The sequence below is a fragment of the Neolamprologus multifasciatus genome, chromosome 4 (genome assembly GCF_963576455.1).
Source record: "Neolamprologus multifasciatus chromosome 4, fNeoMul1.2, whole genome shotgun sequence".
NCBI classification, from domain to species: domain Eukaryota; kingdom Metazoa; phylum Chordata; class Actinopteri; order Cichliformes; family Cichlidae; genus Neolamprologus; species Neolamprologus multifasciatus.
Window position 1 is genome coordinate 27,341,443 of NC_140442.1, and position 121,896 is coordinate 27,463,338.

The 121,896-nt window shown below is 40.6% G+C and overlaps 2 protein-coding genes and 1 long non-coding RNA gene across 4 annotated transcripts; 2 read left to right on the plus strand and 1 right to left on the minus strand.

Moving 5' to 3' along the window:
• The first annotated feature begins 11,450 nt into the window (after positions 1–11,450).
• On the plus strand, positions 11,451–12,272 carry LOC146520691 (uncharacterized). Its single transcript, XR_014873658.1, has 2 exons — positions 11,451–11,950; positions 12,161–12,272. It is a non-coding gene; the product is annotated as an uncharacterized LOC146520691 (long non-coding RNA).
• Positions 12,273–52,037: 39,765 nt separating this feature from the next.
• Positions 52,038–61,194, plus strand: prr15la (proline rich 15 like a). The gene is made up of 2 exons (XM_085156040.1): positions 52,038–52,658; positions 58,193–61,194. The coding sequence occupies exon 2, from the start codon at positions 58,221–58,223 to the stop codon at positions 58,569–58,571; it is 351 nt and encodes a 116-aa protein (XP_085012166.1). The 5' UTR covers positions 52,038–52,658; positions 58,193–58,220; the 3' UTR covers positions 58,572–61,194.
• Positions 61,195–64,894: 3,700 nt separating this feature from the next.
• igf2bp1 (insulin-like growth factor 2 mRNA binding protein 1) lies at positions 64,895–116,238 on the minus strand. Of its 2 annotated transcripts, XM_085156008.1 has the most exons (15): positions 114,096–116,227; positions 112,904–112,964; positions 81,622–81,670; positions 79,823–79,874; positions 75,180–75,243; positions 74,570–74,863; positions 74,114–74,248; positions 73,880–74,002; positions 72,963–73,098; positions 72,608–72,730; positions 72,383–72,499; positions 72,099–72,173; positions 71,858–71,989; positions 71,630–71,743; positions 64,895–69,961 (listed from the first exon to the last, which is right to left on the minus strand). In XM_085156008.1, the coding sequence occupies exons 1-15, from the start codon at positions 114,268–114,270 to the stop codon at positions 69,806–69,808; spliced, it is 1,806 nt and encodes a 601-aa protein (XP_085012134.1). In that variant the 5' UTR covers positions 114,271–116,227; the 3' UTR covers positions 64,895–69,805. The 2 variants fall into 2 exon arrangements, with proteins under 2 accessions (XP_085012134.1, XP_085012133.1); XM_085156007.1 differs by having other exon boundaries at positions 72,383–72,730; positions 114,096–116,238.
• Between the last annotated feature and the right edge of the window lie 5,658 nt (positions 116,239–121,896).

Genomic DNA, 121,896 nt, shown 5'->3' on the forward strand with positions numbered 1-121,896 from the left:
TCTCTCTTTCTAGTCCCTGTCAGTACTCTTGCTGCAGCATTTTGGATTAGCTGAAGGCTTTTCAGTGAGTGTTTTGGACATCCTGATAATAATGAATTACAGTCGTCCAGCCTGGAAGTAATAAATGCATGAACTAGTTTTTCAGCGTCACTCTGAGACAGGATATTTCTAATTTTAGAGATGTTGCGCAAATGGAAGAATGCAGTCTTACATATTTGTTTAATATGTGCGTTGAAGGACATATCCTGGTCAAAAATGACTCCAAGGTTCCTCACAGTGTTACTGGAGGCCAAGGTAATGCCATCCAGAGTAAGAATCTGGTTAGATACCATATTTCTAAGCTTTTCAGCGCCGAGTACAATGACCTCAGTTTTATCTGAGTTAAGAAGCAGAAAGTTAGTGGCCATCCAAGTCTTTATGTCTTTAAGACATTCCTGCAGTTTAACTAATTGGTGTGTGTTATCTGGCTTCATGGACAGATAGAGCTGGGTGTCATCTGCATAGCAGTGAAAATGTATGCTATGTCTTCTAATGATGCTGCCTAGGGGAAGCATGTATAATGTAAACAGAATTGGTCCTAGCACTGAACCCTGTGGAACTCCATAATTAACCTCAGTGTGTGAAGAGGACTCTCCATTTACATGCACAAATTTGAGTCTATTAGATAGATATGATACAAACCACTGCAGTGCAATACCTGTAATACCTACAGCATGTTCTAATCGCTCTAATAGGATATTATGGTCAACAGTATCGAATGCTGCACTAAGGTCAAGAAGGACAAGCACAGAGATGAGTCCACTGTCAGAGGCCATAAGAAGATCATTTGTAACCTTCACTAAAGCTGTTTCTGTGCTGTGACGAACTCTGAAACCTGACTGAAACTCTTCAAATAAACCATTCCTCTGCAGATGATCTGTTAGCTGTTTGACAACTACTCTTTCAAGGATTTTTGATATGAAAGGAAGGTTGGAGAATGGCCTATAATTAGCTAAGACTGCTGGGTCTAGAGATGGCTTTTTGAGTAAAGGTTTAACTGCAGCCACCTTGAAGGCCTGTGGTACATAGCCGATTATTAGAGATAGATTGATCATATATAAGATCGAAGAATTAATCAATGGCAGGACTTCTTTGAGCAGTTTTGTAGGAATGGGGTCTAAAAGACACGTTGATGGTTTGGAGGAAGTAATTATTGAAGTTAACTCAGAAAGATCGATTGGAGAAAAAGAGTCTAACTTAACATCAATGGTACTAAGAGTAGCTGTAGATAATATTACATCTGTGGGATGATTATTGGTAATTTTTTTCTCTAATGATAAAAATTTTATTTGTGAAGAAGTTCATGAAGTCATCACTAGTTAACGTTAAAGGGATGGTTGGCTCAAAAGAGCTCTGACTTTTTGTCAGCCTGGCTACAGTGCTGAAGAGAGACCTGGGGTTGTTCTTATTTTCTTCAATCAGTGATGAGTAGTAAGCTGTTCTGGCTTTGCGGAGGTTCTTTCTTATAAAGCAACAAACTATTTCTCCAGGCTAAATGATGATCCTCTAAATTTGTGACACGCCATTTCCTCTCCAGATTACTGCGTACTTTAGGGTACGTGTTTGAGAATTATACCACGGGGTCAGGTACTTCTGATTAGAGACCTTAGTTTTCACTGGAGCTACAGTATCCAGAGTCGTACGTAGTGAGCTTAGTTCTTAAAAGCAGCTTTTAAGAACTAAGCAATGCTTCTATTTTTAAAGAGAAGAGGGTGGTAACCCTTACAAACAAGCCATACTTGTTCATTCTTTTTGTAATTGTACTCTCATGATCTTTGTCATGCTAATTGAGGTGTGTAGAGTCTGTTGCAATTTTCTAAGTCTGTTGCACTACTACAGTCTGTCCGTGTGGTGAATTTGCTGGGGCATCCTGGGAAGATTGTGGCATTTGCTTCGGACCAGCAAACTGCTAAAGCTTCTGCTTTCAAAGAAGTCATTTAATAATCAGCTATTCAAGTGCATTAGATTAGCAGTATCTAGCTGCTACTTACCCTCTTAAGTTCTATTGAAGAATTAACTTTTTCACAGGACTGCATCAGCAAACTTTAGTTTTCACTATGCCGATGCGCCCATGAGTGTGCTCCAATATGTTATACTGTATTTTTCGGCCTATAAGGCGCACTTAAAATCACCACGGCTATCAAAAATCTCAAAAAACTTTGCTAAGCTACAAAGCCGCAACGCTTGATGGATTGTTGGAGCATTGCGCCTACCGTAGTTTGGAGCCTCACAGACTCTGCGAACACTGCGGCGTCACTGAGAGTTAAAAACTGTCTAAATTCTTTCATCTTTAATAAAATGATCAGTGTTGCTGCTTTACCAGGTGTAACAATAAAGTTTAACATCCAGGCATCCATGAAAACAGGATTTATGAAGTTTAACAGAGTTAGAAGTTAGCAGGAAGTTAACTCGCTAGTTTTTAACTAAACATGATATAGCATGTTCTGACTGAGAGATTTCTGAAAAACTAAAATGTACAGCTCTGCTATCACAGAAAACTAAGCAGTAGTGACTTTTGTAGGTTACTGAAGTTGGACTAGCTGGTATACGTGGTGGCTAGTAACACAGCTATGTTAGCATAAGATAAAAACAGTGAAGCTGGAGGATGAATACTAACTTTTTTCCACTTGATAAAAGTTAACGTGAGGCTTTCTGGTGGTTAGGGACAAATGCAATCACATGGCAGGATGCTGTAAACGGACCAAACTTCAATCAGAAGAATAACTGAGATAATCCATCCACAATACGAGGTTAGTCATTTATATACTGCAAAAACATGGGAATAGAGCAGCTGCAAGAGAATTAAACACTAATGAAGCAAGAAGAAGCAAGAAGAATGAGTTGAGTAAAGTTTGACATATCTGACTGTTTTGCTTAATGCGCCTTATAATCCAATGCGCCTTATGTATGAAAACAGACCCATTCATCGACAGTGCGCCTTATGGTCCGAAAAATACGGTAGTAGAGGCCAAAGCCTGTGTTACATGTTTAAGTTAGAGACATTATTTTTGGTATCTTGTACTAATGTAGTGCCATTCCAAGTAAGTAAGTATGTTATGCTGCTGAACATATATGAATTGTGAAAGCATTAATTTCATGACAAAATGCAAGCTCTTACTTAACAATACCCCAAATCAGATTCACAACTCTGACCCTTACATAATCTTAGTGACAACCAGAAAATTCGATCCTTAAAAATCTTAACCCTCACAAGGATCTTTAAAAAAATTAAAATGTCAAATTGGTCCTCGCAACGATAGATGTACAAGAAGACACACACCCTAACCTGGGAGCTTGTGTTGCAAGAGGACCCCTCTGGTTCTGTTAAGTGAGTTATGAGTGAGACTGATGGGGGTCAAGACCTGCCAACACACTCAAACGGACTGACACACATACACACAATGATATACAAACTCACACTGCTGTGTTAATCATTTAAAGCATGTACACACATGTACACACACCACCAGACTTAACCCTGAGGCAGTACAGTTACAGATCCCCCATCAACCAGAGCTGCAGCTGTGCCAACTTTACACATACACATTTTCCCACTAGACATGTCATGCTGTGTGTATCCACGCATAAGCATGTTACTGATTGTGCACATATATGTGCCTATATGGTGTGTTTGTCTACACTGTGCAAAAATAAAAGTGTGTAATGTCTGTGCGTGCCTTTATTTGCATGTGTGTATCTATAAAGTTGCAAGGAGGAACAAAAAGCCTGCAGCGTTCTCCTCCCTCCTGCTTTTCATGTCATGTTTTCATCTCTGTTATTGTCTCTTTTCAAACATTTTAAGCCTTTTTTATCTTCTTCAGCTACAAACAGGACAGAATGAGTGTCTACAGACATGCAGAGAAGAAGAGATGCAAATGTGTTTTTATTCAGCACTTTTCTACGCACTGCACGTAATTCTGTTTGTATTTTACAGTCCAAATATCTATTGTAAAATATATGCATAACCTCAGAAAACCACTCATATTAGTGGCACCCACTCCTATTAACACTTTCCTTACCAAATTATTATTTTTGAACTGATTCATGATTCAGTAATCATCCAGGATTCTTTATATATATATTAGAGATGGACCGATCCGATATTACGTATCGGTATCGGTCCGATACTGACCTAAATTACTGGATCGGATATCGGAGAGAAATAAAAAATGTAATCCGATCCATTAAATATCAAAAAAGCACCTCAAAAAACTTGAGACACGGCGTAACTCGGCTCATAACCGTAGCACGTCGGAGCAGTGTGGTCACGTGATAGAGCGGCTGTGTGTATTTGTAGCCTGCTAGCAAACATTTTATCTCCGAGGAAGTTATCTCAGATAGAAGTAAAGCAAGTGTGTAAGTTCATCTCTGAATGTTTCTAAAGCATTCCCGCGTTAAGCTTAACAACCAATTTAAAGAGCAACTGCCTCTCTCTTCCTCCCTCTGCTACTTCAATCGTGAAACTGCTTAATGATCAGCTGATCGGCTTTTCTGTCGCGAGTCCGTCTCTCTTCTTTGTTTTTGGCCCACTTTGCACCAGAAAGATGAAACCAGCGGCTGAACAACAGCAGCACTATTAAGCTTGATAAGCTGTTGTTAGAATTTATTTAATATTACTTTCTACACCAGGATCTTTTTCTATGCAGCTGACGGCTGGTAACTGTGCAGGGGCGGATCTAGCAAAGTTTAGCCAGGGGGGGCCGATAGGGCATTAACAGGGAAAAGGGGGCACAAAGACATACTTTTCTTTCTTATTCTCATTTAAAATATCTAGCTTTTAATTATTTAATAATTATCTGAATCGTACACCCAAAGTTTTAATCTGATGTAAAATGTATAGAAGTCCATTACTGTATATAATAACTGTTAAGTCTAATATACCCTAGTAAGCTGTAGTACTTTTTCCTTTGGGAAAGTACCATCTGTGAATTCTGCAATTCTGTTGAAGAAAGATGTTGAATCTATTTAATTATTCTTGAAAAATAATTTATTTCTGTGAATTTTTTTCACCCTGCATCAAATTAAAGTTGATTACATTGATTAAGCATCATGAGGAAGAGGGTGGTTCCCTATTTTCTTTTGCTGGGAGTTTGCAACCCTATTAGTTAGGTCGCTTAATATTTCTGCTAAATATTCTTTAAAATACCAGAATAGGAAGGATGGTGCAGGTTTAACTTTATTAGATTGATCAGTATTGCTGAACTATGAAATATTTTGGGTGCAGTGTGTTTTTTTTACATACAGGTATAACAGAATAGCTTTAGTGTTGTTGTTGTTTTTTAACTTGAGTATGAACTTATACAAAAAGCAGCAAGATATTAAAAAAACATTTTTGTTGATTAAAAAACACACTATATTGGATTCATATCGGTATCGGCAGATATCTAAATTTATGATATCGGTATCGGTATCGGACACAAAAAAGTGGTATCGTGCCATCTCTAATATATATATATATATGTATATATATATACAGTGGGGCAAAAAAGTATTTAGTCAGCCACCGATTGTGCAAGTTCCCCCACTTAAAATGATGACAGAGGTCAGTAATTTGCACCAGAGGTACACTTCAACTGTGAGAGACAGAATGTGAAAAAAAAATCCATGAATTCACATGGTAGGATTTGTAAAGAATTTATTCGTAAATCAGGGTGGAAAATAAGTATTTGGTCACCTCAAACAAGGAAAATCCCTGGCTCTCACAGACCTGTAACGTCTTCTGTAAGAAGCTTTTCTGTCCCCCACTCGTTACCTGTATGAATGGCACCTGTTTGACCTCATCATCTGTATAAAAGACACCTGTCCACAGCCTCAACCAGTCAGACTCCAAACTCCGCCATGGCCAAGACCAAAGAGCTTTCGAAGGACACCAGGAAAAGAATTGTAGACCTGCACCAGACTGGGAAGAGTGAATCTACAATAGGCAAGCAGCTTGGTGTGAAAAAATCAACTGTGGGAGCAATCATCAGAAAATGGAAGACATACAAGACCACTGATAATCTCCCTCGATCTGGGGCTCCACGCAAGATCTCATCCCGTGGGGTCAAAATGATCATCAGAACGGTGAGCAAAGATCCCAGAACCACACGGGGGGACCTGGTGAATGACCTGCAGAGAGCTGGGACCAAAGTAACAAAGGTCACCATCAGTAACACACTACAACGGCAGGGAATCAAATCCCGCAGTGCCAGACGTGTTCCGCTGCTGAAGCCAGTGCATGTCCAGGCCCGTCTGAAGTTTGCCAGAGAGCACATGGATGATACAGCAGAGGATTGGGAGAATGTCATGTGGTCAGATGAAACCAAAGTAGAACTTTTTGGTATAAACTCAACTCGTCGTGTTTGGAGGAAGAAGAATACTGAGTTGCATCCCAAGAACACCATACCTACTGTGAAGCATGGGGGTGGAAACATCATGCTATGGGGCTGTTTTTCTGCCAAGGGGACAGGACGACTGATCCGTGTTAAGGACAGAATGAATGGGGCCAAGTATCGTGAGATTTTGAGCCAAAACCTCCTTCCATCAGTGAGAACTTTGAAGATGAAACGAGGCTGGGTCTTCCAACATGACAATGATCCAAAACACACCGCCCGGGCAACAAAGGAATGGCTCCGTAAGAAGCATTTGAAAGTCCTGGAGTGGCCTAGCCAGTCTCCAGACCTCAACCCCATAGAAAATCTGTGGCGGGAGTTGAAAGTCCGTGTTGCTCGGCGACAGCCCCAAAACATCACTGCTCTTGAGAAGATCTGCATGGAGGAATGGGCCAAAATACCAGCTACTGTGTGTGCAAACCTGGTAAAGACCTATAGTAAACGTTTGACCTCTGTTATTGCCAACAAAGGTTATGTTACAAAGTATTGAGTTGTATTTTTGTTATTGACCAAATACTTATTTTCCACCCTGATTTACGAATAAATTCTTTACAAATCCTACCATGTGAATTCATGGATTTTTTTTCACATTCTGTCTCTCACAGTTGAAGTGTACCTCTGGTGCAAATTACTGACCTCTGTCATCATTTTAAGTGGGGGAACTTGCACAATCGGTGGCTGACTAAATACTTTTTTTGCCCCACTGTGTGTGTGTGTGTGTGTGTATGTATGTATGTATGTGTGTATGTGTGTATATATATATATATATATATATATATATATATATATATATATATATATATATATATATATATATATATATATATATATATATATATATAGACAATAAATAGTTAAAAAAAATCCAAAAACAAAGTAACCTAACCAGAACAAGCAGGAGGAACACTAGGAAAATACACTAGGGAGGTGGACAGACACTCTGACAAAGACTAAGAGGAAGACAGTGCTATATATGTATACAAAAGGCAATCATATGGAGACGGCTGGGGGAAACAAGACACAACTGAAAAGAATAAGATGACAAAATAAGGGGACAAATAACAATTAAATCTAAAAAATTAAGAGAAGAGGACAAAATAAAGAACACTGAAGGAAGAATTAAATTCTAATACAAACTGGAACTATAAACTTGAGACTGAATGCAAAGAAAATGCATAAAGAAAATATGAACAAAAGTATAACTAAGAACTAAGAACTCGGGAATAAATAACACTGAGGGATAAAAGAATCCAACAGAAAACATTTAAGTAAATAAAACTAGAAAGTTCAAAAACTCCAAAACAGTTGATCAACAATGCAGGAGGTGACACTCACGAGCACGACTGAGTATAAAAGAAGACCTTAGAGAGGCAGAGTTTCTCAAATCTGCAAAAAATACCATTGTATTTACAAATTGTATTGTTATGGAAATTGTTGGACAATAATATTCATCAATGCAACATTATGAAGACTGAGTATCTTATCTTCTACAGTAGATAATAACATCAAATAATTACCAAAATCTGGAGAAATCTCTGTGAGCAAGGAACAAGGCAGAAAATCAGTAGTGTTCTCAGGGCGCAATGCATTAAAAACAAGCATGTGGTGGTTTGCGGTGTCCAGGGCTGGGTGCTCAGGTGTGTACTGGCTCACTCCCAGTGGTTGCTGGCCCCCCGAACTCTGTCAGGCCCAATCCGGGGTGTGGAGAGCCCTCGGGTCTTGGTCTGCTCTAGCATAGCCAGCTGCCGACAGAGACTCCAGGCTCATCACTGCAACCCACCGTGGCTACTGCACCGTGGCTGCTGGGTGACCCACATCTGGGGCTCACCTCAGCTCTTTTCCAGGTGGGTGGCCTGATTGCGCGTGCAGTGGTCCTCTTTGGGCTCTCGTGCTCTGGGGGGCCTCCAGATGTCTGGAGCCTGGATCGCCTCCATGCCTACTTCATGTCCTTGGTGTCATGGTCCAGGTGAGTGGCTGTTTCTCTAACAGCGCTAGGTTTCCTCCCCTGGGTGGAGCCTCATATGCCTGCCTATTCTCCACACCTGTTGAAATTCAGCTGGCAGTATTTAAAACTGATGCTCTCAACGAGTCGTCACCAGAACATCTGCTAACCTTAGTTTAAGTTGTGTTCCTTTTGTAGTTTAGTCTCGTCGTGCTAATTCTCTTCTCTTATGTCATAGTACCTCCCGGACCATTACTCATCTGTGCAGTGTGTCACCTACCTGTTCTCCACCAGTCACTCACCATTCTGGTTACCTGCTCCACCTGCCTGCCCTCCTGCCATCCCCTCTGGACTTGGAACTCCTTGGAACCCTGGATCATAGCCATAAGGTCCCTCACCCAGAACCCGCCGGCGGTTTTCCCCCCACATTTCCTCCAACCTGCTCACAAGTAAGACAGAGACTCAATACCACCAGTTCACTTGTCCTCACTCCTGAAACCACCTGACACTTGTCTCCTCTGTTTCAGAACCTCAGAGCCCACCACATCGTATCCAGATCAGCTGCCTGTGCAGTACCATAGTTACTGTCACTGAACTCATTTATAGCTAAGTTTCGTAGTTGCCTGTTTTTGTGTGAGTGTAGATAAATATATTCTTTTGGGAAAGCCACTCAGCCTCTGCCTGTGTCTGCACTTTGAGTCCAGCCTGTCATACCGGCTATCCAGCTCTGACACTGGGGGCTGGACTACTATTAGACACTTGCATAAAGAAATCTTATGAATACAAGTGCGCTCACACGCACAGGTGTATACACAGGTACTCACAGACACACACTATCTCGGTTGGCTGCTGCCTCTAAACACATCATGCATTATTAGTACTGGATGCTGCTCAGTAACATTCTATATTTATTATTTACTGTTACTTACGCATATCTTGGTTGTTGCTGTGGTTTCCCTGCTGTATTGTTTTCTTTTTGCTTGTTTTTTCCCCTCTCTTTTTGTTAATTCCCTTCCCAACTTCTCTTTCCTTCTACTTTCTTTTTCCTATTCTCTGGTCCTTCTGTTCTCATTGAACTTAAAATAAAAAAAAAATAAAACATCCTAATAAAAATCTAATAAACTATGACAATCGGGTGGAGCAGTATAGCAAAAAGTCCATTTGGGAAAATAAATCTGTTGGGCCTTTTTTCGTTGCCTTCAGACAATAATTCTGATAGTAGTCTATAGTAGGACAGGCAAAAAAAAACAAAAAAACAAGCACTATTCTTTTATAGGAATCACTGCACAGACCCAGGAACACTTCCAGAATTCACTGTCTGTGAAATGCACTAATCATGGCATCAACAAATGCTGGTTAAAGCTTTATCATGCAAAGAAGAAGCCATATATGAAAATGATTCAAAAATGCTGCTTTGGAAATCTTCTCTGGGCCAACGCTCATTTAAAATGAACTGAGCTAAAGTAGAACATTGTTCTGTGGTCAGATTAACTAAAATCTGAAAAAAATAAAGATGTCTTAACAGCACTTAATTTAAAAGCTTGTATCTCTGGTGCTATGGGCAAGTGTCAGTGCCTGTGGAATGGGCAGCTTCCAAAGGCACCATCAATGCTGCAACACATGGTCCCATCTAGATGAGAGTCAATAGACAGTGTATGTTATAACTATATACTACATCCATTAACTGTACGGGTGCAAAGCACGCACACATACACAGTGTCGGTGTTATGGATGGACCTTGAGGGGTTCAGGTCCTTACAAAAAGGTTACTTTTCCCACTCAGCTGAATTCTGCTGACACACTTCTACAACTATTAACTTAAGTTAGTTTGGTAATGAATAACATAAACACCCACATCACTGATTAGTCATTGCAGCACAAGCTCAAGTTAATAGATAGTTAGATAGTAATTTAGTGCTTCTAGGACCACTGTGAGGTATACCGACTTTGGATAGGATGAGCCTATGCAAGTCTTCTATAACTGTTGTTAAATTTGTCTGTGTGTATACAAACAAAACACAGTCCCGTGTATGATTGTAATTATAGCTACTGTTCATGAAATAATTTAAAATGGCTTTTTTATTCTTAAATTTGATTTGTACAGTTTAGTTTCTTGTTTGATAGAAAGTATAGAGAAAAAAAGTGTTTGTCTGAATGGGTGTGAATGAGCGAAGTTGTAAAAAGTGCTGTGAGTGTCAGGTAGAGTAGAAAAGCAGTCCATTTACCATAGGATGTGTAAGCGCACAAGCACAATTGCACATAAGTGACAGTATGAATCCACTCTCCATATTTCTGTTTATTTTGCAATTTATTTGCAGAATTTATTTATTTTTTTGTTTCATTAAGCTTAACTGGAAGTGCCACAAGACCTTGACAGATAAGAACAACAGAGATTTGGGGGCTTCTCATCCATATGCAGGACAGATGTTTCTGTAAACTAGCCCATCTACTTATCTTATCTTCAAATATTTGCAATTCATTTCAGTTTTATTTTTACAGCGCTAAATTACACAGTCGCCTCAAGGCAGCATCGTTGTAATGTATTTGTATTTGTGGGTGCTCCATAAATACACTGACTAAGCCTCATCCTCCCTCTCTCTGCTGCTCATAGAGCCTCATAGTAGACCAAATGTATTGAATCTTGTACCTACCATTCATCTGGTTTCTCAGCATCCAGTTTACCTTCTGGAGGCATTTGGCTGTGAGTGAGCTTTGTGCATCTTGGCCTGTGGGATATCCAGGTCCTTCAGTCCATATCACCTTAACTCTCTTTGCAACCATTTGGCCAAACGTATCCAGTCCAAACAACATCCTGATATCCTCACTGAAGATCCTGGTGAAGTGGATCAGTAAGTTGATGTCCACACACTTTCGGCATACAACTTGATGCCATCCATGTACAGGAAGTGGCTAATCGTCACTCCACACTTGAAACCAGGGGCGATTTTAGCCCATTTTTGGGGGTGCTTCAGCACCCCCAAAAATTGAGATGGAACATACTTAATTGAGATGGAACATTTAACAGCAAAAGTTTAGATAACCCCTCCCCCCTCCCAAAATGGTTTGCTCCAGCTCGGCTCTCCCCTGCTCTGCAGCACCGTTGCTGCCAGAGCGATAGTGGCTGTTACGCAGCGGAGCGGAGGGGGAAGTGCCTGGCTTAAAACAGGACATATTAGCTGCATTTAACCTTCAGTTACTCTTTATATAGTTAGGTAGGAGTCAGACCATGTTTCTTTTTAGCTGAAAAACATTACACCCAGGTAACCTGCAGTGTTGAAAATGTCTTTTCCGACGATGTTTGCTACCCTACAATCCGTCCTGCTCTGTAGTAAAATCAGTTATATTTGACCGTCCTGTTGCGCCCATTGAAATTTATATAGCCTATTTAAAATCTAAAACTTAACATTATCTAGCCTGCTGTTGTTACCACTGTCCTGTTTGAAATGTAATGAGAGAAACTGGTTATTTTGTCATATGTGCATGTGCCGATATTGAACCCAAGTTACTAACTAGCTAACTGACTGGATGCAGTACAAAGAGGCAGCCAGGTTCATAATGGATATGAGGAAGTTTTTTCAAAAGAAGGAGCCACATTTAGGTAAAAGTGTAAAATCAAATGATCCATCAATAAAGGATAATATTGGATCAGTGTTTCAATATTTGTATCCTTTATTAGATGTGCATGTGGTTTGGTTATTTGCGTTTTGGTTGAAAGTACACTGAGAGAGGACTTTTTTTTATTAGTGATCTTAATAGTATTTTTTTTTTTAATCTAATTGAATACAATCTATTTGTGTATGATTGTCAGTCCAAAGAGGGAGAGAGGAAAGAGGAGAACATGAGGAGAAAGTACAAGATCAGGAAGAACCAGGTAAGAAAACAGACAGGGAGTACTAACAGGCAAAACAGAAACTGTTAAACTGGCAAATAAAAAAAACAACAACTAATTTTACTCATACAATCTGGAAGTTGTGTTCTCCCTATATTAAAGCTGCTATACAGAATCTGCAAAACAAACTGGGTTGTCAGCCCTGGCACTGCATTACCATATTGAGCTTCATTCAGAGGAAGTCGGGTTGCCAAAAACTTTTTGAAGCTCAAGAGTGAGGCTGGTGCCATTCCAGATATGTTAACATTGTACAATCTTCTGGATAATCAGATCTTCCCCACACTGAAAACTGTTATTCAGGTTGCCCTAACAAACCCAGTTAGCAGCTGTAGCTGTGAAAGGTCTTTTAGTGTCTTGAGTCAGCTCCATACCTGGCTGAGAAGGACCATGGGTCAAAGCAGACTCCAGCACCTGGCTGTGATGTCAGTTGAGAAAGAGATGCTTGAGAGACTTGACCACCAAAATGTGACAGATTTACCAACCTGAAGGTGAGGCGACATAGGTTAAAAGAAAAGAAAAAATCTGCAGAGCCATAGTAGTATCTGCAGTAAAGATATTTTCATACATTGTATACATTGTACCAAAGGCCAAGGTCTCTCAATTTTCTAATTTTTTAATAATATTTTGTACATTTCAAGGACTCTTCTATTTTTGGAGTGTATTTTTTATGTATCTATTTTATATTATACATACACATTAAAAGTGAATCTCTCTGAGTTTACTTTTTACTCACTATGAGCATCATTCATTATTCTCCCGCAGTAATTAAGGTTAGGATATGTTTTTTTTTATTCCAATCCATTCTTCTTTTGCAGCATTTAAATAACCTTTATCAGATTTTATGGTTTTGGTACAGACTTTTCAAAAAAGTGTTTTGCTTTTCTTTCACAAATGTGGGGATTAAATTGTGTTAAAATGTACAAAACAGTGATGTCATGTTTTGTGACGAGGACCCAGGCACAGAGAGACTTGATGAATTTAAGAATCTTATGATTTAATAAAGAAATTTGCAGACTTGCACAGAGAGGGTAAAATTATGATGACTGATAATGGAGATGAAGTCAGCAGACGATGAGGACAGGGAGGAACAGGGGTTTAAATGCACCAAGGAGGCAGTCAGAGAGAACTCGTGACAACTGGAGAAATTTAAGGAGGGACTGACAGAGACAGGGAAGACGTCTCATTATGACGAGTAAAGTTTACCTTGCCTGGATGGGCAGCTCTCTGGGTGCTCAGCACCCCCAAAGCTCTTATCCTAGAATCGCCCCTGCTTGAAACTATATCTGTATCTGTTGTTAGTGATCAGCTGGCTAAGTGGATTGGGGCCTATCCCAACTAGCATCTTGGCCTTGCTCTACACACGATGGTGACTTGTGCTATTGCCTTGGTTTTGGCCTCCAATGTTGTCATTTAGTTCCTGATGATTGTCATCAAAGCTATTGGCTTTGATACAGTGCCAAGCACTCCAGTGTCCATTTGTGGGCCATTTCTTATAGTCAATCCAGGTGGTCCTCAGGTTGGTCTGCCTGGTACAAGAGTCCTGGTGTACAGTGTTGTCAACTAGGAGCTGGTGCTTCGGTCTTCTGGTGTTATTTCCATTGCCCTTCTGTACTGTGCTCATGTATTAACTCATGTGCCTAATCAGCTTGATTGTTTTAGCCTGTTCTCCAAAGGACTTAGCCTGTACTTCTCTGATATATGATATATGTAGCAATACCAAGTGATAGCAACATGAAGGCGACTTGTTGCAGCAGATTTCAGGAACCTGATCCGAGATCTCTGTCCAGAAGAACACAGTCCTAGGAACAGCTTAGATACTCTGGACCCTCAAGCTCCAAGACTCTAGTACCCAATCTTGAAGGACAAGCAAAGACCGCCCACAGGGTGAATGGGGATAACCTCACTTAAATATACACTCACTTAAATCGTTTAATAAGTGCAGGTACAGTAAAGTTAAAGGTAAAGATAAGTAATTTTTTGAAGAGTTTTACTATAAAAAAAGAATGTTGCACATATACATTTTTCAACATTGTATATGTGCAACATCTTTCAACAAGTTGATGCATTCTCATAAATGTAGAGTTAATCCATTAAAAGAATACATTTGAGCAGGCGCTGGTCTGTGGTCTTGTTTTAGTTTTTTAATCATTGAAGTCATTTGCTGTACAATTATTCCACCCTGTAAAAACTGAATGATTTTTTTTGTATTGTTATACAAAAAAAATCATTCAAAGTCTGTTTCAGACAGTAAGCTATATTATTTCATAGATTATTCTAACAACATTTCCAGAAATCACCAAGTCAACAAATCAGATGTCAACATCAGTGAAATTAACCAACTAACAGACAGCTTTCAGCTGCAGCTGATTGCACCAAATGCCACCTGTCAAAAAACATGGCTACACATGTAATTTGTGGCCAAATGAGTTATAAATTGCCCCTCCATAGAGTGATGAAGGAGTAAACTGTCTATAGATGCCAAAACCATCTTTCTATGAGACTATAGACAGGCTTTTTAATGCTGGACAAGCTTGGTTTTTAATACGGGAGTCTGCAGGGATTGATTTGCTTTTGGTGCTCAGGTGACGGTTTAAGGACTGCAGTTCACTGCACTTGGATTTACATTTCAGTCCCAAAGGTTGCAAGTTGTCTTACATTAGCCACCATCTATAGCAGGTTTGAGGGATGTGAAACATGTTTATGAATAATGAAAGCAGCAGAATGTGAAGAAGTCACTTGGATGAGTGACGAAACATTTCTCCCACAAAACGCTACGTCCAGATGAACAGAATCAACTTTTGGAGAAAGCAGCAGAAGTGTATCCATCACTTTGTGTGCAGCATCAAGATTAGCAGTTTTGAATCAAGACATAATGAGCATAAAAGTCAAGTCATCGGGGCTTGTGACTATCTGTTTAATTTATCTGTTTAGCTTTATGTATTTATTATATATACCCTGCTACACAGGAATAAAAATTCCTGCTTAGTGTTGCATAATATTCAACATACGGTAGTTTGAAATATATTCAGTGTAGTGTCCTTTAAATAATGGTCAAATAAGTTGACTCAGGTCAACAAACACACCCTTCAGATTGTAAATATATATTATTCGTCTTCTCCACTGTACATCCAAGTCTTCCCTGACTAATGTCCATTCATCTTCTTTGTTTCTCTGTCCCCATCTCTCTTCAGGAAGCAGAGGGTGTGTTAGGTAGCTAATGGCTGGAAGCTTTTCATTCCTCCCAGCCTCTAATGTGTTACATACACACACACATGCAGATGGACACCTACACACCCGAATCCCACTGTGACATCATGATGAAGTGTCAGGTGCTGCTGGCTAATTTCTGTCTCAATGTGTGCATGGAGGAGAGGTAGCGTGGACTGGTATGAATACTAAACAGCCAGCTAATGATCTCTATTTTCAGTGTGTGTGTGTGTGTGTGTCTGCAGCAGCTAGCTAATGATATCTATTTTCTTAGTGAACAAGCCCACTGTTTATCTCTGCAGAGGCAACTGCTCTTTTCCACTTCTGCTGCCGACTGTTACAGGAATATGTGTATGCAAACCCTGTCACACAGGGTAGGATACATATCACCATAAACATGAGTGATGTTCCTGTAAGTTCATTTAGGAAGCATAATAAAATTGCTGCACTATGAATGAGTGCTGATGAGATTCACTACTTTGAGTAAAAGTTGCAGAATTGTGTGCTTGTTTTTTTTTTTTCTTCCCAAATATTCGAAGAACCACTACTGCAAAAAAGCAAAAAAGAGTCTACATGTTTGCCTAAATAATGGTGAAATATTGTGGGGGAATGTTTTTGAAAAGATGAATAAAAGATGGATGTAGCCACCATCCATCTTTTCTAGCGAGTGGCCAGTAAATATGTTTTTAATGCTGTAAAGTTGGACGGCTTGACATGTAAGTCTGTAGATACTGAGTTCCTTTTGGAGCCAGACCCAAGTGGCACCTAGAAGAATTGTAGTTTTTACCCCTTGGTGAAAATACTGACAATATCACATTGTATTGGCTTTTGCTGCTGGCTGTCTGCTCGACCCCACCTCTCCTCTCTCCCGTTACTGGTTTTTCTTCACCATTTCTGTGACTTTAGGGCAATTTGAAGCATTTTTAATCTGACAAATAATATCAGATAATTCACTATAATTCACTTTTGATGACTGAAATTATTAGTCTGTTAGTGTCTGTGTCTATGTGCTGCACAGGTTTACGAAATTTATGAAAAAAATTTCCCATCCAAGCTTTCTAGCTTAAACTAATAATTTAGCACTCCCAGTTTACTCAGTTATTCAAATATGGTCATTTCAGGCACCAAAAGGCCGTGTTGGCAGCCAAAACACTAACATTAAAGCTTCAGAATGCACAATCCAAACCTAATGGCTAATGCCAAAATGGCTGCGTCCAACTGTTGCATCACCTCTGGGTCATTCTAAGTAGCTGCAGTGAACACTGTGTTACAACTATTTCATAACCTAATCCAAAACCAAAAGTTCTTGCTCAATGGCAAATATATACATCACAGTTTTCCCTCCAGTTGTGTATTACACAGAAATACACCACTTCTACTCCTGGTGTCATGAGTGCTGACCTCGCTACCGATGTCATTTCCGTTGCCTGGTGGCAAGTGATCCCTGAGGAGAGAGGGATACAGGCAAACCTCTGTTGATGAGTGTGTATCTGCCTCACACATGTACACTGTGTTCTGGAGGTCTACATGTGCATGTGTGTGTATTGTCATAGCTCAGTGGGTGGCCTGTTTACACAAAGAACCTTCTTCTGAACCACAGATTTTAATCTTTCCTAATGAAATTATCAGAATTCTATTCCAGACCATGCAGTCTCTCTCCCTCTGTCGCTCTCACTCTCTCTCACACACAAAGACACACACACAATGGTATGCTCCATCCCTACTCATTACTCTTAAATCTATGTAGTGTGAAGCTCATAAACAAATGCATGTTCAGAGGTTCTGGCAGATAAATACTCACAATTTCACAATACACACACATTCACACAGACTTCTCAGGATGCCATTCATCACTGTGGCAACAGCAGCAGGCTGGAATGTTGACCTCTGACCCCTCAGAGGTCAGTTCCCAGGGGTCAGCATAGCTGTTTGAAAAAAAGAAGACATGCGGGCATCTGGTTTGAAACAACGATGGTCTGTCTACACTGGTTGGTGTGTGTGTGTGTGTGTGTGTGTGTCATATATGCATTTTTTGTTTGCTCTTTGTGCTGAAAGTTACACAGACAGAAAACAGAAAATAATCATGCAGTGTTTCATATTCAAATAAATTTAATTACCGTTTCCAACAAAATCCTATTAAGGGGAGCACCACTAAAACAGCAACACACTGAAGTGGGCAAAGAAAAACCCTCTTTAAAGCTTTTAAAATATTTTTAAATGTGAGAAAGGCTCGCCAATTTTTGTTACAGTTAAAAATCACGGATTTGATAAGTGTAAAGTTTAAGATAAATGTGCACATCTGGAATTATCCACTCATTCTTGAGTCTTTTCTGCTGCTAAATGAACAGACTCTTCATATGGAAACACAACAAGCCAAAAGTCTACTTCTCTACTATTGTAGCGCAGATCAATATAAAAGATGAATGCCAAATGAAAAGGGAGGAGCCCTTGTGGAATGTGGAATAGCCTTAAATGCTTTCATTTTTTTTCAGTGGCCAGCAGGAAGTGACTTCGCTGGCTGCAAAAAGAATTTTAGTCGTGAAGATGTTTAGACAAAAAAACCATCACAGATCACAGCTGGTGTACTCTTGCTGTTGAAAATACGAGCACTGGTTATAGAACAAACATGCTTAACAAAAGTGTGTGTGTGTGTGTTAGAGTGGATAATTAGAGGTGCTCTAAAATTGATTGGTTGACGCCTTTTAACAGTTTTAATATGTTTTGTCATCTCTGATAATTTTGTGAGACTATTGTCTTTACTTTTGAAGTAATGAGGGATCACAAATACAAGAACAAATAATGCAAAAGTGCAAAAGACCCACCCTTCAGTAAATTTTCATAGTAGAGCGATAAAATTTTATACGCCTTCATTACATATACTAACATTAGTTGGTCACTACTTCCACACTGATAGCTGGTATCTATGATAGCTTGTGTGATCAATGGCAACTAAAATACATAGATTAAAAGGTAATCACCTACTGCATGTTAAGCCTGAATGCTGACTCGGCAGCAATTAGGGTTGCTGCAGTTTAAATATCTTTATCACCAGTTGTATGTCTAGACTTGAGACCAATGTCCAAAGCAAAGGCAGAATTTATCCGTTTTAGGCAAACTACTGATTAGGATCCATACATTTTGGGAACATCTTATAGGCACACATACTTAGTGACGAGTAACAGACTAATAAAACATAATATTTTTCAACATAATTCCATTAAAATTCTCCAAAAAGCTCTAACAGCACATACACAGTCAAGGGGACCAGTTCAGGGACTGAACAGCTGTTGTTGAAAGCAGTAAGCTTACAGTGGCTTGCAAAAGTATTCGGCCCCCTTGAACTTTTCCACATTTTGTCACATTACAGCCACAAACATGAATCAATTTTATTGGAATTCCACGTGAAAGACCAACACAAAGTGGTGCACACGTGAGAAGTGGAACAAAAATCATACATGATTCCAAACATTTTTTACAAATAAATAACTGCAAAGTGGGGTGTGCGTAATTATTCACCCCCCTTTGGTCTGAGTGCAGTCCCATAGACATTGGCTGATGAGTGCTAATGACTAAATAAGAGTGCACCTGTGTGTGATCTAATGTCAGTACAAATACAGCTGCTCTGTGACGGCCTCAGAGGTTGTCTAAGAGAATATTGGGAGTAACAACACCATGAAGTCCAAAGAACACACCAGACAGGTCAGGGATAAAGTTATTGAGAAATTTAAAGCAGGCTTAGGCTACAGAAAGATTTCCCAAGCCTTGATCATCCCACGGAGCACTGTTCAAGCGATCATTCAGAAATGGAAGGAGTATGGCACAACTGTAAACCTACCAAGACAAGGCCGTCCACCTAAACTCACAGGCCGAACAAGGAGAGCGCTGATCAGAAATGCAGCCAAGAGGCCCATGGTGACTCTGGACGAGCTGCAGAGATCTACAGCTCAGGTGGGGAAATCTGTCCACAGGACAACTATTAGCCGTGCACTGCACAAAGTTGGCCTTTGTGGAAGAGTGGCAAGAAGAAAGCCATTGTTAACAGAAAACCATAAGAAGTCCCGTTTGCAGTTTGCCACAAGCCATGTGGGAGACACAGCAAACATGTGGAAGAAGGTGCTCTGATCAGATGAGACCAACATGGAACTTTTTGGCCAAAATGCAAAACGCTATGTGTGGCGGAAAACTAACACTGCACATCACTCTGGACACACCATCCCCACTGTCAAATATGGTGGTGGCAGCATCATGCTCTGGGGGTGCTTCTCTTCAGCAGGGACAGGGAAGCTGGTCAGAGTTGATGGGAAGATGGATGGAGCCAAATACAGAGCAATCTTGGAAGAAAACCTCTTGGAGTCTGCAAAAGACTTGAGACGGGGGCGGAGGTTCACCTTCCAGCAGGATGACGACCCTAAACCTAAAGCCAGGGCAACAATGGAATGATTTAAAACAAAACATATCCATGTGTTAGAACGGCCCAGTCAAAGTCCAGATCTAAATCCAATCGAGAATCTGTGGCAAGATCTGAAAACTGCTGTTCACAAACGCTGTCCATCTAATCTGACTGAGCTGGAGCTGTTTTGCAAAGAAGAATGGGCAAAGATTTCAGTCTGTAGATGTGCAAAGCTGGTAGAGACATACCCTAAAAGACTGGCAGCTGTAATTGCAGCAAAAGGTGGTTCTACAAAGTATTGACTCAGGGGGCTGAATAATTACGCACACCCCACTTTTCAGTTATTTATTTGTAAAACATTTTTGGAATGATGTATGATTTTCATTCCACTTCTCACGTGTACACCACTTTGTGTTGGTCTTTCACATGGAATTCCAATGAAATTGATTCATGTTTGCGGCTGTAATGTGACAAAATGTGGAAAGGTTCAAGGGGGCCGAATACTTTTGCAAGCCACTGTATGTACACCATCAGACAGTCATAATGCCCTAGTTTTTATGTATAAGTTATTATTAAAACTCTCTTCCCATGCAGTTAGATAGGTGTCACTACACAGTGTTCATTCGTTAAGACCAAATTTAAACTGGCTATTTATGCAGCACTATTACATACATAGCCTAAACTCTGATTTGAAAAACTGAAAAAACAGAGTCATTACTTTATAAGATAAGAATCTCCCATAGACTATGGATTTTCCTGACACAACTCGAAAATGGAGTGCAAGCCAGTCACTTAAAATTATTATTATTATTATTATTATTTTAAAGGCAACTTCTGGTTAAAAAAGAAAAAAAAGAAAAAATAAGTGAAATCATTGGATGGCCTGGCAAGCTCTGAAAATGTGTTCCTGTTACTGTAACTTGGTTGTACTCTTCCTCCTGTCACAGGCTGTCATCACCAAATATTTGCGTTTTTGCAAAAACACTTTAGTGACTTTATTTGCAAGATTACCTTGAAATGAAATGGTGCTTTGCATTTGGCCTGAGCAGAGCTTGTCACTTTCCCGGGGAATTTCTGCAAATGAAAACTCTATCCATAGACAAAATCGATGTTGCACAGTTCTGGAATAGTTACAGTGATAAATCAATTCAGTAAAGAGGTAATGCAACAAAACCCACCACAGCATCCTTGTGTCTGTCAGGTCTGCCTCGCAAAATCAAGTTATACATTTGATTCCATAATACAAATTCCCATGTCACCACAATACAAGCATCAACCACTTCTTATTGTGTATGTGTGTGTGTGTGTGTAATATAAATTGAATTGACAGCACTTTTTCACCCCTTTCCAGCTCAAGCACCCTATGTGTTCTGCCAGCTGTCCATCACATCATTTCCCAGTGATGACCCTTTCCCATAACCTCTTCCCCAACTAGACACACACACACACACACACACAAACACACACAAAGAGAGAAGGAGAGAGAAAGGAGAGAAATGGTGTCAGTGTTAAAAGTATCAATCACAATGACAGAAAGACTGACAGGACACAAATAACTACACACACACACACACACACACACATCGACACAAAAAATACACACAGCTACTCTCACTCCCTCTATGTCATGCACCCATGCAGCCATATAATCACTCCCCAGGCACCACCAATACACAAACACAGCACTGCGCACACACCTTTTTCTCGGGCTCTTATATACACGGGTGTGCGCAGGCAGCCAGTGTGAGTATGAGTGATGGTTTCAGCTTGTGTCTATCCATTACGGCGGTCTGGCTGCAGACAGGTGAGCAGGCTGATACATGAGCAGGGTTTTATCTGCACCCACCGACTCCCCGCGTCGTTTCATTCAGCGGCTCGCAGTGTTAACAGCCCCCCTCCACCGCTACCACACACCCTCCCACACCACCTTCATCACCACAAAGAAGGGAGGAAGGAAAGAAATATCTTCAGCTACCATTAAATATAAATTCATTATTAGAATATTATATTAATAGCTGGCAAGTATGAAACATGAGGTGGTTGTTATCTACGCTTCACCGGTAATATCACTCACTGTTTTATTTAATTGGCATTCACACACTTAACATACAGCAAGTGAAGTGCTTATTTCTCAAAAAATATATTTTATGTTTGCGTTTTGAAAAAAAAAATAATTAGAGAGAGTCATTATGTCAAGCTCATAATTCAAGTTAAAGTATAGAGCACTCTCAAAAACTGTAGTTGCAGGCAGAATGAAAGAGCAGTAATATTTGCTGGGTGTCACCTTTTTTAAATGACCTGTGTGCTGTTCTGAGATAAACCTTTTTTATACTCAAATGTAATCATTTACAAGCTTTCACGTTAAAAGAAAATCCTTTTCACAAAAGAAAGTGCTGTAGCATCCTGTCATCACATACTGATGCTTGATAGGCTTCACAATGTGGCACATTGGGTGGTATGATAGAGTTCAAGCTATAGTTCAAAAAGAAAACATTTGAACCCAAACCCGTTGTGTTATTCCTAAACCTAATCAGGTTTTGTGCCAAACATCAACTAAACATTTATGGAACAAAAACAAAAAAAAGTAATCAGAAAAGTCTGAAAATAAGAAGTTTTATGATTGCTCCAACCAACCTCCAACTTCTAAACATGGACTTTTGTTGGTTGTTAGTTTTCTTCAAGTCAAAAAAATTGTATCCTGATGCTGAAAAATCCAACTAAGGTGAAAACTTTAGTCGGTATGACTAAAGGTTTTCATAAGGCCATGAATTGGGAATAAGAAGGTGTTGGCAGAAAGATCTTTCAAGGCAGGACAGAAAAGTTGGTGTGTATATAAAGACAGATTAAGACAAAAGTTGACCAATTACCACTCAAAACTATTACTTCTCTACGTACTGAGCTGTAGCTCATAAAGTTCTTCTACTTATTGGAAGGTTGGTGGTTCAGTCCCTGAATGCTCCACATCTCCTCTTAACATCCTTACCATACTAAGCACAAATTGCTCTCTGATTCATTGTCTCTGTTGGGGAGATTAATTTTAAAATGTATTACACTACAGATTACAGAATACATGCGCCTAAATGTATTTTGTAACGTATTCCGTTACGTTACTCAATGAGAGTAACGTATTCTGAATACTTTGGATTACTTAACCCTTGTGTTGTCCTCAGGTCAAAAATGATCCCTAGGTGTATGGCAAACAAGTGTATGGGAATCCCGAGGACAACACAAGTTAATATATTATCATGCTTTTTACAACTGCGTGAATGAACTATTGCTGTGTGGTTTTTTGCTATTACTGAAGGTTATTCGCCATACCAATACCAACAAGATTTTGAAATCTTAATATAAAATGAGCAACAGTAGGGTGGACATTAGGTAAGGCTGCACTTTTTGCAGCGATTTCATATAGAAAACTATTGCGCGCGTATATAAAACAGGTCTGCGGCTCCGAACCGTAGTAAAGGGACCTCTGGCTAATACGTCGGGTTCCGTGTCAGACTCGTAGCCGACAACTAGCTTTACTTTGTTGTCTGGGTCAATTTTGCTAGCGAGAGACAGAGAGAGGAGTTGAAAGGCTGCTCCAACAGAACTTATTGTTTCAGAGGAAAACACGAACACGGTGTACAGTCGAGTTGTAATAGCTTACTTACAAGTGCTTGTCAGGCACTTGTTGGAATGCTACTACGCAAGTAACCCCGGCGGAAGGGGTTACATGAATAGGATGAGGGATCTATGGATTCTTCGATACCCAACATCCACAATGACGGTGAAACAACTAGTAGCTCAGTGTTCCAACATTCGAAAGAAGGGACTGCTCTCACAGCTAGAGATTGACGAGGTACAACATAAATGCTACAGCAAGGAGGAGTCAGGACGCCAGGTCAGGGGGGAGATATCATCACCCCCACCCGAGATTGGGTACATAGCCCCAAGTGCGATAGGAGAAGGATCGTTGAGTGCGAGAGGAACTGACCTGAAATATAGGATCATGGCCAAGCTTGAAACCTGGATCCCCCGTAGCCGGTTACCAAGATTACGTGAAGTACCCTCAGAAGGCAATGCAATGTTAATGCAGCACTACGGACAATACCTACAACCACGATTACCGACACTAACAAGCTGATCTACAATACGGCCGCAGTGATCAGTGAGATGCTTGGCTACAAGTTGAACAGCCACAAGGGGCAGTACCCTCAATGGAGAAGGAGGCTAGAGGGCTAGAGGGCTGACTCGGCAGTCAGCCAAGACTGCAAGACCAGACTGACCAACCTGTGCACTGCCTGGATTGATTACAAGAAGGCCTATGTCTCAATGCCCCACACCTGGATACTGGAATGCCTAGAATTGTACAAGATCAACGGGACCCTAAGAGCCTTCATCGGGAACTCAATGGGGATGTGGCGTACAACACTAGAGGCCAAATCCAAGCCCATAGCACAAGTCACCATCAAGTGAAGGATCTACCAAGGAGATGTTCTGTCCCCACTGCTTGATGTCATCCTGTACATGGATGACATCAAGCTGTATGCCAAGAGTGAACGAGACATCGATTCACTGATCCACACTACCAGGCTATACAGCAATGACATTGGAATGTCGTTCAGACTGGAGAAGTGTAGTCGGATGGTAACAAAGAGAGGGAAGGTAGTCAGAACTGAAGGGATTGAACTACCAGAAGGCAACATTGCAGACATAGAGGACAGTTACAAGTACCTGGGGATCCCGCAGGCGAATGGGAACCATGAAGAGGCCACTAGTAAAGCTGCAACCACCAAGTACCTGCAGAGGGTCAGGCAAGTCCTGAGGAGTCAGCTGAACGGTAAGAACAAGATCCGGGCTATCAACACCTACGCTCTGCCCGTGATCAGGTACCCTGCTGGGGTAATAGGCTGGCCAAAGGAGGAGATAGAAGCCACTGACAAGAAAGCTCCTTACCCTGTATGGAGGGTTTCACCCCAAAGTCCAGCACCCTGAGGCTGTACGCTAAGCGGAAGGAAGGGGGCCGGGGACTGGTGAGTGTCAGCACCACAGTCCAGGATGAGACAACGAACATCCAAGAATACATTGGGAAGATGGCCCCAACTGACCGAGTGCTCAGTGAATACCTCAGGCAGCAGAAACCCAAGAAAGAGGAGGGAGATGAGGAACCATCATGGAAGGACAGGCCCCTGCACGGTATGTACCACCGGCAGATAGAGGAGGTGGCTGATATCCAGAAATCCTACCAGTGGCAAGACAAAGCTGGACTGAAAGACAGCACGGAGGCACTAATCATGGCAGCACAAGAACAAGCTCTGAGTACAAGATCCATAGAGGCTATATATATATATATACACACATATATATATATATATATATATATATATATTAGGGGTGCAACGATACTCGTATCGATATTGAACCGTTTGATACAGTGCTTTCGGTTCGGTACGCATATGTATCGAACAATACAACATTTTTAATTTATTTTATCAACTTTTCTTCTGACGATGCTGTCTGTGTTGAGCGCTCAGTGGATCTGCGCTCGACAGTGCAGCCTAGGCGGAGTAGTCGAACGCAGATTCACTAAGCGCAGGGCAAGCTAGCAAGACAGAAGTTAAGCTCTCCTTGCAACATGGCAAATTGAACCTCCCCCACCCTCACTCAGATCTGGCCTTTGGAACTATTTTGGTTTTCATGTGACGTATGACCCTGAAGGTAAGCGCGTCATGGACTAAAGTAAAACAGTATGTTGGATGTGCCAGGCAATGCTCAATTACATGGGTGGGAACTAGTGTGTTAGCGCAGTTAGCTCGTTAACGTGTTGGCCGCCCAGCCCCACGCACGGGGCGATCCGCGGTAGCTCGTTAACGGAGATTTGCCGTGTTGTGGCGTTAACATCATTTCAACGAGATTAACGCTGACAGCACTCGTGGGAACACAACGAATATGACTGCACATTTACGCTGACATCATCCTAGTGTAAAGACAGTGGAAGCAGACAAAAACAACAAGCACGCATGCTACAAACTTTACCCGAGTCATTTAGACAGCCGTTAGCACATGATTCTCCTTATGGGGACCTGATATGTTTAATATGCTGCTGAGAATATAGAAGAAGCGTATAGTATAGCTTTTATTTTGGAAAGAGCCATTTCTCTGTAATAAACTCTATTTTCCAAAGATGAGTGATTCCTCAATCAGATACAGGGCTCGCAAAATCGCTAGCCCGACATCCCGGGGCTAGCGATTTTTCCAGTCGGACTACCAAAATCTATCTCTGCCCTGCCCGTCGGGCTATCGTAGGAAGGAAAAATATATGTCAATGCTTTTGCATTATTTTGGAAATGTAGCTGGGTAATTATGTCATTGGCATCGGTGAGCCACTGTCAATATGTGACATATTGAAATCGCGTTTGAATTTGCGCTTGTTTTATGCTTTCACTTTGCAATCGCGCGAACTGTGTATAGAGAGCGACAGCACTGATTGGTGAGTGATGATAATTTGTGCACCAATTCCTCTGACATCGTCTTCAATCGTTAGCTTACTTTGCAAACATGACAAGTGAAATCTCCCACAGCAAGCTTAAACATGTGAGAGGTTGATCGCGTTGATCGCTGAGCGTTATGTGAGTGTGTGTGTAAAAGCAGCAGGATATATATTTTAGTTCTGCTGAGCCAAATATGACAGGTCATGGTGAAGAAGTGACAGCCAAAGAAAAGCTTACCACAAAACGGAAAAGTTATGACAAATCAGACTATAAGGCAAAAAGAAAGTGCAGCTTTATGGTTTCATGGACAAAAGAATTTCTGTGGCTGCAATATGACGAGCTAAATAACCAGGGGTGCACATAAAAGTGGTTGCAGGAGGTGAGCTGGCTTCAAACAAATGATGAACGCACAGCGATGTGGTGCAGAATGTGCCGTGAAAATCCCACTCTAGCGGACAAAAACAGTGCCTTTTATATGGACGCAAACGCGCGCTGCAACTTCTAATCTGGTGCACGTCTTTTATTTTGACAGCGAATGCGCACATGCGGACCGCTTATGTGCACCCGTGTAAATAACATAATGTTCTGCCGGGTGTGTTGTTGGTTTTCCCTCGATTGCTGAGTCGACAAGCGCCTTTGTTACTGGGACCAGTCATTTTAAGAAAGGCCCCCATTAGAACCCATGAGAAATGCAAGAAATGCATTATTGCTCAGTCTGCAATATCTTTCCCAGAACAGACACCAATTGCAAATAACATACTAAAAATAAACCTGAAAAATCTGTTTAAAACAGCGTACTATGTTGCAAAGAGTGAACTACAACTGGCAAAATTTAGCAGTCTTTGCAAACTTCAAAAAGCAAATGGCCTAGATCTTGGATCCACTTGCCTTTTACCTGTGACTTCAGTGGAAATTTCAAATTCAGGATCTGACACAGGCTGATTCATGTTCTACACAGTTCTTACAAGTTCATAGAAATTTCTGTTCAATTAGAACCAAGTATTTGAGTTGATGATCGTAATTTTTATACAATGTTGTAATTTGTGTTTCAATAATTTTTTGATTAATGTTTTGTTTCCTTTACAATATTATACTTTAATGTATAATATTGTAACGGAAACAAAACAGGAAACAAAACATCAATCAAAAAATTGCTCTCTTTTTTATTCGGGCTACTTAAATTTATTTTGGGCTACCAAAAATTGAAGAGTCCCTGCCCGAAGGGCTACCAGGGATTTTGAAATTTTGCGAGCCCTGAGATATATATATTTTTTATTACTTTTTTGTTTCAGCAACATTAAATTTAAAAACTGTACTTTTGAGTTAAAATATATATTTATAATTTTAATAAATGACAAATTAAAGAGGCATGAACATTTTTTTGTATCGAACCGAACCATGAATTTTGTGTATCGTTGCACCCCTAATATACATATATATATATATATATATATATGTCTTTTGGTTTGGTTGTCTTTTGGTCTTTTGGTTATACACACACACACACACACATATATATATATATATATAGACCTCAAATAGATAAAGGATTATGATCAGCATTTTGTTTGTATGCTTGAATTTTGTACCTGGCAGTAGTCAAACTGAGCTGAGTTTATGACAGACAATGATGTTCAACCTTTATTGTCCATTTTTGCAAAGAATGACATTCGGAGGAAATTCAGCAGATGTTTAGCAGAGCTTTAAGTTATAAGTCTGTGGGTCAATTTATTTAAACTTCCCAAGGCCTTTTCCCTGTTGTGAGAGAACAATCCATCCCCATCCCATAATGTCATATAATGCCATTTAGTCAGGTGCATCTTCCCATTATGTGCATGTTGTCCTGTGGAGTCAGCTTCCTGGTGCACCAGCCATAGCACCGGGATAACAATCCACTTTTTAGAGGTTTGCTAAATCCAGTAGGAGGTTGGAAGGATGGTGATGGAATACAATGTTTTTTCTTCTTCTTTGTGTTTTGCATTTCATTTGGATATAAGGTAACAATGTATCTTTTTTTACTGAGTGAATAAATACTGTAACTGTTTAACATGATGATTTAACAGCTGAGCGTCTCACTCCTATCTCACTCTCTACAAGAAAGGATACGAGAGAGTTTGTAGTTGAGCAGTTGCTAAGAACGTATCAAATTTCAGTAGCATGTAAACACATTCTATATGGAAAGAATGAATTCTTTTTCATATTTTGAAGTTTTAATGTATAATTGGAGTGAGTCCTGGTCTTCTTGATGGATTGTTCCCTTTTTGTCACGTTTCAAAATCATGTACAATATCTGCTACTTTTACATATTGGAGATTGAAAGATAGACAGTGAAGACAATCAATAAACAAAGTAGATGAATCAAAGAAAGAAGGAAAGAAGGAGAGCAAAATAGAAAAAAAAGAGAAAGACCAATGTTTTTTTCTTGATTTGAGAAATTAAAGACTGGGTGAAAAGGTAAAAGTGAGGCAGAGAGCAAGTGAAATGAAAAAAAAATACACATGGCACATGAAAAGACACACACAAGACACACTCATACACATCGACACACTCACAGACTTCACTAGTTTTCACCACTCATGTTAAGGCACACACATACATTCAGTCACTGTTACTGTGGTGAAGTTAAACAGTGCTTAGTATGTGACACCACCATCTATTACACTAAAACAGGAGAGTGTGCGCCAAAACCTGAAACTGCACAGACCGTGTGTGTGTGTGTGTGTGTGTGTGTGTGTGTGTGTGTGTGTGTGTGTGTGTGTGTGTGTGTGTGTGTGCGTGTGTGTGTGTGTGTGTGTATGAGAGAGTGAGTGAGAGATCCATCCATCACACCTGAATAACTGCTGATCTGACAGGAAGTGCCTGTGGCCCTGCTGCTTCCTGATTGGGCTGTCTCTCTGGGGTAGCACAATAAACAGGGGTTAAATGTTACATGATGGTGAATTTGAACAGCACTTTCAAACTCTAATGGTATCGCTTACTTGTTCGGTCCTTGAAAAAAGCCTGCCACTGGAGGGCACCAATGTGAAGATAACTGATGGATTTTAAGTTTCTTTTAAATCTAAAGAAATTTTGGCATTACATGTTCTTGGTATATATGAGATGGGTCAACTGTGGTCATAAAAGGATGACATGGTCAGGTACACTGGGATTAAACAAGGCAGAAATCAGAATTCATCAGATCAGACAACTTTTTCCAACCATCTATTTCCTGTTCTCAGGTCACAGGAGTGACATCCGGTGTGGCCTAATGCTGCTGTAACCCATTCAAGGATCGACACGTGTGTTTAAAGATGATCTTCTGCATACTTTGATTGTAACAAGTAGTTGCATTATTGTTGCCTACCTATCAGCTTAAAGCCAATCATTCTCTTCTATCCTCTGACACCAAAAAGGAATTTCTGCCCAGAGAACGGGCACGCGGGATATTTTCTCCTTTTCAGAACATTCTCTGTAAATCCCAGAAAATGTGCAGAGATGTCAGCCTTAGTGAGAAGTCTCTCTGAATGCTTCATTATCATTTCTATTATAAGATTTTTATTATGATTCCTGAAAGATAACATTATTGGTGGGATGATTTAAAGTAAAAAAAATCATACAAACACTACCGGTCAAATGTTTGGACACACCTTCTCATTTATTTTTATTTTTTTAATTTTTATTATTTTTACTACTTTCTACATTGTAGATACATACTGAAGACATCAAATATATGAAGCAAGATATATGGAATGATGTAACAAAGAAAAAAGATACATAACTCTAAATAGGTCTAATATTTTAAATTCTTCAAAGTAACCACCCCTTTGCTTTGTTGACAGGGCTGCAAACCCTTGGCCTTCTCTCAGTGAGCTTCATGATGTAGTCACCTGAAATGGTTTCACTTCACAGGTGTGCTGTGTCAGGGTTCATTTGTGGAATTTATTTCCTTCTTATTTGGGTTGGGAACATCAGTTGTGTTGTCCAGAAGTCATGTTAGTACAAAGCTGACAACTGTTAGAATTTGTATTCTGACAAGAACCAATCAGCTAAGTAAAGAGAAACAACAGCCCATCATTACTTTAAGAACTGAAGGTCAGTCAGTCCGGAACATTGCTAACTTTGAATGTGTCCCCAAGTGCAGTCGCAAAAACCATCAAGTGCTTCGACGAAACTGGCTCACCTCTGCTACTGAGGATAAATTCATCTGAGTCACCAGCCTCAGAAATCTCAAGTTAACAGCACCTCAGATTAGAGCCCAGATAAATGTCACACAGAGTTCCAGTAGCAGACTCATCTCTACATCAACTGTTCAGAGGAGACTGTGTGAATCAGGCCTTTATGGTCAAATAGCTGCTAAGAAACCACGACTAAGAAAAAGCAACAATCAGAAGAGATTTGTTTTGGGCCGAGAAACATGGACCTTAGACCAGTGGAAATCTGTGCTTTGGTGTGATGAGTCCAAATTAGAGATCTCTGGTTCCACCCAATGTGTCTTTGTGCGACGCAGAAAAGGTGGTCTCTGCATGCATGGTTCCCACTGTGAAGCATGGAGGAGGAGGTGTGATGGTGTGGGGGTGCTTTGCCGTTGGGGATTTGTTCAAAACTGACGGCACACTGAACCAGCATGGCTACCACAGCATCCTGCAGCGGCATGCCATCTCATCAGGATTGGGTTTCATTGGACCATCATTTATTTTTCAGCAGGACAATGACCCCGAACACACCTCCAGGCTGTGCAAGGACTGTTTGACCAAGAAAGAGAGTGATGGAGGCCTGGCCTCCACCGCCTGACCTAAACCCAGTCAAGATGGTTTGGGATGAGATGGACCGCAGCATGAAGGCAAAAGGACCAACAAGTGCTCAGGATCTCTGGGAACTCCTTCACGACTGTTGGAAAACCATTTTAGGTGACGACCTCATGAAGCTCGTCAAGAGAATTTCAAGAGTGTACAAAGCAGTAATCAAAGCAAAGGGTGGATATTTTCAAGAATCTAAAATATAAAACATGTTTTGAGTTATTTCACACTTTTTTGTTTCCTGCATGATTCCATATGTGCTCATTCATAGTTTTGATGCCTTCAGTGAGAATCTACAATGTTAAAAGTCATGGCAATAAAGAAAAAACATTAAATGAGAAGGTGTGTCCAAACTTTTGACTGGTAGTGTATGTCACTGTAAACAAATAAATCTGTTTATCACAATCATCATTATTTTTAGGGGTGGAAATCAAGAACCACTTCTTGTTGATATTGAGTATCAATCCCATTTATCAGTTCCAGTTAAAATTGAATTACAATCGGCTGATTCCAGTTCATGGATTCAGCTTGAATATGGACATTACTTTTATTTTTATGGTAATTATGCAACTGTGTGTTTCAGCTAATTTACAGAGTAACTCTGCATTAACTTGCAGAAAAGTGCTCTGTGTAAATTTGTAATAATTACTCTTTTTGAGTAACAGCCCAAACACACAAAACAACAACGAGGGTTATGCTGCCTATTGATGATGGTGAGTCTCAAAGCGAAGCCAGTGAGAACCCAGTGAACGTCACTAAGTGACTTAATAAGGAATCAAATTGATAATGGAATGAGAATCATTAAATTCTTATTCTTCTTATTATTAGTATTAGTATTAGTAATATTACTAGTAGTAGCATTAATAATATTATCACCTAGTAAAGTGCAAAATTTTGCACCATTTGTCATACCCCCATTCAAATGCATGTAATCGTAGGAAACGCACTGTCTTGACGAATACATACAAATGGTTCATAACCATTTGTATGAACCATTTGTCATACACATGGTTCTTCAGATTTGCTGCCCTGACCATATTTTGCTATACATTCCTACTCTGCAGACATGTAGGCACATTTTGACATGTTGATACGATTTACTGTTTTGATGTTATAAGCCATTTTTTAGGCTGGATGCCACACACAGACTGAATGCTGTTACCATGGTAACTCAGTGGCTTTTCCTCTGACACAGCTGCAAGCTAATGACTGTTGATGTGTGGATTCATTTGAATATTACCATTTCATTGGGTTGAATCTCTTTTGTTCCATCACCTTTCTCTATTAGTATGCTATACTGTAGTGGGGGTTTCAGAATTCAGGCCATAACATGGTTCATGTAGATTTCAAAATGTCTCCAAAAGTGCTTAGAGGGAAATTTGAATGTATGAATAGCCACGACATTTTTTGGTGATTAATAATCAGAAAACATCCGTAGATCTATAATTTGCATGCCACAGCATGTTAACAGCATGTTGTTAAATCTTTGAATATTTATTTATGAGTCAAATATTGAAGGATTTTTTGAAATATCCTGTCTCAGAGTGACACTGAAAAACTCGCTCATGCATTTATTACTTCTAGGCTGGACTACTGTGATTCATTATTATCAGGATGTCCTAAAACTAGAAAGAGAGAGCATATTTCTCCTGTATTGGCTTCCCTTCATTGGCTCCCTGTTAAATCCAGAATTGAATTCAAAATCTTGCTCCTCACATTCGAGGTCTTAAATAATCTGGCCCCATCTTATCTTAATGACCTTGTAGTACCATATCACCCTATTAGAGTTTGGATTGAATTTGGGAGACACACTCACTATGTGTTAACATCGTAATCATATCTGTTATTAATCTCTGTCTCTTCCACAGCATGTCTTTATCCTGTCTTCCTTCTCTCATCCTAACCGGTCACAGCAGATGGCCCCGCCCCTCCCTGAGCCTGGTTCTGCTGGAGGTTTCTTCCTGTTAAAAGGGAGTTTTTCCTTCCCACTGTTGCCAAAGTGCTTGCCCGTAGGGGGTCATATGATTGTTGGATTTTTCTCTGTATGTATTATTGTAGGGTCTACCTTACAATATCATAAAATGCACCTTAGAACACACATGCATCAACATTACATATGAGCGGGCGGAGGGAGGTTTGGAGTCTTCACACACACACCCCCCTCCCCCCCCCCTCCCCCCGTTCTCTGTTGGGGCGGGGGGCTGGGAGGAGGAGTTGGCCGTCCGATTGGGGTCTGGAATGTGGGGCCTCCCTGCTGCTGCTGAGTCGGGGCAGTCTGCTTCTCTCCACCCCAGGGAAAAGGGTAACACTAACTGGGTCTGGGTGCAGTTTCCCCCTCCAGGGGCAAGGGTACCTAGACCCGGGGCTTAGAGTACGCTTGGGGAGTGTGATTGTGTGTACAGTGTCTCTCTATGTCTGTCTCCACGTTGAGTGTTGAGTAATTGCATATGAGAGCATGAGGGTGGGAATGGATGTTTGTATCTGCGTGTGCCTGTATGTCTGTGTGTATATGTCAGGTCGGGTATCAGATGCCACCTCTCTGGCGAGATCTCAGGCCCTCCAAGATATGGAGGCCTATCTCCCCCCACCACTTCCCCTGCCAGTGGCAGACGCCCTCAGACATCGGTGCGTTGGTGGTTCTTTGTGTTCGGGGATGGGCGTCCAGGTACACACCGGCTCACTCCTGGTGGCTGCTTGTCAAGGCCTTTAGCCTGGGGCTCGCTCAGGCCACTTCGGGGGTGGGGTGCCCTCAGCCTCTCGGCCTGGGGCTCGGTCACTCAGGCACAGCTGGCTGCCGGCGGAGCTCACAGGCACGTCACTGCAACCCCCCCCTGGCTTCTGCTCTGCGGCTGCTGAGTGACCCCTCATCTGGGACTCTCCTCAGCTCTTTCTGGGATAGTGGCGCAGCTGCCCCTCTGTTGGTCTTCCTTGGTCTCTTGTGTTCTGAAGGCCTCTGGATGTCTGGAGTTTTGATCTCCTCCATACCTGCTTCATGTCCTGGAGGACGGGGCTGTGGCTCCCCCACACCCTCTAGCAGATCATTACATGAAGGAACCTTTTAAAAACAAGCACGCTCATGCTCACAGGAGTACACACGGGTGCTCACACACACAAACTACACCCTTTTTGGCTCCTACCTCAAAGCACACTGTGTGCTGTTGATCTTACGTGCTGCACAATAATGTTTAATATTTAGTATTTACTGTTATATTCCCATAGATCATCGTGATGTTGTTTATTATGTTGCTCTTTTTTTTCTCTTCTGCTTGTTTTCTCTTTTTTCTTTCTCAACAGGTGATCCAGGTGATTGATATATGTATTTTTTGTCTGCTTATTTTGTTGGTTTTTGTTATTTGCCCTTTATCCCTGTCCCTCTTCCCCGCTGTTTTTCTTTCCCTCTTTCTTTCTCCCCTTTCTTTTCCCCAGTCAAGTCTGTCCCGTATTTAGCAAAGTGAAAATAAAATAAAATAAACAATAAAAGGTGAATCAAATAGACCATTATGGCAAGGCTGGGATGGTACATTTGGTAAAGTAAATCCGTTGGGCATCTTTCTTTTTCTTTAGACAATAATTCTGATGGCAAAAGAGCCAAACGGGACAGGCAAAAAAATAATAATAATCACGCGCCTTGAGGTGACTGTTGCTGTGAAATTGCTGTGTTTAATGAAATTGAAATTGAATTGATTAGACATCAGATTTTAACTGCAAGACTCCAAATATTTTAAATGTGTTAATTTGCCATGTTTGTTTTTTAAACAATGCATGCTAATCAACAACAGGCAAATCATAATATTATGATTTGATACTATGACACTATTCATTGATGGAACAGAATAAATATAGTTAATTATTTCATATTATATTTACATGATAAAAAGAGTTATATGTATATATATCTCCATTATATATCATTGTGCTTTCAGTCATGTAAAAATCACCCTGGCTGTTATTTAAGAGTGACTTTTAAGAGACTGACAGGTGATCAGCAATGACAGTGATTCTGTCAAAGTCCTCTAGTCGTCTTGTGCTGGCATATCATTTTAAACCACTCTCTCTCTCTCTTCTGCCTGTGTGTGTGTGTGTGTGTGTGTGTGTGTGTGTGTGTGTGTGTGTGTGTGTGTGTGTGTGTGTGTGTGTGTGTGTGTGTGTGTGTGTGTGTGTGTGAATGGGTTAACATCAGTTCTTGTGTTTCAGGGGTGGGACCTTTCCGGGGCTCCCACATTCTAGCTCTGTTCAGCTCCAAAGGAGCCAGAGCTAACTTGTTAGCAACCTGCTGCTGTTTAAAATATATTTCGTCAACATCCAGACAAGAAAAAACATGGTTCTAGTTTACTGCATGGACATGACACCATTTGATCTGTCACAGCGAGTGACAGATTCACACTCACTGACATCACTCCTTGTCTCCTGTATTCACTACAGCTGGGATTCTTTTCATTGTTATTATTACTGGGGAGTTTTTGGTTTAAGTTTCACGTGTCATGATGGACATGTTTACAAATTATAGGAACTCAAAATTACTGATGGACAAGTGAAGCTTTCTTTAGTATCAAAGCTTGTATCTAAAAAGGGTTCATCACTCAGAGCTTTTCAACACCGACCTCCTTGGTGACATCTGGTGGTCAAAAGTAGGAAGAGCAGCTCAGATCTGCAACTTGAACTTTTGTTTATTTGATTAATAAATAATTTTGATAAAAATAAAAGTTTCCCCTGTTTAAACGTGTCATGGTGTGGTTTCTTTGCTTGTGACTTATTGACATTTCAAGATAAGAGGATAATATATATTTTTTTTAAAAATAAAGCAAAAAGACAACATCACCACCAAAACACACCAGAAATCAAACCTCTGATTTACTTCCTTACAAACTACTGAATCGGGTACAAAGGCAGTGACGTACTGATTGAAGCTTCTGATGTCATTCATCACGTCACTCTGGTCAGATCAAGCCTTACTGCATGTCTCTGAAGCACTGTTTTTATTTATTTATTTTGACTTGTGCTTCAGCTTCAAATAGACCATCACTACCCAGAATTTCTGCTGAGTCTGTCTGGTACTTTCCTTCACATTTGAGCCAGACTACTCTACAAATGGTGGCAGTGGTGGCTGAAGGCCAGTAGGTGGCAGTAATGCACAATGTACCGCAAGATATAAGTATCCAGATGTGAACTAGCTGCTACTACTGTAGCTAATGAGTAATCTACTGAACCACATAACATAACTGAACTTTCTAACTTCTTGCATAGCCTGAGCCAGCAGCAAATTAACTAAGAGGCTGGATGGGAACTGGATAAGCAATGGCAGAAGGAGCATTGGTGGAAAATGGGCACCAATTCACTCAGTTCCAGAAGTAAGTGCAGTCAGAAGTGCAGTTCAGTTATGAAGGTAAAGAAGGACATTCTTTAAAAAACTGAAATATGTGCAGAGACTTATAGGCTCAGATTTCGCCCCAGTATACTGGAGGATGATTAGACACCTAAAGAGTTGTGTACATGCCTGATAGATGGCGGCAAAATAAAAAATAAAATAAAAAAAATACTAGAAAATAATACTAGGAAATAGAAGATGCCATTGTTTTGGAGCAGTCTTAGAGAGTCCTAAATGCTGACTTGCATACTTGGGTAAAGGAACAATGCTTAAGTGCACCTAAGTAGCATAGAGGCCTGACGCTTTCTTTGCAGCCCAACTCCCAATAAAGAACTATGCAAATCCCAAACCATCAGCCCCTGCAATCGTAAGGAAGATTGTGGGTGAGAATGGTCACAAAATTAGAAATTTAAGGCAACAGCCTTAGATAAGCACCAACTTAGATAAGCACCACTCAGAAGGACTTTAAGTTGGAGTGAGTTTCTGTTTGAAGAAAGCAAAGTTCTCAGATTGCAAACTGTTTAATGCAAATGTTCTTAGGGGTGGTGATCCCCAAGAATTTGATAGTGACCAAGAGTGCACCTGTGTGTGATCTAGTGTCAGTACAAATACAGCTGCTCTGTGACGGCCTCAGAGGTTGTCTAAGAGAATATTGGGAGTAACAACACCATGAAGTCCAAAGAACACACCAGACAGGTCAGGGATAAAATTATTGAGAAATTTAAAGCAGGCTTAGGCTACAAAAAGATTTCCCAAGCCTTGAACATCCCACGGAGCACTGTTCAAGCCATCATTCAGAAATGGAAGGAGTTTGGCACAACTGTAAACCTACCAAGACAAGGCCGTCCACCTAAACTCACAGGCCGAACAAGGAGAGCGCTGATCAGAAATGCAGCCAAGAGGCCCGTGGTGACTCTGGACGAGCTGCAGAGATCTACAGCTCAGGTGGGGGAATCTGTCCATAGGACAACTATTAGCCGTGCACTGCACAAAGTTGGCCTTTGTGGCAAGAAGAAAACCATTGTTAACAGAAAACCATAAGAAGTCCCGTTTGCAGTTTGCCACAAGCCATGTGGGGGACACAGCAAACATGTGGAAGAAGGTGCTCTGGTCAGATGAGACCAAAATGGAACTTTTTGGCCAAAATGCAAAACGCTATGTGTGGCGGAAAACTAACACTGCACATCACTCTGAACACACCATCCCCACTGTCAAATATGGTGGTGGCAGCATCATGCTCTGGGGGTGCTTCTCTTCAGCAGGGACAGGGAAGCTGCTCAGAGTTGATGGGAAGATGGATGGAGCCAAATACAGGGCAATCTTGGAAAAAACCTCTTGGAGTCTGCAAAAGACTTGAGACTGGGGCGGAGGTTCACCTTCCAGCAGGACAATGACCCTAAACCTAAAGCCAGGGCAACAATGGAATGATTTAAAACAAAACATATCCATGTGTTAGAATGGCCCAGTCAAAGTCCAGATCTAAATTCAATCGAGAATCTGCGGCAAGATCTGAAAACTGCTGTTCACAAACGCTGCCCATCTAATCTGACTGAGCTGGAGCTGTTCTGCAAAGAAGAATGGGCAAAGATTTCAGTCTGTAGATGTGCAAAGCTGGTAGAGACATACCCTAAAACAGCGGTCCCCAGCCTTTTTTGCGCCACGGACCGGTTTATGCCCGACATTATTTTCACGGACTGGCCTTTAAGGTGTCGCGGATAAATACAACGAAACTAAAACTAGTACCGGTACCGAAAAAAAGAAGATTTATTCATAACACACGTGAAAAGACCCAGGAAAACCGAGTTAACGATAAAACGATAACAAAATAACCCTGAAAATCATACATTTCACACCTGAGCCTCAACGACTCACGGACCGGTACCAGTCCGAGGCCTGGGAGTTGGGGACCGCTGCCCTAAAAGACTGGCAGTTGTAATTGCAGCAAAACGTGGTTCTACAAAGTATTGACTCAAGGGGCTGAATAATTATGCACACCGCACTTTTCAGTTATTTATTTGTAAAAAATGTTTGGAATCATGTATGATTTTCGTTCCACTTCTCACGTGTACACCACTTTGTGTTGGTCTTTCACGTGGAATTCCAATAAAACTGATCAATGTTTGTGGCTGTAATGTGACAAAATTTGGAAAAGTTCAAGGGGGCCGAATACTTTTGCAAGCCACTGTAAATGTTGTGTGATGGCAAATGATCACATATTTTAACAATATCACTTTCTCACTTAGTTATTTACACGTAGAATAGCATCACAAATGTGTCTTATGCTCTATCACATGTGTTCTACACACACACACACACACTGGGCTAATGCTAAGTGAAAAACATAGTAGTAAATGCCCTGGGGGACAGGGCTATGGCTCTCTACATCCTCTTGCAGACCATTACATGGGGAAACCATTTGAATACAAGCGCGCCGATCCACACAGGTGTGCACACGGGTGTTCACTGTTCGTAGACTTAAATCACACCTTTCTTGGCTGCTACTTCAAAGCACATTGTGCGCTGTCTGTCCTGCGTGCTGCACAACAACATTCAATATTTAGTATTTACTGCTGTTTACACTTAGCTAGATTAATGCGATGGTGTTGTGTTTAGTATGTTGCTTTGGTTTTTTTTTTTGCTTGTTTTCTATTCTTTTTCTCTCAACAGGTGATCCCGGAGATATTTCCCCCCCCCCCCCCCCCCCCTTTCTCACTGTCCCTCTCCCCTTCTGTTTTTCTTTTCCTTTCTCTTTCTTTCTCCCCTTCCTATACATAAACATAGTAGTAATTCTCTCTCTCTGGAGGGAAGGTTTTCAAGGATGAACTGAACTATAGGCACAGACTCGCGTGATGTATTTGTCTGTGTGTGTTGTCACTGTATTAGCTATGTTGGAACAAGGATGTATCTCTAAGCTGCAGGACAGTAGCTCGAGGACTGGAGTTGGAGACCCCTGATCTAAAAGTACTGCAGCACTATGCCCAAAGACATTAGACCAGAGCACAGACAGTAACAGTGGGGAAATGTAACTTCATAAATTTGTGCTCCCACTGTTCTACTGTATTTCTAAACCACTATATTGTGGATAAAAATATCCTAGTTTGTATTCTATAACATGTATTTAAAGCTTTGGTTACTTCTTATTTTGAATATGTTGCTGTATTGTTATAGATAAAGAAACCCGGTCTCTCAACCTTGCTACTGGATGGACCAGGCTCATACAGTACCACACTTCCATAAACTTTCACCAGATCCCCACATACACAGTGCAACTCCTTCTGACCTTCTCTATATTTGTTCATGAACATTCTCAAAGAAAACATTGCATCTGCAGTGCTCTTCCTCAGCATGAATCCATACTGCTGCTCGCTGATTGTTACCTCTTTTCTTAACCTAGCTTAAAAACTCGTTCTTGTTGCTTCATGATGCGGCTCAACAGTTTCATTCCCTTGTACTATGTACATGTACTACAGCTCTGCACATCTAATACTCAACTAATACTCCACACTTGGTGATTTACATACTGCCTTCCATCCATCCTTTTGTCTTCTCAACATTCTCTCTTTAGTTGTTACCACATTTCCATTTCTGTCCTAATCTGCTACATATCATTTCCAGCTCTCTGCCTTCCCAATCAATAGAAATCCCTTTCTCCTTCCTTAGTGTCCTGCCTCACGTACCACTCACTAAAAGCCTTGACCTTTACCACCTCTTCTTTATCATGCACCTAGCCTCGTAGTAACATCTTTGGTAACATCTTCCTTTACTTTCTCATTCCACCACTGTCTCCGTGTCCTCGTTACTCTGTCCATACACACCAAACACCTTCTTGGCAGTTTCCCTGAGTACTTCAGCTGTCCTTTCCTAGACATCTTAAGCCCTTACTATTTTTTGCAAATTTATATCTTCTTTAATTTCCGCTTCCACTTGCTTCCTTCTTTTGATGTCCATAGTAAATCTACAGATTACCATATGATGCTGCATACGCACATTGTCACCTGCCACCTCAGTGTCCTATCTCTTTGAGATCGCACCTTCCTCCACTCTCATACATCACCTTCCATTCCTCCATACCAACACCTCCTTGCCACCTCTGTTCTTTTCACCTGTAAGTCCACTGAAATCTGCTAAAATCACCAGTCTCTCAGTCCCTACATTTGGAAACCCTCCTCCCACAGTCCTGCCTTTTTTTTTCTCTCTTGCTGCCTCCTACCATCCCCTCCCCCTCTTTTCTTCCTTTGTCTATGGGTAACGGATGCACAGTTTCCACTGGCTCCCTGGTGGCCAACAGGACTCCAGGTACTCATTGTTAAACTCATGTCAAAAAATTCCAGTATGGAAATCTTATTGTTTATGATCCCCAAGTTGCCCTGATGCAACCCTCAACATTTATCCAGGGCGCTAGAAGTAGAAGTAGAAGGCTTGTGGCCCCCTGGTGGCTGAGTTATTTAATTAATCGGATATTGTTTATTGTAATTTTAAATGGCTCAGTCTCTAACTTGAGTAATTTCATTTTTTGTAGTATTATGTGTTGACTTAACTAAAGATTCTTTTGTGAAGTTTATCTTACCACCTAAATATATTTTATGTGTTTTCATAAAAAACGTGCACATGGTGCCACACATTTTGAAACATTCATATTAGTTTTTTTTGCTTGTTTTCTATTCTTTTTCTCTCAACAGGTGATCCCGGAGGTTGTTTTTTTTTTTCCCCCTTTCTCACTGTCCCTCTCCCCTTCTGTTTTTCTTTTCCTTCCTCTTTCTTTCTCCCTTTCCTATCCCTCACTCATGTCTGTCCCGTCTGTAACAACTGAAAATAAAATAAAATAAATAATAAAAACAAAGGTCGATCAAATGGACCAATACGGCAATGCCATGATGATCCATTTGGCAAAATAAATCCATTGGGTATCCTTGTTGGTCTTCAGACAACAATTCTGACGGCTAAAGAACCAAATGGGACAGGCAAAAAAAAAAAAGAAAAGAAAAGAAACATTCATATTATCTTCTTGTAATACTTATAATTACAGTCCATGTCATATTTAAGGACAGAGCCAAACTGTGGCTGTTGTTATTCAAATCATATTATGTGTGTATGTATGTTTAACGTGTGTGTGTGTGTGTGTGTGTTGCCAAGTAATGAACTCATTATCCCGCATTTATTAACTGCTCATCTGCATAGCAGCATAGAGACAAAGCTGGACAGCCAACAGAGACTGAATTCACATGTAATGAATCACATGCATGATAATGAGGGCAGGGGGCATGATTTAATGCATGCTCTTTGGTGATGTGTGCACACACGAGAAACAAAGAGAAGAGAAACAAATTTAAAGAAGACAAATATTCCAAAAATCTAAATTTGCGCCACTTCCTTCACATGGTCTGGGTTTTTCTGGGCCTTAAGTAAGTGAATGTGTGTTGGTGTGTGAGTGCATGTTTGGCCAAGATAAATGTAGTGTGCAGATGAGCCTACCCACTATCTAGGCAGCTACATATCCCTCGAATAATGAATGTTTGTGAAAACCTGCATATAAACCTGTTATTTGCATTTTATTTTTTTTATTTATTCAATATTACAAAGATTACAAATTAAGTAATCTACATATTCCAAGGCTGACACTATATCATGTGGCATTTGCCAAAGAAATAAATTAATTCAAGCAAAGCTAGATACAAAGTAGTCAGTGTACAATTTAAAGAGCAGACAGCTACACAATATGGGGACCAGATTAAAAATTGCATCTTCTGGTGCAAGTTTCCCTGAACTGGGCGTCTCAGATGTTCAGAAAAGGACAACTTTTCTCTAGTCCAGTCCAGGTGCACTCTGACCCTCGAGTATCGTTTGTATTGTGAGCACATGAGTGATGGCTTTCAAGGAACCCTATTCTCTATACTTCGTGTTACTGCGTGAAGGCTTTCCGTTGGATAACATCCTGCATTAAAACCCTGCAGGCTCAGAATGGGACAATAATAATCAAAGTTTTTAAGCCAATCAGGAAGTTAATTTCTCTCTCCTCCACTCATAACAGTAAAAGTATGTGAATGGTAAACTGGGGCGTGTAGTGTAAAGGTTCTATGAGTGGTCAATGGAAAATGGACTGGCATTTTTATAACACTTCAGTACTCGTATTGATGAGTCAAACTGGATTAATGCAATCAGCTTTACCATTAGGCTTTTAGCTGCTCCTCTGTTGCTCTTTGCTCAGTGCCATCATCTGATTATTCTGCACTTTTTCCTCTTTCAGTGAACCCATGCTGGCTTTCTCTTCTTGAAGATGGCCTCTTAACTTCTTAAAGTTACTTCTCCTCTATGTCTGTTGAGGGTAGACTATAGGCTGATTAATTTAGCATCTCCTTAACATGGTTTTTAAGCTTTCGTCTTCTCTTTAGGGGATTTAAAACACTCACCAATTTTCCTAGTTGTTCCAACTTGAAGGGGTAAACCAAGGCCAAATAAAAAAAGAGAACCGGCTGTGTTTCACAAACCAGTTTTACCTAAAACAAACAGAAAACGTGCTAAGGCTAATCACCCTAAAAGGTGACAGCAGGAGAAAATGACAGTCCTAAAAGGCAGTTCAACCTTTCTAACTCTTGATAAACAAGCTACATACAAATAGGCTGATGTCCACAGCAACACTAACTCCTCACTACAGAAAACTCGAGGCTTGGAGTTTTGGAGGGGCTTGGAGGCCAAGGAGAGGACCAGAATGTTGCTGCTGTCAGTTGTCGCTGGAACTTGTTTTTTTAAAATGTAAGTATTTGACACCAGTCTCACTATTACCCCGACCAGAGTGTCACTAAGACGCCAGCAGATATCTGAGAATGGAAATGAGAACTTTCTCAGTTATCTCAGCTATTTGTTAATGTAAATTCAACATTAATAAATGTCAAAATAACAGCAGCATATCAGTCAAGATGCAAATTCCCAGTGATTAGTAAACTGAACTATACGACTCAAACTGTACTAAACTACTGAGCAAACTACAGTGTTTATTCTATCAAGAACAGTGAATGAGTCATCAAAGAGGTGATTTTGAAACATTCTGGGAAAAACTCTTTCATCTTTCCTGCAATACCTGAACATGTAAAGTTTATATATCACCTTCCAATATAAGTGTCACAAAATGATTAATAAGAAAAAAGCTCAAACAAATGGACTGGTTCTTATTTAGGACTTTATTATTCTGCTTGAACACTTTCTCACAAGCCTCTTACACAAAGTAATACTCAATCCTTTTTCTATATCTAAGTAGCTCGTATCTAACATTCAAACTATGACGAATCCATCAGGAGCATCTCAGAGTTCAGTATCCTAACAAAGGGTACTTTGGCATGCAGACTGGAGGAGCCAGGGATTGGCCTGCTCCACCTCCTGAGCCACCCCAAGAGAACAAAAAGGGTTGGTTGGTGTTTTTTTTTTTTTACATTATGTTTTTTATCCGTTTTTAAACATTTTGAGCTTTTGGGTAAATTTTTAAAAAATGGATCTCAAAACTTGTTTGTTTTAATGTCAACATTCAGCAGGTATCCAGCAGCACATTTAGGTTCAAGGCTATTATTCAGTTGCACTTTAGCGAAATACTTAATAACAACAAGTTATTTGTCATATTAAGTGTCATAGTCCAAATATTCAAAAATGTAATAAAAGTAAGGCTAACCTCATTATGCCATCCCTAAATTAGGATTAACATCTACTGGTAATCTGGTGGATTTTATTAAACTGAGGCATATTGAACGTGTGCTTAAAGCTAGTAGGAAGTGCTGAAAGCAACATGAAATTCAGCAGTCCAGCCCAGACGGAGAAGAAAGGGTTAAGATAAACAGGGAGTCTTCACTTTAATCTTCATAATGGAAGCTAAAGAGAACTAATGATGCCTCCTCTCTCCTCCTCCCTCTACTCCTTTATCCTTCCTTTTTTCCACACCTCCATTCTTAACCTCAGGACCCTATCATCCTTATTGCTTCTCTGACTTCCATCCTTCACCACTCCATCATTCCTTACTCACCTCCCTGTCTTGTCTTTGCCACGTTTCCATTTGCATCCCTCCCTTCTTTCCCTCCTCAGACACAGTCAGGCATTACCACAGTGACAAATGGATCCTCCTACAGCACAGTACAGCCCACTGTATGTGTGTGTGTGTGTGTGTGTGTGTGTGTGTGTGTGTGTGTGTGTGTGTGTGTGTGTAATAGAATACAAGGATGGAATTTGGATTAAGACCAACATTTAACTTGTCTTAAAGTGTTAATGACGAAAATGTGTGTGTGTGTGTGTGTGTGTGTGTGTGTGTGTGTGTGTGTGTGTGTGTGTGTGTGTGTGTGTGTGTGTGTGTGTGTGTGTGTGTGTGTGTGACTGATAGTGGTAAACAGTGCAAAACTTTCTGTAGTAGGAGACAGAAGTGTGAAGTACATAAGTAAAAATGGGGAGGTTCAAAAGCTGCAAGGCATTCTTATCCAAATGCATCATGAAATGTTGCTTTGTCAGATGCCACCTGCTTCCACCCGTAAACATAAGTTATTTCATGGTATTGGTTCCTTGATGCTGGTTTTTCAGAAAGGAGACACTGGCCTGGTTTGTTTTTATTTTCACTTTTTTATGTTTACCTTTACCCCCTGGTAGGGCTCTAGAATGCGACCAATTTGGTCGCAAATGCGACCAAATTTTTCAGTGGTGCGACTAAAAAAAATATTTGGTTGCACCTGTGCGACCAACTGTTCCGGTAGCAAAAAAAATAAAATTCTGCAACCTTCCTTGTGGTCAACAACAGACACACGTTATGCCCCTATCATGGACTAAACCAATCAGAGATAGTCAGGGGCGGGACCTCTCTGATTGGCCGTGGTCCAGTTGAAAGTGCAGGTGGAAGAGAGAGGTGAGTAGCTTGAATAAAGCGATATCAATTCATTAAATCATGAATCAACTTTTAAATATAACTGTGTTTTACCAGAAACGCCAGATTCTCAGATTAAAGCTCACAAAACCATTTCAACAACAACCAAACAGCAAATGAGAGCAGGTACACGGATTCCACACAAAGACGTAAACACAGAACGGACCCGACGCATCAGAATCAGCTTTCTCTTTCTCGGCTTTCTCCCCCGACGGCCCGTAGACGGACACGCTGTCGGAGCTCAGCGATTCTGATGCACCCGTCTTTTGCGCTGATTCTGAGGTGCAGGTTTTGTCTCTCTCCAACCAAAATTCACCGAGCCAGCAGCAAAAGAAGCAGCAAACTACGCTTCACATTTGATCAATGTCGTCATGAATTTTGCTGTTTTGCTTCCACGACTATTAAAATCACACTTCATGCACAGCTAGCTCTCTCTCTCTCTCTCTCTGTACTTCAAGAACAGTTTCCCGTCTCCAATCTCTGTTTTCTGTATTATTCATTCACTTATTACCCACCAGTCTACCGTTGTTTGCAGCGCTGTCGGCTGCCGTCTTTTTCTTTTCTTTTTCTTTTTTTTCACTTAAATGACCTCGGACAAGAAAGCCTATTTTTTCTGTTGTTCAATACTGAAGAAATTTAAACTTTATATGCAGAACATTGTAGAATATTTTTAAGGTTATCTGCTATAAAAAGCCAGACCAAGAAAATCTCCTTCATGTTTTTCTGTGTTTTATTCTCAGTTACTTTCACACAAAGGCATCTGCTGTGATGTTCACAATTCTGATGAAGTCAGTACTGATAAATGATCAGAATTATAATATTTCTGACTGTCTGGGACTTTGAAAACTGGAATGAATAGATTATAGAAATCAGTGATGATACCCAGCCCTAGTGAGCAGCCTAGGCACGACAGAAGTGGATGTAGCTGTAATAGGAAAAGAACTATTGCTAACCTTTCTGTTAAGTTAAGGCCTGATCCTTCTGAAATTCATAGCCAGTGCTCTGACACGGTGTCATCAATCTTTGAATGCTGAAAAAGCACAGTGTATCCAGAAAAACACATTATATTATATTATAATGTGTTTTTATTATTATAAAATTTGTGTGCGCCTAACTTTTGTGCCCCGGTACGCCCATGGCAAAAAGTTAGTCTAGAGCCCTGCCCCCTGGTTGGGTTCAGGTAGAACAAAGTGGTTGGGGTTGGGGAAAAGTTGTGCTTCAAAGTGCTGTACAGAAACAGCACTTTGGGCAAACTTTCTGTTTTTAAATGTGCTATATAAATAAACTGGATTTGGATTTCAGTTAAAATCTGCCCATCACAATAGTTACTGTACACTGAAAAACCATAAGTTATGAGTAGCAGCCAGACCCAATATCCTGAGCCAGAGGCCTGGCTCAGGATATTGGGTCTGATTAATTTTGACTTACTTACAGTGTGTGAATAGTGTTGTGTAAGTAGACAGGATGAAGAATCTGAAGCAGGCAATTGAAGGAGTGAATTTGAATGTTGTCAACACGTATGTGCCACAGTCACACATTTAGAGGAGAGAGAGGAATTCTGGAATAAATTAGACAAAGTGGTAGAGAGTGTTCTTGAGAGCAGATTGGATCAGACCTCGATCAACATACAGGTGAACCGTGAAACTGTCTTTAAGAAATGTGTTTAAAGATTTTAGAGCATGTTTAGTGCCACCTTGTGTCATTACAGAACATGACATCAATACTGCTTCACTAGGTTGTGAAGCTGGAGTCAGACACTCTGTTTGATATCATATAAATTAAGTCTTATCTGAAATTCATCCATTTCACATGTGTGTTTTCAGCTGAGTTTAGTCAGTCTGTCTCTCGTGTTCTTTTCATCCTGTTCTCATAATAAACATCCTCAACCAGCCTGCGAGTCCCATGTTTGGGTCCCCTCTTCTCCACATCCACACAGCAACTCTGACATTTATTGATTACATAAGTTCCATTTTTGCACCTAAACAAATATGAATAAGTAATAATGACTCAGTACTATAGACTGGTAGTTTAATGATTTACACATCTGCCTAACAAGGGAAAGATTTCCCCATTGTATTCCAGGAGGAGATACAAATCTTTGGGGTTGTGTCAGGAAGGCCATCTGTTGTGATGACCCCTCCCTTTAAATAAAGGAGCGGCTGAAAGTAGCTGTCGTACTCAATATAACAGCCTGAGCCACCAACACATTGCACTGGACATTTTATTTTTCTGAAAATGTTTGTTGAAGAGCATCAGTCTCACGCTGTCTCTGACAAACGTTCCCCGGAGTCCATGTGGGAGTTCAGCAGGTTGTGTAGATGCACTTTCCAAAACTCACCACAGGATGGCAATGTTCAACCAAAATATGTGCACAACACCACCCAGGGCTTCCTGACCAGGGCAGGTAAACATGATTTTTGTTGCTTTTTAAAGCTGGTATGTTAATATATGTAAGAGAAATGTATCAGTTACAAAAGAGTGTTATTACTCTGTACTGTCTGTGAAATGGAGAATCCCATTACATGCAGTATTCACACAGAAATGTCACATATCAACTCCTTTCTCTGAAGTCTGTTTAAAAACAATATTTCATTTGAGACTTAAAAACACCACTGATTAGATATGCACCAGTCAGCTACCATGAACACACCTAAAAGCAGTTTGCATATAAGGTGTAAGAAAATATGTTCTTTTATAAGCCTTAAAATACTACATCTGAACACAGAAGCAACTACACTGAGCTGTTTGCTGATATCACCATAGCTCTTATTGAAGTGGCACTGATCAAGAAAAGACAGGTTGAGTTGAAAAGATTCAACCTTTTTGGTCTGCGGACGTAGTGCACGAGTGTGTAGGTGGTGGTACTAAACTGGAATTCACCGAGCTCCTGAGTCTTTTTGGTGCTTGATTTTATACAATCATGGAAGTGATTGGAACACGCGAATTCAATGAAATGAATTTGCTTGGGTGAGTCAACACTTTTGGCAATATAGTGTACATATAGCAGGAACACAAACCTCAAGCAGGCCCTCTACCATAGGCCTGGGTGTTTGAGAGAGAGCGTCCAGGAATGGTGACGCTATTTTCTGGGGGATTGAGGAGGTTGATCAGTAGTTGGTGATTTCATATCTCTAATATGGAACCTGACCTCCTCCGGAGCAGGTTAGTCTACAGGATAAATCAGCACAGCAATGTAATTTATGTACTTTTTTGCTCATTACTTCTTAAACTGACGTTTTACAACTTATTTTTACTTTCATTATACTATAAGAATGGACAACCAGTCGTCTTGGAGGGAGGGGACCTTGGGGCTTTTACCTACTTTGACAGGATGGATGCTGGGTGGATAGTGTGTGTAATAATATATAAATGGCCTGTATTTATATAGCGCTTTACTAGTCCCTAAGGACCCCAAAGCACTTTACACATCCAGTCATCCACCCATTCACACACACAGGTGATGGCAGCTACATTGTAGCCACAGCCGCCCTGGGGTGCACTGACAGAGGCGAGGCTGCTGGACACTGGCTCCACCGGGCCCTCTGACCACCACCAGTAGGCAACGGGTGAAGTGTCTTGCCCAAGGACACAACGACTGAGACTGTCCAAGCCGGGGCTCGAACCGGCAACCTTCCGATTACAAGACAAACGCCCAACTCTTGAGCCACAATCGCCCCCAAATATAACTCTATATAAATATAGAGTTATATTCTGTCACCTATGAATAAATTGCACATCCTTATTGCATATCTAGAACATGCCGCATGTGTTCTGGGATGATTTTTATTATATACAGCTAACTTAAAAAGCAGCGCCACATTTTTATAACAATAATAAAGTCAGAAAAGAAGGTCAGCCATGCTTCATTAAAGCTGTTTAATCTTAATGTGCCAGCATGTCAGAGAAAATCTGCTTTAGTTTAATAAAGATCTGACAGCTTTAGTTTCCACCATGTGACCTATTCTAAAATGCATTTAGAGAATACTTACCTTCTGCTAAAGGCTGCATTATAACAGGTGTTTTAACATGTACGTATCACTATTTTTTTAATATCGATGCGTCTACTGTTAACTATACCACCAGCCTGGATAAAGAGATTAGGACATGCTGATTAGGCTCACAGGGCTGCTATTGTTCTGGATTTGCATGAGTCAGTGCTGACAGAGAAGATACAGTTTTCTGTCACCATGTTCAACAGCTACATGTCCAATAGAGACAAGTGTGCGTGTGACTATATTCTACTTCCATAAAGTCTCAAACAAGTAAAACAAAGAAAAGTCCTAGAGTAGGAGGTAACAACAAAAAAACTTGTGTTAACTGTGTAGATTTTTTCATGTACTGAACTAGTCAACAAAGAAATATGCACTTTCAATGACTATGAAAGATAACCACGTAAACATTTCTTCTGTTGTTAGCAAGTTCACTTTCTTTCCCCAACATTTGTTTCCTGAAGATTGAGCACAAAATACTACGTTCAGTTGCTCCATTGTTACCCACTGAACATTATGATGACTTCAGCTTTCTGACATCTTAAAATTCACCAGCTGACAGGCGAACCGCTCTACACAGGTACCTTTATTTAAAAAAATAACTATTAGGCCAAGATGCATGTAAAAGATTTAACTTGAAAGGTAACATCTTCCAGTTTCTGATAATATGCTTGTTTATTATGTGGCTAAAGTGCAATCTAACCATAACATTACCCCTACGTGGTTTGCCAGTGACCTGACCTGTGTTCAGAGGTAAACGCATACAGCCCAGTTTGATCTTAAGTGGAGCAGACCAGTGCAGACCAGTGAAACTCTCCTTTCTATCGTTGTACAGAAGTTTAACTAAATCCTCACTATATAAGAAAAAGAAGCGCAATTTCAACATTACGTCTCAGTTTTGTTTTGTTTTTAAATGATAAAGAAATGTTGCTTGTCGTAAAATAAAATAAATCTTTCAGTGTAACTCTTTTGGCTTAAATTGTTAGAATTTAATTTATAAAATTACAGAAAAGGTTCTGGTTCTCATTCCTCAGACTGTGCTGTAATTGTAAAACAGAAAGCTTTTGTTAATTTGGTCCTTTTTTTGTTTTGTTTTTACTTTAGATCACCTTTTAAGAAACATACATTTCTATAGTAGAAAGTCCAAAATTTATTCCTTCCTTCTCATTTCCAAAAACCATCCAGTGGGCCGGATTGGAGTTGTTGCCAGGTTAATTCTGGCTTTATGTTTCAGTATAGGTGATGATACTTACCATAACCCTACCCTTGCTTCTGTCTTTGGAGATAATCAAAAGCCTTTAGGAGAGCACCTGTGTCTTTTATGTGTAGTACTCTGTCTTTTGACTCTGTGGCCTCCACAGTCCTCCTGGGAAATACTTGAGGGGCTCACTGAGAATAGTGAGCATACTGGCTCCAAAACTACTGCACCAAAATCAAAAGAAGCGGCTGTCATATATTTTCTTGAAATGTGCAATTCACTTGTATTTTTTTTTTATTTATTCCTATTTATTCTATTTATCCCCTTTGTATACTTTATCTATATATGTCTTTGTATTTATATATATGTATGTATATATATATAATATTCTGTAACTTTGTAACTTCTGTCGGTGCTGTGCTTTTTTGGAAACCAAATTTCCCAGAGGAACCCACCCGAGGGATTAATAAAGTTTTATTTTATCTTATCTTATCTTCTTTTAGTTTTGCACTGCATTCTTCTCCATCCAACATTGAGGGAGAATTGCAAGCGTTTCAAGGACAACTATCTGCACACTTGTGACATCGAGTGATTTCCAAGTTCCTCGTCTTTCTTTTCATTTTCATTTACTTCATTATTAATCCTCAGGGGATGCTTCAGCTTCATCAGGGTTGTAAAAGGCACAGTTCCAAACTACACACTGAACTTTAGTCTAGGCAGTAAACACCTCGCTGGAGAAAGAATGTGAATGCATTATCTTGAAGAAACCAAGTCATAAATGCGAGACAGAGGTCTGGCTTTGAGATTTATTTGCTCATAATTCTGCATTTTAAAAAAAACGGTATCAGTTTGTGTGAAATAAAGATAACATTAAACTTGCACAGAATGATCACATTTCCAGTCAGAGTAATAAGGAAATGTTGATAATTAACATGTAAGTATCTGATACAGACACTGATTATGTGTACAGATATGACAACCATGCAGAGGCGTCTACAATATCTTAGATTTTGCTCAAAGTACAGGTTACAAAATACTGTCATCTGGTTGATTACAGAAATATAATGTAGCATTGGTCTGTCACATTATGTCAGAATGTCCATTGGCTCAAAGCTAGTGTGAAGGAGTAAATACTACAATGAACCACTACCTTGGGAACTCACTTAACAGCAGCTCCTACTGACCATCTAAATAAAACTATCAGCTGTCTAGGAACAGCTCAACAAACTAAACATTATAGCAACCAAGTACTAACTACAGGGATCCAAAGCTACTATGACTTCTGCATATGTTGTGAGAAACAAGGGTTCAGTATGAGTCTTTGTTATGTTTGAGTCAGTCTAGCTTTCAGTTTGACATTATAGGTATTATTGTTAATAAATAATAATTGCACTGATTGCTAGACTACGGTAATCAAAATATATGTTTTGCATGAAAGTTATCAGTAAATTTGGATCATTATTTGCTGACAAACTTTGGCAGTTTTAAAGTTTTCTATGAAACCTGAAGAGAAAGATGCAGGCTGAGATAAAGTGAAGGTTAGTTTAAGGTCAGGAAGTGAAATGTGGTTAATATTGTACACACACAGTGCAGTCTGTGTGTGTCAGTGGGAGGGGCCAACTGCAGCACCTGTAATGCACCACCTGAGAAGAGACAGACAGAGCAGTGAACAGAAAAAAAGGAGGAAATACACAGATGAACACAAAGACACGACCGAACGAGTGAGTTAGCTCTCGTTCTTGTGTCGTCTGTGAGTTGGAGCCTTTTAGAGAGACCTTCAGCGGGGTGGATGATGTCAGACGTCCTCATTTAACCACACGGCCTCCTGATGCAGGTGTAATCTTTCTTAGGGTAGTTGTGCGGGAACAAAATGGATTGCGGACACTCTTGTATGAAGAAACGAGGATTGAAAACTGTCAAGTGAAGCATTAAATTCCATGTTTCTGCCAGATTGCCAAGACAGCTTATCATTAACTTGGGCCTTGTAAACTCAGACCCACTTTCTGTCTGAGAGAGCGGTGAAACAAAGGTCAGCAGGACAGTGAACGCTGAACTTTTGTGCCTGGGAGCCTAAATTCTGGAGTAAAGAGGCTGGAAAGTGATTGGGAAACTTGCTAAACACAACTACAGCAGGTGAGTCCAGAATCATCTCTGCCTTTAATAAAATATCTAAACTGAGATTTGAAAAAATGACAGCTGCAGCGCGTTGTTGCCATGTACGCGTTGCCTTCTGAAGACTTAAAAAATAGAAGTGGCCATTTGTCATGTGGGTGTTAGCAGCTCTAAAGTCCTTGCGTTGTTAAAGTAAAACATTTTATCAAACGTCATTACAGTAGTTAATGTTTGACAAACAGGATAAAGATTAGAAAACAAAAAAGAAGTAGAAAAAAAATTTTCTTCAAATATTTTTTTATATTTTTCATCGAATTCCAAGCAAGGTCTGGTCAGTACATTTGATTAGATTAAAATTATTAAATTATTTTTACTTTTTACTTTACTTTTAAGTAGCTGCATCTTAATAAACTACTTCTTTCCTTTCTGCATCAGTAGACATGTTAAAATGTGAGTGAGCAGAGTCACTGCTGAAACACTGCTTTTATTTATTTTCTGCTACTTTGGCTACATTGTTAATGCATCGGTATCAGATTCTCACTTGATGATCAAATATTGTCATTTTTCTCAACACTGCCAAAATACGTTTTGACTTAACTTTTACACAAACAACCCACAAACGATGTGAGAAAACGTTGGCATTGTAGGTTTTCCACTGGCAGACGAGTGTGAGCTCAGACCACACATTCGTTTTCCCCCTGCTATCCCAAAGCTATTTAACACTGATAATTGCAGGAACATTGTTTTTTGTTAGTAAGCCTTTATGCATTAATCAGGAAATGTTTCTGAGCTTCTGACATTTTCTCACCCTGCATTCAATCTTTGACTATTAAAAGTTCCAGTTGGATTAATTCAATACATTAAAAAAAGCGTTACATTCATCAGTGATCTGTGGGTTTTTGGTTTCTTAGGTACGTCTGCCTTTCAGGCTGACTATCAGTTTCATCCACACACATAAAGTTGTCATTGAATTTGCCAACATTTACTGGACATATATAACATATGTGCATCTATAAATCTGCTCATTGATTGTACAAAACATTTGCGTTCTTGGATTGTAGAGATGTGCTCCTTAGAGCTGTTACACTACAGTGTGGCTGTAAGCACATGCATTTTAATGTCTGCTTTGTGTGATCATCTGACAGCACTACTCTGGTCTAGTACCTGCCAGGTACAATACTCTCTCGCACACACACTCACATATCGTAAACATTATGGCTATTAATGCAGAGACTACACCCAGAGCACCATCATATCTGCAGTGACAGTAGTGATCCAATCTGTTCAAAAATGTATGATTTTGTTATTTAACAGGACAGTTGCTCTTCCTACAACACAACAGACACCAAGCCAAACTGAATAGAGCGTTGTGGAGCATCAGTAAAAGAAGAACCCATTCAATCTTAATTTTCCTTTTCTTTCAATTTGAAACTCACAGCATTGAGCTTGGCAGACGATCCCTTCTAGATGAACTGTCTGTGGACTTTGACCATTTGGTGCCACGAAGTTGCTTTTAAATGCATGAATCCTCACAACCACGGGTCTTTGGACTCCTGTTTTAAGGCCTCAAGTTGGACTTTGGCCACCATTATCTTAGTCAGCAACATTTATTGGTTAACAATGTGCATCTATGACATCAGTCCACTAATCTCATCAGCTAGTTTGCTAAATTACCCCCATTTTTTCAGGACCAGTGGATTTTCAGGTCAAGATTTCTTCAGCCAGTTATTCCTTACAGACAGAGGTGCTGCTTGAAAATAAGCAGGCGGTCAAACCTTAAACTGCAGCAGTGGCTGTGTGAAGCTTACAGTTGGAGAGACCTGATCAGGGCCCACCTGACTGATTTAACAAAACTAAACCTCTCAGTGTGTCCACCACTGCAGGCTGTGACACGATGATTATCAAACAACCAATGCTGGCCTCTGACCAGCATTCATCAGACAATGGTGATAAATTCTTGGAGGGGCCCCTGTTACTTTTTGCCTAGGGCCCCAACAGACTCTAGAATTGCCACAGATGCAGATAAAAGGAAAAGCCTTGAATTTACCATTACCACGCTTACCATCCTCTTTCAGCATCTCAGTATTTGTTATTTAGCATAAATTACAGATGACAGTTTTAAAATATGTGAATAATTAGGGATGTGATCTGATGATCACACTAGAGCAAAAGTCAGAGGATCACCTCTGACTTTATTACTGTACATAGTATTTCTTATATATTTTAAATTAATCTGCTTCATTTTATATTTATACTAATAACCAAGTTTTGCATTTGCTCTTTTTTTTCCTTTTTTTTTTTTTTTTTTTTTGTCCCGGGGTTGCAATTTGCAATTGCAATTTATCCTGATGAGTAGATTAATCTAAATTCTGAGCTACCTGTTGTGAGGACGCATCTAGGATTTGTGTGATAAATACGTGTTTGAGCCGACAAAAAAAAAGAGATCGCAGATTTAAATTTAAACAACAAGCAGGAAATTGGCTGCCGCAGTTAAAAGGTGTTCAAAGATGGTGGTTCAGACGTCGATGCTCGCTATCACTTCAAAGCTGAATAGAACCGACATCAAAAGAGACAAAAGAAGCTCCACAACAGTCAGTTAGCTGAGCGTATCATATGCTCCTGAAACAGAGAGAGGGCATGTGTGTGAGCGAGGAGAAAAGAAACAGAACAAAATAAAACAATGTGGTCAGTTTCTATTTGCTCAGCTGAGAGAAAAACTTGCCTGGGGCCACAAGGCGATCAGGAGCTGGCCTGCAGCCAGTTTGCATGCCAGCTGGGAGAGTTATGTGATCTTTAGTTGATAGGTCATTTTAAAGCCGAAATAATAGAACATTATTTTTTTAAAAGGGGCCTCAATGTGAATGAAGCTGGGTGATTTCCTGTTTTTCCCCTTTTACCTATATTAAATTTAATAGTATTTTTTGCCCCGCCCAGTACGCCCATCATTATGCTCACTGGTACTATTTGATCATGTAGGAGACTTTAACACTATATGGCCTGTACTGTACACATATTGTTGCATAGTTTTAATCAGAGTCTACTGCAGCCAAAGAATAGTTTGGATTTATTTCTTGCTTTGCTGAGAATTGGATAAATAATCTGTACCAATCTCAAATCTGTATGCAAAACACAGAATAAAGTCACAGATAAAAGAAAATTAGCTTAGCTTTGTATAAACACTGAGTGCCATGGGAAGGAGTTAGCTTCTCTCTGTCTAAAGTTACACATGAGAATATTAGCGTGCTAATATTCAGCAGGTATAACAGTCAAGATTAAACGATAAGAAAATGCCATGTCAGGTTTATTGCAGGGCAGCACTGTTAGCTTCACAGCAGGATGGTCAAACTTCACAGCAAGTTCAATTCCTCCATCTAGTTATTAAGTATAAACACAAAGCTGACAATGCAAAGCAAGCTGCAAACCAACCAAAGTGACTGCAACTGCAACTATACTGTGAAAACATGAGGTAGAAATAGAGACGACAATGCAACAAGCTTGCTGTCACACAGTTTTTTTACACACACACACACACACACACAAAGGAAGAAGAATCTTTTAAAGCATTGAGAGCTGGCTATCCTGCTCGCCTAGGGTCACTTAGCTTTGTCATCCCTCTGAGCTCCTGACTAGCTTTCTGTTAGCTTTCTGTTAGCTTTCTGTTAGCATGTTATCTATGTAGATGCTAATAGAGAGCTCTTGTTGTGTTTTTTGTTAAACCCGTCATCATGCAGAGAATTGAAAAGCTTTGTAATGCAGCTAACAACACAATTGTTATACAGTAATGCATTATATTACTGTATTACCCAATAATGTACAGTAATTAAATTAACTTGTTAGTTTGCTTTTTGAAATATGAAGTGACCATATTTTCAACCAAGTTTAGTTAAAAAGATACATTAATAAACTGTATGGGTGCAACACACGGGCTCATATAGGCATTATTGCACTAAAAACACACAAGTGGTCAAGGGGTTCACCTCAGCGAGTACAGTTAGTGGAGGTAACATCTATCAAACAACTATCAGATACATAGATACGTTATAAAAATGTTCGTGCATGTTGGAGGTTTACTGGGATCAGTGTTGGGGTTATTTCTTCCCTAATGAGGACGCACATATGATCTTAGTATTTGGGTATTAACACAATGTGGACGACACAAAACACAGATGAAAACAAGCCCACTGAGACTTCCAGTGATTCTACTGCAGAAACTTGAACAGATAGAAATGGAGGCTGCTACCTGACTGGTTATCAGTTTGTTAGCTGTTGAAGTCCAGTGCATGGCTGCTAGGCTGGGGTTGGTCACTCAGCTTTTAATATCACTCTGGGTTCTTGGCTAGCTTAGCGTTAGCATGCTGTCTGGTGCAGATCTTTGCAAAATGGTAAATGGCCTGCATTTGTATAGCACTTAGTCCCTAAGGACCCCAAAGCGCTTCGCACTACATTCAGTCATCCACACACACATTCACACACTGGCGACGGCAAGCTACATTGTAGCCACAGCTGCCCTGGGGCGCACTGACAGAGGCGAGGCTGCCGGACACTGGCGCCAACAGTAGGCAAACATGGAGGCAGCCTGGGATCGAACCACCAACCTTCTGATTGGTGGCTGACCTGCTCTGCCACCTGAGCTACAGCCTCAAAAGCAAAAAGCTTTTGTGGGTGGCAAAGAGCCAGAGTTTTCTGTTATGGACAGATCACCCTGTAACTCGTGCTTCTGTGCAATAAAAAGAAAAGTAATGTCCAAATCCACTCTGTAGACTGAGAGACTGAACTGATATCAGCTGATTGCAGCGCAAAGTGCAAGTAGATCTGATAACAATTCCAAGGAACTGAACTGCTGGGAACCAAAGCTCTATAAGAACTGGTTCTCAATTCCCATCTTTAAGTATATCTATTGTAACTTTAACAGCAAATCCATTCAGTCATTATTATAGGCAGATATTTCAACCTGGGCCAGAATGGTTACTTACTAACAGTAAAGTATAGTAAGATTTACTATAGACCTGCACTGTGTTTATTGTTATTATTGTTATTATTAATATTATTGTGATTGTTACTGTTTAATCTACTAGTGCCACGATTCATGGATTAATCACACTGTATGTATGAAGTTTACAGCGCACATGTCACGATTGTCAGCTCATTATGACTCCAAAAATCACACGGAACAAACAGCCAGGAACACGATAAAGCTGTAACATATCATCTGACATCAGACATGCACACACCCCACACACACCCACTGGGGATTAATCACAATGACTTCCTATATGTTTGCCTTCCTATTCAGCTTTTTTTACACAGACATGCAGGCACACGCGCATATAGTAATATGAGTATGTCCATATCCACGAAATGTGGAAACTATTGGATTACACTGAAATATTAACAATGCCATGGGCAGAAAGTGTTTAGATACACAGACACACACATATAAACAGAAATTATTACCCATCTGCACATTATTCTTATTAAATACAATTATTTATAACAAATTATTGAGTCTCTAGTTTTCTTATAGCCATTCTAATTCATTTTTTTCTTCTCTTAAGGTTTATTCCACCCTACATTTTATTCATCATGGCAGAGTCATCGACAGGCTGGTGGAAACTCACTTTTATGAGGAGAAAAAAATCCCAACCAAAGGTTTTGTATGAAATCCCTCCAGAGTCTGTGTCCAACTCACCCAGCAGTCAGCATCGTTCAAGTGCAGCCTCAGGAGCTGCTGCCCAAGCAGGAGATGCCCAGCTGGAAGCCCGACTGGGGAAGATCGTGGACAAGACGACAGCCAGTAAGGGGCGTCACGTCAAAGTGTCACACTCTGGGAGGTTTAAGGAGAAGAAAAGAGTGAGAGCCACACTGGCGGAAAACCCAGAGATGTTTCCTGGGAGTGGCCCTGCCAGGGATGAGAACCAGAAGGCTGAGAAGTGAACACGGATGAAGATTCACAAACATGTAAAGACTAACGCAGATGCATTTATGAGAGAAAAAAATACATACCCTGTTCAAACGGTCCAATCAGTCAACAAGAAGGAAAGGAAAACAACACAAAATCCAGCCAAGGATCTCTGGTAGATCTGAATCTTGAGGCACTTTCAGTCTGTTTTCAGCTTTGGTCAAACACATGCTGCTGATAGTAGGACAAAAAGTGGTTGCAGGGATTTGAACAACTGTTTAGTCGATTAGTCTAGTCTCTGTTTTTAGTCGAAACCCTGCCTCATCACCTTATAAACACCACTGGATCACCTGGACTACAGTTCAGCTCAGACACACACATGACTGTATCTACACAGCAATGTGTCTTTAACTCAGGCTCCAAGCAGAAACTGGATAGAACACGAACTATGACAGCGTAAATGTGTCATTTAGCATATTTAGTTCAATGCTTTAACAAACCAGACCCACTGAGTGGTGATACTAGTAGTGCAATAAATAGTTTTTCAAATTAATATCATTTCAGGTCCTGGTGATCAAATATCCATGAAAAGTTTTCTCCTTTCTTTTTTCCTTCATGTGTTGCATTGAATGCATTTAATTATAGTTGAACTTTTGCACTATAATAATGGGCACAAAGAAACACTTCATCAAATGACTGGTTCAAATAAGAATTCCCAGACTGGCTTTAAAGAATTTCTTTTTCTCTTCACGTTATAGTTTATCAGCTGATATTTCAGATTTCATACAGTGACCAACAATACAAACTAAAACAATATGTGGATATTACTTCTTTCCAATAGAAATGTGGAACCACATTGTTTTGTTTCTGTTTTTCAAACAAAATTAGCTACTTTTTGTTTGTTTGTGTGGTTTTATTGACATAAAACAAAACAAATTCTACTAGAATCAAAATTTGGCACCATTAAAGCACAACAGAACTACTGGGTCAAACAATGGAACCAGTAAAGTTAGTGGCTACAGGACTGAAATCCACCATGGTTTCTTTAAAAAGAAATGACCCCACAGTCTTCCGACTCTTCACACTGAGTTAAATGTTGGGGAACGTTCACCTCTGAATTTCCACAACTGACCATATCAACCAGAGGTTTGAAGCCAGATGTTAGAAGTCACTGATGTTAATGTCTATAAAAGTGAAATGCAGGAACTTGTAAATTATGGGGGGTTAACTAGTAATTAGTAACAATTTAGGAAGCTTTTTCACTTAAATTGTTTACCCTTTTCATAAAGCTCTTTAAGTGAAACCAGCGTACTCTTTCCCAGATCTAACACTGAGGGAGAAGATGCAGCCGAGTAGCGAGGAAACAGAAGGAAAATTTAAATGTCATTGGTGCGATAAGTTGTGGTGAATAGCTAGCATGTTGAGCTTCGCTCTCGACCAATTCTCCAAACTCATCGGGACATTTCAGGTGTGATACACATGTATGAATGTTCTAGAATTGAGATGAAATGTGACTGTCTGACAACTTTCTGGACACTGGACACCACGAGGCAGTTTTGTCCTTGCAATGAATTTGAATATGTCCTGATTTTTGTCCAATGTGTAGCAGTAAAGAATGCTTGTTTCATGTTTTTCTTTTTCCTTTGTAGATCTATAGACATTTATCTGTTAAGCAATATAGGTTTGTTTTTTTTCCTTTGGGGGGAGGGGGTGTGTTGATAAAGCTCATTAAGCAGGTGTGTCTAAATAATTCCAGTTTAAATCACGTTTCTTCATGTATTTTACTAAACCAGCAAACCTGGAGTAAGAACATTGAACATGCTGAACAGACATTACTGAGGTGCTCACTGACACCCATACATTCATTTCATCTCATTTGTTATCCAACAGAGGAACACATCCAACTCTGACTCAAGTATTGCCTTCTCATTTTAGCTGGAGAAACACGCTTTTCCTAGAATCGCCCACTAGAGGGCGCCATCGTTTAACTCAAAATAGAATTTCACTGTTCAGCCACTGCTCATCGTTGGTTTTCATGAGAACGTTTGCCTGTTTAAAGGCATATAAGGTGCAGGTGAGCCCTGCTGGTCTTTTTTTCTTCTTCTTCTTTCTATTGTTCTGTTTCAAGAAAGGCCAGCAACCCTGAAAGGTGTTGTGTCCACAAGAATAGAATAAAAAGGAGCTTGCAATTGACTTAAGAAGCTTGTTTCAGAAAAGTGCTCATTTCTTTTACAGCATCTACACTGCAAACATCAACTTTTAGTCTGTTTAGTAGTAGTGTTTAGTTTTAACTTTGTGTGATATTAAGGTGGTATCCTTCAATTCTTTATTCAGTTCAATTCTGCAACTGATTCGACTGTAATCAACTGATTTTGGTACTTGGCATTGCTATTATACATTTGTAATATAAATAATTGCTATATGAATAAAAACTGCAACTTTTAACCCCCAAATGATTTGCTTTTGTGGTGTGTAGTGCTATCAGCTGTGCAACTATTCATTTATTTATTTTTACAGAATCGTCCTCGACAGTTATCCAAAAAGTTATACAAAATGAAACGTCATAAAGAGTGTGACATTGTTTGATAAAATTATGCCCTCTAGTGGTTAAAGGCATAATAAACGGACCATTTGCATGTTTGGTTTTGCAGCAGTATAATGAACCCAGTGTTATAATTTGGCAGCATTTTAAAATCAGAAGAAGAAGAAGAAGAAGAAGAAGAATGTAAGGAAGGTCCTTCACTGCTGAAGGACACATGAGAGAGACTGAAGGCAAGAGAATGAGACGTGCAATTTAAAGTATTCAGATTGACTTGAAGAAGGAGGAAAGACGACTGGACTACAGCAATAAAGCATCGAGTCTTGCACGTAGGAAGTGATGTAAAGGTTTCGACTAGCAGTCGGACAGCTGGGAGAGCAGAGAGATGAGTGAATACAGAGCTTCCTTATTGACCTTATGCATAAGCTTCATGTCTATAAGAGTAAATTTGGCATTTTTAGTTTAAACACCTTTAATATGTACACAGGAGGTCAGGTATAACAGTAAGTCTTTACAGATATTTAAATGTAGAAAATATTAAAATTATACAAAGTTGTTGATTTTTTGTTTTCTTTCTATTCCCAGTCTTAACCAGCACCTCATTCCTTTATCATTTGGTGAGGCTTGCAGCAGATTATTGAAACATGAGCAAACATGCATGCAGCTTGAAAAGGCAGCATGACCGTCTTTATTCCTCAGCACAGCCTGAACTCTCGTAGACAATCTTTGGTCTTGCTGTTAGTAGTTCTCCAGGGTTCTTGTAAGACATCTGAAGTTCTTCTTTGATTGCTGTCTGTTTTTTGTTTTGTTCACTGCCAAGACGATCCCACGCTGCTTCAGTGATGGTGAGATCCGAACTCTGGGGAGGTCAGTGTGTCACTGATAGCGTTCCACTGTGTCTTTTTCAGCACAGGTATGCCTTCATTGCATTGACAGTAAGTTTGGGTTCATTATCATGCCGAAATTTAAAGGCAATCAGATGTTTTCAAGTGGATCAATATTTGTGCTCATAATTCCATCAATTATGACACGATCCCCACTCATGAGCGTCTATAGACATCTGTTTTACATTTGTAGACACTGCTGTTCCCCTCTCCTCACCTCTGTGTGTTAAAGAGAATTTTAAACAAAAAATTCATAGTTGGATTCATCACTCTGTGATGTTCCCACTGATTTTCATTCCAGATTATGTGTAATAAGGCAAACCTCAGCCTTTTGTGCACATTTCCCTTCCTTAAAAAGGCACTGTCACTTTTTAGGGTTATTTAATTAAAGGACGTAAAAATAATAATTTAGTCAAAAATACATTGGTGTGTAATTACGTTCAACAACAAACTGAATCATTATCACAAACTTAATATCAATCCTAATCCAAAAATACATAGCTGCTTCCACAAACTCGTGCCCTCTGCCATCAATACAGCAGAGACGGACACTGCTGCTATGACTAATTGTGTTTTATGTACATGGCTAGAAAGCATGTACATATGTAGTACACAAGAGGCAGAGGAGAAATCTTGCAGGTGTTTGCACGCCGTTTTGAGTCTACACCTCCAGACTCAATTTATGAAGGATCATAAATAATATTAAATCACATTATTTCAGCCATTCCACTTATTTTGTGGTAATTACCTAACATTTTAAAGACATTTGAAAATTTCAACTTTGAGTTTTTTTTCCAAAATAGTAGTAATAGCAGTTAAATACATATATAATAAACATGTAAATATTGTAAACAAATAAATAAATGTAATAAAAGTTATTTATAAAGTTATTTACTTGCAGAATGACTAAAACTAGTCAACTGAATGAACAACGGGCTGTGAGGTCAAAGGTTCTCAAAGACACTGTTTACTGGGGAAACCTGCAGTCAGCTGAGACTGAAGACGTCACTTGGAAGTCTTTTTTTTTTTTTTTTTTAGAAGTACCTAATGATGCAACTTAAAATTGGTTCTTTGCCAATTTCTTATGCAGAGAAAATTTGGGTTCGGTGTCTTTTTTATACTTGAATAGTTCATAGGTTGGTGTTAAGTGGACTAGCAAACAAACCTCAATGTCCAATGAAAAAGCAAACAGTTTTGAGAATGCCTTGAGAACTACAGCTGAAGACCACTTAAGAAAAAAAAAATCACAATGAAATATGAAATAGTTTTTAAAATGGCTCAAGGTATTTGCGCAGGTATGAACAGCTGTAAAAATCCTGAAAATCTCACCACATTAGACAAATCATTCATTGTCTTTGTATAATGTTTCAGATTTTGTGAAGGCCACACAAAAAGACAAAAAGCCAAGAAGGTCAGTTCTCTCGTCTTTTAATAACACATTCATATCTATGCTCTGTTTTGTTTACAAGGAGTTTAAAACAAGTGTTGATGACGACTAAAGGAATCAGGCAGGCAGAAGGTGAAAGTCCATATACTGTAAAGACCAACGGTGCCATCTGCTGGAAGGAGGGAAGACCTGACACTCCTGATGAGCAAGGAGTCGCCTCAGGCTGCGCAGTCAACAGTGAGATGGTTTTTTATTAATTTGAGGTTAGGTCAAAATGTGATTATTCTAGATCCAGCTCAGTACAGAGGACCTCCCTCCTTCCAGCTGCAGCTACATAATCAGCTAAAACAACAGGTCCTTTTGCTTTTCATTGGAATTGAAAATAAATCATCAGTCGGCATAGAAGGTCCTTGCAGGGCACTAACTCATGTAGGCTTTTCACAGAGAGAAAGAAAATGCTAAATGCACCCAAACACAAGAGATTCAATCTGCTGTCATAAAGAAGAGAGAAAAATGTAAAGTCAACCAAAAGAATATTTTGAAGTTAAAGAAAGCTTAATGAAACAAACTACATAAAATGCAAATTGGATAAAGAAATCTCTTATGCTGGGTTGTTACAGAAGAAAATTAAAAATTGGTGGCAAGAGTTTCCATCTCCCAATTTCCTTAATATTCCATTTCAAATACAAGTCAGAATGCAGAAAGAAAACAAAATCATCTTTGGAAGAAGTACGTTTTTTTCCTTTAATAGACTATCCACTACAGTATATGGAGATGCCACTACCCAGTTATTTATTTACCTATATTTCTTTCAAATGACTTTTTTTTTGTTTGTTTTTTTTTAGTTATTTTGTGTCCTTTTTCAAAGTTTTTTTTTTTTTTACCATTTATCTATTTTTTCCTTTTCCTAAGAGGTAGATCAACAAAATAATTACATGGTTATAGGTGTTGTGCCCCTTGATTTGGGAGGTGAGCAGCAGGGCAGAGCCGAGGGAGGGTTACGAGTAATTTTAGTGTGTGGTCAGAGCGAGACGAGCAGAAGAAATTAAGTTTGTCTTAAGCTGTGATGTGAAGGAGGGTTAGCGAGTAGCATCGGTAGCTTTGAGCAGTTTAACTGAAACACCTTTCCCAGGTCAACAAGTTGACGCCCTGCTATGACCGGCTCACTTCCTCCCTACGCATGAAGAAAATCTTCATCCCGTCTGGCTCATGTCACCCGGCGTCACAATGTGTCCATAGAGTGAGTGTGTGTGTGTGTTTTCTCTTTTTTATTCATGTATTTTTATTTTATTTTATTATTTTTTTGCATTTACTTTTACAGTCCCATCTCTAAGCTGAAGAGGTACAATTGCAAAAAGCTGAAAAATAAATTAATAAAGTCCAAGAATGGGGGAAAAAACGGGGGAGGGGGGGTTTGTACTAAAACACTGTCACTTTGTTGTCTGACTGCTCGCTCTTACTTTTTTCTTTGTACAAACCAACAAGAGACAATCTTCTAGCTGAGTTTGCTTGTGTTTTGAGGTAGCGTTCCTAGTTATGTGTCAAGAGGTTTGTTTGTTTGTGTTTCCTTCTTGGGAAAGGAGTCCCTCTGTCAGATTCTGTTTCTGAATTGTCAAAGCCCCATTCCTGCTGACGGACAGAGGGGTAAGAGGTGGGGAGGTGTTAGGGACACAACATGGAGGAGTTTGTGCTCTGCCCATCCTGGAGTCAGTGTGTGTATGTGCGCGCGTGTGTGTGTGCGTGTGTGTGCGCGTCTTTTGTTTGTTTTTTGATCAGGTAAGATAAGTTTACTCAAGTCGGAATTTCCTTTCAGTCGGAAAGGGGCAATACCAGTCAGGATCTGTTTTGCCAGTTTACTGCGTGTGCTTCTCATCAGTGCTGACCACGTTCTAAAGCATGAAGCATAAAGTACGACAGGCGTAACTCAGATAACTACGTGTGACACAGCCAAGACTCATCACCAGGAGCATTTTAGCTTCTTTCAGCTCACAGTTTTGCTTTTTTGGTCCACAGCGTCAACTTTGTGATCGCGTAGAAACAAAAGCAAAATTCTGGCTCTGGTAAGTTGTGAAAATATGTGACTTTGGAACCAATATTAGGGCTGAATCTTTTATAGGTTACAAAATGACATCAGTGACTTATTCATACAAGCCACATGAGGTTTCACCATCTACTTGCTCAAGAGACAGGCAAAGGTGGCACAAACAGCTAAACCTTCTCCCAGAAGTCATAACAAGAACAGGGACTGTTATGAATATTAGACTTATGAGAGGATGTTTTTGGATGCTCCAAATAACTGTTTGTCAGTAGGTTTGCCTTTCTTCTTGGAGCTCTATATCAAAGTGAAATGAAACCAGTGGGGAAAGGTTGTAGAAAATGGTCAGCCATAACAAGCACACAAGCAACAGGTAAACACGTCTGAAACACTGGTATGGTCCTTTAAACAATGTTAGAAACCGTGTCGGTTTTAACTCAAATGTTAGCGTGCTGGCAATGATACTGTTTTATACCACGTGGCACCTCTCACTACCAAACTCTGTCCACTAGCTGATACAACTTATTGGCTCAATCACTCAAATTGCAATAAAACAAAAGAAAAAAACAGAACAGAGAGGAAAACCAGATGAAAATGACGAAATAAATGATTTTTGTCTCTGTCACCGGCTGCAATTTGTGTGAGCCATTCTTTCTACATTCTTAATTACAGAGTGGGCGTGGCGAACGGCACGGGCGCGCCTCAGTTTAAACTGTACTGTCGTCTCTATTGTAACGAGACAAGAAGGGTTCAGGTGAAACTTCACCTGAGTTCTAAAATACTTCAAGTCCTTCTCAGCGAGCTCATTTGCTTAACGTGGCTCTATACTGCATTTTGGACTCCGCCCCTTCCTGTTTGTTTGGCACAGTCACTGTGACATACTGAGCTACATGTTAGTACTTCGTCTCATTAAGTAGCTGTAGATTTCTGCATTTAAAAAAAAGCTAAACAATAAGATGGGGTGAAATTCAACTATTTTCCAATAAAGACTCAGAGTGTGGATTCTGGGAAAAATAAAGAAAAACGTTTTTGAACAGAAGCGAGCAAAACGAACACAATGGAGACCAGCGCAAGAGAGGGCAAGGGACCCTTACATTCCCGCCCACTCCAAAACCACTCTTCTACCAGAGGACAGAAGAGCAACGACAAAGCATGAAAACGTGGTGTGAAAGAGCAAGAAGGAAGAAAACTCTGACTCCTCGCCCTCCACTGTTTTTGTTTTTTTTAGATTTGCATCAGATGTTCTCAGTTGTTTCCGTTGTTTGCTGAAATCTTTAATCGATTAGTGCAACAGTACGTCCCCAGATGTCACTTCCAAACAAAGCTTGCTGTACTAAATAAGAATGAAAAAAAAAAATGTCGTTGGAACCACTCCAAAAGCCCGCAGGCTGAGGGATGAATCCTGAAAAGCACGTTGGTGGCTGTGAACGGAGCGCTGTGGTTTAGAAAGAGGTGGAGACTTAACAGAGTCGAGCTGTGACGTTAGCGCCTCTGGGCAAAAATACAAGCGCAGACGAGGTGGAATAGATTTTTCCCTGTTTGTTGATGAGCTGGTGGGGTAGCCGATTAAGCTTGTACCAAGCACAGGTAAGACATTAAAAAGACAGTTATTTGGCAGTGTCCTTCCGCAACTTGGCTAAGCGCAACCTTTCTGTCTGATGGTTCTTTCCCACTTTGATTTTTAAGGTTTTTTTCTCCAAAAGTACAAAAGGTTAGAGATCACATTTCGAACATGTTATGTACAGGTTAGAATATTATCCCAGCTGCGTTGCTGTCGCTCCCAGCTTTTTCCTCTAAAAGATTTGTGGATTTTCTCCACTGGGTTCTCATCCTACTTTTATCTGCTTATTTTTTCCTCAACCACATCACCAAACCACATCCCCTGACTTTAAAAAAGGAACATTTAAAACCAGCGAACACAGACGCGCCTGCATTCACACATACACACAACAAGCACACGTGTAGCCAACAGGGAGCATCTGAGGTGGCACGGTCAGTGCACAGGTAATAAATATTCACATTCAGAGAAGTCAGAGCTAGTTCCTGTGTGTAAGTAGAACACCTGACACAGTACAGCTACTCGGTAGGTGGACCGCTAATATTTAAATTCCCAACCTCCAGGTGAGAAAGGTCGCATTTTCATATGCCAATATTGCAGGTCTGTAAAGCCGTCTCATAATGTTTGGCGCTTCGTGGCAATGTCGTCAAAATAAGACGAGGAGAGGAGGGTATTTCAGGGCACACAGCAGGCCAGAAGCCACAGGAACGGGGTATGACACAAAGGTTATCCGATTACCCCGGTGGCGAGCTTGGTCACCATGTGCACTTGAGGATCCTCTCTCGAGTTAAACATAACTCCCTTTTGGCCATTTCTCTGTTTCAGACTACAGAGGCTCCACTCACACGTCAGGAAGACCGAGCATGTTTCCCCCCCAAAGATGGAAAAATGGGACCCGTTTCTTCTCTACACCAGCAGACCGATCTCTCTCCGCTTAGGAAAAAAGAAAACAGCATCTTTGTCATCCTGAACTCATTCAACCATCACACCAGAAAACACAAAAAAGGAAAAAAAAATACCAAAGCCATAACTCAATACCTAAAAAGAAAAAAAATAATACTTTTTCTTAAAAAAATAAAAAAATATTCAGGACTCTCAGCAATTTTTTTTCCTATTATATAGAAGACCAGCAAGCAAAAAAAAGGAATACTGAGGTAACTTTACCCTGAGGTAGGTTTTTTCTTTTTCTTTTCTAATCTGTTCTAATCTTGGCGAGAGCGTCCAAGCATCGACCCCGCCCCTCATTATCATACGCAGGCGGGGTCTGGAGGCTCCGCCCACAGGCCTTCAGCAGACAGGGAGAGAGAACGAGGAAGCTGCTCCCTTTCATAACGATATTACCATTGCTGAGCTCAAGGCAAGGAGCTTTGGAAGACTTTGCTTTTCGTGCTCGGCCAAGGTCAGCCTCGGACTACCTTCATCACTGCAGACATTAAAGGCATTTTTTATTTAAGAGAAAAAACGCAGGGATGGCTGAAGCACCCGACTCTCCGTCTGACACTGACCTTGACTTTCTGCACAAACGTAATGAGCAGAATGTCTTTCGCTGACACACTTACTCATACTTGTTAAGCAAAGCCTCAATACATTCACGCCAGGGGCCGGGCTAACTCACATATCATATATATATAATATATATAAAATATGCCGTTTGGGGTGCAGGTCGCTCGCCAGCGAGCACAGCTGCTGGCAGTTGGGTTTTTTTTGTTTTTTAATCTAACGCGTGAGCTAAGCCGCTGCAATAGAACTGCAGGACCAGCTGCGACCTCCACTCCCGTTACTGTCTCTTGCCGCGCCTTCCGCCACATAGCTAAATATTGGAAGGGCATCTTCAGTGCCTCCCCAGCCCCGAGCCTTATTGTAGGCTAAATGATGCTACACAGTACAGGCAAGGGACTAAGAAAAATAGAGAAGACGTCCTCGTTTTTTTTAAAGAGGAAAGGCAAGGCGGCCAGGCGCAGCTTTTTTTTTTTTTTTTTACATTTACATGAAGATTATATATTTACAACCTCATATTTTCTCTTTTTTCCTTTTAATCTCTCTACTATCCTGAAAGGTTTTAAAAGAGCAGTGTTAACATCTGCGGCCCCTCTTCTACGCTCTCATTTGGCCAGTAGGTTAGGGGCGGGTGAGGCAGTGCCAGACCCGCACCTATCCTCCTGTGCCACTACAGCAGTTCCCCTGTTCCTTCTCCCAGCTCCACCTCACTGCATTCTATTAATAATAGCTCTGAATAAAACATTTCTATACATATATCTCTATGTTAAAAAAAAAAAACCACCTTTAAAATATAGGACTGACTGCAGATGGTTGGAGAGGTCTCTTGGAGGCGATAGGACAAGAAGGCACCTGCTAGTGTACCTGGGAAACGCAGATCTGCTATAAATCGGAACCCACCATAGCGTTGCTTCATCCATACATGGAGAATAAAGTCGGCCATGTTGTTTCGACTTATCTGGGTGGGATCCCATAAAGTTAGAGCAGATGAGGAGCTGGCTGCAGCCATCCCGAGGCACACTAGGAGGATACTATACCCTCTCTCTCTCTCTCCATGTTCCTCCTTACCCTCATCCCACCATCCTCACTCAGTTTCTCTTCTGGCCTGGAATCTGATCTCTGTTCTGTTTCTTTTTCCTTAATCCTCTTTTTATTATTTGTTTCATCTTTTTGATTTCATTCGTCTTTGTTCTTTGTCTTTCTCTGTGATTATTGGGCGTACTCTCTCCCTCTTTATATCTCTCCCTGTCTCTCGCTGGGTCCGTGTGTCGCTCTCATGTATCCGTCCGTCTATCCGTTCGTGCATTTGTCTGTCTGTCCTTCCGTCAGGCAGGGGGCCCGCGGCATGTGAGAAGGGTGCGGGGACCCCTCACTTCCTGCGTGGCTGGTGGTCCTGAGTCAGTCCCTGCGTAGGTCTGCCCATCTCTGTGAAGCCCGGCGAGTGAGGACCAGGGCCCATGCCAACTCCGCTTTTCTGTGTCTGTTTGACCTGGGTCAGAATGTCTCTGATCTTTCTCTGGGCCAGCTAGGAGACAGAGCAGAGTTGAGAAGATGAGCTGCATAAGTTACGCCTTTTCCCCCCGCTGCAGGGAGACAAAGTTAGCAACACGTTAAATATAGCAGACGAAACTGCGACTTCAGAGTTTGGTCAATTTTAGGTTTTTAGAAGGCATCAAGAAAAAGTTCAAGTACACAAAAATGATATTTTAGACAATCAAGGATGACAAGAAGATGAACTTTCTGAGTATGAGCAGCGTGAACATATGCACCATTAAAATGAATCAATGTTAGCACAGATACTTCATAAAGACAATCACATGCCATTGGCTACTTATAAATGCTAACATGTTTTTGGTAGCCAAGCTAACATAGCTTAGCATAGCGAGCATACAGTGCTGAATAAAATAAATATGACTAAGCCATGAATGTGTTATAATGTATGAGGTGTTAAATACGCAACTAGGGCTGGGTATCATCACTGATTTCTAGAATCGATTCAATTCTGATTCACAAGGTCCCGAATCGATTCGATTCCCTTCTATTTGAATCTGGGAAATTTTGACAGTCAGAAATATTATAATTCAGATCAGTACATTTACATATTTTTGTATCTATAAAAAGGAAGCTGACACACGCAAGACTTTATGAAAGGTGTGAGCATCACAGCAGATGCCTTTGTGTCAAAGTAGCTGAGGATAAAACACAGAAAAACATGAAGGTGATTTTCCTGGCCTGGGATTTTATAAAAATATTCTGCAGTAGATCAAAAACGAAAGAAAACCGTTAATCAACACATGAACGTTACCTCTGAAGTTACAGCGGTTTTATTAGAGACACGGCTAAACGTTTTGCATAATTTTAAAAAGTTTAAATTTGTTCAGTATTGAACGGCAGAAATTAGGTTTTCTTTTCGGAAGTATATAAAACGAAGCAAAACAGTAAAAGTCAGAGTGAATACATGACGATGTTTATGTGAAGCGTAGTTTGGATCTTCTTTTGCTGCTGGTTCGGTCAATATTGTTTGGAGAGACATCAAACTAACAGCTTTAGAATCAGCGCAAAACGGGCGTGAACACAAAGGACGGCCAACAGATCAGAACCAGCGAGCTGTCGGCTTTCAGCCCCGCCCGTGAGAAAGGCGACATCTCACTGATTCTGATCCGCGGGTCACGCTGTGTGTTTACGTCTTTGTGCAGAATCCGTGTTCCTGCTCTCCTTTACTGTCTTAGCTGTTTGGTGGTTGTTGAAATTTTGTGAGATTTCACCTGAGATTCTGGCATTTTGGGCAAAATAAATTTATATTAAAAAATCGATTCAGGATTTTAATGAATCGATTTTAATCAATAAATCGATTATAAAAACCCACCCCTATACGCAACAGGGCACTGAGTAACCATTAGCACCACCTAGATGTGAGTTCAAATTTCAACCAATCAGAAAGGTTTTTTTCTTTTTTCCCATCATTGCTAATTAGAAGTGGTCACTGAATTTGTCTCACACTCACACTTTTTGGATTATGAGAGTCAAAGAAAAATACCTGCAAACAAAAACTGACCTAATGATGTGTCAAAACAATTAAAATGACACATTACAAAGGTCATTGTAACAGTAGTGATACTTCATAGTTTATAACCATAGAACAGTTTGTTGAGAACATGATATATGAGCACATTACAAAACAGTAAAGGTGTACCTGGCTAGCATAGAAATGCCCGTTGATCTTGACGATGACCTGGTCGTTTTCATCAGGTGTCTGTTCTCTGGGAACCACCACCTCAGCTGCTGTCAGGTTTTGCAGCTCGTTCACCTGGAGACACGAGACTTGGTCAGTGCGGCAGCAACAGTCCTTACTTAAAGCACCCTGATGTGCAGAATATGTTACTACTGGAAGTAGACCAAGGTATACGGTTTTGTGGCTTACCGTCTTGCCTCCCTTGCCAATCACTCTTCCTGCAGCAGCAGCTGCCATCTTGATGTGAGTCTCAAGTTTGACTTCCTCCTTTGGCCCGAAGAAGTTCTCTTCCTTCAGTTTGCCATAGATTCTGCCCTGAGCCTGGAGGAGAGGGCAAACAAAAGAAGGTTAACACTTTTCAACAACAAGTTGTTCCACCAACCAGGGATATTATGTCAAACAAAAGAGGTAAATGACTGTCAGTGATTACCTTAAACTGAGCCTCAGGGGGTCCTGTCACAATCACCATCCTCATTTTGGAGTCTGGAGATTCAGCTGGTGCAATCTGAAGGAGATACAAGAAAGACATTATTCAAATCTCAGTGTTTGGTTTGATCAAATCTAAGTAGACTTGTAAATGCTCTGTATTCCTCACCATCTAGCAGTATTTGGAAAAGGAAATATTAGTATTTTCAAAATACCTTTCTGCAGATGCAAACAAAGTATTTTCCCCTGAAAAGTGTTTACAAGAAGCATCTGAGTTTATCAACACACCTTAATGGAGGCTCCAGCAAAGCGGCTCAGCTGTTTGATGTGCTGCCCTTTCTTTCCAATGATTGCTCCCACCGCCTGTGCTGGGATGTAAACATGGACCGTCTCCTGTTCTGGAGCCTGAAGGAAAAACAAAGCCAAGAAAATCCCATTAAATAAATAGCAACAGTCTTTTAAAAAGAACAAAGAAAGAAAACTATAATCAGCTGATCTCTCAGGTAATCTTACCCCAAAGCAGCCGTAGGGGGTGCCACCAACTGCATTTCCAGGTGGTGGTGGGGGCATATTGGAGGAAGAAGGGAAAAGGCCCAGAGCACCCAGGTTAAGGCCAGGGATCAGATGTGTCTGTTGCTGCGGAGAAGGACAGCGTAGGTAAGAAACCGCAATGGCAGTTACAATAGGTGGGCTGGTTCTAGTGTTGAACCAACACAAAGAAAAAAAGCACACATCTCGTACTCGTGCTGCACTACTGACATTATTTGAATACGATTCAAACAGCCTCGCCATCATATTGCTATCATAAGTTCAGAGTTCAAAGTCCGTCGCTGCGCTCCCCTCCAGTTGTCTGCGCGCGTGCACTCACATTCATCGCTGCGATGTCGTTCTCGTAAGCCTCTCTGACCTTCTTCATGATCTCCACTTCAGCCTGACAGCAGGCTTCGATGGAGCCTTTAACTGTGATGGTTCTCTCTGGATTATACAGCGTCAGGTCCTGGAGACTGCACACAGAGACGGCACACGGCGAGGTGTTACTCACTGATGACTGAGGAGGAGCTTCTTCCCACAGGCGATACGGTCTCTCAATCACACCACCACACAGTACTGACCCACACATATAGTTCTTACACACACACTGGACATTCTGGACATTGTTTTCACTTCATCACTTTAAGCATATTTGCACTGCACAAGACACTAAATAATGTGGATTGCACAACACTGGACATTATATTCCTCATTTCCAGTTAATACTTGTACAGCTGCTGTTATTGTGTATGTATATATATATATTTATATTTCTTCATACATTCTTATATATTTCTATACTGTGTATTTTGTTGTACAGTTATTTTATTTTCAACTTTAATTTATATATTTTATCTTATTCTTTCCCAGTTAAATTTACCCTTCATTCTAATTTGTGTTGTACAGTTATCTCACTTTTAACTTAATTTTTATATTTTATTTTATTTTATTCCTTCCAAGTTAAATTTACCCTTTTTAATTTTCATATTTATTTCCTATCTTATTCATAGCCTTTTCTTTTTTCATTAGGTCACGAGCAGTTGTCTAAGCATTTCACTGCATATCGTACTGTGTATGACTGTGTATGTGACAAATAAAATTTGAATTTGATTTGAATTTGAATTTGATGTGGCTCAACTAGAAATTTTATCCGCTCATGGGTGAGCTGCAGTGAGGCGTCTTTCTGTGCTTTAAATCAATAAATCATTCACCTCAGCTAATGCACAACCACAAGTTAGTGTGTGTGTGTCTTACGGGGAAATGGTAATCTTGGTATCCGTGTCCTGCTCAATTTTCTTCAGGTTGCGTCCCTCTTTCCCAATCAGCCGCCCAACAAAGTTGTTGTGAGCCATGATCTTCAGAGGGACCTCATCAGCACTGCAAGTGGAACCCACTGTTATTTTCATGCTGCTGTAGAGAACTCATCAGCTCCAGGATCAGTTTTACCGCATTAGGTTGTTACCGTGCTGGATCACTACGATAACTTACGTCTTAGTGTCTTTGGCCTCCTGGTGCATGATGTCCAGGATCATGCGACAGGCGGCTGAGCAGCCCTCAGGGGTCGAGTGAATGCTGATGGGCTTCTCAGCAGCACCCGCATTCTCCTTGCGGTGGACGTCAATCCTGCAGCAACAGAAAGAAATGCACACATGGAATTGTGTATGTCAATTCTGACACAGGGAAAAAGCTCAAAAGCAGAGTTTTAAAATATTAAAAAAAGCATTTTTTTAACAAGAACCAGAGTGTCTCGATACAGTTATGAAAGCAGATTTTTCTTTCTAAGAGCAATAGATATCAAACTTTTAAATCTGAGCATTTAAAATCATAAATTTAATCTGGAGTGTTTAGGAAAAGGTTTCATATCAGAATGCTGTCATCCATCCATCAAACTATCTTACAGATCCTACATTAAGTGTGAAATAAACCCATCACGCTGTTACCCACTTGCTCTGTGTCTGCTTGGTGATGTTACGAATGGTGGCTCCTTCCTTGCCGATGATTGCGCCGACGTACTGTGTGGGCACCAGCAGTCTCAGAGGGATGTCGGCATGTGGAGGTTTGGAGGGCATCCCAGAATTTGGGGACCCGCCGCGGGGTCCGCCCCGGGGCCCGTAGCCAGGTCGCCGGCCGTTATCAGGCCCCCGCTGGCCTCCCTCCAGTTCAGAGGTTTCATCGGGGATGTAGGAGACACGCAGGGCATTGTTTTCAAACTGGTATCCATTCAGCTTCTGGATGGCTCTGAGGACCCAGCACAGCAGCAGTAAGTCATATTTACTTTTACATACTTTTTTTCATTAAAAGTATTTGATTATCGACACGGCACAGTTTTAAGAGGTCACCGCAACAAACATATACATACATATATATATACACAACACATAATTAGAGCATAACAACAGACTCTTTGCAGGTAGATTTTGCAACAAATGCTACACAAAGTCATGATTCAACTTTTCACACACACCTCAGCGGTTTGTTATACACAAAATGGACCAAAATTCAAAAGACTGTGGAAAGAACAAGAGATGGAAAAATATTAAGATGAGCAACTTACTGCCTGGCTTGTTCCCGGGTTGCATAGGTAACATTAACCACTGCGGTCTCACTATCTGTGTTGACTGAAAGAAAGAAAAGAGGAAGACTGAATACATTGTAACTTGTTTCATTAACAGGTTAAACAGCATCCTCGCTGACTGACTGATGTGTGTGACACATTAGTAAGTAAGTAAGTCAAACTTTATTTATATAGCACCTTTCAAGATAAAAATCACAAAGTGCTTCACAGAAGCTAAAACCTAAAAATAAAAATCAACCAAAAGCAAGTTTAAAGACGAGTTTTTAGCTGTTTTTTAAAAGCGACCACTGAGTCCACAGATCTCAGGCTCAAAGGGAGAGAGTTCCACAATCTGGGGGCCACAGTTCCAAAAGCAAGTAAACAAAGAATTACAATAGTCCAGACGAGATGAAACAAATGCATGAATGACAATTTCTAATTCAGAGCGCGATACAATGGGACTCAGCTTAGCAATATTTCTCAAGTGATAAAAACAGGAGCGAACCAAAGATTTTACATGGGCATCCAAAGTCAGAGCTGAGTCAATACTAACACCAAGGCTCCTGATAGACGGTTTTGCAAATGTAGCAAGTGGACCCAAGTTTTCCATAACACTAGGTACAACATTTTTAGGAGCACAAACAAGAACTTCAGTCTTCTCCTCATTTAGTTGAAGAAAGTTTCCAGCCATCCAACATCTAATGGAGTCTATGCACTTGTGCAAAATCTGTAGCTTGGAAATATCACAGGGCTTAAAGGAGATATATAACTGAATATCATCTGCATAGCAGTGATAAGAAAAGTCCTTAAAAGTGCTCAATAAGTGTTGAAGAGGAAGTAAATACAGTAAGAACAATAAAGGCCCCAAAACTGAACCTTGTGGCACACCATAGGCAAGAAAAGTAGAAGAGGAACTGTACTTAGAGGTAGCCACAGAAAAGGATCGTTCATGCAAATAGGATTCAAACCAGTCCAAAGCAGCCCCTGATATACCCACCCAGTGTCTCAGCCTATCTAGCAGAATATGATGGTCCACAGTATCAAAGGCGGAGGTCAGGTCCAACATCAACAGAACGGAGCATTCTCTCTCAGAGCGTTCTAGAGTGCACGTGTGCTTTTGTCATCAAAAACTACTTTTCATGTGTATTCAATGACATATTTATTGCTTTATTACTGGTGGACATGGGTGATCAAGCTCCTAGGTCAACATGGATATTTATCATTGGCAGAACTATACTTTTTGCACTAACTGCATTTAAACAGGCAAGTTTGGCCACTTACAGTGTGATTGTACAAAAAACATTACATAAAGGGGTGAAAACACACATGAATCAGTCATTTACAGGGGTCCTTCGCTATATCGCGGTTCACCTTTCACAGCCTCGCTGTTTCGGGGATTTTTTTTTTTTTTTTGGCGCAATTTTGCATGCTTTTTTTTTTTTTTTTAAGTGCATTGTGTTCTGTGTCCTGATCGGCTGTAGCCCATTGTCAGTCAATCTCCTGCCGTGTCCCCTGTCCAGTACAGAATGAGTTCAGCTTGTCAAGTGTACGTAAATCTTTGATTGCTAGCAGTGTGACTCTGAAGTGCTGTACCCTCCCCAACAAACACGGCAATGTCAACTAAACATTTTGCACTGTCAAAGGCACCTGTGGGTTCCTTTGGTTTCATCCTGTAATACTGGGCTTATTTTTCTACGAAGGTTTGAGTGTTTAAACAAGAGAAAAGTGTGAAAATGTTCATGCCTGTCTGTAAGAGTGTATGAGGCGTATAGTGAGTTGTTTTACAGCCTTAAAACATCTATGATAATTGTAAAAAAATAAAGTTGGCTACTTCGCGTATTTTACTTATCACGTTATTTTTAGAAGGTAACTCCCGCGATAAACGAGGGACCACTGTATTACTGGTTATTTAGCATCTGGTGCTGGAAAGTTTACTTAAGCAATCCTGAGTCTTCTCTCTGAGGCAGGGTTTAACAAGATCTGTGGCCGGCACACTCAAACACACCGAAAGCCCAAATTGTGAAAATGTGCTTTGATCTACAGCTACTTTTAGAGTGTTTAAAAGTAGAATGGGAGGCAGAGCCTTCAGTTTTCAGGCCCCTCTTCTGTGGAACCAACTTCCAGTTTGGATTCAGGAGACAGACACTGTTTCTACTTTTAAGATTAGGCTTAAAACTTTCCTTTTTGCTAAAGCATATAGTTAGGGCTGGACCAGGTGACCCTGAATCCTCCCTTAGTTATGCTGCAATAGGTTTAGTATTTCTTCTTCAGTCACCTTTCTCACTCACTGTGTTAATAGACCTCTCTGCACTGAATCACACTTGTTATTAATCTCTGGTTCTCTCTGGCCACCCCTCCCTGAGCCTGGTTCTGCTGGAGGTTTCTTCCTGTTAAAAGGGAGTTTTTCCTTCCTACTGTCGCCAAAACGCTTACTCAAAGGGGGTCATCTGATTGTTGGGTTTCTCTCTGTATGCATTATTGTAGGGTCTACCTTACAATATAGGGCACCTTGAGACAACTGTTGTGGTGATTTGGTGCTGTATAATTAAATAAAACTGAACCAAATAGAACAAAGTATCCACTTCATGTACTAGCTCCTGTAACACATAGAAAGAAAAACACCCCTTAATCATCACGGTCATACACCATCTCTGCTCATCTGACAGCTACAGGAAGGTTCTTTGTGTTTTGCTACTACATTTAAAAAACACACCACAGAGAGTTACGGTTCTCTTTAAAAACAACTAAACACCAAAATGGCTTAGAAGACAGAAGCCTTTTTGTGTACTCTAACTGAATGACTCAACCCTAGATATGCTTTCTAAAGCATGAATATTGGCACCCGCAGTCTTTCCTGAACTTTTGGAATAACTCGAGTATCTCATCTTAACTCGTGGAAATAACAAGCATCCAAAAAAAGTGTCTGCAGTGAGTACAGGTGTAACTGTGCATCACTAACACATAGGTTAATGTTTTCATAATATGGCTGTAACTATAAGGTACTGTAGATGAAGATCAGAATATATGTTACCATCAGCTAATGCAGAAAGAGTTGCTGCGCTTTTTCCATGCACCACATACTCTAAGGTTTATGGATCAATAGCACGCTGTCTGGTCCAGGCTCAAATTGAATCAGTGATTAATATCCACAGTTAGCCAGTCGATTATATGATACTGCCAGCATTTTCTACTTCTGTCCCATGGAGTACCTCAACAGTGACATTCCTGCTAGATCTGCTTGTTCTCACGAATGTCCAAGAACTGATGGCTTGTAATAATAATAATAATAATAATAATAATAATATATTGGTAGTGTGCTTGAGAATTCAAGAAGTGATGATGCAGGGGTTTAATCTGTGTGGAAGGTGTTAACTGGACTTCTACATCATCATCATTAAAAAAAAAAGCTTTTCTCTTTGCCCACTTTTTAAACAATTGAAGCAAAGACTTGATTAATTACAATAATCAACAGAGGTGGGAATCACCATACATCCCACGATACGATATTATTGCAATTTTTAAAAATATTTTGCGATATTCAGATTCTGTACATAAAGGTAAACTTTATCAATATTCATTTTATCTAATATCAAAGTCTCTCATTTCAGTTTTATTGTTGACAAACTGAACGGTTTGTATTACAGTCTAGTCCAACTTAACTAAACGCAACCATCTGGTACAATTATAGCTATTCTGAACTATGCAGTTTATGAAAACTATGCAGCCCCTTCAGCAACTGAAGAATTTGAAAGTAAATTAAAGCAAAATATAATTTTACATTAAATAAAAAAGTTTTAAACTTAATTAAAATAAAACATGTCTTAAATTAAAATAAGTAAACTGTCACATTTGGACAGTGAAGGAATGTCAGGATTCTTGCTCAGAAAAAGGATCAACATGCTCTGAAGTCAGAGCACAAAAACCTTTTTTGTAACAAAATATCGATTTCTGCTGTCCCTGTATCGATACATTATTAGCAAACAAAATATCACGATACTACACAGTATCGATTTTTCCCCCACCCCTAATAATCAAGAGATCATTAACAATAACCTACCACTTTGATCAAATCACTGGTTTTCACGCCACAACACTGAACGCTATCATGTAAAATGTGACAATCTGAATTAATCAAATATCTTTTGAGCATTGCATCATTGAAAGGAACGCCCTGAGCTCTAGTAAAAATCTTTAAAAGATAATAGTAATTATTCATTTGAATAATTTATGGTGAAAATATAAAATAAATGTAACTGATCCAGTGGGTTTAAGACGAGGGCCAAGCGAAAGTATCTTGTGAATCCACGGTGCACATTCACCTTACATCATTAGTTTGAGATTAGGAGCGACTGTAAAGTCTAAACTCTGATTTAACACCAGGTCAAAGAACTGTGCCAAATCAAACCTGCAAATACGCTGCAGAAACCTGTTTGCCAAAAGGTTTTTGGTGGTTCACTTTCACCACAAACTCGCTCAGCTGAGCTGCAGTTACCAATGTGCTGCCACTAGGTGTCAGCAAAGCATTATGCTGTCCAACAATAGCGCAAAAGGAGATATTTTTATATGATGACACATGTGGGAGATAAAAACCATAAGTAACAAGTACTAAAATAAAATATGCTTCACGTTTATTGAGATCTCACCTTGTTCACAGTTTTCTACGGTTCCACACTGGCCCAAGAGTCCATCGAGCACCTGATGGAGAGACGGAGAGAAGGGAACGCTATAAAATCCCAGCACACAACCATTTTAAGGAAATCCTAGACAACGTCATTCAATTAAAAAACATCTTTTTGTTAGCACAAATGATTATTTGACAAACATATGTGTAGAGTAATATAAGACACGTATTCACTTAAATAAGATATTCCATCATTTATGTGTTTGTTGACAGGTCTGCAGGAAATATTCCAACATCCTGGACTTGACCTCATATCAAACCACCTAAAGAGTCAGCTCAGGAGCAAAAGACACAATAAACGAAGAATAACACCACTCAGCTGCTCACTCTTTGACAACAAAATGACTTTGTTTTAATTTCTGTGAAAAATCAAGATAAATTTAGCAGAAAAGTATTGAGAGAGAAATAAAATGAGGCTGCTGGACAATCAGCTACAAATGTTAAACATGTAAATGTAACCTGAGATCACACCAGTAATAATTGAGATTTAAAAGCAAACGAGTCATCATGATTCCCCAACTCCACCCCAAAGACAGACATTCACATATTTGCACAAACTTAAAGCTCTAAATTTACCAGGATAAAGCTGGATTGTTTTTTCCCCTTTGAAATTTTTCAACTTAAATGTATTAACAGTAAACTATTAAAGCCAACATACTTACTGAACTTTCATTATTTTACATTCATACATAGATGATGATGTCGTAAATGCCTGACCCCAAAAACTGTGACTCTGAGGTTAAATCATGCGCGCCTGTAAATTCTGGATGTTTATTACGGTTGATTTAAAGCACGTTTCAGTCAACTTTGCATTGAGACGTTGCCCTCACGTGGACAAAGGCAGAAGTCTGGCTCGTATTCACGCACACATACGCACATGCACACACGGAGCCACTCCCACAGGCGCTCGCTTGCCAGAAGAGGCAGACGGGTGTGCCACGCCCTCACAAAAACAATGAAAGTGCACAGAGCTACACACCAAATGCAGGGAACAGCGATCCTTCCACTTTCCATTCTTCTGTAGTCAGTCATGTTTGATGAATCAACAGATTTAAAGCCTAACAGGGGAAGAAAAGTCTGTAGTTTTGCCTTCTGCACTCGTCTTTCCATTCCATTTCTGTTTGCATTATATACACACATATATATCCTTCAAGCTAGGGTCTCTACCAGAGGTCTGGGAGCCTGAGGGTTCGGCACAGTATCTTAGCTGTTCCTACGAATGCGCTCTTCTGCACAGAGATCTTAGATGCTGCTCCTGGGATCTCCAGGAGCCACTCGCCTAGCTCATCCTATTCATGTAGCATTCCAACAGTGCCCTATTTTCGTCTCTTTCCCACCGATGCCTTCTTGCTCCAGTGGCCCACTTCTCATCAGGGTCACCTGACGCAGACATTGTTAATCCGGGCATGTCTGAGGTAGGCTTGGTTAGCATGGGGTTAGTGTAGCCGAGGAATCTTACTTCATACAGATGCCCCAGTTGGGACTCGAACCTACGACTCCTGTTTCAATTTGTTTGTTTTTTTTGTCAGACAGACCTGGAAAACCCAGGTCTCTCTGGCACCCTTGCCCTGTGTTAAAGCACCTGGAACATTAACACACAAAACAATGGCTTGGATGGGAAAGAAAGTAGTGGCCATTTTGCACACACTGTTTCACTTTTACCTGGGCAACAGTTTACACATATGCAAGCAACGTATTTGTAATGTGACGTGGCCATCTGAACGTTATAACCTTAAAAAAATAAATGAAATGGGAACTAACCTCCCACTGCAGGTGAGGGGGAATGTTTCTGATCTGGAGTTTCCTGGTTCTGTGGAGAGAAGAAGATTTAAGGAAATATTAACGCTTTGCAAACAGAAAGAAGCTTTTAAAAGTTTCAAGAGAATGAAATAATGCTTATGTTTGAAGGGTGTGTGTGTGTGTGTGTGTGTGTGTGTGTGTGTGTGTGTGTGTGTGTGTGTGTGTGTGTGTGTGTGTGTAACTCAGAGATACAAGAGAGTGACAGGAAGAAGCAGCTGCTGAATGAAGCCAGAACGTGTCCTGAGTGACAAACAGGTGATGAAAGCAAGATAGCCTTTTGGTCCAACACTAAACCAAAACAGTGCACCAACCTTCTTTGCTGTTATTAGTTCAGATGAAGAAGTTTATATCACTTAGAAACAAGCCCTGTGAGCTGCAGATCTAAAGATGCACATTTGCTGTTCTAGCAGCGAACAGTTCGGTTTCTCTACAACACTGTGGTGACCTACAACAGACTGGTGACCTGTCCAGGGTGTACCCTGCCTCCTGCACTATGACAGAGGGCATGGACCCTATTGCAAAAATGAGCCTAAACCAGCTGAGTGGTTAAGAAAATGGATGGAGGTGTGTACAGACTGACCGACAGTGTTCAGTCCACGACATTTGTGGCACCCAAAGTAGGGTAAAATGCACACACACGCAGCTCTTAAATGATTTTCGTTTAAAGAAACCCTAGAACAGTGGAGAAACAGCCATTTCTAAGGCTGTGGGACTCCAGCGAACTATGATGACAGCCACTAGGGGGAAAAAATCGATACTGTGTAGTATCGTGATATTTTGTTTGCTAATAATGTATCGATATGGGGACAGCAGAAATCGATATTTTGTTACAAAAAAAGGTTTTGTGGACTCGAACATGCTCTGACTTCAGAGCATGTTGATCCTTTTTCTGAGCAAGAATCCTGACATTCCTTCACTGTCCAAATGTGTTTAACTTTTTTTTTTTGGCAGCAATAAACATGACAGTTTACTTATTTTAGTTTAAGACATGTTTTATTTTAATTAAGTTTAAAACTTTTTTATTTAATGTAAAATTATATATTTTTTTAATTTACTTTCAAATTCTTCAGTTGCTGAAGGGGCTGCATAGTTTTCATAAACTGCATAGTTCAGAATAGCTATAATTGTACCAGATGGTTGCATTCAGTTAAGTTGGACTAGACTGTAATACAAACCGTTCAGTTTGTCAACAATAAAACTGAAATGAGAGAAAGACTGAGTGTGAGACTTTGATATTAGAGAAAATGAATATTGATAAAGTTTACCTTTATGTACAGAATCTGAATATCGCAAAATATTTTAAAAAATTGCAATAATATCGTATCGTGCGTTAAGTATTGTGATAATATCGTATCGTGGGATGTATGGTGATTCCCACCTCTAACAGCCACTATCCACAAGTAGAGACAACTTTCTGCATCAATGTCTCATCCACACATCAGTGGATGGAGCTTCACAATAAGACAAACCGAGTATTTTGAAACTACTGCCAACGATATTTTACAACAGGACGAGACAGCATTGGTAAAACTAAAGAAATACCATCTCCAGTTTGCAGCTAATAAACATGGCAATTTAACTGAAATACTAATTACAGTGAAGGTTTGAAATTCCATTCTGCAACTGTTTGTCATCAATGACTCAATATTGACTCTGCCAAACTCACCTACATGCTATTTTCAAAACAAAGCTTTTTAAATCGTCTCTATCTGAACATGTCAGACTTGAGGTAGCCAGTTGGGAAATTCTCTGCATTTCTCACATAGATCTGTCCTATATCACCTCGACCTGAAGAGTAGTAAACCAGGATCTTGCCACACCACCCACACACAATGAGAGAACCATAGTCCGACACATTTTTCCACCTCTAATAAACCCATTTGTATCAGCTTTTTTAAAAATGTGTGAACAGATCTGGTTTTCCTGCCCACATCTCTTCTTTAACCAGTTCACCAGTGGATAGATTTCCACAGGCATGAACCTTCCCTCTCTGTGATGGTTCCTCATTTTCATCCTTACTCAAGACTACTCTATCTGCTACATCTTTCACTTCTAATGAAGCCGTTTATATTGAAGAATCATGCTAGTGGCATCTTTTAATGTTACAATGGTTATTTTATTTGGCTAAGTAACTCAAAAACCTTTAGCCAATTATTCTTCTGTCTTTACCGTCTTTAAGAACCATGTACCCCACCCAACTGAGCATCAATAGCTTTAAACAGCCAACCCCCATACTAAACGCCAGCCTAACCCCCCAGGAGGCTGGAGCACAGATGAATAGCCTTTTGTACATATAGAATACCTGACATCCTCCATCCATACTCCATTCCCCCACCTCACCAAAAAAGAAAGAAAAAACCCTTTTGATCCTTGATGGGTGCTTGGCTATCAGCTACGTCACCATCTCCAGCCCAAACAAATACTTTTTTTTTTTTTTTGGACAGACCTGTCCAAATGTTACATGTTTAAAAACCACCGACTACACCAAAGTTCAACTTTATCAACACATTAGCCCCTCATTATCCTTCCCGTTGTCAACCCATCACCCCCACAGACAAATATATCCCAACCCCCCATCAGGCCACGGCCACTGAACCTGTTTGACCTCTGGCGTCACCACCTGCCAACCAACAGCCTACACCATTGGCTGAAACCATGGCAACAAGTTAAGAATGGGCGGGAAAAGAAGATGGATGGGTGGGCGGATGGACAGCACAACAAAATGCGTCACATTTACTTATGTGCTGCATCGCTCATCTGTTATATCTTTTCAGTTTTAAGTATCACCTTTTTTTACTTACATGTGGGTTTGCCTGCCTTTGACATATCTGTTCAGCTGCTTCACAAAATTAAGATGTTATTTTTATAATATATGTTTTGTCATTAGGCAAATTAGTGAAAACAATAATGCTGAACTAGACTGTTGTTAGCTACAGATATATGCATAAAAAACAAAGTAAAGGCAATTTTAAGTGCACAAGACGAATTTAAGTGTCAAACTGCACAGCTTAAAATAAACATAAATTAACGAAACAAGAAAGAAATCTGCTTTGAGACGTCCCCCCCCCCGAGTCCGCGTTGATGCGCAAAGATGGAACCCATTGTCAATGCAGCTTGAAAATGCCCAAGGTTGAATATAAAACCTGAAGGTGATGAGGTTCCCTCAGCTGTGAAGGCATTAAATCCAAGCTCTGCTCCAGTCCACAGCAGGACAATGGAGCAAAGAGAAAGAGAAGAAGAAAGGAAAGAAGCCAAAAAAATTAAAAGTGAGGTCCTCAAGGAGGTGGTGGAGGAGAGGGGAGAGGAAAGGGTCTTTGCTCTAGGAGGGGGGGGTCAGAGGCCGAGGGTCAGAGCTCTTCAGATTAGCCTCCAATACCACAGTGAGGCAGGTCTGTGGGTGTAAACGTGACGTCCTACACTTTCACAGCAAAAAGTACAACAGGAACTCAATAACAATCCCGTTCTTGGATCCTTCTAAGTCCCCCAAATGTCATCATGTCCACCATCAAGGCAGCTACATACAAAATAGATCCAACTGTTCAGAGCTTCACTAATGATGTGAGAAGTATGCTGCTGGTTACAAGGCTACAAAGGGGAAACTAGTCGTCACAAAAGTATCTTTACTGCTGCTTTACTCACGAACTAGATTGGGACCCTCTTACCTTTCTGAACTCTTAACTGGGCGTCCTGCTAATAGATCGTTACAGTCAGTTGATCAGATACTTGTGGTACCAAGAAGCAGACGACAGCAGAGGAGACTGGGCCTTCTCCCTCTTCAAACTTGGACCTCGCCAACATTTCACATCTCCAAAACCACTTGAAGACACATTTTTAGTCTCTGACGTATACATGTAGTATTTCTAGCATTACACTCATACTTCATGAGACACATGAAAATGTCAGTGTTTTAAGAGGAAAACGTTACAAAAATGCATTTTTGTAATAATTCAGTCTACTTTTAGTTTGTTTTGCTTAGTGAGACGCTTGTGCCACAATCAAACATTCATTCATTGTTATAGTTTAATCGACAAATTTGAAAATGGGTATTTTAAAATTTCCATTTCAGAATATTTAGAGGTTTGGGTTTTTTATTTTAGTTTTAATTTTAGCGTTAGATTTATCTTGCTGTTAGAAGTCAAAGGACAGTGTTCACCCAGCACTGTAGACCATGAGTTAACCACAATAACTTTATTGACCCTCTATGAATAAGGCAAAGCATTTCCTGTCAACATCAGAAATCATCCAAGTGGTTTTAGTTATGCTTAATGAACTTTAGAGACGCTGTGTGTAATGGCACTGCAAGCAGCAGTGTTTCCTTTCATTTTATTTATGAACGAAAGAGGCTCAGAGCTGAAAAATCAATGAAAACTGTCCCCAGCAGTCAAGTAGCACAAAACGCACATACATGTAATAACACACACAATCTAACATGGCAGCATTCAAAGCCACAAAGTGTAAAGCCACCCACAGTCAGAGCTGTGATGTGTGCATGCATGTGTTTCAACAGTGTTTTACTGCTCCCAGTGGGACTTTTCAGTGACACAAAAACATGTTTGACAGGTTTCACTGCCATCTCTTCCAGCAGAGCAAATAAAACCCAGATGACAAGTGCTACTATTTTTACTTACTGAATAAGCATTTATATTAATGAGACATATTTGGAGAGTCTTAAGTGTAAAAAGAAAGGATACACGGTCAAAGACAGAAGATTTTCAGCGTGTGGCGTTCAGAATGGTTTCTTGTCAAATCAAATCAAACAAAGTTTGGTTAAAGTCTGCAGATAACAAACCTTAGAATGAGTCCAATAAATATTAAGATGATGCAGCTGGACTGACCTCAGTCAAACAAATACTCCCAGTAATAGGAAAACTAAATGCATACAAATGGTGCCAACTACTCTTCAAGTGCTCATCAATACATCTCAAAGTCTTTTATCTGCATTTTTATTATTGAGCATTAACTGCTTTCTGCAGAGTGACCTCACCTACAATCACTCTACTGAACCACTAAACCACAAATGAGCCGAACAGGCTCAATAAACAAATCAAAAGACACGAGTATGGCTTAAAGAAGCTTCTAGCTTCTAGCAAGCTATGAGCCCCTTTGTCCCACTGTCGCACTTTGGCAACAGTGAGAAGGAAAAACTCCCCTTTAACAGGAAGAAACCTGTTAAAAGAAGAAACCTCCAGCAGAGAGGTCTGTTAACACATAATGAGTGAGAAAGGTGAGTGTATTAACACCTGTGGCCACACAGGCCACAAGTTTGACTTCACCACAAGAAATTTCCTAAACACTTTTCAATTGCAGCTCACAAACAACTTTAAATGTCTGTCATCTGGATGAGACATCAAACAGCCACAGTTCTCTTCTCAGGCACAAACACAACATATATTTTTAGGTTTAACAGCAGCCAACAATTCCACTTTTTCTTTTTGGGAATTTCCAAATGGAGATTGCAAGTGCCGAAAGTTCCCCTAAAACAAATGCTACTGAATCTTTCTATTCGCCATTTTAATTTACATTTATTAAAATTTAAACCAGCATTCAAAGCATTCATTTCATTAATTTCAAGTCTAACTTAAAATGATAATCAAAAATCTTACAATTTCAAAAGTGTTAAAGGAAATGAATGTGAGAAATAGTCAGAAACGAAAACCTGGAAAATTATTATGGTTTAAAATAAAAACAAACTGGAACATCTTTGCACTTTATTTAGCCAATAACGACACTCGCTGCTTTGTTTGTACCTTTCATTATTAGCGACCGCGGTGGCTAACTTTCACAGAACTGAACATTTATTTTTTTGTGGGTCTAAACAAGCGCGACTCTTTTTCCAGACAGAGATATGCTGTAATTAAGCTAACTAGCTGTAGCCTTATTGTACAAAATAAATCTCTTTAATATGTGACTGAATTTATTTTTTGGCTACTTGTGTAACCACTGATTGGCAAAGCCCATGAACACAATTTGAGACCATTGTGTAGAGAAGTCATTACCTGCTTCCATTACAAAACCCTTACAACACTCAAATATCTCGTAGCAAGAAGCAAAGCTGGTTGCTGGCACAAGGGCACAGAAGTGCAGGGGGTTAATATTTTATAAGAGCTATCTGGCCGGCTTAAAATCGTGGATGAATATTTTATCGCTAACAGTGAGGAGTGAGAGGATGATGGCAACCAAACACCATGGCCTAATCTGCCCACCAACGTTGTCACCGGCCAAAGACCCATCGTCCAGTCCCACCTGTACATCCGTCAGCTGGATGGAGACCATCCTTTCTCTGCCCGGTTACCCTTCAAAGACAGTGCTCCTCAAAGTGCTGAGCTGGCAGGTTAAATAGACGCGGAATGACCATCGATGGTCTGGTTCATGATAAATTCATTTAAACACAATGACCTCACAGACTGCAATGAGAAAACAGTCACAGTGGGCTGTTTTCAGTCTTTATTAAGCAAACAAGTGGTTTTCCTTTTGAAGAGCCTTCATATTTTTCCAGAACTTTTCGAGCGATATGCCAAAGCCAGTAGAATGAAAATCTGCTCTCCGGTAAATCTCGTTTGCCTCACTGTGGGTGTGGAAAACCAGGCCCAGGTGTGTCTCATCCTTTTCTTCCATACGTATTCCCACTCCTTTCTACATCTCTGTATGTTTCTTTCTTCCTCCATGCCCTGGAGTTTTCCCCTTACAGCCTTTCCCCGGGGCTGCAGGCCGGAGTGACAGTTTCAGTAGAAGTAACTTTAGATGCATGAGAGCTTTAAATAGACAGGACAAACCTGAGGAGGAAGGAGGAAACTGAGCGAGAGGTGGTGGGAATAGGGGAGAGGGAGGAAAAGAATGGGTGGGTGGGGGGTGGTGCAATGTAAGGAGAATAAAGACGTAGCCTGTCCGTGCTAGATAGAAGAGACAAGTGAAGCACATCAGTCAGTGGAAAGGATCGTCACCTACCAGCTGGAAGTATGTGTTAATGCACAGGTGTGGAAAAGAAGGGAACATCCCCTAAAGAGTAAATCCACGTGGAATTACAGAAGGCAGAAAACCGCATGCTCTCAATGGGTTCATGATGTCTGGCAATTTAACGGTGTGTAAACAATAAGTTAGTTACTGATTTTGTTTTCCAAATAAGTAAGCAAACCCACGATGAGTACCACTCCCCATCTTCAGCATATTTGGAAGCTGAATCCAGTCTGAGCCAGTCTGTGAACGTCTCTTCCTGTAAAATACCAATTCAGCATTTTTTTCTAATAAATAAAAAACAAACAATATTGTGCAAAATTAAACACAGACCTGGAGAACTGTCCAGGTCTGAGAACATAACTGTCACCATTTGTGGATTTGTCTGGATTTATAGGGGAAAGGCTGTTTCCCTCACCGACAGCACTCTCATTGGTCCATCAACACCCAGTTCCACAACTTAAATACAAGTCCAGCGCGAGCTTTGTGGAGGAAGCCGACGGTTCAACATGCGAAGGCACTAAGGTGCACAATATGTGTGTGTTACTCATAAATATCCCCGACTTATAATAACAGAGTTATTAACTTTGGTTAATTAATATGCAAAAACTTTGCTGAAAACTGAAAATAACCTTTAACCGAATATATATATACCATTTATTTCTTACTTTTATTTCTTTATTCCGTTTTACATTTTTCCACATACTCATGAGACAAGAACAGAATAAAAGAGAGAAAACTGAAAAACTGATTCACTGTCTGTGAGAACTTTGAATTTAACGTGGCTGTAATGTTGGCGAGAGAGGCCTCAGTTTGGGAATTCCTTTAGGTTAAAAAGGGGGGAGGGTGTAGCAGTAGGCTACGGGTCAAAGTTCAGGCTCTGTTCGCCACTCTGACCCCGCCCGCTGCTCGTGCGGTAGGTCTCCATTTTGGAGAGGCGAGGGTCTCCATTTTGAGAAGTTGGAATTGCGCCTCGCTGTTTAGGTGGGCCGTTTGTATTTTAGGTCAGCTTCCACCTCAGGGTTAGGCCTGTGACATTGTTAGCGTGGACAAACTCACCAGATCAGACTTTTTAAATTATTTAATATTCAACGTGTGCCGTTTATATAGGCCTGATTCAGCCTCTGTGAGAACGAGTTCGCCCGTTACGCTTAAAATAATCCCTGCGTTTAACATTCGTCTAAACCTTGGTTTTGTATTTAAAATTATATTATTAATAATAATAATCACATGAGCTGTTGGTGTTTCAGCACATCCACCAGCTCTCCCCTCTGCGCCTCCGCCCCTCCTCCTCTTCTCGCCATTTTGTGTTCCTATAGCCGTGTCTTGTAACCATTGTACCAGGCGGAGGAACTGCGGCCCCACGGCAAAGCAGTGGCGTTAACCTATAGTAGGAAATGCAGTCTGCGCAGTGATACAGGCTGTTACAATGTTGCACGGTTTATCAGAAAGCGATCACCTATTGATAAACGGGACACGAGGCCGGAGACTGAGGTGCTCCTCATGTTCAGATCGTAAGGTCACATGTTTGTGCGCCATTCCTGCTGATTGTAATAAAGGCTCCACGGATAACCCGCGACGTGGAGACAAAACACACGTTGGCGTTGTTGCCGAGTTAGCGCTTTACGGTCCGCCCTGAAATGGTATCCAGCATAAACACAGGTGTTAGAAAGCCAGGTTTGCAGCTTCAATAGAAAAGCATATTCCTTCCTTGTATCCCCCCCCCCTCACACAAACAAACGATACTATAGACTACATACATGTGAGAACCAGTCATCGGCCATGTTGACCAGGCAACGCCCATTTACTACAGTGAATGTGCAGTCACATGACAGCGGAGAGCACATACAGCACATGAGAGGAGGAGGGCGAGGAGCCCACATACGCCATTACATGAACATGGGATCATGCAGGCGATGTGTTGGGTTGTGGGCTTCTTCATACGTCTGTTTTATCGCTCAGCTACCACCGTAACAGTTGATTCATAGTCCTGTTATAAGCTGTACAGTTGAGTAATATTTAAAACACGGCTGTGGCGTCTCCAACAACAGAGTACGGTTCACCCCTTTAACACATCCCTCCGCGAGGTGCCTTACTCTCAGTCTCCGCATACTGTCGGAGATAAGTCCGCCACGAAATGTTTACGGGAACTAATATGCAGGCCGGGAGCGCGTGCAGACACTGATCTCGTCTTAATCACCTGAACATAGGAATTCACTGTGAGCGCGCGCGAACGCTCTGCTTCCTCTCCACGCGCAGCCTGAGTAGTGGGGTGAACGCGCATGTCCATTCACAAAGTGCTTAAAAACTACTCTGAAGTTACTCCAGCGGCGCGAGGGAGGAGGGGGCTAACAGCCTTGTGTGCCACGAGTGCTCGCGGCTGACATAGCGGACACGTTTGGGGGTTGTTGTGCGGGTTTGTGTGGCCGCGAGGATTGGAGGAACAAAAAGTGTCGGCTTCTGTTTGCTTTTTGCAGCCGACAGCAACGATTAAACTCCAACCCGAGTAAAGGTTATAGAGGGTTTTTAAGGTCCCGAATGAACGCTTCGAGTTTAACACTTAAAATAACGAGCCGTATGACCGCATCTCTACATTTTTTTCTTTTTTCGTAGCTGTGATGCGGCTGAAAACAGATTAATGTCACGTAGAGCCACGTTCTCGCGTTTAATTTGAACACGAGGAACAACTCAATAAAATGACAATATTAAAATACTGTAACATGTCGAGTGTTTTCCTTTACTGCAGGGTCTTTACAATATAAAGCGCCTTGAGGTGACTGTAGTTGTGATATATGAGTGAAATGGAATTGAACTCAATCGAGAGCCGCCATGTTAACTTGATAACGGCAGGCTGTTGCTCATAACATGTATTTTAATGACAGGAGACGGTCGAGAAAATATTGAAAGATTTGAACAGTATAGTTCTTGGACCAATTAAAGATATTTAAGTCCAACAAAAATCTTGGTTAAAGAATCAAGAAGAATGTTACCATCTAAATCCAATTACTACATTTTTATGATTTTTGTAGCTTTATTTCTTGAAAAAAAAGTAACAGGGAAATATTTTTACTGTTTTCAGTTTCTTTACGTTTTATAACAAATAACACATTTGTTATAAAACGTAAAGAAACTGAAAACAGTAAAAATATTGAATCTTGGGAATCTTGATTATTCCTTTTTCCTTCTGACTGTTTTGCAACACGCAAAACAGTCAGAAGGAAAAAGGAATAATCAAGATTCCCTGCAGACAAGAGAACAAAATGAGAGAAAAGGCCTGCCTATTTTTCACCTGCAAACAGCAAACAAACAGTTTTAATGTCAACTCACAAACTGGTTTTAGGTACGTTTTTTTGTTCATGTTGGATCCCCTCACCTCTACAAAATAAACGATATGAGCCGATGATGTACCAAAGAAAGCCAAGTTTACATTATCTTAAAGGAACAAATTGAAAGGTCTAAAACTAGGGCACACTTCTGTGAACCAGAGACTTATAACTAACAAATACCAAAATCTAATATTAGAATTTAAGGATTCACTTTGCTCTTCACATATTTATTTTAACTTGTCAAATGTGAAAAATTTGTTTATGATTTAAAAAAAAAAAACAATTGAGAAATATTTAAGGTGGAATTTCAGGGAAAGCTGAAAATGTGACGCGTGAATATGAAGGGAAAAATTAAATACTTTGAGGAAAAATTGTGTTATAATCGTTTAGAAGAGTAGGTCTTAGTATTTCATAAACAGACAAATTCTTTCTTCATAATATGTCTCTCAACAAAAATACAGAGTCCAGCCCATTCATCCTGTCACAGTCAGCAGGGAACTAAAGAAAAATGCCATCAACTTATTTTTAACATTGCAGCTTTCTATACTGTGGAAACATACAGTCAAACATTGTGCAGAAAAACCGAGTGAAAGCGACACATGATTGCTTGATTTGTTACACTGGTTTCAGCTGTGAAGGCAAAGCACTGTGGAGCTTCAGGATTCAGTTTTTTCAACAGCATTAATCTTGTGTCATAAAATAATGAAACGAGAGTGCGTCTGCGCATTTAGGAACTTCAACAAGCTTCCAGATTTTACTCTTTTACACTTTTATCGAGTCATTTGTGCAGCTGTGTCTGGGTAAGAACAGAGCTTCTTCTTACTGTTCATTAAAGAATATTTGTCAGGACAATAATTCAGGTCCAGAACTGGAAGACTTCAAACACATAAAACACAAACACTCCACATATTCGTTCCTTAAAGGCAACACAGCCATCATGTGTCCAGAAAACTGACTCTTCTCATGTTGATATTTTAGAGAGACAGAAACAACAAGTTACCAAGTTTTGCATTTTTGTAAGGATTTATTTTGTGGACAGCAAACAGAAAGTGGACGAGGGCCCAGCTTCTGCCTCTCCCCGCTTCAAAAACAAAATGGGGGAGAAGAAGTAAGAAGGGAGGGGAGTTCCTGCTTTGTCTTGAGAGAGAGACAGCGAGTGAGAGAGAGAGAGAGTGATGTCAGCCTCTGCTTTGTTTTGAATCTGTGAGGAACAGGGTGGGGCCAAGAGTAGCCTATAGAAAAGCAGCAAGAAAAGGGGCCCGTCTGCTCACCGCCCACCCACACACACACAGACACACACAAAATATATATTTTTAATTTTATTTTTAAAATTGTGTATATTATATACATATATATATATATATATATATATATATTATATACACTAACACGAACTACACACTTCTCCTGTCTCACCGCCTTGGATTTCATTCCTTGCGTTTCCAGCTTTGAACAGCAGAGGGCCGAGTGAGTCACCGAGCTCCTCTCTGCTGTTCAGACCTCAGTGAAACAAGTTTCTATAGCATAGCCAGCAAAACACTGACAACGTGGAGTTGAGTTCATATTGAGATGAGAATTTTAGGTCTGTGCTCACTCCAATGAGCAGTTCAGGGAGAAAAAAAGAGAAAACTAATCAAGAATATCAATATAAATATATTACAACTGCAAACTCTACTGCAATAAACATAGTAATGACAAAACACATCGTTATCATACTTTCACAGGAATAAAATCCCTGGTTTTGCGTCCTTACACTGTTAACATTTGCATGCAGCACGGCTCACGCAGACACGACTGTGGTGCTCAGCAGATTGTGTCTGACAAACATGACAACAGTAAGAGTTCAGAGTGCAAACAAATCTTTCTGTTTTCCCACAACATCAAAGCTCAGTCCTTAGACTCAACTTCATTTTTTAAACTGGTAACGTGACAGATAATTAACAACACTTTACATGTACTGAATTTAAATATACATTTAATATATATATATTTAAATATATTACCAAAGCTTTCAATTTAACTCCTTTGTTGTTTTAATAAAAATAATAATCATTATTATTATTATAACAAATAATAATAACACATAACAACATTATAATAACTGTTTTTAATTATATTTATTTTGTTTTGAATTTTTGTTTTTTGCTTTTATCACAATTTAAGCCAAGTTTAATCTAAAAATAAAAGAAAAACTCTTCACCCAGTTTTAACAAAATAACTTCTCCCTTTGTGTGCAAATATCATCCAGGCTCAGATGTGTAATTAAGTTTCTCGTGTACAAACTAAGTCATGCTTAATAAATCCAGGTGTAAAACAGTGTAAACCGAGCTTCAGCGAGCACGGTGGGGAAAAAGGAAAAATTGCTGCACACACAATGTTTTGCAGAGTGACAGCTAATCGTCACTATGAAACACTTTTTAAAATATTATTGTGAAACACGAGGGGAGCTTTCATTCCAACTTTATTTAAACCACTCGTCTTCATGTTGTATTTCATACAAACTTTATCTGTTAGCAAACAGCTACATCAGATTTAAGTGAATGAAAAGGTAAAATTGTAAAAATACAGATTCATGCTGCAAATGTAACAAAACCCAGCTGCATTAATTAGGCAGTGTACTCAAAAATAAAATAAAAAAACAACAAAGCAACATGTGAGATTTTTAAAACAATTTTAAAATGAATAAATATGCAGGAAAATACTAATTAAATAACTAACACAAATTAGAAAATGCATACACATCTTCTAGAACAGTATCACAGATTTCTTTCATTTAAAAATAATTTTAAGAGGAGAAAAAAATCGTTTTTTCTCCTCTTAAAATGAAAGCCAGTCCAGTCAAGAACAAAGACATGAAGATGTAAACATTCATCATCATAATACTGTAAAGTTTATGGCAGGAGCCTGGCAGTGGCTGTCGTTACAGCACTTAGTCTGCCAGCCGTTTCCCTGCTAACTCATTACCAACACAATGAAGATCATCTCTCACACACCTCGTCTGAGACTCCCTAAGTTTCAGCATCACATGCTGCTGAAACGCAGAGCCAATAAATACGCCCTCGTAGTGACCATGAACGTGCCAACTCTCCATCACCCTGACAGAGGAACGGAGGCCTGCTTGATTTCGTTTCAGAATAACAGACGACACTGTGCAGCGACTCAGACCTGTGCAAACCCCTCAAACTCTCACAGTATCTTCTCGAAGGTTCTCACCCAACATCACAGCATACAACCGTGGCACCTCCTTCCACATACCTCAGCACCACGTGAGCTAGTGCAGTGGATGTGATATGGCACACCCCCAGACTTGCACACACCCACTTCAGTGAAGGGAGGAGGGAGAGAGGCATAGCACACTTTTATTGCTGGGGGAGGGGTTTCCTCTTTCTTTCTCTATCAGTCCTTCTCCTTCTTCCCTCTGCAGCTCATGTGTGCGCGAGTGTGCGTATGCATGTGCGCGGCCACACCGCATGCCTGTGTGTCAGACATGTGACCAGCAGGCATAGCTTCTATTTTAACTCTGAGAACGGCAGATTAAAAGGAGAAAGAAGAGCAAAGTTGACAGAAAGCAATCAAAATCTATAATGTGGCTCAGGAAAAAGCTTTATGTATTTCAGTTAACGTTCATTCAGAGGCAATGCATTTAAAACTGAACTAACATTTAGACCCAAGTTCCCACAAAGTGATGTTCAGAAACCCTCAGAGTTCACCCAGATTTATGTGTCCACAGCAGGGCTCGAGCCACAGGATGATTCGATAAATCACAGTGGTGACACATCAAAAGCGTGATGATCACAAATCCCCACCGTCATCCTTTGGACAATGAAGCCTGGACTACTACTACTAAATCTCTCTTCTCACTTCCCCTGACTGTCAGCCACGAGTTGCTGCTGCAGTTTAGAGCAATACTGCAGAAAACACTAGTGGATTTGACCAAATCTTGGCTTCTCCGAGTTCCTAAGTCCAGCGGTCCCCAACCCCCGGGCCTCGGACCGGTACCGGTCCGTGAGTCGTTTGGCACCGGGCCGCAAGAGTTGAAGCTCAGGTGTGAAATGTATAGTTTTCAGGGTTTTTATCGGTTTTCAGCGTTATTTTGTTATCGTTATGATAACTCTGATAGTGATATTTTATTCCTTTTGCAGCCATTTATTCCTGTTTGTGGCAGGGACAAATGTCATAGTAACAGTGTGTCAAGCACAAAAGGTTTGCAGCTCTTCATCATGTCTTTAACCATTTATTTATGCACATTATTGGCCAAAAGACTGGTTAGTGTCATCCCATTTGCTGATATTAGTCAACAAAAAAGTTGCTGATACAGAATTTCTGCACTGATGCTGGTTGGTGGATACCTAGGATAAATTTATATGTCGTAAACCTCGACACAGAATCACGATTTACACACACACAAAAATTAAAAAACAAAAACAATCCTTCTCCTGAGGACAATGGCTTTGCTTTTGCCTGCTCTTTATTCCTTTCACTCTGAATGCGATGAACCCAGCACTCATGCAGATTCTCAGCAGTGGAAACTCAAGTCGCAGACAGTCAGACATAGTGAAGCCATGTTGGACAGAGTCAGTGAGTCACATTAAAAGGTTGCTAGTTTAGCTCAGTGGGTAACATTTGTCGTATTGATAGACAGAGTAGGCCCGGGTTCGAGTCCCACCCACCCCTTTGCTGCACATCTTCCCTCCCCCTCTCTGTTTTCCTGTCTATCCACTGTCTCTATCCAATAAAGGCTAAAAGGCAAAAAAAAAAAACAAAAAAAAAAACAAAAGACTGAAATTTAAAAACCATTGTTCTGAGTCTAAATATAGACCGAGCAGCCCGTCAACGCATTTTGCTGATCAAAGGCAAAAGAGTTGCCTGCAACGCATTTATGTGGCACGAACATTCATCCGAAGAGAGCATTTCAACAACTTTTGCAAATTATGCTCAATTTCACACAGAAGTTAATCAAGTCAAGAAGCAGAAAGAGTGAAACGTTTTAACATCTTACAACATTCCAGGAATTAGTCAAATCGCATGACAAGCAAACACTTAGTGACAGTGGAGAGGAAGAACTAAGGGCAGAAATCTGTGCCATCAGAAACTGAATTTGAATAAGTTAAATTTGAATTTGAATGACTCGGATTGAATCTGAATTGTAACTTGAATAAATGCTTTTAAAAACTGAATATGAATTAGCCTAATTTGAAATTCAATTTATTGGTTTGAAAATGATCATCACTAAATTGAAATTGAATTTTATATTTTGAAAATGAATTTATTTGCTTTGAAACCGTATTTTATCCTGTAAAAGTTTAGCTCTCGAATAATTTCAGATTCACTTCTCACCATTCAGTTTCAGTTCCAAAATTCAGGTTTTTTTGGGACTTATATCCGGTTCCGGTTCAAGCGCAGATTAATAGAACTACGTTTTACTAGTGGACCGGAAGTGTTACTGACGGGAATCTACAGCGTCTTGAGCTGAATTAAGACTTCAGAAGTCATTCGTCATGTCGAATGACCAGCAGATAAACTCTCAGGTTGGTAATAAATGTATTACATGTATAAGAACAAGCATCATGTTAACAAATGATAGCTGTACAGTAACTTTTATGCTTCTTGTAGCTGTTAGCTAAAAACGCTAATTTAGCCTAGTTTGCCCTGATTTCAGCTTTGACAAACAAATATGATCGACTGTTTCTAGTAGAATTTCAAAGTTCTCATCTTGGACCCTCTCAGAGCCCTGTATGCTTGCAGAGACCCCTACAGTAGGGAAACCTTTGTATTTTAGCTTTATTTATGTCTTACACAGCATCCCAACTCTTTAGCTAACTTAATAACTTTAGCTAAAGTGAATAGTTAGTGTAATTCATTAGTGCAGCATTACTGGATCACATCTGTTTGAAGTGATATGATATACAACTATCACTGAAACAGCAAACTTACACTATGAGTGCTTGTTCACTCTTGACAATAATTACATTTCTTTTTTTTTTTCCTCTCTTTTATTTTTATTTTTTCTTATCTGTGTGAGCACCCGTGTGTACACCTGTGAGCATGGACACACTTGTTTTTAAAAGGTTCCTTCATGTAACGATCTGCTAGAGGGTGTGGGGGAGCCACAGCCCCGTCCTCCAGGGCATGAAGCAGGTATGGAGGAGATCAAGACTCCAGACATCCAGAGGCCCTCAGAACACAAGAGACCAAGGGAGACCAACAGAGGGGCAGCTGCACCACTGTCCCAGAAAGAGCTGAGGAGAGCCCCAGATGAGGGGTCACTCAGCAGCCGTGGAGCAGAAGCCAGGGGGGGTTGCAGTGACGTGCCCGTGAGCTCCGCCGGCAGCCAGCTGTGCCAGAGTGACCGAGCCCCAGGCCGAGAGGCCAAGGGCACCCCACCCCCGAAGTGGCCCGAGCGAGCCCCAGGCTCCAGGCCCCGACAAGCAGCCACCAGGAGTGAGCCGGTGTGTACCTGGACGCCCAACCCCAGACACAAAGAACCACCAATGCACCGATGTCTGAGGGCGTCTGCCACTGGCAGGGGAAGTGGTGGGGGGAGATAGGCCTCCATACCTTGGACGGCCTGAGATGTCCCCAGAGAGGTGGCGTCTGATACCCAACATGACATATAGCCACAGACATACAGGCACACACAGATACAAACATCCATTCCCACCCTCATGCTCTTATATGCAATTACTCAACACTCAACCAACATGGAGACAGACATAGAGAGACACTGTACACACAATCACACTCCCCAAGCGTACTCTAAGAACCGGATCTAGGCACCCTTGCCCCCGGAGGGGGAAACTGCACCCAGACCCAGGGGGTGTTACCCTTTTCCCTGCGGTGGGGAGAAGCAGACTCCGCAGCAGCAGAGCAGCAGGGAGGCCCCACATTCCAGACCCCAGACAATAATTACATTTCTAAATTCTCTTTGTGCATTTACAGGTAAACAATATCTAATATTTTATCTAAATGACTGCTTTGTCTTTGAAAAGGTGAAGAGCCTGAGGCCGGTGACGGTCCAGTTCTACTCTAAGTACATCCTTACGGTGGCTCACAGGACAAGGCCACATTCCTGTCCTGCCAGAAGAGAAGAGAAACTTCAGAGTCTTCATGCAGTTCAACCACACCTGTCATATTCCGTATGACGGGGGTCTCAAACTCCAGTCCTCGAGGGTGTCATGCAACTGTGTCCCTGGTGCAACACACCTGAATACAATTAGTAGGTCATTAGCAAGAGTATAGAACTTGACTGCAACCCTTAACCCTACTCAAATAAATTTAAGTAAATGTATGTATTTGGAAACATATACTTCTAAAATACTTTTATTGTTCCATGTTCATTCACTCATGAGCTGCTGTGACATGAATCAAATGGCTGAAAACTATTCACTTTAGCTAAAGTTATTAAGTTAGTTAAAGAGTTGGGATGCTGTGTAAGACATAAATAAAGCTAAAATACAAAGGTTTGGACACCGTTTTGCATGTTTCCCTACTGTAGGGGTCTCTGCAAGCATACAGGGCTCTGACAGGGTCCAAGATGACAACTTTGGAATTCTACTAGAAACAGTCGATTATATTTGTTTGTCAAAGCTGAATTCAGGGCAAACTACGCTAAATTAGCGTTTTTAGCTAACAGCTACAAGAAGCATAAAAGTTACCGTACAGCTATCATTTGTTAACATGACGCTTGTTCTTATACATGTAATACATTTATTACCAACCTGAGAGTTTATCCGCTGGTCATTCGACATGACGAATGACTTCTGAAGTCTTAATTCAGCTCAAGACGCTGTAGATTCCCGTCAGTAACACTTCCGGTCCGCTAGTAAAACGTAGTTCTATTAATCTGCGCTTGAACCGGAACCGGATATAAGTCCCAAAAAACCTGAATTTTGGAACTGAAACTGAATGGTGAGAAGTGAATCTGAAATTATTCGAGAGCTAAACTTTTACAGGATAAAATACGGTTTCAAAGCAAATAAATTCATTTTCAAAATATAAAATTCAATTTCAATTTAGTGATGATCATTTTCAAACCAATAAATTGAATTTCAAATTAGGCTAATTCATATTCAGTTTTTAAAAGCATTTATTCAAGTTACAATTCAGATTCAATCCGAGTCATTCAAATTCAAATTTAACTTATTCAAATTCAGTTTCTGATGGCACAGATTTCTGCCCTTAGTTCTTCCTCTCCACTGTCACTAAGTGTTTGCTTGTCATGCGATTTGACTAATTCCTGGAATGTTGTAAGATGTTAAAACGTTTCACTCTTTCTGCTTCTTCACTTGATTAACTTCTGTGTGAAATTGAGCATAATTTGCAAAAGTTGTTGAAATGCTCTCTTCAAACTTAACTTATTCAAATTCAGTTTCTGATGGCACAGATTTCTGTCCATAAAGAACTCCCTTTTAACAGGAAAAGGCCCCTCTCAGAACGAGGCACAGGACAGGACACCCACTTACTGCGGCTGGTTGCTGGTAAGAGGAAATACAAGAAAGCGGAGTGCAGAAAAAACACTTTCAAATTAATATTCAATTTTAAAAAGTTAAGAATCCTTAAATTAGTTACAGACGAAGGGGGAGACCAATGGGAGCTCAGTGCTTCCGTGGTGCTCAGTGGGTGAGCAGGCAGCTATACTGCACATGGCTGGAGTTGTTCAAGTACGACCTGTATTCCACATCTTCACTGCTCTACTATCAAATAAAGGCCAAAATGTCCAAAGAATATTTAAAAAGAAGAAGAAGGAGAGAAAAAAACAGAGCAGACCACACATCACGTTTAGTCTTCTATCAAAGGCTGAAAAAAAAAATAGAAAACCCAAAATCTCATAATTCCTGAATTATGGAACTCACGGGTTTCATTGTGGAAAAGTGGTGTAAATGTTCTGATTGGTTCCCCCACCATCAATACAAGACACCGAGAAGTGTTTAACACTTAGCAACAATCTTATTAAATTAATAATCAGAGGACTGGGGACAAATACACGCATTTGTCCCCAGTCCTCTGATTATTAATCAGTAGATCTTCTTCACTTTGACATTTTAAATTCTCATTTTAATATTTATACACTGAATTTCTTGAGGGTCTGCAGACACAAGACTCTAAACTACTCACTACGTGAAAAGCTGTGAAATGTCTTCTGTGACCTCTTAATGACAACTCTGTTCAGCTGCATTATGGGAATTGTAGGATCTAACAGATGTATTGATTAAATGATGAATTGTGGAAATTGTGATACTCAAAAAAAAAAAATCTGCCATTTAACTGAATGTTTTATATCATTAGCATGTTTTTTAAAAGTTTGTTTCTACATCACTATTTTGCTTTCCAAAACACTTTGAGTGGCTGCAAACTTTACTAGACAAACTAGACTAAAAATAAATGAAATTAAACCCTTTCAGCATGAGCAGGAATCCAATTAAAACACACCAGGTCTAATTTACTGTTTCAGCCTTTCTAATACAGTTATTTGCATCACATAGGAAAGGTTATCATATCATTCAAAATAGTACCGGTACACATTTTTTCATGATATAAAAGTGTGATAGTGATATTGCTGCTATAGCAACAGCGTGCTTTTATGCTCCCTAGTGCAGATCAGCGAGAAAAGCCTGGGCACGTCTGAAAGCTTCATGTCAGCCGCTGACGATTTAGTACCTAAAAGGGAGCTACTTCAAACACCTCCCAGGAAGCACTGCATTTTTCAAAATGTGTAGGAAAACTGATCCTAAAGATGGAAGCAACAGGCACGTTTCACCAGAGGCAGAAACACATTAAAGTACAACCCGGCTACAAAGGAGGAGATGCTAGTACGTGGTGATGTACGACCCAAATGTAAATAAATGACTCCACCGAGCGCTGCTGGAGCACTTTCTAGTTACACTGAATGTGATGGTTCACTTATGTTGTGTCACTGGATATAATGCTGTGTTGTGATAATGTTTGAGGCTATTTGCCCAAACCTAAAGAAATAAAAAGCCCCCTACAAAAAAGCAAAAGATAAAGACAAATTGCATCAAGGCTGATGCCTCCTGTCCACAAACGTGTGTCCTGTCGGACAAAAATTTCAAGAATTCAGATCTAGTGGGCAACGGCGTTGGGCCCCAGCCCCCTCGGCTCCATCTGACAGACACGCACGCAAACACAGACGCGCTTTCATCCCCTTCAGGAACGGGGTTTTTGTCGCCTGTTGGTGATGAGCTCAAGTTTGTAAAAGGTCATAAAAAGCTATTAAAAATTCATTGACTTAAAAAAATTAATAAGTTAGGGAAATAGTAAGAAAGACTCAGTTTGATTCAGATTAGGTCACCATTCTCAACACCTCATTTTACAGCAGCTGGGTAAATGTTTTAAGATTTTTAATTGAAGGAGGAGGGTTGTTTAGTTTTTTTCCTCGTAGAGGTTTGATGTTCGTATTCTATAAAACTAAAAGCATCCAAACTGTGCTGTAAAGTTATGGATTTCTACTCGTTGGTTTACGTAAAATCCACTTTGGTTGGGAGATTAAGTGAAGCTTTGTGCTCTTTGTCTGACTGTTTATACAAGAGGCCTGTTGTTCTCGGAAAACAGAAGCGGAAGTGGAGGAGCTGAAGGAAAATGTCTGCAATCAATGCAGTTCAGTTTCCTTGCATAAGCACGAAGGAAGACTTCCATGTCTGACCTGTTAGAAATACATGAAAGGGTCATTGGCCTTTGCAGATAACTGATCTCATGCTACAGCTCCCCTTGAAATCACAGTTCCTATTTAAAACGAATGTGGCTCCGATTGTTTTATGCAAAAAATTATAAAATTAAACCAGTTTTTTTATTTAAATGTTATAAATCAATTCCAACGTGTACGATTTTTTGCAATTTCACAGCATTTTTGAACTGTGTTCTCTGTGGTGTTGTATTTTTATTTGTGTAACTGTGTCTGCTGTCAGGGTTAATGCTGACTGAGCTTTGTAACACCCTGAAATGATTGGGGTGAAAACACCAGCTCAAAATACGTGACAGTGACTTACATCCTGTAAAACATTATTTTAGTGCTTCCACATTCAACCAAAAGCTGAGAAACACCAAGAAACACAGATTACCACCTGATGTATAGAACAAATGCTCTAGCAGCCTGGCTAGCCAATATTTGCAGGGAAGCTCCTGCTTTGCTAAAGAAACGCGTTATCTGTAATAAAGGCATGTATTATATTTGGTTAGCACTGGTTTTGTGGCTTGTTTTTACTAGTTGGTAAAGTTTTAGCTTAGCTTTAGCTTTTCAGCCTAAGCAGTCAGCTTTTTATATATATATATATATATATATATATATATATATATATATATATATATATATATATATATATATATATATATATGAAATAAAAATGTAAGAAATAAAAATGAAAAAAGGTTAAAAACCACATTGACAATATTGTCACTCAATAACAGGCCATAGTACAATTTAAGCAATTCTTTACAGTGCTGTAAAAATCCTTTAAAGAGAATAAATACAACATTTTTAACAACTACATACTAGATGTACCAATCTTGTGGCAGCATTACATTCTCTCTATTTAACTTGACTTTTCTGTTTAAGTTTTCAGTTTGTTGATTTTATTGCAGACAATTAGGTCTAAATCTTTGTGAAATGGTTTAAATAGTTTTTACTCTTTTCTTCCTTTATTTTATAAATAGAGCACAATTGTAATCATATGCAATATACAGCACTAACATTTTGGAGGAATAATAGGTGCAGTTCATACAACTTCAGTACCCGTTCGACCAACGTGTGGGCTTAAATGTGCACGTTTTAGTTTTTTAGAAAAACTGGAAAAAGTAAGTGACTAAGAATGGGGGAAAAAATCTGTCCTATTTAATGCCATTACTGTGTGCAAGTGAGGCAGGACTCACGTACATGCACACGCACACACACACACACACACACACACACACGTAAACATGAGGGGCCCCATCCAGCATGCACACCCGACCCCTGGCCCCAACAACCCTCCTCCCTTTCCTACTTTCGTTGTCTTCTTTTCTTGATCACTCCTTCTTCCCCCCACCCCTTCAATGTGTGTGCACCAACTAATGTAGGGAGAGGACAGATGGTTTGAACCAGAGAGAAGAAACAATCAGAAAGATGGGGTGGAGGGGGTAGGTGGGGGTCTTCTTAAAGAGACAGATCTCATTTACCCCTTCACCTACATTACACACATGCCTCCACTGTCCTCATCCCTTCATTCTTACACCCTCTCCTCACCTTATTGTGGTTTGGACCTTTGTAACTACATTCTACATTCATATTGTTCTTTAAGTTTTAATGTCTTTTCTCTCTTTTATAGACTTAGTAATGAAGAACCAGTGGTTAGCTAAGTTTCTTTTTTTTGCCTTTCAAAATAAGAAAGTACATCTTTAAATTTCACTTAAGCTCACATGTAACCATTTCTATTGCCCGGGCTGCTCAGATAACACTGCTAATGCTGCTTCTTTCCTTTTGTTACATTTGAATTTAGAAACAAACAACAAAAATGCTCCACAGAAGATTTTAAGCAGTCATGGGCCAGGAAACAGACCAGTTCATATCACAGACATGTGCAGAAATTAAACGTTTAATAGTTGGATCAGTACAGTTTGTCTTTACAGAGTAAAATATTTGAAATCAAAATACTTTGCACAAAACACCATTTCTACATGTATGCTGACAGAAATAAACCATGAAATCGCTCCGGCAACACAAACACCCATTTGAAACAAAGCTTTCACACAGACAGGAAGACTCAGCATGAATATATACGACACCAGTTTGGTCCAAAACTGTAGACCAAGTGAAACCAGTTACTGCAAGAACTCAAATATCACAGTCATACCACACACTGCAAAATGATTTTACGTTGTCTGATTGGATCATTTATGCACTAATTAAAGTTAAAATAAAGCACACTTTTAGTCATTATTAGCTTTCATAATCAGTGATTAGATTTTCACAAAAATAAAAACAGTTTAATTCCATTACTTTATAGGAAACTGACTTCACTGTAGTTCCTATTATTTCAATGCAGTGAGACAAACCTAAACTTAATGAGCATCACCAAAACATTTTTATATTCACCTGAAAGAAAAACAACGAGCAGCTCTTTGTGCTTCTGTGTGACTACAGTGACCCTCAACGACTAAATACCCTTATTAATGTTTTGCTATTCTCACTGTAAAAGTAATGAAATACAGAACACAGCTGAAAATTGAACTTCCACAATACACCCAGTGTGGATGCTGGAATGCTTTTCATAGAAGAGTACAGACTGCACGAGACGCACACAACAGCAGCTCTGTGAAGTTACATCCGACTTAATCAGCAAACAGAAAATTGTTTATACTGCAAGCTTCGGCAAATGACTAGTAGTAGTATAGTGGTAGAAATTGTAGTACTGATGTACGTTAATACTGTTGCTGCCAAGCAGAATGTTTTGTTTTTTTAACTGTAGCTTCAATAATTTGCATTTCAGGAGCAGATTGTCTCTGTTGCAGGAATAAATGAATTACACAATGTGGGACATTATCTCCCTGCAGTAGAACAGAAGTATAAAACTGGTGATGAATGCCAGTTAGAACAGTAAAATGATTATTCTTGTTTCTGCGAAGTTGTAACTGGCATAGATAAATGCTGTCCTTCATCTGCCTTCGCGTAGTTGCAGTTGAGTTGAGGAATCCATTCATGCCGTCTCAAAATTATCCACAGCTATTCTTTTAGTTTGAATGCACGGTTTACCTCTCAGTGCATGAACCACTGCAGAGCAGCAGCCTGTCTAATCAGATTACAACTGAGCTATCCCTCAAAACTGTTTGTCCAACATCCCCGAGCGATGCAGTTCAGCTGCCATCAAAATTTAAACCACATTCATCCTCCTTCCTGTGACTCCCTCTGGATCCTTTTGGTTTGTCTGTCGGTCGTTCCCTTACCCGGTCTCAGCTCTTGTGCAGACGGGGCTGAAACGGTTCGGGGATCGCGGCAAAAAACAAGAGGGCGAAACGAGCGCAGTGTACCAGAGAGTAACCAAAACAGCACAATGAAACCATGAACACGCCGAGCAGAGAGCGAGCGAGCAGAGAGAGCAGAGAGCGAGGATAAAGTATAAAGTCAGAGCGTGCATGTGGGTGAGCGAGGCACAGTGCTGCTACCAGACGATTGGTCGCACCCCTCTTGCTCCCTCCGCCCACTTGTCCCCTCCTCCTTTGCCAGCCATGAGCGAGGAGGAAATAAAACCATAGCTCGCCTCTCTCCTTCAGCTCTGTGTACTGCTGTGTGAAAGTGCTAGCCACACACATCCAGCTCCTCACATGCATGATCGTTTGGGTGCATTTAAAGCTGCAGCACACTTTACATGGGGGGGGGGGAAGGCACCCAGCTTCAGCAAGGGGAATTACACAGAGAGGAAAACAGTAGAGCAAAGATTCACACACACTGCATACATGTCATAGCTAAGAAAAAACAGAGAAATCTGCTAAAAAACTTGAATGTTTCGATAGCATAGTGTTCACTGATAAACAAGATCTGTATTCCAACAAAGCTTTGTCAGCAGATATTCAGGTATCTGATATTTTAAACACTGCTTTTTATGAACAGAGTTTAACTGCAGCCCCATCACGTATACAGGATTTTCTGGGCTTACCAGTAGTTTACAAACTCATAACACATTTTTGGATGCTAATGGAGTTATCAAATGTCACTAATTGATTCCTTCTCTGTACTACAATTTTGTTAGAATCATGTAGAAAATATAACATTTGCATTCATGTACCTTATTGATCCAAATGCTGGACAAACCATTCGTTTATTTAAGGAGAAGAGAATACTGGCTGGTTTAGCAAATTTACCTACAAATGACCAGAGATTGAACACGGTGGAGGAAACTGGTAAACTTGGGCCATCCTGACATTCTGAATAATTTGGGGAGAATAAAATTGGGATGTTTTACAGTCATCACCTCTCGATGGGAAAGGGTCTGCTTAAGATTTATTCAGACTACTGGAAATACAACATGTTAAATTTAGGAACTGCTTAAATCGAACCTGTCTGGCAGGTGAAGTAGGCTAAGAAATGTCAAAAAGTGTCCTGTTACTTCTGGCATAAAACCAATACAGCACTTCATACAAGCGTAACAGTCAAACATGGTGGTGGAAGCATGAAGACTACGACTGTTTTGCTGCTTTCAGGAGCTGGATGGAACCATGAATTCTGCTCTCTATCAGAAAATCCTAAAGGAGAACATCCAGCAGTCAGATTGTGCACAGAAGCTCAAGTCAGTTATGCAGCAGAGCAGTGATCTGCAACATACCAAAAATTCCAGCTTTGGCGAAAGCTTTTTCACACCACTACGTGTTAGCTTCACCAAGAGATTCAGACTTTAGAAGCAGGTGGGACAAAGTCTGAGGCCGTGGCTCTGAGCCAGAAAGGGATAGATTGTGCGCTCTGGGTTCAGAACAACTTGCTTCCTCGAGGTCGAGCTTGGGTATCTCAGGGTCATGTTCATGAGTGGGGAAAGAGTAAGACAGAAAATTGATGGACAGACTGGTGTCTGCAGGAGAGGCTGTACCAGTCTGTTGTGGTGACGACACCAGCGTCTGTGGATTATGGCCACAGGCTGTGGGTAGTCACCAAGATAATGCATACAATGGCAAAAATTAACTTCCTCTAAGGGAAGTCCAGATTCATCCTAATGAGCCCACAATGCTCACTGGACTGGTCGTGTTGCACGCAAACGGTGACGTCACCATAGCTCCAAACCATTTATACCAGTGCTGAGGACATGAGTACGAGTCCTGCAGTATTTCCCAAACAGATGTCAACACTCAGACAAAAAAGTTTTTTTCCCACAGAAAATCACCTCTTTTCAAACCGTTGCAACATTTCCCCCTAAAATGATGGTCACATGATCACGCACTCGTGTCTTCAAAAAACTGAGGACTGCACAACGAGCCAACATGATACCAAAATGCAGCGAGCACTACCGGATGTGACATCACTTTTAGCGTGCAGCAAAACCTGAGTGAAATGGGCCCATTAGAGATTGTTATGACTGCTGTCACTTGGGAGGGGCTCATAGTAGAGCGATCGCTCATCCACAGCAGAAAGAGCCAGTTAAGGTAGTTCAGGCATCTAATTACGATGGCTTGAACGTTAGATGTCTGGGGCAGACTCAGGACATTCTGACTTTGGTCTTAACATCCCCCCAGAAGACCTGACACAGTGGCCAGGGAGGGGGGCGTTTAAACGTTACAAGCCAGGGAGTTTGGGAATCACTAATGCGATGAAGACAACATCACCTAATGATGTACATACAAACTTTGACAGACCTCTTAGACTCGTCAGAAGTAGAAGGGCAGTTTTGATCATGGAAACTGTTTTGTCCACCTCAGAGAAAAAAACAAAAACAACTCGAGTGGGAAAGTGTTACGATTTTTTTTTTTGTCCACTTCCTCGTCTTCTGACTTGGACTCTTCTTTAAATGCATGCTAAACAGTGCCCCATTAAACCAGATAGCAGGTTTATTACAAAAGCATTTACAGCCAAGCTTGTTGTGGAGATGATTTTATATACGTCAAACTCAATTACAAGAATGGACAAACGGATGGTGCCTAAAATATCTAGAATATAGCTGTTGCATCCATTAAAGGGAAAAAAAGTGGGGGGGGACACAACATGTACAGTAACTTCACTCAGCTGCTAAAAAAAAAAAGCCAATACAAAATGTGTAACACCATTACAGAAAGGGAGGAAATGACATTTAGCTTTTTGAAGCCACTTTCATAAGAAAAATGGAAGATATCAGTATTTCAGAGGATGTTCCCAGCCATGGGTTGGACTTTTAACTGCTAACACTGTGATGTTATTTGGACGTGATCTATCAGTCTGTCTATGGGTCGCAGGAATCTTTTTCTCTTTTGGAGGTTTTCAGTGAAAATTAATAATAATTATTATTATTTTAAAAAAAGATTCCTAAATAGTGAAACAATGACAGCAGATATGTTGGCATGCTTCATGTGCAGCAGTATTTTCAGGATTCCATGCATTTTTTTCCTTTTGAAGGAAATGCAAACAGGAAGCTGTAACACACGAAGACTAATGCATGAAGAAAGTAGAACAGGTTGCAGCCTCCAATGCAATTTCTCCTGTTTTCAAATGAGCCGACAGCATCATTTTCTTTTTGGATACAAATGGCAAACAACTGGAATTAATTCCCACAATTATGAAATTACAAAATTTTGGTGTGCTGTGCATGATAGCCTCGTGTCGCGGTGAAGGCGGGGTGCAAATCCTAGCACACTGAACGCTAAAGATAACATTTTGGTGCCAAAGGTCACAGCATACCAGAACTAAACCCTGCCTCCAGAACCAAGGACATACAAAAATACTACAAAGCGGGAATAATAATAATTATAATGGTTTTTAGCCACACACTAATTATGGGTGAATTATGTTTATTCAAAATTCCAACTTTTTGCTTTTTACTTTGTTTGTCGTTTATAGTTTTAGTGCAAAGAAGAAAAAGTCTTCAGTTTAAAATAAATAAATAATCGATCTGTTTTAAAGTACAATTGTTTGCATAAAACTGACCCAACAACTAAGTACTGGCCAATGGCGTCTGTAAATACCATTATATTTCCTGATGTCAGTCAGCAGGGCTAATACCAGTTGATACTGATATTCTGCAAGTTGCCCGTGCGAATGTTTAGAGGGAGTGTAATAAAAAATGTGAACTTTGCAGGAATGCACCTAAAATCAAAGGCTAATTTTAATATTTTGTTTGAATTAGTGTAACAATTATTACAAGACTTCAAAGCCTTTAAAAAACACAAAAGAAACACAATAAATAAGCTAGCCTATAATCTGTAGCAGCTCTCGTTTTACCTGTGACATCCAACACAACTCTATTTTTTTTAAGTGCCAGGTTGCTGCAACAGAATTTTGCAGAGCATGGGTAACAGATGAAAACACACACACACACACACACCCATGCCATTTATATTTCAACTGGGTTTAACGGGATTTTTGGTGGGCGTCACCACTGATTTGCTTCACGCCAACAGCGAGCGTTCTATACATTTCCCCTCTCCAAAGAGGGAGGCTTGTTCTCTCTGAGAACCCACACACACAAAAACTCCCCTCCCTACTCTCCCCTCTCCTCTTCCTGTAGCTATACAACCCCAGCTTTCCACCTTGCCAAACCCTCTGCAGCCTTACACAGTAACCAAACAGCTCTCTCTGAAACTTCCAACTCGTCCATCTTTAACGTCCATACATACAAACGCAAAAGGTACCGTTCAAAACACGGTCAGAGGTCAGGACAGGCAGGGCCAGCGCCCCCTGCACTGAGACTTGTGGAATATAAAGAAGAAGGAATTGAACCTTCATTCTTTTAGTTAAGGGACTGACACCCCCACCCCACCTCCTTCAAATAGCCCAAAGGGCTTGTTCCTTCAGAACAGCCGCCACTCCCACACAAACACACACACCCTCCTTGAGGTTCAGAAGCAACTGCAGGAGAGCAGTTTTAAGACGTTTAAACGTATGTACTCTGGCAACTTTCTTTTAAACACGTGTAGAAACGCGAGCACCCCCGAAAACTTTTACGTCCACGTTAGAGTCACAATAAATGAGAAACATTCAAAACGGTATCAAAACAAGCAGCTTATTGAGTGAAAGTAGACGAAAATAAAATATATGCTGGAATCTATTATTTTGAGTGTTTTTGCCCAAACGCGCACGTCGCCAGAAAACGCCTGATTCGTTGCCCCACAGTCTTTGTTTGACAACGGGAGGATTTTAAACATTTACAAAATAATTTCGTAAATTAGCGTCCGCTCAAACAGCTCCCACACGCTCGGATGCTGGAGATGAGCAGATGTTTTTCATAAATATTTAAACGCGATCATTTTGCGACATAATTTGGATAATTGAGCTCTGGCTGACGGACTGCACGAACAGCCATTTTAAGGTAGGGCTTCCACAAATACAGTTTTTTTCATGTTAATATTTTTCTCATTTTTTAAAATGTATTTAAATTTAAAAGAAAAGCAAACACACACACACTGGAACACGTGATGTAGGCCACGGGGCGACCCGGGCGCTGACGAGACCCAAAGTGACACACTGTGGAAAAAAAAGAATAAGGAGCAATCTGTACAGTGGCTGCTTCATTCAAGGCTTCGCCATTTTGCCCTCCATGCCTGACGTGGTGCAACTCCTCTTTGCGTGGACGTACCACGTGTTGTGAAGCCACGAAGGGCCACAAGCTCGTCCCACGGTACCCCCGCACCCACCCACTCACAAATCACCTTTATTATGGCTCTTTAAGGTGATCACAGTCAAGGTCTGGGGCTCTACACGCACCCGCGAAGACACCTGAAGGCATTACAGCCTACAGCCATGTTAGCTCCGCGTGTAAGGCGAGTTTGGCAATAAGTGACCACACTCGGCCCCACTCATCCACACAAAGACCACGCTGCTGGGATGTGTGTGCCACAGCCATGTTGCAACGTTTTTACTCTGCTTTCGTGGCGCAGGGCGGGCGCCCCAAAAGCCAGCTCAGTTTGAAATATTCGGCCTTTTTCCTACAAAATCCCGCGAAGAGTGATTACGCCAAATCGTAGCATTTATTAAAAGGCAACAAGTGTGGAAATGGGGTGGAATCTTCTACATTTCCTGGCCATTTTGGCTCATAGTGAATACGCACACACACATACATACATACGCACACATGTGGCCAAATGGCGGAACATGGAGAACTGTGCTCAACTCGTATCTGTGCCAAAGGTTACGGGCATAAATGATGGGCTATAAGAGAATTGCATAGTGCTGTTTGAATGAAGCAGGTCAAATGAGCACAATGGACACCAGTTAGAGCTACTAGTGAACCGCAGAAATTTCATTGACACTCACCCAATTACAAAGAAGCCAAAGCTACAGGTACACTATCAGGCTGCCACATAAATGTGTCCGAGTTGGCGTGAAGCAAAAGGCATTTAAATGTGAAATATTCACACCCAGCACCTATTCTGGGTTAAAACGAGCATTATATATTTAAAAGAAATACTACAATTAATAAACAGCACAGCTGTGTTTTTAATTGGAAAGACGTGCTATTAATTTAACTATTAAAAAAATAACAACTCCATTAAATCACAATTTCCTCGTCAAATACATTCTAAAAGAAACCTATAAACGAAATAAAATAATCAACACACCGCATTTCCGTCACAACTCACAGCATCGTTAAAAACTGATTTGTTTTCGGAGTGTAAACGTTAAACCGAAGAGTTTTAATAAAAGCAAAGAGGTTGGGGATAATATGTACAAGCGAATATTATCCATGCACACGTTAAAGCACTGAAAGGTTGTCCAACACGTGAAACTACACCACGTATACATTTCTAAAATACATATGTGCCAGTGTATTTTTTTAAATCGTGTTAAAGAAATTGTGTAGTGACTGTAGAGTAAGGAAAGAGTAACTACATAAAAGGCTGGGCCTAGAGCATATAGTAAACCACAGGACGTGCTCACATCAACACTGCGACTTTACGAAGAACCTATATCTACGTGCTTGTTGAGCTCACTCTAAAAACACAGCAGCATTTTAAAAGGACGAGTAAAAATCCAACCACACTGCACAGAACGGCAGGCACCTAGCTAAAGCTGTCACAGTTCAGCTCCACAGCAATGGCCGACAAAGTTGAGGGTCCACGCTACACTGCCACACCAACAAACACAGCCAAGCTAGCCACTGCTAGCCTCACAATGGCTTTTAACGTCAAGTGGGCGCAAGGGCCGAAATCTGTGTCCCAATATTAGCAAATCATCCAGTGAAGTCGTTGTTTTCACTTATTACCCCATGAGAGAAAGACCCACATAAGGTGATGCAACACATGAAAGGTTTTTTCCCCTTTTCTTTTTGAGAAAGGAGGGGGAGGGGTGATACAAGTGCTCAATGTACCTTTGCTTCTTGGGGACGGAGTGTTCGACCTCAATACGTTTCCCATGAAGTTCCACTTTACCTGAAAAAAGGAAAACTGGTTCAGAACAAAGTGTGGCTAAATGCTAACTGTGTACTAGCTGCAAAGGCCTACGAAGGGGATCTACTGTATTCAGGGAACACAGTGTGGGTTGCCTTGCGGTTCACTTATTTCCAATTAAACCTGGTGATCTTTCAAGCACTCATGAAAAGTACTAAGAAGCAGTTATGTTGAAAGTGCTCAAAACATGTCCTAAAGTCAGGGGGCAAGTGAATAGTGTACATCACGTCACTTTCCGTCTGCTTGAATCCCTCAGAAATGCCAAGCGATAACTATACGTTTATCAGTTTAACTCTGAGTGGCAGTTAAAAGGTTTCAAGCCCACATGGTTGTAGTGTGAGAGGGTTGTTTGGAGAGTTTGGTGAGGGTTCAGGAAGGATCAGAAGGAGCTGACTGGCATGGCGACCTTGCCTCCTCACGTTACATGTGTAGGGAACCATGAGAAATGGGCCACAGAGCTGTCGCCACGCAGGAAAGCGAGCTGTACCATAGCGGGGTAGGTTTGTGTAAATTCTGGGTTGGTCTGAGGCCAGGTTTGGTAAGGGCTAATTTATTTGTTTCTGCCTTTGTCATAGTGGACTCCCGGCTTAAAGGGGGAGGGGAAGCAGCAAGGCTTCATCCTATATCACAAGAGTAGGCTACTCTATCCAGTGCTCAGGGGTGCAGGATATTAAAACGCCTACCAGAAGCACGCATTAGCTTGAAATGCACGTGCCATAATTAGCACAGTACTGTTAGATTCTCCTTTGATAAATTACAACGATATCAAGGAAAGCTTCACCAGTGGCTGTGTTTTACAGTATAGCTTTACACTACGTGCGCCCCCCCCCCCTCCTGCAAAAGTTGAATGGCTCCCGTGGGTGTGTAGCTTTCCACACACTAATATTCCTTATTCTAACACCAATAAAATAATTTCAGGGATTTATTTATTTAATCTCGCGTGGAGCCTCGGGAGGCGAACGGACAATAAAACTGGGATACACCGCTGAAGGTGAGCATGCAACCGGGGCTGTGCACCGGCGTCTACGGCTTCCCTATATATAGAATGAATGAAATTAAAGGTGGAAATAAGAGAAGGCTTTTTTTGGTGACTTGTAGTCCACCTTAACTCACCAGAAAATGTCTCGATAGCCTTCATGGCCCAGTGATCGTCCGGACAATCCACAAACGCATAGCCGGTTTTCATTAGAAACTGTCCGGTGTATGGGATCTTGTGTTCGTCAAAGGTTTTTCCTAAGTCCTCGGCAGTCACGCTTTCGCCTAGATTCCCAATGTATAGCTTGTGCATTGTGGAAATTGTTTTCCCGAGCCCAAAAAAGAAAACAAAAAACAAAGCCCAGAATAACTAAAGATTGGAGCCAGCAAAAAGTTTCTGCTGAATGTGCTAATAGCGCAACAAGATATTGTCACACTTGCCACTCAAACAGAAAGTGTAAATCACGCTAGAGGACAAAAGTACGAAATAAATTTGAATTCACGATGACAAATTCAAATAAAAAAAATGTAAAAAAGTACAATCAGGTGGTAACGTTGAATATTGCTGTAAATCCAGTTGAATAAGTGGAGCAGGAGAAGAAATGAAACCCCCTGACTTGCAGCCGGCCCCAACAGACGAATAAAGCAGCAGCCTATAGCCTCTATCGCGCTGTGGAGGAGGTGGGTTGGACTGGGTCTGATGATGGGTCTATGGCAGAAGAGTGGGAAAAACTATGGCGGGATCAGATCGGGAGAAATGTTTTCCTCTCTCTCTCCGCCTCTCTCTCTAGTTTTCTATCCTTCCCTCTTTCGGCGATCCGCCTGCTGCCGGCAGAGGGGTGACGCCGCCCCTCGTCGACTCCAATTCACGGTTTTTTTTTTCGTTTTTTTTTTTTGTGTGTGAGAGAGGAAACCACGTGGTGTAGTTGGAGTAGGTAAGCAAGGCGGAAGGGAGGGGGCATCCCCCTCTCATCCCAGGGTTTTCACCAGATGAGCGCGTGTGCGTATGTGCGCGCGCATGGTAACAGAAGCCGAGACTCCCAATTCCGTGCTGTACAGTAGTGGACAACAGTACAGGCGTGTTTTCCTGAGCGGTGGGGGGCATGCATCACGATGTAGATGTAGACACCCGCGCTTAATGCGGGCGAATATGGAGAATTGCAGCTAAAAGCTGATAGTGGACAGCGTGTGAGCGTCTACTTTGTTGGTATTTATTTTGTTGGGGGGTATTTCCTCCACCCTTCAGTCTAGTCTAGTGGAAGGCCTCGGTGTCCATAGCCGTTTCACATTTAAATAACAAGGCACCGCCCGCTCTTTCTACTGCGTAGCACCCCCACCCCTGTTGTTGCTGTTCCCGCCCTCTGGATGGGTATGATTTGTGCTAAAGTTAAAGAAGTTGTCCTCGTGACGTTACATAAATGACCTATGGTGAACCCATGGTGGCTGTCAAACAGCGGGACGGGGCCTCCATTTTGTTTTAGGGGCCACAAGTGTGCTGTAGTAAGGTGGTAGGAAACCCATGTCCTCGTTTTCATACGTTGTCGCCTACGTCCTTTTCCCCACCAACTGGAACAGTGTGTCAGCCATGGCGTCGATGCATTGCAACCAGGCTACACTGTCGTAGTTCGTCTCGCTTTAAACACTTGTGTGTTGTAGTTTCCCTGTGAGGTCATGGCTCCCAACAGGCGATACCCAGAGTTAAAGTACAGCGGGAACGTGGCGCGCTAGCTTCTTCTCCAGCAATTTCTGCACATTTCTCGGCGTGAGGCGCACAGGAAGTAATACCATGGCGAAGTCGCTCGCTACGCTTCACACGCACACCGCGCGCCCCTCTGGGTGGATGTCTCCTCAAAATGGAGGCAGTGCGTGATGCAGGCCTGCCTCTCCCCCACTCACTCATCGCGCTGGAGTTTGGCTGTGGATATCGGCTCCCTTCTCTCCATGTTGTGCCAGTCTCGTCTCACGGTTTTCTAATTTTGACGGGCTTGGACTTGGCTTTTAAAGGGCCCCGTTTTCTCTGTGCACCAGGTTTGGACTTTTTAGCCATACTGCACACGCCCGGGGGGATACGTGGCACTCTGGTGAAGCTTGCTTTGGTTAGAAAATGGCTTCCACTCACAAAATGGATCCACACCCTCAAAGAGAAATGGAGCTCTCGCCAGTAACTGTTGAATCATCAGGAGTGGTTTTTTTTGTTTTTGTTTGTTTTTTACAGGGGAAGACATTAAATCTGAAAAGCACATCACACGTTTCCCCTTTTTAAACTGGCTGTATTTTGTAACAATATATTTAATCAGTGTCCACTTTTACCTCAGTGTCGTTTGACATTTAGTTTACTACAGCGATGGTTAAAAACATCTGTACTAACATATTTCATTCAGAACATGGAATCAACACATTTGTCACCAGTTTTAATTCAAAGTCAGATTAAGTCCACAACTGTTTGTCTCAATCACAGACAGACATCAGTCACAACAACCATTTATTGGAGTTTAGCTGCATTTAAAAACAAATGTTAAAGTGCTCAGGGTGCCATACTGCCTTAGTTCACCTTAACTCAGCAGGAAACGTCACAATAGCCTTGGTGGGGTTTTGTCCTGAGATGGATAAGGCACAAAGGACACCTCCACCCAACGCCCACATGTCCAATAAAGCCTCAGCTGTGATTAAGACCAGCAACTAAAACCTGGCCTTCCATACGTGCCTGTTTAAGATTCAAACATAATCTTGTGTTGTTGTGTAGCGTTAAAACACACACCTTTATGCTTTATGGACATTATTTTTTGTTTGTTTGTCTGACGAGATGAAGTCAAACCTCTAAAATCCAACTTTTCATTGTGTCAGAGTTAAAATGTTAAGCTATACTTTTTTAGTGTGTGTGGGGTTGTTACACTGTCTAGATAACTCTCAGCCGTCTCAGAGCGAATGTCCCCTGTATTCAGTTTTCCATGAAAACTGTAATAGTGTCCTCCTGTGCTCACCTGGAGCTGAAGCATCTAAATGAAAATGCAGAGTAATTAAGTTGATGAACTTCACTGCGAACCACCAGATTCCTCCTACAAATCAACGAATGCCTTCCTTTGTTCTCTGAAACTTTCTAAAAACTGTATCACAAGATCCCGTCTGCAGTTACTCGTCTGTGTGTGTGTGTGTGTGTGTGTGTCTGTGTGTGTGTTGGAGGCAGAAGGGTTGATGGGCGGAGGTCAGATGCAATAGAGGAACTGCAGGAGGAGGGGAACAGGCTGAGGAAATGTGAATGAGTAAATCTCTCATTTATTTCCTGCCACACTTGTAATGTGAGATCACTGCATTGCAGGTGATACAGTTGTTCTATAAAATCACCCGCATGGACAAATGATGATGTTTGATTTTTGGAACTAACTTTGTGAAGACACATTTCAGAAACAGCCACGTTCCAGTGGAAGTTCAGTTAGCTGCTGTGTATCCCTGATCGTCAGCAGCCGGCAAAAGACGAGTTCCAGTCAGAGCGGAACCATCGCAGGAACCTCGTTCCACTTTGAACTGAAAGTTTAGATCTCTAATTACATCAATTGCAACCTTTAAGTGTGAGGTGAAAGTAGGAATTATTGTAATCTGCTCGCTGTTAAAAATCCAAACCATCAGTGTGTGTGTGTCTATAAAAGCCCACTCTGTGCATCAGTCAGCTAAACAATCCCAGCCCAACAAATGTGCACGGGCCTAAAAGCTGCAGGTCAAGTGTTTGTTAGAGATGCAGGAACACGTTGTTGTCTCAGTGTTTTCATGAAGCCTGAGGAGCAACCAGAGCAGCCCTTTAATGAGTGCTTTTTAAGTATGATGCTGTCAACATGGTTATTAGTGTACACACACAAACCTCTGATACTGCACGGAGGCTTCAGTTTGCTGCAAAATCCCCAACATGAAGTTTTCATTCATCACTTAAAAAAACGAAATACACAATCGCTGTTCTGAGAGGCTGCGAGGGCATTTATGCCCAACACGTTCGAGAAGAAACGTCGGACCGCTCGCCTTCTTCTTTGTGCCCGTTTTAGGCCCAGTGCTGCTCCTCGCAGAGCCTGCAGGTTGGAAACGTCTCGTTTCAGCATCTTTGTGGAGAAAACGTAAAAAACAAAAAGACAAACAACAGTCCTCATTACTGTAATGATGAGTTTGCTCAGGCAGGAAAAGAGAGGAGACCTTGTTCAAAATCAAATAATGAGGTCTGAGCTTTTATTTATTTATTTATTTGCCTTTTTTCAGAGTTTGACCGCAGATTCCAGTTTTCTCTACAAAGTCAGCTAAATGTGCTCTTTGTAAAGCTCGGGCCCTCTGCTTGCCAATTTCCAAATATCAGATACGTAACATTTTTGCTATTAAATGTAAAGCGAGCACTCCCATCTTTCATTCAAACTGTATAAGAGTCATTTGGTTTATGTCACGTGAAGAGTTTCAGTTAGGCTTCTTCCACCACTTCCTTCTTAGTGCCCTCTCTCTCTCTCTGGGTTAGCACAGAGCAAACATGCATGTCAGTCCTGTGTCACAGCTCTTCCTGTCTGCAGTTCAAAACACATCTCTGCAGATGATCTCGGTGCTATCTGCTGCACACGCACAGCCGATAGAGGATGTGCTGCTGCTGGATTAATGAGATCCCCCATCAGTGTGCACAGCCTGCACGTTAGTCCTGTTCATCTCAGCATTTCTCCCCATTGCTTCTTCCCCGTGTTGCCTTTTCATAATTATGACCTCAGACTTGCTTTCCAGCTGCTCTGACCTCTGGCCTCGTTGCTGTTTGCTGCTGGCTGATTGGGACTATTACAGTGTAGTCATGTGACCTGCTGGACAGCGAAGAGTCTTAATATGTAAATGTACCAGCATCCACACTCTGCACTGTTTGTGTGTATTATCTGCTTCACGTGCTTAAACAGCACAGATTTCTTCAGTGTAATGAAAGCGATACAGATGTGAACCAAGAGGCAGTTGTTTCATTACAGATGTGCCTCCGCCACCTGCCAACACGTCTGTAATCCGGTCCAGAAACAAACGTTTGCTCCTTTAAATATTTGTTTCTGACAGATCTGTTCTGGTTCGAAGGCTTGATAATGTCAGAAAATTAGAAATGAGAAAATGAAACAAGCATTCAGATGTTGGACGTTTAATATGAAACTCCAGAGTAACTAAAACGGGGAAAAGTACACTTCCTTACATAGTTACTTTCCACTGCTTCTATGAAGACCTGCTCTGGTGTTTTCTGTTTCCGCAGCAGCCTCAGAAGCGATCAGACAAAAAGGATATTTTGAAAGGACGCGATGACGACTGGGCTGCTAAATGGACCTGGAGGAAACATCCTTCTGCCTGCATTGTTTCCTTCAAGTTTTACCACAAGCACTGGGGGAGAAGAGAGACAAACAAATCAGCTGTGTATATTTCTACCATCTTTGCTATGTTGGTTTTTTCTATTTTAAAAAAACAGTAGGTAGAAATGTAAGTAATGAAAAGTACTCAAGCAGAGTAGAGTCTGCGTGTTTTTAAAAAGATGTTCGATGAAACGTGACAGGAATGTGAAAAAGGCTTCAGGGGAACTCATGGAAAATGTATAAAATGTGCAACATTTTCAGTGGGAAAGAAGGAGAACGTGTCATTTATAACCTCATCACTTCTTCTTTTAATTTGATCATTTTTAAATAACATTTTTACTTCTTTAGTATTGCTGTAGATTTGGTACATATGTGACTCCGCCGTGTGCAGTCACACAAACAAAAAGTAAAAGTTGTTGAAAGCTACAAATAAAACACAAAGGAGGAAACTGTCCCGAATGTCCCCTCGTGATTTGACGAGATCCCCGTGGAACTGTGGGAAAAACAAGTTTTTTCTGTCATCGACTTATTTAAGAATGTTTCACGTCTTAGATCTGGAAGAAAATTCACGTTTTGTTTGTCTGCTTTGTTTTTACAGCATCAGTGGTGAAGGCCTCGTCCATGTTTTGAAATCCAACTATTTAAATTTTGCTGTATCTGTGGATTTACCTAATTTAAAAAAATCTACAAGATTTTGTACATTTTTCATATTTAAAAAAGCTGTTTTCCCTTTTTCTTGAAATGCCAGCAGAGTGGAGTTGTCACACCACATTCCTGGAGAACAAGGACATTTGTTTAGCTTTTTATTGTGTTTTCTCTTTGCTCACTGGTCAGTGTAAAAAGGTTGGAGAACAGGTCTTATTGGAAAGATACAACAATAAAACAGTCAAAGAAAAACTACCAACTCGAGCTTATTGCAACCAAGTAAAAGTTCCACAAAAAAGTTGGGACAACTTTATGCTCATGTTGAATAAAATGAGCCTGAATACATGTTTTCATTTACTAACTAGTATTTAGAAAAAGGATAAATTTGAAGCTTTTTGGTCAATATTTACTCCACAAACCCTTTTTTAATGTGTGTGTGTGTGTGTGTGTCATACAGATCATTTATAGTTCAGTCTCACGATTCATTTCTATGATTTGTGGCGTTGCTGTCTGATGCTTATGGTTTTTGTCAAACATGGCAGACTTGATTATGAAACAAACAAAATGTTTTTATCTGCTCAAATTGTGCAAAAAACTTGAAAATTAATATTTCAATATTCAGCAATACTGAAATAATATTTTGAAATTCTCACAATAGCAGGCTGTCAGTGTTTGCTTCCGTTTTTGGAGGTCAAATGTTAACTTTCAAGCATGTTTAGGATTTTAAAACCAAATGAAACAACTTATGACACAAGGCTCTCACTTCCTGTGTCGACATGGAAACAGGATGTGCTGTCTGCCACTCAGAGAAGCATCATCATCGGGATGATGACAAATCCTTTGTGTTCGAGTGAAATCCTGTTTCTTCGTTTCAAGGAAAAACAAACGCGTGTATAATTATGTGGTAATATGCAACTGAGTTTACAGAGGGCTGCAAACAAGCTGTGAAGGACATAAACATGTATGCTTACATGCAAACGTGTGCAAGTGTATTTGAAACTTTACGGAAATAATAAGTGAAATAACTGAAGTTGTTCTGTATATGTCAAAGCAAGATTGGCAGCAAACACTGTTGTCTGTGCACAGGGGACTGGATACAGACTGTTTCGTTGTGGAATGAATGAAAAGTACAGACCTGTGCGTGCACACCGGAGCATCTGCACCGTGTGTGTCTCACTGATGTCTGGTAAAGTTTTTCTTGTTACCCGGCGGCTTTTTCCTGGGAAGTGTTCAGCTGCTATAAGCGATGTGAAGTATTGTATTTGTACAACCGAGAGAGTGAGCTTTACAGAGCTGCAGAGTCAAACTGAAAGTTTCCACACAGCAGCCGGGAAAAGATTGTGCAGAGAAAACAGACGCGCATCAAACCCCAAAGTTAATGCAACTTAACTAACTTCGTATAAGCTGAATGGGAAGCCGTGTGAATTCATGAGTAAACAGGATGTCGCCTGAGAGCACTTCACTGAAGCCTTTTCCACGTTTCTCGGGACAAACACGAACGGGAAAACGAATTTCTACGTGAAATGAGATGAAAGCATTGATCACGAATCACAGCTCCGTGTGAATTAGCACGATCAAAAGCATCGTTTGTGTCCAAAACAGATGCAGCTCCAATCAACTAACTGCCTCTGGTCAAATAAAAAGAGACATTTAAATGGCTGGTTGGATTTTAGTTAATGTGAAATAAGTTAAACAGAGTCAATCCGGATCCTAGATCTAACAGCGTGTTGTCATTATGGTCGGACAGGATTGGATGACCGAATTAAAAAAAAGAAGAAGAAGAAGGGAATTTAACTGTTTGTGTATCGGACTCACCGGCTACGACCTCGAGCAGAATAATAGTCTCCCACGCGGTGGACAACGAGAAGACCCGGGGACGACACCTTTGAGCAAGCACGCAAAATGGAGTGAGGGGGGGTCTACTCTGAAGAACCCGCTGATTTGAAGAAACAAAACGGCCA

Coding starts and splice junctions, on each gene's coding strand:
- prr15la (XM_085156040.1), top strand. CDS start 58,221: ATGGCAGAGTCATCGACAGGCTGGTGGAAACTCACTTTTATGAGGAGA.
- igf2bp1 (XM_085156007.1), bottom strand. CDS start 114,270: ATGCACAAGCTATACATTGGGAATCTAGGCGAAAGCGTGACTGCCGAG. Junction 72,174..72,382: donor TTGCTGGAGCCTCCATTAAG/GTGTGTTGATAA, acceptor TATCTCCTTCAG/ATTGCACCAGCTGAATCTCC. Junction 69,962..71,629: donor GGCATTTCTATGCTAGCCAG/GTACACCTTTAC, acceptor TCTGTCTCCTAG/CTGGCCCAGAGAAAGATCAG.